The sequence below is a fragment of the Vigna unguiculata genome, chromosome 2 (assembly GCF_004118075.2).
Source record: "Vigna unguiculata cultivar IT97K-499-35 chromosome 2, ASM411807v1, whole genome shotgun sequence".
Classification (NCBI taxonomy): domain Eukaryota; kingdom Viridiplantae; phylum Streptophyta; class Magnoliopsida; order Fabales; family Fabaceae; genus Vigna; species Vigna unguiculata.
In genome coordinates this window covers 19,087,779-19,221,893 of record NC_040280.1, presented here as the reverse complement: position 1 = coordinate 19,221,893, position 134,115 = coordinate 19,087,779, and the positions used below count along the sequence as shown (strand labels likewise).

General features: G+C 30.4%; 6 protein-coding genes and 4 non-coding genes across 16 annotated transcripts; 7 read left to right on the top strand and 3 right to left on the bottom strand.

The window, feature by feature from the left end:
* Window positions 1-16,401: 16,401 nt before the first annotated feature.
* LOC114173343 (UDP-glucose 6-dehydrogenase 4) lies at window positions 16,402-19,122 on the bottom strand. The gene is made up of 2 exons (XM_028057663.1): window positions 18,873-19,122; window positions 16,402-18,143 (listed from the first exon to the last, which is right to left on the bottom strand). Exon 2 carries the CDS (start codon window positions 18,120-18,122, stop codon window positions 16,680-16,682), a length of 1,443 nt encoding a protein of 480 aa, XP_027913464.1. The 5' UTR covers window positions 18,123-18,143; window positions 18,873-19,122; the 3' UTR covers window positions 16,402-16,679.
* A 26,286-nt stretch (window positions 19,123-45,408) lies between these two features.
* On the bottom strand, window positions 45,409-62,833 carry LOC114174240 (beta-glucosidase 40). Its single transcript, XM_028059038.1, has 13 exons — window positions 62,692-62,833; window positions 61,827-61,893; window positions 61,540-61,598; window positions 55,346-55,421; window positions 54,997-55,068; window positions 54,470-54,557; window positions 54,119-54,374; window positions 53,797-53,912; window positions 52,554-52,762; window positions 52,403-52,434; window positions 47,771-47,873; window positions 45,711-45,819; window positions 45,409-45,612 (listed from the first exon to the last, which is right to left on the bottom strand). Exons 1-13 carry the CDS (start codon window positions 62,830-62,832, stop codon window positions 45,432-45,434), a joined length of 1,509 nt encoding a protein of 502 aa, XP_027914839.1. The 5' UTR covers window position 62,833; the 3' UTR covers window positions 45,409-45,431.
* A 6,994-nt stretch (window positions 62,834-69,827) lies between these two features.
* LOC114169716 (COBW domain-containing protein 1) lies at window positions 69,828-73,674 on the top strand. The gene is made up of 9 exons (XM_028054985.1): window positions 69,828-70,090; window positions 70,275-70,492; window positions 70,937-71,051; window positions 71,330-71,419; window positions 71,715-71,885; window positions 71,977-72,096; window positions 72,661-72,771; window positions 73,276-73,357; window positions 73,460-73,674. Exons 1-9 carry the CDS (start codon window positions 69,962-69,964, stop codon window positions 73,516-73,518), a joined length of 1,095 nt encoding a protein of 364 aa, XP_027910786.1. The 5' UTR covers window positions 69,828-69,961; the 3' UTR covers window positions 73,519-73,674.
* An 11,715-nt stretch (window positions 73,675-85,389) lies between these two features.
* LOC114173376 (probable methyltransferase PMT4) lies at window positions 85,390-89,799 on the top strand. Of its 7 annotated transcripts, none has more exons than XM_028057725.1 (11): window positions 85,390-85,610; window positions 85,781-85,919; window positions 86,175-86,577; window positions 86,757-86,880; window positions 87,054-87,294; window positions 87,417-87,642; window positions 87,793-87,953; window positions 88,040-88,343; window positions 88,562-88,694; window positions 88,844-89,047; window positions 89,360-89,799. In XM_028057725.1, the coding sequence occupies exons 3-10, from the start codon at window positions 86,567-86,569 to the stop codon at window positions 88,991-88,993; spliced, it is 1,350 nt and encodes a 449-aa protein (XP_027913526.1). In that variant the 5' UTR covers window positions 85,390-85,610; window positions 85,781-85,919; window positions 86,175-86,566; the 3' UTR covers window positions 88,994-89,047; window positions 89,360-89,799. The 7 variants fall into 7 exon arrangements, with proteins under 7 accessions (XP_027913526.1, XP_027913522.1, XP_027913524.1 ...); XM_028057724.1 differs by having other exon boundaries at window positions 85,403-85,610; window positions 85,723-85,919; XM_028057726.1 differs by having other exon boundaries at window positions 85,403-85,683.
* Window positions 89,800-90,617: 818 nt separating this feature from the next.
* On the bottom strand, window positions 90,618-92,332 carry LOC114172992 (putative pentatricopeptide repeat-containing protein At1g26500). The gene has a single exon (XM_028057173.1). The coding sequence runs from the start codon at window positions 92,183-92,185 to the stop codon at window positions 90,659-90,661; it is 1,527 nt and encodes a 508-aa protein (XP_027912974.1). The 5' UTR covers window positions 92,186-92,332; the 3' UTR covers window positions 90,618-90,658.
* Window positions 92,333-96,496: 4,164 nt separating this feature from the next.
* Window positions 96,497-99,964, top strand: LOC114170379 (14-3-3-like protein GF14 iota). The gene is made up of 7 exons (XM_028055860.1): window positions 96,497-96,700; window positions 97,733-98,039; window positions 98,412-98,499; window positions 98,609-98,718; window positions 98,808-98,956; window positions 99,339-99,385; window positions 99,678-99,964. Exons 1-7 carry the CDS (start codon window positions 96,628-96,630, stop codon window positions 99,681-99,683), a joined length of 780 nt encoding a protein of 259 aa, XP_027911661.1. The 5' UTR covers window positions 96,497-96,627; the 3' UTR covers window positions 99,684-99,964.
* Window positions 99,965-112,447: 12,483 nt separating this feature from the next.
* On the top strand, window positions 112,448-112,564 carry LOC114174760. The gene has a single exon (XR_003602723.1). It is a non-coding gene; the product is annotated as a U5 spliceosomal RNA (small nuclear RNA).
* Window positions 112,565-119,575: 7,011 nt separating this feature from the next.
* Window positions 119,576-119,692, top strand: LOC114174754. Its single transcript, XR_003602717.1, has one exon. It is a non-coding gene; the product is annotated as a U5 spliceosomal RNA (small nuclear RNA).
* Window positions 119,693-121,646: 1,954 nt separating this feature from the next.
* Window positions 121,647-121,763, top strand: LOC114174758. The gene has a single exon (XR_003602721.1). It is a non-coding gene; the product is annotated as a U5 spliceosomal RNA (small nuclear RNA).
* A 2,383-nt stretch (window positions 121,764-124,146) lies between these two features.
* LOC114174759 lies at window positions 124,147-124,263 on the top strand. Its single transcript, XR_003602722.1, has one exon. It is a non-coding gene; the product is annotated as a U5 spliceosomal RNA (small nuclear RNA).
* Window positions 124,264-134,115: the final 9,852 nt, after the last annotated feature.

Genomic DNA, 134,115 nt, shown 5'->3' with positions numbered 1-134,115 from the left:
ATAAAAGAATATTGTATTTTAAGTTATATTCAAAGGCTACAAAATAAATAAATAAATAAATTTTTCTTATTTCTTCAAAACCACCATATCTTATACTTTAATTTTTTAATATCTTTCAATGTTTATTCTAGAGTTTTTTAATAATCATTTTCCTTTATTTCTTTTTGCAATCACAAGTTAGGAAATACTTAAGAATATATCTAACTCAATCAAATAAATCTTTAATTAGGGTCAATTCTCTATTCATTTTGGTTTTCATGTTTCTTTTCCTCCTCTTGTCTCCGTACATGCCACGTGTATCATTAGATGATAAAAGTTTTGGTAATGTGTTTATTTGTTGATTTTGCCTTTTTAGAGTATCTCTCGGCATTTTCACCTCATTCTAATTTTCAAGATAAATGGAAAAACAACATGAATGGGAAACTAGCATTGAAAATATTAGATTATGGCACTAGAAACAAAATTAGTAGAAACGTTAAGTGCAAATTTAATTTAAATATTAGAATTTATTATTGAAGATTCATTACTTAAAACTATCATATTACATGAGTTTTTTCTTGTAAATTTGTTAAAAAAATTTGTGAGAAAAGATTTTTTCTACTATTTTTTCTAAAAATCTTAATTGACAGGTAATTCCTGCATGAGTAATTATTCCCTACAAAATTATAAAATTCATAAGATTTACCTGCAACATTTGTTGTGAAAAGTGTTTTATACAAATTATTTTGCAAAAAAATTGACAGCAATTTCCAAGAAATTTCTTTTTATAACAAAATTTATAAATATTTCCTTAAAAAAAATTAAAACAAAATTGGTAGAAAATATGAGTTTTTCTAATACTAATTGTTTATATCAGATTTTTGAATTATTATGAATGACTGAACTGTTTTGAATTGGAAATGTGTACTAGTAAATTTACATATATGTTAATGTTAGTATGATAGGTTTAAATTTGTTAGTGTAAACACATTAATTATTGAACGTAAATTAAAACAAGATTAGTTGCATCGTTTGTACATGCATCATGCTTAACATATATATGTTATGATGTTACATTTTTCTATTAGGAACAAGCCACTCGATATCTCTATGAAATGCCTCTTAAAAAGGCAAATCACGAATGAAAATATTGGCTATCGAATATTGGAGTTTAAAGTCTCTAAAATCTCCACATTAAAAGATACACTTTACAGAATGAACATAGAAAAGCTAATAGTCTATTAGAATGCTACCTACTCTCTCATATAGTTGTGAAGTAATATACAATAAAAGAGGAAAGAAAGTGAATTGTCCAAGATTGATGAGCAACATGGTCTATCATATAAACAAAAAACAACAATATAAATGTTTGTCTTGAAAATACTTTTGTTATATTAGTGTACATATAGAAAGAAAGAAAACAAGGTTGTTGTTCATAAGGATTATCTAAAACACTATAATCTAAGATATATATATATATAAAGATAATAAAACATAAAATTAAATATAATAAAGAATAAAAATATTTATTAAGATATTTTTTTTTACTTTTTTCCCATTATCTTTTTTGAGTTTTTTAGAAATTGTATTCATTTTTCACTCTCACATATTTTCTTTTTGTTTATGAAGAAAAAAAAGAAAGATACATACAAACTCATTATTTTTGTTTTCGTTTTTCATCAGTTCTTTTACATTCTTGAAGAAAAAAGTAACTCTCTTGTCACACTTGATACTAAAATATTTGCTGAACTTTTGGTCACCAATGGAAGCCTTAACTCACACCAAATGGTTGTCGTTATTAAGAGGGAGCTTCGTTCAAGGTAGAAAGTGAAGAGAAATGAGTGTTATAGTTTTGTTTCAAACATATTTACATCTCACCTATAATCGTTAGATGTAAAAAAGGGTTTTTATTTTTATGATTGGCGCTTATAGCTCAGACATAAACATTAACCCTTTAATCACAAAAATACCACCTCTCATTTTTTATATTTATTTCCCACACATGCCAAACCTAAATTTAGTGATGTGGTAAGCTCTTTTTGTGTTAGGAACTGATGAATCAGGTCCAAGCCCATTTCAAGGTCCAAGCCCAAGTCCAAACCGAAGCCCATTAAAAGGCCCAACTATTATAAATATGATGAAAAGGATACAAAAGGGCCTAGACCAACAACAATCCAATAAGCTTCATGGACTTCACATGCTATTCTCTTGGGCAAAAGAGGACATAAAGATATTATAGTCTTCAATTAAAACAGAAGCATAGTTTGTTAATTGAGTCAAATGTTAGGCTTTGCTTTCCAAATAAATAGCCAAAGTACGTTATTTCTGGCTTCTAAATTGGGCCTATCCAAGCCCAATTTGCAAGTCTAGCTGAGAGCTACAATGAGTGCACATTTCTCACATTTTGCACATGGTGGAAAAGCATGGAAAGCATGACTAGCCACATGTCATTCGATCCATAACTCAGGAATCTAGATGCATGCACTTTGCCTAGCTCATGCATTTCCATTCCATTCTAACGTGCATATGCATTACATTTAAGGAGGTTCTTTCCACTATAAATGGGAGATTCCTAGCCTTGTATATGGTTACTCTTTGAATGAATAGGTGAATACCAATTGTTAAGAAAACTCCAATCATTTACCTTAAGTGAAGAGTCACGGCTAGGCTAGAATTCTATCTAGTTTTCTCTAGCCACCTTCCTCTAGGATAGTTTTTTATTCCTAGACTTCTACTTTTCACCAACCACTCTATTGCCGCAAGAGCCTTCAAGCGTATATCCATTCCACTCTGTTGCAGTCTTATGAAGCTTCTCCCTCCTCTCCATGTCCAACGAGTTTCATCAGGGACACTCGATTATTTTATTAATAAAAGTCATATTATAAATGGATGTTTCTATTAACCGAGTTTCATTTTATCAAAATCATCATCTCTATAAAAATTGATTGTGACTTAGTATGAAACCGTGGATTGAATTTTATTTGGGTTAATTGAATTAGATGTATGATATGAATTAATATATTGAGAATGTGAATTTAATTGATGAATTGGGGGAGAATGTTGTTGTATGAAATCTGTGAATTTAAGATGATTTTGTTTTAAGAATTGGTAACTTAGGTTTGGCTATTGATTAGACACTTAATTGATTAAATTTTGGCTTATTGAGCTCAGATAAAGTTAAATTGTAATCTTATAAGCTCTATTTTATAGTGAATAACTCAAGAATAGTTAAATTAATCAACTAAAAGTCATAGAGAAATCTCAAACTTCTGGTGCGGCGTTGGGCGCCCATGTAGTATTGTTAGGCACCACTCATACAATGGCCACTGATTTTTCTTATGTTGGGCGATACTTTAGTACCATTCATTGACTTATTGGTGTTGGGCACCACCAAGCACAACTCTTGGGTGAAAATCTTAGGAGTTTAGAGGTACTCGCGCTAGGCACCAAATGTGGGCATTAGATGCCATCCTATTTTGGTTCCTGGACTGTCTCAAAAATATGTCAATCTAGACATATCATTCTTCACTTTAACCGTTGGGATTTTTTATTAGAGATCTATAGTTAGAGTAATATGTTTTGTCATTTTGATGTATTTAATAAAAATATTGTATTTGAATGTTATGCTAAGGCAATAGAAAGTAAATAATGAATTATTAGCATGTAATTTGAAATAAGTAATAGGTGATTTGTGTTATGATATAAGTTTGGATTTAGGTAAGATACATATGCATGACATGGTGTAACACCCTAGTTGGATATTACTAGATAAAGAAAATATCATATACTTTCCTTGGAATTAAAATAATATATAAAGTTCCCAAGCGTGGGAAAATTTAAAACTTAGATCAATAAAGTCCAAATACACTTAATCCTCCTTATTAAAAATCCATACTAAAGAAAAAAAACATCATAAAACATATTAAAAAATGTTTAGAATTAAAACATAAAGTAATCTTCCATGGTCTACCCCACTCCGTCTCTAGGCATCAACGTACTCACCTGGATTCACATTAGCTCATGTGTGATAAGTCACACGATCATCGCCAAACACAAATAGAAAAGGTGAGCTGAGAAAGAAAAAATAACACAATAGTTAAATAATAAGAATTAATCCCTCATCCAATCTAACTTAACCAATTTTAGTTCAATCGACTCCTTTATATCGTTCCACTCCCAATCTCATAACATATATCAGAAATATCCATTCATAACCTTGGTCTTTAGGGATTATCATGTTTCCACGAACCTATTCACTCGTGGTCCGACTCTATGGACCTCCCCACCCGTAGTCCAACTCTACGAACCTGCTCGCTCATAGTCCAACATACGTGAACACTTGCTATGAACCTCCCCGCTCATAGTAGCCTTAAGTGTGAGCATGGAACAAACAAACCTCTCCGTTCGTATCTCCACACAAGAGTACAATTGATATGGACCTCCCCACCCGTATCAATCACGCATTTCCAATCTCCATTATGAACCATCCTGCTCGTAACTAATCCAGCATATCCTTGACCAAACCATCAAGCTCATTCATGCAAATCCATTTGCAACAGACCTCTGCCCCTACACTACCGTCTGGCGCTGGCTAAGCGCCGCTAGGTGAAAACGTGCTCCAGACGGCCTGACAGTAATCCCCTTCCGCCAGGCGCCACACACCAAGTGACTCCACTTGTTTGTGGCTCATCGCTTGGCGAAACATCTTTGCCACCAAGCGCCAGACCAGTAAATCATATTTCTACTAGTTTAGGCACATCAACACATTTTCTAGCACATTGAAGCATTGCAATCATCCAACCAGAGTACCAATTTCACATGATTATAGTTCTCATGTCACAGAATTCATCATACCAGTTTACTAAGTACAAATCAAACATAAACACTCAAGCATTCCATCTTGAAAGTAATGCATCACTTAAGGTAACTAAAAATATTCATCAAATGAGTGAATCTTTATACCATTAGTCCAGGCTACCTGACATTACACAAAATCCACAATACTATGATACCCTTTTCATTTTACTGCATCAAATACAAAATTTAGGAATTATCAAGCCAAATTATAACTAATCCCTCCATGAGTGATCTTAATGTTTATTTGACATTAACAAGAAATCATGCATGTATTTGAAATACTCCAAATAACGATCTCTAAAATTTCCAAATCATGCAATTGATTTAGTGTGTGAACAGAACCTATCTTAACTCATTTTTCTTCCTATATCTTAATCACTTCAAGTTTCATATGACTCCCTAATTATAACTCATGCCTCAACACATCTAATTGAATATCTTTACATCATACAATCACACCCATTTCATACCAAAATCCATCCCCAATAATCACAATCTTATTTTTCCACTAAGCACGCCAAAATAGATGCTGGCTATAACACCCCAATTTTTGGATGCTATGTTGAGTATTATTCACAAAGACTTATTTTCCTATAGTTCTTCTATATATAAGTGTTGTGGTTATGTTACCCTTATTTGTTTGTGTGTTTGTTGTGTGTGCGATGATCGTATAACGTGTGTGTTATATGGGAGCATATGATATTGTAGATGATTCTAACATGGAATAGATCGACAAGAGAAAGGGGTGAAATCGAGATTTATGTTCATTTTTATTAAGTTGTTAAATTACGCATTAAATACGATGTAATTTATTTTCAATGTCGTTGTTATTTAAAAATTTTAGATAATTAATGTTTGAACTATGTTTTTAATAGATTAAATTATAATTTTTTTTCTTAAGTTCATTTTATCGATAATCATTCCACTAAAAATGCTCATTTTATAACTTTCCGTGATATAAAAAAATCATGATGTTACATTTGATATCAAAGCAAATGTTTTCAAAAGATTTTGGGCCTTGGGAAATGAGTTTGTCGTGTTTCGATTGCGAAACTTTGTGTGTTGTGTTTGAATACTAATGCTTGTGGTACGTAGTTATGAATGCTAATGCTTGAGAGGGGCTTGAGGCATGAGCTGATCAGGTTCCTCGTACCTTTGAGGATTCGAGAATTCCCTGTCTTGGTGGAACGAGCAAAGACAATGGAACAACTAGAGGTGAACCTAAGTCAGGTTAGGAGGACACCTCATAATAGCAGTAATAACAGCGAGAAATGACATAAGAAACCCTACACTAGACCTCAATGTGATGGAAATGGGACAATGAAGTGTTTCGAATGCGGAAGAGACCATTTTCGACGAAATTGTCTGAAACATTCGATAGCGAAGCCGGATGAGAGGAAGTGTTACATTTGTCACAAGTTGGGTCATTACGCAAACTCTTGTCCTGAGAAGGGGAAGTTTGAAGTGCCACGACAACTACAAAAGACACCCAGAGATAAGCCAAAGGCAGTAGGAAGGGTGTTTACGATGTTAGGAGCAGAAGCGGTACATCCACCTAGTAAGTGAGGTATCAGTTCCGATGTTGGTATGAGGCATGCTAGGGGGAATTGTTATGTTTGGGTAATGATATGGTGATGAAGAATGTTATGGTTGCTTGTGTATTTGATGTAAAGTAAAAATTCTCTCATATCTGTAAAGTTAGGTTGTACTTTTACTCAGAAGACTTTGGAGAGTTGAGTAAAAGGGGTTGCACTTTTACCCATAGGACTTTGATGAGTTGGGTAAAAGGGGCTTTTGTTCTACCGTAAGACTTTTTTCTAAACTTAGTAACAGTTCTTTTGTCGGGTTTTGTTGAGCAGATAAGGATTGTTGCTTGTGAGTCTTAGGAAAAGCAACATTGTTACTGGGTTTTGGTGAACAGGTAAGGGTTGTGCTCTTGTTGGGCTTTGTTGAGTAAACAAGTATTGTTGCTTGTGAATCTTAGGAAAAGCAATGCTCTTACTAAGTTTTGGTGAACATGTAAGGGTTGTGCTCTTGCTGGGTTTTGGTGAACATGCAAGGGTTGTTGCTTGTGGATCTTAGGGAAAGCAACGCTCTTACCGGGTTTTGTTGAGTAGACAAGGGTTGTTGCTTGTGAGTCTTAGGGGAAGCAACACTCTTACCGGGTTTCGATGAATAGGTAAGGATTGTGCTCTTGTCGGATTTTGGTAAGCAGGCAAAGGTTCCAACTTGTGAGTCTTAGAGAAAGCAGCGCTCTTACTAGGTAAGGGTTGTGCTCTTATCGGGTTTTGGTGAGCAGGTAAGGGTTGTGCTCTTATCGGGTTTTGTTGAGCATGCAATGATTGTTGCTTGTCAGTCTTAGGGGAAGCAACGCTCTTATCGGGTTTTGGTGAACAAGTAAGGGTTGTGGTCTTGTCGGATTTTAGTGAGCAGGCAAGGGTTGTTGCTTGTTCTCTTCATGAGGCGTTGGTGCACAAGGGAGAATTTCTTTCCATAAGGCGTTGGTGTGCAAGAAAGGAAACTAGTTGGTTATGAGAGAATGGTATAGTATGTGATGAGATAGTCTTATCGACATCGATTTCCAAGTAAATCCAATTTTCGAGGACGAAAATTTTATAAGTTGGGGAGAATGTAAGACTCGAGGAATTTAAATAATTAAATAAATAATTATTTAATAAATGCGGGTAGTGGGAACCTTTATAACATTTAATGTTGGGAATTATGATGTGGAATAGTATTAGCTCAAATGGTTGAGAGTACTTGATTATGTTGAGAGGACTTGGGTTTTAGTCTAAAGTATGCCAATTATTTGTTAATTTAATTATGTTATTGTTTTTCGTGTATGCTTGAGACTAGAGTAGTAATATAAAATCACAGATAAGTAGAAATTACCAAGAAACATGAATTAGTTTAATGGTTGTGCATGTATTTGGTAATTGGGAGGTTGTGGGTTCAAACCTTAGCTAAAGTAAAATCATATCATTTATTTATGCCTCGGGAGTGAATTTAGGAGATGAAGAGCAGGAGATAGGTTCCACGAATCTGGACACATTAATTAAGCTTTAAGGACCCAATTAAATGGAAAAATTAATTTAATTAATTTTTTTATAGCTGAAAAGTGAGGAAAATTCACTTAATTTTCGTGTGGCTACCAACCAAGGAAGTTTAGGATCCCAAAAGTTGAGTTGGGAGAGTGTTAGAGGGCTGGGAGAAGGTCTCAAGGTTGGAGGTTCAAAGGTAGGACGAATTGGGAGCAAAGACAAATGCTAAGGGAAATCATTGTAGCAAAAATTTCAGGTAGGGGAAGCTGATTTTGTTTTCTATTGGTTGTAGCTTGACTTTGATTTCTGCTAGTGTTTTATGCTTACCATAGATGACTGAATGCCATAGATGTTGGTCTTTTATTTTTATGGTTATGGTGCAGTGAGAGTATTCTAGAGGGTGCAAAGATAGGTTATATGGTTTTCTCTTACTTTTTGTTTGTCGCGTGAAGTAACCTAGTTGGTTCTCTTTTACTTATCTCCTTTTTTGTATGTGGAGTCACCAATGCTTTGTTTTCCTTATTTACATTTGGTGCAGTGCCGATTTCTTTTATTTAATGGTTAGATAATCATGGGTCGCATTGTAATTCTTTTTCTCTTGTTCCTTTAGTTCATATCACGTATAGCTTAATTGGTGGTTTTCTTTAGAAACCCATCTATTATACATAGAAGTAGCTTTCCTGACAACTTTTGTTTGATGTGATCATTATGCATGGGCCACAAGCTAATCTAATTTTCTTTAAGCTTTGGTGTGCAGACCCGTACGGTTTCCTTAGTATCTCTCTTCATGTTATATTTTGGTGCAACATGTTTCTTTTTGGTTTTCCTTTACTTCCATTGTAACCATGCATTAGGACTTTTGGGGTTGAAAGAAAGGACATAAAACCATAGAATCTTATTGTGGGGCCGGGCTAGAAATTCCTTTCAAATTTCATGTTGCATATAATTCACGATTATTCATTTTTTAGGCATAATTATTACTCTTTCCTTTTGTGATTGGATATTGGTATGGTTTAAATAATGGACATATAGTTAACGTGATTTTTAGGTGAGATTGGGCACATGTGCTTTTATTTTTCTTTAACCACGTAAATGTATGTAGACTTTAAATTGAATAATGATGCAGTTTTGTATTTTATTTTTGTATGAAATTCTATATGTTGTTTTGGTGCTTGGGAGGGCATATGAATGTAGGACGCATGATTGATTGAATGTTCGAAGAATTGCATGATTGAATCACGTATTTGGATGTTTGGGACGTGTGGAGTAGGCATCTCTTTAGGAAAAACGTTGTTTTTTGGATTTTTCCTATCGCTAGGCGCTAGATCGCTGCTGGTCTTGTTTTGCTGGGCGCAAGATCAAGTCGCTAGGCTACTACGATTTTTCTAGTCTGCGCAGTTTTCGTAAAATTGCATTTCCTAATTCGTTAACCATTCGATTTAGCTGAATTTTGGACAGAGGGTTCATAATATGCTGCTCTATAGTTTGGATAGATGGTTCATAACATGTTGCTCTATAATTTGAACTGTGTGATCTTAGTTTGGATGTCTGTAGCTGGAGATATATAATACGCATGATTGCTGGTTTGGAAGTCTTTAAAGTGCATATGATCAAGTAGTGATGATAAATTGTGGGCTTGGCATAATGCATTTGGAATGAAAAGAATGTTGCAGAAACTTTTTTAGAGTTAAATTCAATGTGGCATTATTAATTGATAAAATAAAATGTTAAGAGATTATTGTGAAACCTCAAGTGATGGTGTAATGAATTCATGATGTTTGTGATTGTGTTAGACTATGATCCAATCATGTGATTATGACTAGATAAGCATATTAGATATTATGGATTGTATGTTGAGTGCTTGGGGTTCTTTGGAACTTGCTCCAAAGTTTCAAAAAACCAGTAGTAGTGACACTACTTTTGTGGCGCCTAGCGGCATGGGGTGTGCCGCCAGGCGATAAGGGAAAACAAGAGAAGCCTACAATGCATGATGCATGCGGAAAGGGTGATCCCGCCAGACGAAAAAGATTTGACAGAGGTTCTGGAAAGTGCATGGTGCCTGGCGGCGTGAGGTCTCCACCAAGCGGTCTAGAACCAGTTTTCGCCTAGCAACGCGAGGGATGCGTCAGGCAGTTTTGGGTGTAGAGTTAGACTACGATGAGGATTCTACACGACTTTGGATGGGGGTCTTGAGGCGATGCTTTGTTGGGGGCCCAATTACGAGTGTAGCTTGTATTAGGATAACACGTGGCCACTCGAGGTTGTAACCTGGTGGTTTTAGAGGTCTAGTGGAGTGTGCGAGATCATGGCTCGTACGGACAGGTTCTGAAAGATTGCCCTCCTCGGTGTTATCCAACGAGTTTGGTAGTCTTGGACAAATACAGACTGTGGTTCGTATTGTGGAACTCCACTTGGTGTTGCGGATTGTGGCCGCAACAAGTTTATTCCCATGTGTGGACTATAGGTGGTGGCCTGTAGTCGAAGGGGCAAGTAGACACTCGTGGCAGCAAAGATCGATCAATGTACTCATCAAAGGGTGTGGAATCAAGAGGCATCCAGAGGAAGATGCAAGTATGTGGGTCTGGGATTGGAGAGTATCAAAAGTGTTAGAGGTTTTAATTGTTATTATAATGTACCTTGTGATGTATATTTTATTTTGAGCTCACTCTTTCTGTGTGTGTTTGGCGATGATCATGTAACTCGTTACATGGGAGCAGATGTTGATGCAGGTGGGCATGTGGATACTTAGAGTCGAAGTGGGGCCAACATGGGAATTTTTTTACATGGGATTATTGTCATGGATTATTTTTGTAATTGGCTACTATGAATAGTTTATATTTGTAAGCGTTGAACGCCTTTATGGATTTTTTTAACTTTTGGTGCGTATAAACTAAAGTTTTAATTTTCCCGCGGTAAGGGAAGTTACTTCAATAATAAATGCAGTTTACTAATATTTTTGGTTATTTTAATTTTAAATAAGTAATTTTTGGCTAGGACGTTACAGACATCCTGTACTGGGCAACCTACCAAAAGTTGTAAATCATCGAAAAATCCTTGCACTTCGCCTTCAAAACCTCTAACAATTAAGCCGAATACGAAGTCATCCTAGCCAAACTCTCGCTAGCACGAGAAGTCAGAGTACGCGTACTAACATGCAAAACTGATTCTAAGTTGACGGTGGACCATCTCAACGACGAATTTCAGATTAAGGACGCGACACTCCTTCAATACTACCACCTAGTCCGCAATATCATGAAGTCTGGCTTCGATGAGGTAAAATTACAACACATACCTAGAGGAGATAATACGCGAACGAACGCCCTATCCAAGCTAGCAAGCACAAAGCATAAAGAAATATACAAGTCCCTACTACAGTAGACACTAGCGGCACCCTCAACAACAAACACATGTTTAAACCTAGAAAGAACCAACAACTGGCCCAACGCAACCTTCAACTTGGCTCGATCTAGCTCAACCCTTGACACAATCCAGCCTGGTTTGACCTTTGACCTAGGTCGGGTCGGCTTGACTTTTTAAACTTGTAGACTATTTTTTATCCTAACCAATTCTATACATTGGGGGAATTTCAATTTCCTTCCTTTTTTTTAGTAAATTTCAAATTATACTATTTTAGTTATTTGAAATACTTTCTTAAAATTTTTCAATTTCAATTTTCTTCTAATTTTCTCATCAAACATATCATTTTTCTTAAAAGAATTTTAAATTGGATAATGATATTTTAACTCACTTTTTTTGACCCACTTTAAACTTACCACTTCAATCACCCTTGGATCATCACATCACACCACTACAAAAAGAAATAGATAAATGAAGAATGATTGAAATAGTAGGTTAAAAATAAGTCAAAAAAGTGAATCAAAATATCATTATCCTTCCAGATTCTCCAAACACATTATTTAATGTCTTGGCAATGTTACTCAATTAATAGGTATTTTAATACAAATGCTCGTTACACCCTCACTTTATGAGTTAGTTACGTGCCATTATTGCCACTTTCAACTTTATTGATTTGAGTAGATGATATTTTTTTTTTTCCAAACTAAATCATGTTACCGTTCTAATTCATTTTTTTTTTTTTTTGAGAAAAACTAAATTCTAATCGTGCTTTTTCTAACTATGTAAGTGTTTTACTAGTGCAATCCTATTTTTTGGAGGAATGAGTACTCAGCCATTTTTTTTAGTTTTATAAATTTGTATATTTATTTATAATAAATTATTTTATTAACAATTTATAATTTTTTATAAACTCATATGAATATAAATTTAAAAATATATTTAATTTAATATGTATAAATTTATAATTAATTTAAAAATATATTTAATTTAATATGTATATTTATTTATAATAAATTACTTTATTAAAAATTTATAATATTTTATAAACTCAGATGAATATAAATTTAAAAAATATATTTAATTTAATATGTATAAATTAATCGATGATAAAAAATTTGAAGATTGTTATAGTAAATAAGATAGTTTACATATATTGTAATTATGATAATAGAAAAATAATTATAATTGAATATAGTAATTATGATTTTTTTTTAATTTTGATAAATGTAAATTTATTTGGTTAAAATAATTTAAGTAATATTTTTTTAATAAGTTAGAAAAATAAAATAAAATAATAATAATATAATTATAGGTGGAAATATTTAAAAACAGATTTAATATAAAATTGAAAATTAGTGACATTAACCTAAAACATTTAGGTTTATTTATAAAAAAATATTTAAAGAAAATATTAAAAAAGTATAGAATATTTTTTAAAAAAGCTTTATTTAGAAAAAAATATATAAATCTAAAATATAGAAAAATATAAAATTTCTTAATAGACTTTTATAAAAAATTTAAAAGTACAAAAAGTATGAAATTCAAAAGTTCATATTTAAATTTAAATTTAAATTAGATAATTATTTGTTGAAGTTATTAGTTATTCAAATTAAAGTTAACAGTTACAAAATACAAATTACTTAGTAATAAAATTTATGGTTTTGAGAAAAGTAATTAGTAATAGATGTCTAGGGAGTTGATTTGAATTGAAGTATACAAATGTATATTTATATAGTTAACATTTTATTTTATTTTTCTAATTTATTACACACGAAAAATTATTATATAAATTATTTTAACCATAATTACATACATTTATCAAAATTAGTTTTACAAAAAAAAAACCATAATTACGATATTTCTTACGATAAGTTTTCCATTATCATAACTATAATATATTTAAATTATTTTATTTATTATAATGACTCTTTAAATTTTTTAGTTGCAATTAACTTATAAATATTAAATTTAATATATTCTTAAATTTATATTCACATGATTTTGTTAAAACTTATTAATTTTTTATAAAGTAATTTATTATAAATAATTATATAAATCTAGAAAACTAGAAAAAAATGTTGCTAAGGATTCGTTCTTCAAAAAAAAAATAATTTAATCTTTCACCCAAAAGGAATTATACTTGAACAGTAAATGGATTTAGTTTGAGAAAAAAGATAATGATAGTCTAATCAAGTAAAAAAATTTAAAAGTGGTCCATAACGGTACAAAAATTCGCCAACAACCATATTCTCTTAAGTCTATATAAGGAACTCAAATATGAAAGTATGACACACTCAATCATCTATCATACTTTTACTTATATCCTAAACAAATTCTACACTCTTACTCACCTAAGCATCGAAGAATATTTTACAGGTTGATCTTTCCATGTTGAGACCAACTTACCTAAGAAAGACGTTTAGGATTTTGCCACATGTCTCATCAAATCCAAGATCCGAACTCAAATCCAAGATTGTTGTCCTCACTTGTCCATCCCTACTACCAACCCAATACTTTTTAAAAAAACACACGAAATGGAACTGAACTCTATAAGCACCATCCAAAACCAAATCAACAACTGCTCGACCAGAATGAGCAACTCAAAAGATAACATCAAACAGACTTGATGAACATACGGAATAGTGAAAAACGCTATTGAGGACCCAAACTGAGAGTTTAACTAAACAGTTGAAGCATCAACACTTCCAATATCTTTTCTCTCTAATTCTATTAAACAATTTAACGAGTTAAGAAATTATTAACTACAAGTCAATCCTAATTAATCAAAATGTGTTTTAAAGTTAGTTCCATTTTATTCTAAAATCTCTCTATCTTGTCTTCATCAATCTTTTCCAAATTTGTAAAGTTTCACATGATCAATCAATCAACTAAAAAAAAATTAATATCTTAACTAGTTCAACTCCAAATGGGTGTTTTTTTATAAATTAGGTGATAGTTTCTCAGGTTCTTTTAGCCATTGCAACCACCAAAAATTGGTATATAAACCAACTGGATGTTGACAATGCATGTTACATAGGAACCTTGATGAAGAAGTGTACATGAACCCACCGCCAAGACTTCAAATTCCCAAACCAAGTCAAGTATACAGGCTAACCAAATCTCGCTATGGCCTAAAACAAACTAGTCGTCAATGCTTTGCTAAACTATCCTTTTTCCTTGCTTCTAATCCAAATTTGATCACTCTTTATTTACTAAAGAGAGCTTAAATACTTTCACAGTTCTCCTTATCTATGTGGATGATGTGATTTTGGCAGGAAATTCCATGACTGAAATTGACAAGATAAAGACTTCCTTACACAAAGCCTTCAGAATTAAAGATTTAGGACCCTTAAAATACTTCCTGGGTTTTGAAGTGGCTAGATCTAGCAAGGGAATTCATTTGTGTCAACGAAAATATGCTCTAAATATTCTATATGAAACAGGGATGCTAGACTACAAACCTAGTCAGACTCCTCTCATGAACAACACTAAATCCTCTTTGATAAAGTTAAGCCTGTCAAAAATCCTTATTCCTATAGACACCTAATAGGAAAGTTGTTATATCTAACTAACTCCAGACCGACATTAGTTATTTTGTACACTTGCTAAGCCAGTTTGTTAGCCACTACCACCTACGAGCTTCAATGGCTTAGTTACCTCCTCCACAATTTGCATGTTCAAACCACAGACCAAGCTATCCTTTACTGTGATAGTCAATCTACCAAACAGATCGCTCACAATCCTACCTTCCACGAGTGTACCAAAAACATCGATCTGGACTGCCATGTTGTCTGAGAGAAACTTCAAAGCAAGCTCTTCCATTTGTTGTTGATTTGTTCCTCCGAGCAACCTGTTGATATCTTCATGAAAGGTCTCCATCGCACATCCTTTAAAACCATTCTTCCCATGCTCAGTCTGATGAATATACATCATCTGGTTTGAGGGGAGGATGTTGAAACACTACTATTTAGGGTTTTTGTTGTTAGGGTTAGTGTTTCAGTTGTTAAAGTTGTTTTCCCTTTTCCCCCTTTCTATTATGGGATAAATTTAAGATAGAACCCCTGGTGTTTTGTGTAAGTAGAAAAAGTAGAAAAACATAGAGAGAAATAACAAGAGACACTTTTACCGTTTTATGCTTTTTTTTTTCTTCCTTCCTTCTCTTCATATTTCTTCTTTGTCCATGCTTTCCTTTTGATATGTAGCACTAGGTTTTTAGATCTGCATATAGAGAGGACTTTTTACGTTTGTGTGGTTAGTGATGATGTCAGGGCTGCAATAGTGTTACTTCTCCTATAAGACTATAGTGCTATATTGATGTAGTTTTGTAATCATAACATCACAAGTTTATATAGACAATTAATCTGAAAATTTTGATAATTTTTTCATATATAATACTCTCTATTGCCTATAATCATTCTCAAGAATTTGTGAAACAAACCTATTTCCACTAAATATTCTCTCAATCACGTTTTTCCCTTCACCTCTTTCTAAATAAGCATCTAACACTTTCCAAAAGAGTAGTAAATGCAAATAAAGGCTTAAACAGAAATAGGCCTAAGTGAAAGGAAAATCAGGATAAAAAAAATCAAATTTTCAAATTTAAATTATCGAAAAATAAAAGGAAACACATTTAAATTTGTATTCCTAACAATTGTGTTTTTTCACAATCAAATAAAAAATTCATTTTCCTCTGCATTTGCTTAGACCAAAACAAAAAGAATGTCAAATATTTTAAGAGTCAAAGGACTATGCAAATAACGATGGCATTGTCTAGAAGAAAGAAAACGACAAAATATATTTGTAGGTACTATGCTGTGTAATAAAAAAATTAAAAGTATCAGAAGATTTTCTATATCAAAGTTGATGGATGTGAAAAAAGAGGGTGCAGTACATTAAAAATCACAACATTCCTCAAACATCACGAGAAAAATTTATGAAGCCCTCAAGCAACACGTGGTCTATTAATAATTAATAAATAATTTAGCTTTTCATACTTTATAGTACTTTATGCAGATTTCCCTGTCTGTGGCTGCCCACAACAAAAGCCAGAACTAGACAAGGTTTCTCATTTCTTAATCATTTGCAGAGTCATTTTTTATTCTCAATCAAGCCCTGTAATGTTAGCAGAGTAAGAAGGTGATTCCTCTTAAATAAAGAGGAGAAATCATGAAACCAATGGTATCCGTTGTATAAAAAATCCTCAGTACTTGTTTATTACAATAAACCAGGTCAACAAATAAGGATTTTTAGCGAGCTAAAGACATGATACTGAAGCAATTAAGCTCTCTAACTTGAGTAAAACCTGATCAAATAAAAGTAACATGAAAGAAAAACAGTAACAGAAATCTAAACTATATGATTTGCATGATGATAGCATATCAGTAAGATGAGGCAAAGACCAACACATTCATCCCAAAAAGGGAACTTCAAACTAAACTTTTTCCTTTAAGCCACTGCAGGCATGTCCTTGAGCCATGAATCTAGGGGTTTGCCAATGGAGTAAACAATGAAGCCAATTTCCCTGAGCTTGTTGACATCCACAACATTTCGGCCATCAAAAACGAAAGCAGGCTTCTGCATGCAGTCAAAAACCTTTTTGTAATCAAGGTTCTTGAACTCATCCCACTCGGTCAAGATGCAGATACCATGTGCATCCTTGATTGCCTCATAGGCATCCCAAACCACAGATACTTGCTTGTTGGAAGTGGGGCTAAGAGGTTGAAGATGAGCAGGGTGATCCCAATCAAACTTTTTCATGGCCAAATCCCTCGTGATTTGGTCCTCAGAAACCTGAGGATCATATATGCTCAATTTGGCTTTGTCTCCCAATAGGCCCTTGCACACATCAATGGCAGGTGTCTCCCTAGTGTCACCAGTGTCCTTCTTGAAAGCAAAACCCAGAACAGCAATTTTCTTCCCTGAAACTGTGTTGAACATAGAAGACACCACACGGTTCACAAACCGGGTTTTCTGGTAGTCATTCACCTTAATCACCTGTTTCCAGTAGTTAGCCACCTCTGGGAGGCCATTGCACTCACAGATATACACCAAGTTCAATATGTCCTTCTGAAAACATGATCCACCAAACCCAACACTGGCATTCAGGAACTTTGGTCCAATTCTTGAGTCTGTGCCAATTGAGTGAGACACCTGTGAGACATCAGCACCAGTTGCCTCACAAAGTGCTGACATGGCATTCACTGAGGAGATCCTCTGGGCCAGAAAAGCATTGGCTGCAAGCTTTGAGAGTTCAGCAGACCACAAATTGGTGCAAAGGATTCTATCCACAGGAACCCAGTGTGCATATACATCTCTCAGAGCATGAATAGCTTTTTGACCTTCTGGGGTTTCCCTACCTCCAATGAGGACTCTATCTGGCTTAAACAAGTCTGCTATTGCTGTACCCTCAGCAAGAAACTCAGGATTTGACAGAATTGTGAAATTGATTCCTTTCCTGTTGTGAGTCAGAATCCTCTCAATTGCCTCAGCCGTTTTCACAGGCACAGTTGATTTTTCGACCACAATCTTGTCTGTTTTCGAAACATCAGCAATCATCCTAGCAGCACTCTCCCAATATGTCAGATCAGCTGCCTTGCCAGCTCCAAGCCCCTGAGTTTTCGTCGGCGTGTTCACCGAAACAAAGACAATGTTAGCCTCAGCAACATGCTTCTCCACATCAGTGCTGAAGAAGAGGTTCTTCCCCCTGCACTTCTTCACCACATCATCAAGCCCAGGCTCGTATATGGGAAGATGATCGCTGTTCCACGCATTGATTCGTGGAGCGGCGATATCCACCACCACCACCTCAATCTCAGGACACTTCAGGGCAATCACAGCCATGGTTGGCCCACCAACATAACCAGCTCCGATGCAGCAAATTTTCACCATTTCTTATTCGTATCTACCACCCTGCTTCACAAAAACACCCAATGCTCCACACTCAAAATAACGCACAAACAATGCAAATTCCAAACTCAATCCCAAAATGTTCGTTCATCACAACACAACTCAACAAGATAAAAAATCAAACACATCAAGACCCAAAGCCGCGTATAATTGAAAAGACCATACGACAAAAACCCGCCCAACAACAGCATTTCCAAGAGAATGCTACGCAATCACGAAAATTACCACAGGAAGAACAAGATCCACAATTCCCAAGCAAAGCAGACACACAAACACAAACAGATCCAGAGACAGAAACAACATTAGATACAAAAACGCAAAGTGTTAAACACAAATAATCGAAACGCTCAGCTGATAAACACATGCACACACTAAAACATCACAAGAATATACTAAGCAAGAAACCAATGCGTAATCCGAATCCCCACATGATAAAAATTCAGCCACCAGATCTACCTACGCAATTCACACGGAACCAGCCAAACCGACAGATCCAGTGATCACCCAACCCACCCACAATTAAAAATCAAACAACCCCGCATAAAAGAAAAGGTGGCATTTGAGAGAAAAACAATAACACCCAGAAGTCGAAATCGAAAGACGGCAAGAAAACACAAACTGGGTTGGTGGAAAAAAAAAAGTCAGTTGCAGGCAAGACAAAGAAAATAATCAAAGGGAGTAACAATGGAAGAAAGAAAAAGGTGTGCTTGTGAAGAGATGGGTGGAATTTACCTTGAATGAAGAATGAAAGAGAGATCTAAAGAGAAAGAAAGAAAGAAGAATTAAGAGAAGAAGGAGGGAATGAAAGGAATGAAGAGGTGTGAGAACTTATATAGAGAAAAGAAAGAGAGAGAGAGAGAGAGAGAGAGAGAGAGAGAGAGAGAGAAAATGGCAGTGAAAGATCAAGATCTAACTCCGTCCCGTTCCGTAGACCATAGTTTTTCCGTGACAAAAGCGTTACACCGCCACTACCATTGTGCCTCACACGTTTTCGCTTTTCACTCCTTTTCTGCGTCTTCTCTTCTTACCCGCTAATTATTTCATTTTCCTAATTAATTAATATTAATTAATACTCTCTCTCCGCAAATTCTTCCTTAACTTTTATCCAATTCACTTTAGTTAATGGGATATTCTCTACTGTTACTACTATCTAACCAACTCTTCACTCTTCCTTTCTTCGTACACACAAATGCTACTTTTTCACAAATATAAAATTCATGTTCATGAAATCTATGTAACAGATTTCGTTAATCTAGATATTAAATTATTTTCAAATATTTTATTGCAATTACGCATATATTTTTATTTTTAAAAATTTACAAAAAATATAGAATTTTTTTCCAACTTAAAACACGTACTGTTTTTTGTAAGTTTGTAAGAACTTAATAAATATTATAAAAAAATAGAGAAGATATCAGACATATAATAAAGTTGATTGCGTTTAAACTGTCATGTGTTCAAGGACTTCTAATTACGTTTAGTTATTAAGTTTTATGCAAGGAACAATATCAATTGGAGTTTGAAAAAAAAAGTCAATTACAAATTTGACTCCCTACTTTTGAATAAGAAAAAAAATTAGAAACTGCTTGCTACACAATTTGCGTTTCTCCTATTTCTTTTTTTTTTTTTACAGTTTTTATTTCAATTACGATTAATTAGTCAAATTAACTTTATCTTTATTCCATTTAAATTTTACATGATGTAAAAACCGTCTTTCTTTCTTAACTAGGTTGACTTGTAAGATTATTGTATTGTTTAACTAATCCTAAATTTTGGCGTAGCGATATGAATAGATATAACGTGCTTTAATTTAAACAAACGTTTCCATAACTTTCTCAAGTTAATGATTTTATCTCTTTAATACAATTTATTTATAGATAATGGTTAAAATATCTGTTAATCTCTTTACTAATTATTTTTATTTATAATCTGAGTAGATTTACTACCAATGTGTAAGAGTAAATTTATTTAAGAAATTATGACTTCTAGATATGAGTTACCAGAAACCGGAAAGAGTGAAGTTAGTGATATATAAAATAAAAATTTAAATTTGTTTAAATTTTAGTGTTTTCAAAATAAATAATTAAAAAATAATTTATTTATGTAGATTAGATTTACTTCTTAAAAGAAGCAGAAAAATGTTTATTTTTAAATTGAACAAAGTAAACAAACACGTAAAAAAACATAAATGTACGTATTTTATTAAGAAAATATTTGTTTAGAAAATATGTACAGGCAAACTCATTCCAATATATATATTATTTATAAATTAAAATAATTAAAAATACTTTAATAAAAAAATTAATGAAAAGAACAATTAAAAAACATATTTTTATCATGAAATGTCTCATTAAAAAACGGAAGAAATATAACATAAAAAAAAAACTTTTTCAAATTGTGGCAACATAAAATGTTGCAATATTATGCATGAACACTTTACTCATCTCACATGCACCATATGTTATACAATCAAATTCTTCATGTTTATTTGCCACAATACTTAATTTCACATCACATGTTTGATGGCAATTTTTATGGTTTATATTAAACATGAATCTAACCCCTTTCTTAACCTTCAAGATTGATCTTAAATCTAAGAAAAAAAAAGTAAATATTTTCATCAATATAAAATTAGTATTCAAAACCCAATATCTCGCTTTTTTATTTTTTTTTTATTTGTTTCCTTTTCGGAAACTGTTAGGAAGCTTTGAATTTCAGAAAAGTTGTATATCACATGGACAGAGAAATTGAGTACCTTGGAAGATAGTTCAAAGCAACAAAAATGGCAGATGCAAAGCAAGCAATCGTTCTTAGGTTAAATTAAATATCACATGAGAGTCAACTAAAAAAATTCTATGTTGTTAGTTATTAATTATAAGTATGGTTGGATGAGTTTCTATATAAAATATGATGTTCTATTTATAAGTATATATGATGTAAAATAGTATTAAATTTTATGTTCTTTATGTAAGATAAAAATGTAATAATTGTAGTTGTAGTACTGTAAGGTTAATATAACTTATAAGGGGGGAAAAAGTTCGGGGGTAGAGAAATTTTGTTTTATTTTCTTTTATTTTTCTATACACTTCAAAAGGAATTTTCTTTTATTTTTCTATACAAATAATTTTTTAGTTAGGAAAAAAAATGTAGTATGCAACAGAAATAAAAGCTTCCTAAAAGACAAAAATAAAACTTTGTTTCAGTTTCAGTTTCAGTTTTAAAATTACATTAAATCATTATAAAGTTACATTTATAACAAGTTTAAACGACTACTACTTAATTAATATCTCAAAGTTTATTATGTACAAATTAATAAAAGTTAAACATATATAAACTAATATCTTTTTCAAGTGAATCAGACTAGAACTCAACTTTTTCTGTCAAGTGATAGGCAACACCCAAGAATATTATATCTTCGAGACAAGACATTGTCTCAAAAATACTCTCCAACTCTTATAAAGAGAAGCAAATCAAATTGATCTTAAGTCGGCTTCCTTTATAAAATGGACTTATTTATAACTTTATCTTTTTATTATTAAAATATTATAATATTATCTCTTTAAAAATCAACACTACTTTTATAAAATTTGTTAGGTTCTCATCGTTTAAGTGATTTCCTCGCACTGCACGTTTCGTTAGAATATATATATATATATATATATATATATATATATATATATATATATATATATATATATATATATATATATATATATATATATATATATATGTCAAAAAATTAATCCACGAGTATTCGCGAATAAAATCCGCAATGAGTAAGAAATGGATATTATAAATGGATACCCGCAGGTAACGGGTATGGATAAAATCTGCAATGAGTAAAAAATGAATATTGTAAATGGATACCCGCGAGTAATGGGTACGGATATTTTTAATACCTGCATGTTAACGGGATAGGTATGGGTATCATAATATTCGTACTCGTGGATACCCGTACATGTTATACTTTAATTTAAATTAAAAAAAATAAAAAAACATGATTAAAATATTAACATATTGATTTTGAATGAGTTATTTTTTATCAATTAGTTTTAAAAAAAAAATATTTCTTTGTAAACTGTCATTCAACACTATATAAATGGGTTATTTGGATTCGATTTAAAATTTATGAATGTTATGTATTGTATTTTATTTGAATTTACGATTAAAATATGTTGTTAAATTTTTATTTTTATTTTTTTGTAATACTTGTAGGTACTCGTGGATATTAAAAAAAATATGTGGGTACCCACATAACGGATACCCGACAAATATAGATATGGGTACGGAGAGATATTTATCCAGCGGGTACACGGGGGAATTACTACCCGTACCCTATCCACCCCGTAAGAAATCATGATAACATGAAATATGAGGTTGTGTTATGAATTAATAGATTGTCCATTGATTTATTATAGTTACATTGATTGACTTGCTATAATTTGTCTTATAATTAATTACTCTTTATTAGACACATATAAATTGGTCGATCTCTATTATCTCTCATGTTTTCCTCTTTTTAATTTGTAGTAGTGAGAGTGTTCTCTATAACGAGAGTGCTCATATCTCAATTGAGACTCTTCCTAAATACTAAATACTTTCTTTATTTACAAGTTTATCTTTTAATCTTATTTTTGTGATAAGAATTGTTTTATCAATTTTTATCTTTGTATTATTATTATTATTATTATTATTATTATTATGATTATTATTATTATTATAATTATTATTTATATTTTATTGTTTTTTCTAACATTCAATATTGTAATAGAAGTTTTAATTTAAAGTAAGGTAAATTTTCTATGGTATTTTTACTATATTAATTTAAATTATGCATGTCTAATGTTGGTACTATGTATGGGTATAAAAATCAGATTTTCTTTTGTATTATAGAATGTATATACGCAATGAATGTACGATGATCATTTATTATTATATAAATCTTATATGGTAATTATTATAAAAGTGTGAAAGGAGATATTTAAATATCAAGATTATACATTATACATATATTACAAATGGATATATTTTAAGTTAATGATATATTAAAATATACATATTATGTGTAAGAATGTAAATTAGGAGTTTTAATATGAATATATGATTTTGATTTTGTTATACTATTAACATATAAAGGTTCAAAGATTTCTAGATATGATGGTTAATACTTAGTTTTATTTTATATGACTTGCGAAGTTGATTAATTTTGAACAGTACCAACAACGAATTGAGGTTATTAAGTCCATTAAAATTTAATTATATGTATGATTATTTGGTATGCAGTAGTGTTATATAGAGTAACATATATATTGTGTTTTGTTGATAGTACAACAACTCATACAATTCTCAAGGGTAATATTTCTTTTTTGTTTGGTTATGCGAAAAGTCAATATTAGCATTATTTCTTCTACTACAATTGAAGGCTCCAGAAGAGCTACTATATTTCTACCAAAAATTCTAATAGAAACTTATTAATTTCCAAAGGTATTCGTTTAAATGGATATCATATTGAGATAAACAATGTGTATTGGAGAAATTATCAACCTTATTTTAAGGCTTTTACTACACATATATTAATACAATTAAAATGCATGTCATTGTAAACTAGAATTTTACGAATCAAAATGAAATCTATGTTTGGCATGATCAGTTGGACGGTTTGTACTACACATATATTAATATAATTGAAATTCATGTCATGGTAAACCGGAAGTTTACAAATCACAATGAATTCCTTGTTTGGCGTGATTAGTTAGGTCATCCTATATCTATTATAGTGCAAAAAATAGTTGAAAAATTCATGTGGACACCCACTTAAGAGTCAAAAACTTTTTTAGTCCAACGATTTCTCATATACTACATGTTCACAAAGGAATTTTGATAATAAGACAATCATAGGAAAAATTAGAAATCAGACAATATCATTTTTAGAATAAATACAAGGTGATATTTATGGTCCAATACACCCATCATGTGGATCATTTAGATTTTTCATGATTTTAATTGGTGCATCAACTAGATGATCACTTATTTGTTTATTATCAACTCGTAGTCAGACGTTTGTAAAGTTATTAACACAATTAATCAAGTTAAGAGCTTAATACCCAAATTATCCGATTAAGAAAAGTCATCTTGATAATACTGGTGAATTTACATCTCATACTTTTCATGAGCATTGTATGTTAATTGGAATTGAATTTGAACATCCAGTAGCACATGTTCATACTAAAAAAGAACTTGTAGAATCATTAATAAAACGTCTAAAACTGGTTGTAAGACCATTACTTATGAGAGCTAATCTTTCAATGGCTACTCTGGGATATGCAATTTTGCATGCTACATTATTGATTTGCATCTAGCCAGTAAGTTATCACAAATATTTTATTATGCAATTGATTTTTTTTTCAGTAGCCTAATATTTCTCATTTAAGAATTTTTTTAATGTGTTATATATGTTCTAATTTCCCTACCAAAAGGACTGTGATGGGTCCTCAAAGACGATTGATAATATACGTTAGATATGATTCTCCATCAATAATAAAATATCTTAAACCATCAACAAGAGATGTATTTACAATTTAATTTGCCAACTACCATTTTGATGTATAAGTGTTTTCCAACATTAGAGGGAGAAAGAAAACTATTAGAAAATGATATCGGTTGGAATGAATTATAAATATCTCGTCTCGATCCTCGTACAAAAGAATGTAAACTATAAGTTCAAAGGACACTTCATTTACAAAATTAGTCAATAAATTACCAAATGTTTTTACTATCACAAAAAGGGTAACTAAACCATATTTATCAACTATTAATGCTCTAAATAAAATTGATATTAATTCATAACACGCTCGAAGAGTGGTTGGCTTATTGGTTCCAAAGACACACTTGAAGCGTGGTAGGTCTATTGGTTCCAAAGATAATAAAACCCTCGAATGAGAAAAAAGAAGCTAGAAGGCAAGAAGACTTAATGGAAAAGTTGGAAATTCCAAAAGATTTATTTGACATAATTAATTATTGGGTTCTAGAAGAACCTTGAGTACCTGAAATTGTTGAAAACTCAATAAATTATGTCATGAATAAGATAATGTGGAACCAAAATGAATTCAATATTGACGAGACTTTTGTATATAATATAATGATGAATGTTATGAGTGACAACACGAATCAATAACCAATGACCATTGAAGATTGGCGACAAAGAAATGATTGGCCAAAATGGAACAATACAATAGAAGCATAACTAGATATAAGGCGTGGTTAGTTTCTTAAGGTTTTTCAGAAAAACCTGGTATTGATTTTTGAAGAGACATATTCCCTAGTATTGCATGCATCAACATTTCGATATTTAATTAGCTTAGTTGCACAAAAAGGTCTGCATATAGATATAATGAATGTTGTTACAATCTATTTATATAGTTCTCTTTAAAGTGATATTTATATGAAACTCTTTAAAGGATTTAATTTGCCCAACAATGCAAATTCTAAAGAGAATTCTTCAATAAAATTGAACAATTCCCTTTATGTATTAAAGCAATTACGACGTATGTGGTATAATTGTCTTATTGAGTACTTGTTATAATAAGGGTATAAAAATGATCCTATTTGTCCTTCTATTTATATGAAAAGATCACAAAATGAATTTGCCTTAATTGTTGTTTATATAGATGACATAAACATTGTTGGAACTCTTAATGACCTCACAAAGTCAAAGGCAACTATTGCTTAAAGAAAGAATTTGAGATGAAGGCTTTTGGAAGGACAAAGTGTTGTTTGGGATTACAAATTATGTATTTAAATAAAGGTGTTTTTTTTTACATCAAGAAACTTATATAACGAAGGTACTTAAAAGGTTCTCTATGGACAAGTCACATCTATTATGCACTCCAATGGTTGTATGGTCGTTTTAGACCTCAAGAAAATGATGAAGAACTTCTTGGTCCAAAAGTTTCATATCTTAGTGTTATAAGAGTACTAATGTATCTTACTAATTATACTCGACTTCATATGGCATTTTTTTTGTAAATTTAAGCAAGACATAGTTCTTCACCTGCAAGAAGACATTGTACCAGAGTAAAACATATACTTTGTTATCTTAAGTGTACTATAAATATGAGTTTATTTTATCCAAATGATTTAAAATCATATCTAATTGGTTATGGAGGTGTGTGTCATTTATCATATCCTCACAGTGGTTGATCTCAAACATGATATTTATTCACATGTGGTTGCACAATGATTTCATGGCGGTCCGTGAAACAAACCATAACAACATCCTCAAATTATGTTGAATTTTTAACATTACAAGAGGTAAGTCGTGAATGTGTTAGGTTAAGGTTTATAATTCAATATGTGTGAAAAATTTGTGATCTATCCTCGAGAAAAATGGAATGAACAATATATGAAGACAATAGTGCATTGTTCAATTGAGAGAGTGATATAGAGATCTAAAAGATTCATTCATAAGAAAATCTGGCAGATCCATTTACAAAGTCTTTGCCAAGGAGAAATTTTGAGTAATCGGTTCACAAGATTGGACTATGTCATCTTAATGATATAAGTTTAAATGAGGACGAAAAATAGAATATGTGATGAACAATATTGTATTAAAGAATAAATAATGTTGTACTCTTTTTCCTTAACTAGGATTTTATCCAAAAGGATTTTTCCTAGTAAGGTTTTAACGAATCACATTTTTCAATGAATGGACATCCAAGAAGGAGTGTCATGAATTAATGGTTATCCATTGTTTTGTTACAATTACTCATATGATTGATTGATGTGCTACAATTATCCGTGTAATTGATTTATATCCTTTCTAGGTTACATTTTCTATCTATAAATAAGACTTTTCTTATTAGTAATAAGACATACAAAAATTAGTCTTTATTATCTCTTATGATTTTTTCTTTCTCTTTCTTCTTCTCTCTATTATCAACTTTATTTTATAATAGATTGACTTTTATCGATGTTTTTCTCTATATATTTATAGTCTCAAATAGAGAAAGTTTGTCTGAAGTGTAATCCTTTGTATGAATCCACTAGTAGTCTCAAATATTCAAACATAAGTAAATCGGGCTTAGAAAGTTAAAAAAAAAAAGGCCGAGAAAGTTATAGAAAAAGATAATATATTGATGATGATTTTTATAAATGAAACTCGATTAATATTAAATCTATTTATAGATAAACATTTTATGAATAAAATAATCGAGTGTCATCATTAAAATCACTACTATTCTTAAACTATTTTCTAAATCAAAATATATATATATATATGAATAAAAATAGATATATAAAATATAATGTGAGAATATGAGATCTCATTTATTCAAAATAAGAAACATCTCAATTAATTAATAGTTATAACCTCTTGGAAAGTTGTCGATACACTTTTATAACTACTGCAGTAGTTGGACGCGAATCAAAGAAAATGAATAAATAGAGTTTGCATTTTTACTTTTGATTTGATACAGTAATAAAGGAGAGATAATGGGTTTTATAAAACTATTCATTATTAAAATTGAATCAATTGAAAAATTGGGATTAAAAAAATAATAATTGGGCATATTTTATTTTGAAGTAAAGATTCTCTGAATAGTCTCTTGAATCGCCTTTTCTTGTTTTATACTCTTTCTTACTCATAACCAAAAGCCTTTATTAGGTCATTATTTTGGTTTAGAAACGTAGAAAATCATATAGCATAAAGTATATTAATTATATATAATACATCTTATTGTTACACACCTTACAGAAGACACTTTAGTGCAAGGTCTCATGTTCCAACTAAAAGGTATTAAAAAATACTATTAAGGTGGGTAACATTTAGCAATGATAGTTACTTGACAATATGATTCATACTTAGGAATAATTTATTGAAAGATGAAATTTCTTATAGAATGAGTTGTTTGTTGGGTAGGAGCTTAATAAGAACTTTACATTTATAAAAATCACTTTAAATCAATAAAAAAACAATATAATATATTAACGATTTATTATTAGATTAACTCTTTTGGTAACTTTATGGGAGCGTATAGTAAAAGTATGAGACATATATAGCTCTATATTAACTTTACCATGTAAATTATATATATATATATATATATATATATATATATATATATATATATATATATATATATGGAAAGTAAGTTTAAGTCTTTAGATTTACACAAAGTTTAAACAGGTAATATGATTTAAACATATGATTTATATATTTTATATACATAAAACTCCAAATTCAACGTATTTTGTGAAAATTAGTTAGTTAATTTGAGTTAATCAATGAAATAAGTTAATTGATTTTTTTATATATATTGATTGTCTAATGAATGAAGGGGCGTGAGTTTTCTTGTTATAAAACTTATCATGGTATCAAGAGCCTAGAAAAATCCTTGGGAGAATTAATTTTGTTTTCAGCATAATGACGACAACTTCTTGATATTTTGAATGTTCCCAAAATGAAGAATCGTCTTCATGGTGAGAATGACACTCCTTTGATTATTGACACGAGAGTCTCACAACATGTATATGAAATTTATTTTGTATGATAAATGTGAAAATATTACAAACATACTAGTAGGATTGCCAAATGGGATAGATGCCACAACTACAAAGGAGGGTGACGTGATTTTGAATGGTGGTTTGCATCTTGATAAGGTTCTTTTTGTGCCTCAATTAACTTTCAACTTAATACATGTATCACAATCAATTGATGTCTCCAATTGTATCATTCATTTTATTCATGAATTGTATGTAATATAGGATCGGAATATGAAGACATTGATTGGAGAAGGTGAACAGACTAATGAAATTTCTTTTTTTCTAGGGTATTTCGAAGTTGCATGCAATAAGATTTGACAAGGATTTGTCAATTGATCTATGGAATAAACGTTTGGGTCACCTATTAGACAAGGAGTTAACATTCATTTCCCATGTGAGTCAATTTAGTATAAGCAATAATAGTAGAATCTATGATGTTTGTCCTCGTACTAATCAACAAAGGAATAATTTTTCATTATGTGAACATATTGCATGTAGTTTGTTTGAATTAGTTAATTTGATTTTTAGGGACCTTATGCACTCATTCTTCTTGTGGGTTGCGATATTACTTAAAATTGTTGATGATTATTTACTCATAGTTTGGGTTTATTGGTGAAGTTATGTATGTGTTTATGAACATTGTTACCCTTGTTGAAAGACAATATAATACAAGAATAAAGAAAGTATGAAGTGACAAAGACACTGAGTTTAACTGGTTGCATGAATTTTCTTTAAACAATTGGATTGTGTTTAAGAAATCTTATGTCGGTACTCCTCAACAAAATAGAATAGTGGAAATAAAACATCAACATGTTATCAATGTGACATGTGCTCTCAAATTCTAGGGTCATTTAGCAATGCAATTTTGAGGTGAGTGAGTCAACAACGTGTTATTTAATTAATTACATACTGTCTAATGTGCTTAATTATTTAACACCTTATGAAAAAATTATTTGGTAGAACACCTGATTTTGACAACATGAAATTTTTTTTGTTGCTTATGTTATGCGTATCAAGAACATTATGATGGGGAAAATTTTGTAAGTAGAAGTTGAATGTTTATATTTGTGGAGTATCCTTATGGAAAAAAGGGATGGAAATTGTAAGATTTGGAATCTCACGAATATTATCTCTCTAAAGATGTCAAATTTTGTGAACATGAATTCCCTTTTGTTGGGTCACAAGACAACACTCTTTATACTCCTCAAATTAATTATGATTTTGAGTACACTACAAATGATATTGCACAGGAGAATTATGATTCAACGAGGGATATATCTATGGCTTTGCAAGGAGAAGAGTAACCTCAACTTCAAAGGAGGTTTTGTGGAAACTATTATGAAGCTAATTTGGCAGTTGATGAGAGAGTAAGTACGAGTGGTGTGGATGGTCAGGTATTGTCTCTACATGGAGTTGATGAGACTAATGATGTTATGGTGGACCAAGAAGAAAATATGGAGACAAAAATGGGAAGGGGGATGAGAAAAAAAACTCCATCAACAATGTATAAGAATTTTTGTCACTCATGTCATTAGAAAAGTAAAGTCCTCGGAAAGTTCATATGCTCAACAACATTCCTCATATACTCCTTATCCTATTACTTGCTTTTGCAAATAGTGAATGATTTTTTGCTAGACATCAAAATTTTTGTTGCAATTGTGATAACAAGGAAAGAACATAAGAGTTTTAACGAAACCGTAAGGGATTTTGGTTGGCGTGCTACAATGGTTGACGGGATACAAGCCTTAGAAGAGAATGAGACATAGGCTTTGTATAAACCACTGCCTCAAAAGAAAAAAGTAAATGGGTGTACAAAATAAAATATTACTCAAATGGGAGTAAGTCATTGTACAACTTGAAACAAACTTCTCGTTGTTGGTTTGCTAAGTTGACTATTGCCTTGAAGTTTTATGGCTTTATCCAATCTTGTTTAGATTACTCATTATTTACATTACATAAGGGATACGTACATATATATATGTGTTAGGCTACGTTGATTACTTTATTATTGTAGGCATCAATATTTTAGCCATGATAATTTTTAAAGCTTACTTAGGTTCTTGCTTTCAAATGAAGGACTTTGGAGTCTTAAAATATTTTCTAGGGTTGGAGGTAACCCATAATCCCAAGGAAATTTATCATTGCCAGTGAAAATATGCATTGGAAATTATTGAAGACATGTGTTTATTAGGTGCCCAACCTATGGATTTTCAAATGGAACAACACCATAATCTATCAAAGGTTGATTGGGTAACTAATATATTTGTCCGTGACTATACATGATCTTGCGTATTCTGTAAACATTTTTTCTCGGTTTATGCAAAAATCTCGTAAAGATCATTGGGATGAAACCTTTAGGATTATCAAATATTTGAAGAAACATATAGGGCAAGGCTTCATCTCCTTATTAGTTGCATTCACCACTGGCCTAGCAATGCTGTTGAAACTTAGCGTCCTCATGAATGTGGAATAATCCCCTGAGGTACGTTGTCTTGGAATTTCTTACTCAACCATATCTACCGTTTTTTTTCTTTTTCTTGATATGGTGAATTAATGCTAGAGCTTTCTAAAACGGTTGTTGCTTTTTATGCTTCCCTAAGAAGTCTCATTTGTTTACTATTGTTCTTTGGAGTTGTTCGTTAAATTTCAAGATCATAATATAATTGATCAGTTGGAATCGTACCTCTCATGCAAATAAGAAAACACTAGAAAGGACGAGTTAAATACTTTATTTTTTAATTATAAATAAATATTAACTAAACACAAATAATAAAAAAATAATATAAACAAAATATAAACTATGTAAACCTGAATTGTCACATAAAACACAATTTACTAAATCAACACTGGTCCCAACAACACCGCTAAAAACTTGTTACAAAATTGGCAAGTTACCAAATTGTACAAGTAATAAAGTGGACAAGTTCATATATCAATTTCCAATAGATTTGCGTTGTTAATAAAAAATATGTTTATTCAGTGATTAAGGCTAAACAAACTTTGAAGTAATGAAAAGGTATTAATTACTAAATAATTGTAAAATTGTATAAAGCAATTAAATTTATTTAATGAAATATATGGTAAAGACTTCATCGAGGTTGGGTTTTATGATTCAATTAAATGCAAAAGGCCAAACAATATACTTCTATTCCTACCCTAACGTTCACACCATATGTAACAAGTTCTAATGTCTTAGTGACAAGTCTAAACTTTAATAATAAAAACTACAATGTCTTAGCAATTTTTATTATAAGTTTGCATTAAGAAAAAAATTATGATGTTATGAAAGACCAATTGTTTCACATTTATGTCCAGCACGTGAGATCTATTAGTTGTTCTATCCTAATCAAGTTTTCCAAACTATTTTTCAATTGGTAGGTACTACCAAATATGTAAACAATAAGTCTCTAGTTAAGAACAAGAATAGAACACAAGAGTGATGTAAAAGAAATATATTGAATAGTAGAAATCACAATGACTGGAGATACACTACGTCCAACCACAATGAATAAGGGGGTTAGTTACTCCAATACATTCTAAACTCTAGAAAAGAATAAAAATGAATGCCTCTAGCCTCTAGAATGAACCTTTGCCATATCTCTCTTAGAGTTAGTTTCCTATGCCCTAAGGGTGTGTCTTTAGAACTTTGTCAAACCTCCTATTTATAGGATATGGGCGAGTTTGCTTGAACTGGACTAGGCCTTAAATTTGTACTTGATTTTCGTAATTAAAGTAACCAAATCTATTGACAACTGATTTTGTTGAGATATTCTTCAATCTTCAATTATTTTCATTTATTTGATTTTTATAATTGAAGTAACTCATATGTTGATAAATAATTTTGTTGAGATATTCTTCAATCTTAATTGATTGCTACTTATTTGCACAATATTTTCACAAATAAGAACCAAATATTTCTATTTCCAAATTTATTAAATAAAAACCTTAATTATCTAAAAAGTAATAATAATACCAATAAAAGATAAAAATAAACAAAATAAAAACAATGATAATGACAATTACCAATTATCAATTTGATTGTGACTATACATGATCTTGCTTATTTTGTAAACATTTTATCTTAGTTTGTGTAGAAACCTCATAAAGAGAATTAGAATGTTGCCTTAAGGGTTATCAGATATTTGAAGAAACATTTAGGGTAAGGTATTCTACTACAATTTGATAGTAAACTGGAACTACAGGGATGGTGTTATTTAAATTGGGTAGGTTGTCCACTTACAAGACGTTCTTTGACTAGCTGGATGATGCTTCTTGGCTTTTTTTTTCTAGAATCCTGGAAAACTAAGAAACAATCAACAATCTTTCGCTCTCTATTGTAGAGGTTGAATATCTCTCAGTAACGATGACTACAAATGAGTTAAAATGGCTCAAACAATTACTTATTGATTTGGGGTTTACTTATTCTAAAGGGATCCAATTGTATTATGATAGTGAATCAACATTACATATATCTCAAAATTTAGTTTTTTCTGAAAAAACAAAACATATTGAAGTTGATTGTCATTTTGTTCATAATAAAGTAATAACTGACATTATTTGTCCCTCGCATGTTCCCACCAAGGTATAACTAGTAGACACTTTTACAAATTCCTTGGAAAAAACACAATTTGAGTCTTTTTATCACAAGTTATACATTTAAGATCTTCATGCTCTAACTTAAGGGGATATTGAGATATTATCATTATGACTACATATTTTATTTTATAATTGATTAGGAGGTATATTCTTAACCTATTTATGGGCATAATTATGGTCATATTTATGAACATTATTTGATGGATATTTTTAGTGGTTGTAGTTTTGCCTTATTTTTGGGTAGCAAAGTCTTGTAATATGTATTTATATTGATGGCCTAATGAATAAAGGGACATGAGTTTTCTTGTTGTACAACTTATCAATGATTGAATTTCATTGATTTGGATATTAAGTTTTGAATGGTTATTTTGGATTGAAATGTTTGGAACATGAAATTTGTGCAATGATTGTCTTTATGTACTTATTAGTAAGGGGAATTAGTTTAGCTTCAAAAAAAATTTGTAGTTTTTATTGATATGCCAATTGATTAGAGCGCCTTAGGCCCGGGAGCTCTATCGAATTTAAATTCCAGAATGCCATCCAACAGTACTTGAGTGACGCCCAACTAATTGCCTAGGAGGCCCTATTAAGTGAGCACTCAATGACCTAAGTGTGGCGCCTAACGCTTTGGGCCATTGGAACTCACTATGAAGTGAGCGCTTGATGGGTCTAGAGTGGTGCCCAGCACTATGACGGGTTCAACCCGAGTGGGCCGAGTTCATGTTTGGCCTGTATTGAAATTTGCAAAAAAAATTTAGTCAAACCGGCTCGAACTCGTGGTGGGGGTCGAGTTGGCTCATGGGTTTTAACCCATTTTGATAACTATACGTCCTTATGAACCAATTGCTCCACCCAAATGCCCAATTCTCAACTTCACAATTTTAATCAATCAATTAGTTACATAAGGAAATTAAATCACACTTTCACAGATTTCAAACCAACCATCAATTTAAATCAATTCTTCAAAAAATTCATACCAATATAGTCCTAAATTCTATCAAGTACATACAACAATTAACATTAACTTTCCTTACATTGGTTAAACAACTTTTTCTCGCATTGTTACTCCTTAGACCTCTATCTAACATAGGATGACCTAACTAAACAATAAATACTCCAATTATAAATCTAAACATGCCACCATTATTTCATATCAACATAGATTCACTTAGACCACCATTAAATCACATGCATAACCATATAGACCACATGTAATCCAAGGAACAAACAACCTAAAAAGGAGTAAAAAGTAAACTTACTTTGTTCTTCCTTTAATTCGGGTAGTTACGTAGAGTTCTTTACTAGAAACACTTTTATGATCTTTGATTTTCAAAAAGATAAATATTGGAGTTAGAAATTTAGAAAGATGGTAAATAGAAAATTATAAAAAAATTATGACTTTTACAAAATGAACTTCAGTTAATTGAAAATCTATTTATAATTTAAAGCTTTTATTATTAAAATATTATAATGTTATGGTTTAAAAATCACCAAAACTTTTATATCATTTTCTAAGATCTTATTAGTAACCGTCTCGACTCTAACTCAAAATTATAAATCAAATAAATAAAAAATGAGTGGTCTAACAAAAATAATCTAAAATTATAAATGAAAAGCAACTCCTAGTAAAATAATCCTAACATTATAAATAAATAAAAAATAACTCTTATTAATATCAGTTAAAAATAACTTATTGATATCACAGATAATTAGTCGAATGTCAACGAAGAAAATCCTAAATAATATTAATGGATAAATAACCTCACATACATTATTAACAACAAAAGTTAATTGATATTGGTTGAAAATGTTTAATTTATATAAATCGAAATAGTCCCACTTAACATAAATTGAAAATAAATGTATTTAATATTAATTCGCGAGAAGAAAAAAATATAAATTTAAAAATAAGAAAGAATGAAATACTTACTATTTGAATGAAATTAAGATCTTAAAATTATTTAATATATTCTTAAAATTTTATAATTTAAACTTTTTCAAATTTATTAAATAATATATTTTACCATAAATCATTCCACACTCTCTTTTTCTTTTAAAATTATCCTTATTCCAAACATGTAAACCATGTCCATCTCATTTAGGAAGTACAGTCTGAAGGACACATTGATCACAAGCAAGTTTTTTACTTTCCACTCTAATTAATTCCCCCCAACTTTGTGTTGTTTTTGAAACATGGTTTTGGAATAGTCAAAAACACACCTAAATGTTTTATTGCAGAACTGCCTAATGACTGCTTTATATTATTGAACATTGGCATGGGTTGCCTGAGTAGGGATCACACCACTAAACCTAAAGTCAAGTTGCAACATATAAAGTAAATTAGGGTTAAAAATGTTTTTCTTCTTCCAACTCTACAATATTGTATTTAGTTTTAAATTAAATTATAAAATATTTAATTTCTGCAAATTTTTAATATTTTATTGGATTTTTCTTCTAAATTTGTTATAAAATTTTATAATAAAATATTTTTTTAACTATTTTTCCTACTGATAGTTAAATTTTTGTGAGTAATTATTTTTTTAAATTATAAAATTCGTAAATATTTTTTATAAAATTTTCTGTAAAAATTATTTTTTTAAAATATTTTATAAAAATATTGATAATAAATTCTTACAAATCATTATTTATAATAAAATTGGCAAGTGTTTCTTAAAAAAAATTAAAAAAAATGATAAAAGATATATGTTCTTTTAATAATGTATAGTTTATAAAAAAATATAAAATATTTTACCTATAGAGTATGTTTTACGTGACAAACAAAACTTCACGTAATATATATATATATATATATATATATATATATATATATATATATAATTTGTTAAAAATAATATTTTACATTAACTTTCGTAAAATATACTAACTAAATATTTTATAATTTACTTTAAAAAACGTAATTTTTTGTAATAATTTAGAAACGAAAAATATATTTAACTTAAATAATTATAATTAATATGTTACAAATTTCATATGAATCATAGATAATATCGACACAAGTTAATATAAATGTTAACGAGTTTAGTTGATAAAACAGATAAAAGTAGAATTGCTTAAAAATTCAAACACTTAGGTGAAAAAGGAGAAATTTGAGACTTTGAGTTCCGAAACTATTGGCTAGATTAACGTAATGGTAACAAGTGATGTGAGGTTGGTGACGTATCACTTGAGAAGTGCAAATAAATAATAGCTCTTTTCGTGAAGATAATAATGGTGATGCCACTGAATATGAACTTCACCATTTTCTGAATCAACCCTTTTGCTTTTTCTACTCAAAGTCACCATTTTGTGACATTTGGGAAAGTTTTTGATTTTCAAACTTTTTAGTTAAACCAATTAATTTGGTTTAAATATTGAGGTTTATGTTTAAAGTAATTCAAGTAGACCCAACTCGTTGACCTTATTATTTTTTTTTTCCACTGTTCATGCTTATGTGTATACCTTTAGGGCTGCCAACCCCATGTACCAAACTTTTTATAAATGATATTATTACAATTTTAATAAAGATTTCTGAACTAAGTTTCTTAAATAGATTATTTTTTAAAAACATATATTAAATTTTATTTTAATAGCAAACATTTTGTAAAGATATTTTAAGAAGCTCGTATTTTTATATTGTTGACTTCTATTTATTTAGAATTTGTTTAGTTTCATTTGTTTTTACTTTAAAAGAACTTTTTGTTTAGTTTCATTTGGAATTTGTGTTTTTACTTTAAAAGAACTTTTCTCAGTACTAGGGTAAGATTAGGACAGGTAGGGTACGGATAGTAACTCCCATGTATCTTACTTACTGGATAAATATCCGTTCTATACTTGTATTCATATTCGTCGGGTATCTGTTATGCAAATACTCACATATTTTTTTCATATCCACGGGTACATGCGGATATTTACAAGATTATTTAAAAAATAAATATTTAATCATAAATTCAAATAAAATAAAATAAAATACATCATTGTCATAAATTTTAGATAAAGTTCATACAAGTCCAAATAATTATAAAAATAAATATAAAACGACATTCAACACAATGAAAATTCTTTAATTAGTGATTTGATCAACAAACTCACTTTCTCTTATTGATTCCTGACAAGTAATCAAATAATAAACTTCAACTGCCATGTGCCAAATATTTTTATTTTGATTCCATCATTTGATAACAAGTATACCATAAACGTCATTGTCTATATAGGGTTTGATGTGTAGCGCTTAATGTATACAAGATGTGCAGCTATACAAGATTTTTGTCTTTTATATTAAAAATAAATAAATGAGTGCACCATATGTAAGTTTCTAACAATCGTATATTAATTACTCAGATTTTTTTTATCAATATATTATATTTCATGTAATAAGGTATTATATTTATAATAAAATTATACTTTTCACATTTATAACATACGAAATAAACTTTTTAATTTTAAGTTTTATATTTTAATTTTATTAATTCGATACACAATTTTACATTATTTTAAAACATTACGGTTGACATGATTTCTGTGTCATCAATCAAATTTTAAAATATCAAAACATGAAGAAACAAATTCATTGAGTATGACACATGTTCTTGGTTTAGCAAAAACCTTGAAAATAGTAAATTAGATGAAACCAAATGTTTTTCTTTTTACTTTGAAGTTCTTTTTTCCTTTTTAAAATTTGACCTAAACCACGCTTTTTCCAAATGAACTTTCACATGGACATTAATTTTAGTTAAATGAAGGTACAACATGGAACCAAATGGTTGGTGTGCCATTTTACGTTACATGATTTAAAGGAAGAAACGTAGACAAGATAAAGAGATTTGCTGTGTTTGAGGAACATAATAACATGTTTTTATCTTAGGGGAAGGGTAGTTTGTTTTATTCTCAATATAGAAGCTGTAATTGAGTGCAAAAGCGCGTTAGAAGGGCTAATTTATCACGTCAGTGCACAGCTAAAAGGAAAATATTTTTTTCCATAATAGGTTAAATATTTTTCATTACCAACCCATGAGGTATTGAAATTTAGTTTCTCCTTTAATCTTTTAGTCATGATTTTGGTTTTATTTTCTTTAATTGTGATTCAATATGAATTTTTGTGTACATTATTTTTTTTAATTTATTAAGTAAATTTTAAGTGTCACTTTAAATAAATGTTTGGTAAGATTCCCTATATGTTAGATGTTAGTAAGAAAATTGTTGTAAAATGCAAGTAGAATTTAAATATGATAAAAGAAATATATGAGTGCTACAAATATTACCATTGTTATATTGTTATAAAAAAAATACATATATAAAATTTAGGACAATAAAAATATCAACTTAACTCTTTTCTTATTATATGTAACATTATTTGTTTTGGTTCTCATACTATGTAGATCATAACACTTCACACAAACTTACATGAGGTTGAGCTATCAAACAACATGATATACATATAAATTAACACATATACGTATAAATCACATCATATTGTAAACATAGAGTGAACATATAGTATAAATACAACAAATTAGAGATCAATCCCTTTTTACCCATAAAACATTAACTCTCATCTACTTCTCAATGCAATAGTTTTATTTGTCATATTTAATGCTTTTTAAAGACTCATATTAAGCATATACTTCATTAGAGATTAATATTTTACCTGGAAATTCATTCTAAACTATTATGAGAGTAGTTCATGCACTTATTTTGTAAGTTCAATACACAAACTTCCTTCACCACTTGAAGTCTTAATCTATATGATCAAATCATTAGTGAAAAATAAAATATTTTCTTTCATTAATAAGTTTCGCACTTAATATTATGACCCTAAAAGCCACAATATAATCTCAAGTATCTCACTGTATATACCCATAAAAGGGTAATTATTAAGTGTCTAGTTTACTTATAATTACACATCGTTTATACACTTATCTTGCATGAATTAGATGTAAATCTTAGTAAAACGATCCATTTTGCCTTTAATTACATAATGACGAGTAGATAAGTTATAAAAAGTGAAAATTGATATGTTTACGCTATTTTTGCAAGTAAAATGAAGGAAATTGAGAAGTTGGTGTTGAGCCCCAAAGTTGACACCGAGTCCCGTAAGGCAGTTTATGAAGATTCAAATACAAATCATGCGGTAGAACAGCAAAATTGTCACTCAGTCACACATGAAGAAACCTTCACCGCAAGAAAGCCTCAAGCTCTAGAATGGTAGTTGAGCCTCACAAGAAAACCCACCTAGGGAGGAAACCTCATGGTTGACCAACATCACGGAAGCTCAAGCAGCACACAACTTTTCTATAAAAATAGAACATGCTTTTGTTATTCGTATGTTAAATTTGTATGCTGGTTTGGAGAACTTATTTAGTAATTCAGTTCTAGGTTCTTAGGCACTAATTTAATATCCTTAGAGAGAACCATGAAGAAGAAAGGCAACTTATTGCGCTTATCATTATGAGAAACTAACTTCTTCCTAGTTAAGATTGGATATAACTTCTCTAAACTCTTCATACTGCAATTGATTCAATATATATTACGTTCTTGCTTTATGTGTTGCTTATTTAATTTGCTTTTATTGACTTAGTGTGACTTGATCAATCATCATACTTCACCAGCCTAAATGGAGTGGGAACTAGATATGGCAAATAAACCCACTCTCGTGGGTATTTCCCGAACATGTCCCCGTTTTGACGAGAAATCCCCACATTGACTAGGTATGGATATGGGTATGGGGAATCCCCGACTTTTTCAATTGGGTATGGGGATGTACATATTCCCGCAATACTACCCATCACCGCCATTTTTATGTCTCATATTTGAATATTTCTATTATTTTTTAATATTTTTATTTATTGTATATTTTCCTTTCACATGAGGATGTTTAATACTCTCAATTTAAGTGTTTAATAGCATAAACTTTTCATTTACTAGGTAATATAAAAAAATATTCTTTATTTATTATTATTCATTTTTGTTTCACTTGAAGAACTCTTTTGTTTTGCTAAAACAATTTTCGTTATTTCTCAACCATTGAGTATATATGTTGATATTTGAAAATTTTCTTAGATCTGTAAGGTATTTTTCATCTTATCATACCCTTAATTATACATTTATTTTTATTTGTAAAATTTCTTTCAATAGTCTCTCAAATTGTTTTTCAGACACACATTTGTTAATTTTTTAATATTTTTACTTTTTGTTTATTTTCATCATATAGAATATAATTTTGATATATTTTATCTAATTATTTTTTATTTTCTAACTCATTATCAATCATACTGTAATCTTTTTCACTATCATTGTATAAATAACTTTTATTTACTACAATATAAAAATTTAATGTAATTGTCATGAACATTTTTTATCACTATCCAACATATATTGGAGTTCAAAAGATACAAGATTTATGTCAAAATTTTATTATTATGTTTATTATTTTTTTCTTTGCGTATTTTGATCAAGTGATGTATTAGAATTTTTATTAGTGTATAAAAAAAAGATTCACTAGAATTTAAAAAATTGAAGTAAACAAACATTTAAAATATATTTTAATTTGAATATTTGTTTTCCTTTCATATTTTTTTAAAAAATAGTTTTAAATTTTATCAATTAGGTTTCATTAATGTTTGCAAATTTAATAAATGTTTTGGTTCTCATGAAATTTTATTTGGTATTCTAATCTAAAATGTAAACAATTATAATTTATTTCAAAGTATTTGATATTGAAGAAACAATCATCCTCCTAACATTGAACATTTGATAATATTATGTTTCGTTTACCGTAATTTTTTATTATTTTATAAAAATTAATTAAAATTAATATTGAAGTAGTAAAATAACGGGTACGGGTATGGGTACGAGATTATACTCGTTACCCAGTGGGGATGGGGATGGGACAAAAGTTTGAAACCCGTTGGATTTAGGTATGGGAATGAGGATGAATTTTTTGTAGGGGATGGGTATGGGATAGTGAAACTCATCCCCACCCCACCCCGATGCCATCCCTAGTGGGAACTACTTTAGAGCTTAGATTCAATTAAATTTCCTAATGCTTGGTCGATACCTTGAATGAATCTATGACTTTAGTTGGTTTAAAGAGTCTTGTTCATTAATGCAATGAGTCATTCAACCAAGGGTGAGGGATCACATTGGGTCTGATAACCTTAGGTTCTAATACTACAAGAATGAGGTTAGAATTACATTAAAGAGTACTTCTAAGAACACTAAAGTAAAGAACATAACTTATAGAGGATCAAGAGTAGTGCAGTTGAGTGAAAGAAGCAAACTTCAATCCCAACATCTTAATTAGCTTCATTTATCTTTGTGATTTATCAAAATTATTATCAAAACTATCAAATCTTTATCATTGTTCTATTACAAACTTGAATAGATTGTAGATTAGTGTGTTATCAAACCAAATCCCTGTGAATATAATTGTGTTGTGGTACACTCAAACCAATGCACTTGCTGAATAATTTACACCCAAAGTGTGAGGTCAACAAGTTTTTGGTGTCGTTGTGGGGGATTTGCGCTATGATAAATCAAATCACTTATAATCAGTTTAAGTTTGATGTATATTTGTGTAAATTTGCGCAGTTTTTAGTCTAGTTTATTTCTGTTTTCAAGTTTATTTTACTTAGCTCACTTGGTCTTGGGTTGATCTTGTATGCCAAGAAAAAGACAGGAAACAACTTTGTTTTTTGTCCCTGAGATTGAGAATACTACAATGAGGAATAACAAGAAAAAACATAAAGAAAAAGTACCAAGGAAACCTCGAGCAACATTAGGTTGGAGAAAAATCACTTTCTCCAAATCCAATTCAACAGCATCAAGAAGAACAGATTGCAGAACGTACTAAACAGAGAAGATTGTTGAGAGATTATATGCAACAGTATGGGCCAATGTAGTTTCCAATCATAGTCAGACATACCAAAGGTGTGGAGATGAAACATGCCTTACTATCACTGATTACTTCAAATCAGTTTGCAGGAATGGACAATGAAGATCCTTACAATCACCTAACCACATTCTAGGAATTGTAGTACTCCATGGGAATATCTATAAAGGATGAAGAGGCAACTTACCTCAGATTTTTTTTCCTTTTTCCTTAATAGTAAAGGCAAAAATATAGTTGTCATCTCAGCTTAATCAAACTCTGGTGAATTGGGAAGATGTGGAAAAAAAGTTTTTCACTAGATTCTTCCCACCATCAAGAATTGTTGGTCCCAAATCAATAATTGCAACTTTCTCACAAGGAATAGATGAATCTCTACGTTAAGCATGAAAAAGATACAAATTTCTTCTAAGAAAGTGTCCAAATCATAGATTTGGTGAAGCAGATGAGCTCAATATTTCCATAGTAGGCTGAAACCACAAACCAAAATGCTTTTGGATGCTTTTGCAAGTGGAACTATGATTAGAAAAGACGTAGTAGAAGCAACTTAAATCATAGAATCCTTAGCAGCAAGTGATCATCAAGTGCAGCATAATAAGAGCCAACCATAAGGAGAGAATTATGGAATTAGACACATAAAGCGCCATCTTAGAACAAAATAATTTCGTAGTAAATGGAGGACATTAAAAAGAAAATGTTTAAAATGTAGGTTGGAGCAAAAATAGCTAGCACACCTCAACAAATTATGAGGTGTGATTTTTGCACTGGTGATCATTCAAATGCCAAATGTTCAACAACAAAATTCATTCAACATGAGTAGGCCAATTTTATTAGTGGCTCAAGAAAACTAACGAATTTTAACTTCCGCCAGAACTCACATTGAAGGAATAATCAACACCAAAATTTTGGTTTGAGGCAAGAGGCTGGAAATTCACAAAGACAAAGCCAACAAGCACTTTACCAAGGCTAGTAGCCCTTCCAGCAAGACAAATTAACTAAAATAGAGGATGCTCTAGCTCAATTTATTCAAGTTTCAACAACAACTTAGAGGAACACATAGGACTTTGTCAAAAATTTAGAAGTGCAGGTTGGACAAATGTGTATACAATTGGTTGATCAACAAGAAAATCAATTTTCACTCAACACTCAAGTAAATGCCAAAGAAATATGAAAATCTATCACAACATGACAAGGTATTGTGATAAACAAAGGGATTGGAGGCAATCTAGATAAAGAAAATGGGAAAAATAGTGCGGAAGGAATAAATCAGAATGAAAAAAAGGAGGAGACAGTGTTGAGTGATAGAATTGCGCTAGGTGGTGAATGTGAGAAAAATAATATACATAGAAAAGAAGTTGATGTAGAGGGAGTAGTAGATGTAAATACAGAAAAAGAAAAATAAAAAAATAGAAGAAAGAGAGTGAAAGATGGAGGAGAGAAAAAAGAGAGATGTTGAGATGAGAAGTCATGTTGTAACAAATTTGCATTATCTTTATGCACCATCTAAGAAGGACAAAGAAAGGCAATTCACTAGATTCCTAGACATGATAAAGAGATTGCATATCAATATACCTTTCACAGAGGCAATTGAGTATATGCCTACCTATGCCAAGTTAATGAAAGATCTGCTCACAAAGAAAAGGAGAATACAAGAGGAGGATGTTGTGAAACTTGAGGATGGCTGCAATGCCGTCATTCAGAAGTCTTTGCCTAAAAAATGCAGGGATCCAAGTAGTTTTACACTGCCTGTGGCTTTTTAGTACCTTGATTGTGGGCAAGGCATTGCCTGATTTTGGAGCTAGTATCAACTTAAGGCCTTTGTCCATGTTAAGAAGAATATAAGATGTTGTAATTCAGCCAACTATAATCACACTCCAATTGGCTTATAGATATATCAAATATCCATATGGAATTGTAGAGGACTTGTTGGTGAAGGTGGACAAGTTCTACATCCCAATAGACCTTGTAATTGTGGATATGGAGGAAGATTTATAAGTACCTCTCATCTAGGGAGACCTTTCATGAAAACAACCAAAATCATCAATGTTGTTGAAAATCGCAAATTAAAAATACAAATGTAGGAGGATAAGGTCAATTTCAATGTGTTTGAAGCCATGAAGCATCCTAATTTGCTTCAGGATAGATATACTAGATGAGGTATGCTGGGAGATTAAAGAGAAGGTTGCACCAACAAACCCCCTAGGAGATTAAACGGTAACTACAAAATGAATCTAGACTATTAACAATACTTTATTATATTTACTACTTTTAAGATTAACCAAGTCAACATAATAATCAAAAGAATCAACAAATTCAATGATAGAGGAAAGTCAAGGATTATATACTCCTGATTTGGAAAACCTAATTATAACCTTAAGATGAATAATCAATTATAAATAAGATTCTTTGTAACCAAGAAAGGACAAATCAAATGTTGAATACTATAACTTTAGTAATCTCCTAATCTCTTTATAAGTCTAATTAATAAAAATTTTCATCATATGCGGAAAAAAATAATAAAGCATTCGAGTAAAAAACATTTCTACTTTCACAAAACATATCAAGTCAAGATTCACTAGCTCATGTCATAGGAAGTCAAGAATATTATGGGTGTACCTAAAGGATGGTAGTAGAACTTTGCCCTTCTCGTGTGTTAGGATATAGAATAAATTCTCATAATGAGATTTCTTTATCTTCTCATTTTTATATAGAATTTCAATAATAGGTTATTGAACATACATTTTCATATATAATGATTTAGTATTATTTAGTATTATTTACCTTGGGTTTGAAATTGTCATGTGAATTTTATCCTCAAATTAGGTTATTAGTTTGCGGTTATTTATTAGTTCCTTTATGTCTTGCATGTAAGTCTTGTCATCATATTTAAATCTAATTTTGTTACCATTTACGTATCATTGTGTGTGTGTTTGTGTGTTTGTGTCTATGTTTGTGTGTCTGTGTGTCTATGTCTTTGGGGTGTGTGTGTGTGGATTACTTAGCAAATTAGTCTTCTGATCTAAAGATTAGACAACTTGAAAGCTTATTGATACAATCTTAATAGTGATTAAATTTTCTAATGCTTGAAATTTCCATTTAAAGCGTAATGGCCAAATTAAAGTCACTTTCAAATAATATGTTACCCAATTGAAAGACTTTTCTATCAACCTTCCTAGACCTAGTTACATATGATTATTGGTATTACAAATAAGTTATGCAAGTTTTAAAAGTCAAATATCATGTCTCATTTCCAATTTCTCACTAAATTTAAATCATGTATTTTTCGATTTCAAGAAGTTCTTGAACCATTCAACAGATTGTTTTGGGTATCTCTTCAAATTGTCTTTGTAATCAATGAAATATAGACCAAATCTAGAAGTGAATCCAGATTGCCACTCCCAATTATCCAGTAGTGACCATGCAAAGTAGCCTTTTACATTGCATCCATCTTCTCTGTAAACAATAACATGAAAGTTTTATTAGCTTAATAACTATATGTAGGAACCAAATCATATAAAAACACTTACATAATCATAAAATTAATTACATACTCAATTGAAGCTAATAGGTTAACTAAATAGTCATTGTGGTATTTAATCCTTTTCTCGTCCTTCAAAGCATCTTTGATGGAGATAAATGGGTTATTTGGATCATCCATCCCTATGACAAGTGAAAGCATGTGAATTAGCTCTATAATAAAAGTGATTAATAAATTAGAAAGATATGACAAACAATGGTTTTTTTTTTCTAAACTATGGAAGATGAACACTATATAAAACTTGTATTACCATATACGTTCAATCTTATAAAAAAAATAAAAACTAATTGTATAACATGTCTAGTGTTGTCATTATGTCATGTAGTACCCTAGGAGGAGACAAAAAAAAAACAATTACCTTTGATGTTATCTTTGAGGCCCAATCTCATGTTTATCTAATACAAGAATTGGTTAAGGTTTCACATGACTCGTTTCAAACATCTTACGATATACCTTGAGATGCAACAATCTTTGACATCGACAATGGAAATGTACCATTGAATATAAACATGCAAGATGTTTATGAAATCATTTACCGATCTTGAACATTGCAATTCTACAACTATGGATGATGTACATAAACTATAACTATATATCATTTATTGAACTTATGTTTGATAAAAGGATTCATTGTGATTGATATTTATGTCAATAATGTTGGTATGTAAATTAAGTAATTCTAAACACAGGGAGCATTAATTTGTATTATTTATTTGAGCCTTAAATAATACAAAAGTATGGGCATACAAAGATGCAATGTTAAACTTACATTTGGTGTAGATTCAACAATTTGAAAATAAGATTTATGTCGCCCATTTTATGAATGTGTCAGTACAACTCACTCATTATAAATGTTACATAATTAATACGATAATATCATTGATCAACATCTTTAATTTACATATCATTGGCAACTGATGATTATTTGTTCAACAAACAATATTCCTTTGTTGTTTTGTTCATTAGATAAAAAAGTCAAATGTAAACATAAAATTTATAGTAACATGTGTATGTTTTAACTACAAAATAATGTATTTTTAGTTCTTCTATTGTGTTTGAAATTAATAATGAATCTCTTTTTAGTGTTATTATGGTATACAATGTCTTAGCTGGCAAATTTGTTTCATATAATCTACATTAGATTTATCCTATGAAACTATAATCATGCTTGTTAATCTGTAGTAGAATTAAGGATAATTTATTATTTTAAATTAGTATTATAATTTAAACTAATTTGGTACGAGAACCTTTCTATATCATTAATAACTTTAATTGATATAGTATGGGAATCATTTTACATCAATATAATAATCGATATATAAAGATCTTGCAAATACAAAATTGTGTAACTATAATCTTAAATGGAGACATATTACATCGATTATAACTTTAATTGATCTTATATGTTTCACTTTCTATGTCAGATAATATTTAATTTATAAATTTTTTGGCAACTTGTAAATTTGAGTTTTTAAGAAATTTTTTAACAAACATAGTTAAAAATAACCTATGTAAAAAAAAGGCAAAATAATGAAGTGATAGATGGCATGTAATAAAACCAATATACTAAAACACAAATGTAAATACAAACACATTATGTGTAAAAAGTACAATAAAATCTTTCATTAACAATTAATTTTGGGACTAATAATTTTTAATGACCATTTAGATATCAATTTAAAAATTAAAAAATTATTCGTTACTAAAATAGTTATTGTTATGAATAAAAAATTATAATTAATTTCTAAATTAATTTCTAAACTTTACCTATCAAAGAAAATAGTTTATAAATGGATCACTAAACATTAGTTACTAAAGTTTTAGTTATCAAAAGAATTAGTTTTTAAATTAGTCTTTAATTAATTAATGACTAATTTAGTGATAATTATAATTTTTTTATTCATATCAATAATTAAAAAAATTTAGTAACTAAAATTAATTATTATTTAATAGATATTTTTATAGTGGCGAGGCCTAAATGAAAATTTCAAATTTATATTATCATTAAGAAATCGCATTTATGTTTGATGTAATTCATTCTACTTCAAAATTTGCTTCTTCTTTTAAGATTACCGTTTTCTGTGATAATGATGAGAGGATTTCTGTATTTTTGCTTGATGTAATTCACTGTACTCCTCATCCCGTGTGGGACTATATACAACCACAAAGAATTTGCCTGCAAGTAATAATTTGAATATCATTATCATTATTCATAAATATTAAAATAATTTATTTAGATGAATTCAAACGAAAGCTTAAGAAGCTTAATTGAATATACACAAAATATAAGATAATAAAGATATAAATTGCATAAATAAAAACTGTGTACAAGCTTCTATTACCATTTTTAATGGAAGTTTTTATGCAAGTTTCTTACCCTTAAAAATAATATTTTATTGTGAGTACTGTAAATATAGATTCCATAAAATTGAATAGAGTTTCTTCTATAAACTATTCTATTTAAAACTATTTCATTGTAGTATTTATATTAAAATATATTTTTTATTTATAACAAAAATCACATTAGATATGTTCTAATATAGTTGTATATCTTGTAGGCTTGACCTTCATCTTTTTAAGATAATGTATAAGTTATTAACATCAAAGTTTAAAAGGCTAAATGTAGGGTATTTTGTTTTAGGCAATAATTGCAAGTGGGTGTAATTAATTTTAGAAGTGCCACACAAAGTAAATTTAAATCTTTCGAACTTAATTAAATTTATAGTTTAAATATGCATATGAGATGTGAGTATGTTTGTTCCAAGGTAGGGGGAACATAGTATATGAGTGGTGTCAATAGTAGGAATAGTTGTGCTTAATCTAGTAGTAGCTTTGTGAGCTTGGCCAAAAAGGGGGTGTGAATATCAATAGAGAAGTCTTCTTCATTTAAACTCAAATAACAGAATCCATTACTAAACTATAAACCACATCCTATTAGTGGAGAAGAGAAATACAGTGGTTAAAGCTTAATTGTATAATGGGTATGCTTTATCCTTTTCTTTACTTTATCTTTATCTAAATACAGAGGCAATTTCTATTTGGGGTTTTCTTCCTACACCTCCAATATTTCTTCTACACCTCCAAAGTTTTGTGCTATTTCATTTATGCCCTTCAAAAATTAAATGAAAATTAAAAAGTGAATCAAGTAAAAGTAATAATTAAGTAATTATGAAGTTACGCACAAGTGATGGTATTTGTTATATATTGACGCAAAACTGGAAGTCAAATTCCAGTATTTAATTTTTTCGGAAGTCATATTAATCATATCCACACTCTTTTGGAATTGTAATAGTTTTGAGACTTTTGATTAAGTAAGACTTATAGAATTTTTATTTTATTTTTATTTTGATTAAATTGATATTTTTCTAAGGTTTACTGTGTATTTGTGCTTTATTATATTTTTACTTTTTTATGCTTTATTTTATTTTTATTTACTTATACTTTATTTTATTTTTATTTATTTATGATTTTTTTTACCTATTTATGCTTTATTTTATTTATTTATTTATGCTTAATTTTTCTTTTATTTATTTATACTTTATTTTATTTTTATTTATTTATGTTTTATTTTATTTTTATTCATTAATTCTTTATTTTATTTTTATTTATTTATGCTTTATTTTAATTTAATTTATTTATGCTTTATTTTGTTTTTGTTTACTTACGCTTTATTTTATTTTAATTTACTTATATTTTATATTTAATTTATTGTTGCGTGAATATTATTATTTTTTTATATTTTTTATTGTTTTATTATTTTTATACTTTATAATAAAGAAATTCAAAAACATATTAAAATTAATATTATTTACAATTTTAAATTACAACATAAAAATAACATAAAAACTAAAATAGAAAATATAAATTAAAAATTTAAGAAATATTAAAAATAATAAAATTTCAAATAATGAATACAAAATTTAAACTAAAAGAATCGGAAGTCGACTTTCGGAAACACACTTAACCGGACGTCGACTTCCGGAAGTAACATTCCTAATTTTTCATTTCTAGAAACAATGATAAGCTTATGGAAGTCAATTTTTGGAAATTCACTTAACAAATTTCAAATTTCATCCACTTTCGAAAATCTCTTCACATTCGGACCCATGATAAAGTTACGAAAGTCGACTTTCGGTGATATTTTTCAAAACCATTTTTAACTTACGGAAGTCGACTTCCGATGATGGGTTTTCAACACCATTTTTCATTTACGGTAGTCGACTTCCGGTATGTGTTTCTATCTTACAGAAGTTGACTTCAGGTGGTCATTTTCAATTTTAACCATTTTTCACTTACGAAAGTCAACTTCCAGTACGTGTTTCTATCCTACGGAAGTGGACTTCCGGTGATCATTTTCAATTTTGTTTTCCTTCACTGAAAGTCGTGTTCCTTGACCAAAAGTCGATTGCTTCACCGGAAGTCGACTTCTGATTGTCATAATCGAGTTCACGTTTCAGATCCGTGGCTTTCACTTTTGGTTAATGGTTTCACAATATCAAAGCATAAAAAAAAACACTTCTACTCTACCCTATTTGTAAATCATTAAAAATAATTTACATCAACAATACAGAGAGGATTTTACCTATGTAAATGTCTATGAAGTGAACGGGAAAGAAGAGACAAAGCAACACAAGGACCACAATGGAAGAGAATGTGAAAAAAAGAGAAAGAGAGAATGTGAAGAAAAGAGAAAGAGAAAATGTAAGTTTCGTGAGGGGTGGCAGGAGAGTTCTGGCGCTGTGCTTTTAGGGTTAGGGTGAGATGTGAGTGAGTGAGTTAGTTTTCGTTAAATAAGAGAGAGAATGTGAGTTTAATTTTATTTTTTTAAATTTATTGGTCGTCAAATGGTCGAGGGATACTTTTGGAAATGAAAAATTATTTGGGGTGTAGAAGAAATATTGGCGGTGTAGAAAGAAACCCCCTTTCTATTTTTATTTTTATTGTCTTTTTTTTTTTAATTTTATCCTTCAAGTTAATATTTTTAGATATGACCTTTTTTTAAATTTAACTATTTTTGTAAATTAAATGAACAAAAATAATTTAGAAGTGAATAAAACTATTCAAAAAGTGAATAATAATATTAATAATAATAATTATTATTATTATTATTTCATTATTTTTTATAACAAAAAGTGAACACAAACATGGTGTAGGATATGTGTTTTCACTCATATATGTATAAAGGAAACTTCTCTTTTCGATGTCTATATTTATTTTTCAATTTTACTTTTTTATATGATTTTTTTTATATTAAAATAATTATTTTATCAATTTTACTTTTTAAGTGATCGTTTCTTGAAATTTAATCATTTTTTATATAACTATTTTTTTAAGTTTAATATTTTTTATAATAATAAAACCACTTACAAAATAAATAAAAATTATTTATAATAAAATTACAAAAATTATTTTAATTTTATAATTATAATTATAACAATAATAAAAAATATTAACCGGCTTGCATATAATGCATGTATTTTCATTGGTTAAAGTATAAAAGAAAATGATGTGATATTTTTAAAATTATGAATGTAAGTCACATTTTTGGAAGTTAAGTCTATCAATTTCTTCTTCATTTTCTTAAATGTTTTTATGCCAAAATTTATTCTCTTAGCAATTGGGATTGAATTGTGATATTTATTATAAATGTTTTTTTTCTGGGAAATAAAAAATTGTTTAAAAAGAATTTGTCTCACAACTTTATCCATGACTTCTAACAAATAATCATTCAACGAATTTCATTTGTTAGTATCTTGAAACAAATATGATTAAAGAATAATAATTTCTAGGTTTAATTAGTCGGATAATACCTACTTTCGTTTAAATATGTTAGTTTGATATTCATTTTTAAAAGTGTGTCAATCGAGTCTCAACTTCTGAAAATGTATCTCAATTAGATCCCTTTTAGAACAAAATTATTAATGTCGTTAACTTTATTCATAATTTTTACCACTAAATTTTAATATAAATATCAATACTTAATTTTGTTGTAAGTCATTTTAAATATCAGTACTGTTAACGACATTAATAATTTTTTCTTAAAAAAGACTTAATTGAGACATATTTCCAAAAGTTTGGACTCAATTGACATATTTTTAAAAACAGATACTAGACTAACATATCCAAACAAAAGTGAGTATCATCCGACTGATTAAACCTAATTTCTACTTAATATTTTTTCTCATATTTTTTTTTTGCTACTTTTAATACAAAAAGTTACATCAACAACTAAAAGGAAATATAACATCTGTGTTCATTCACGTGAAATCATAAAATAAACTACAAAAAAAATTAAATAATAATTAAATTTAATAATAAAAATAATATGCATATAATAATTAATTTAAATGCTAATTTATGAATTAAAAATTATTGTAACTAAAATAGTTTTTATTATGAATAAAAAATTTATAATTGACTTATAAATTAATAATTAAAATAATTTTTATTGTAAATTAATCTCTAAATCAATCATTAATATTAATTTTGATTATTAAAAAGTTAATTTATAAATTGGTCTTTAACTAAAGAATTGATTTTTAAACATATTTTGTTACTAAAATTAATTATTATCTATAATTTTTTTGGTAAAAATAAATAATGATCTAAGCACAACATGGATCTTTGTCATAATAATATTATATTATGATTCAAATGCATTCATTAAGTTAAACAGAAAAATATATTCCAAATTATGAAACTCACCCTTTCTCCAATGACATTGGTACCATTAAATGCTGAAATGAATGAGAAAACAGCATAAGAAAAGTGAATTAGGTCTACATTAATGAAATGCATCCAAATAATAAGTCATGGAATAATAGAAGAAAAAGAAGAGAATTTAGTTTGAACTTACGAAGAGTAAGGACACCAGAATCTTCAATGTAATCATGAAGCGAAACGGCGACGTTGTAGACATAAAGTGTGGTGTAATGATTAATGCCAACAAAATCTAATGAAGCTTTAAGAAGAGTTGCTTGAGATTTAGAAAATGTTGGTAACCTATTACCTACTCTACTTCTCATTATGCTTGGATAATCTCCAAAAACTAATGGCTCTAGAAACCTGTCAACAAATTCAACAACTATACTTCTTCAATTCAAAAATTATTTTTTACACTCAAACCACCACTTTAAAAATTATTTTCAAAGATAATGTGATAGTTGAAAGAATAATTTTTGTAATTATATAAATAATAAAAAAAGCAAATTAGCGGACGTTAAATAATACTGTAAATTTTTTAAATCCATATTGTTTGATAGTTTTTTAAAATTATGTATTTTTAACATATATTGATTTTAATATATTAAAAGATTAATATATTTTAAAATATTAAAATCAGTTTATTTTTGGAAAGGTTTAATAGAGAATCAACATTCCAAAAAACTATTAAATTCGTAAATTTGTTAGATGTCATTTTTAAATTTTGTGCAAGCTTTTCCATTTATATTTATATAAAAGAAAAATAATCTAATTAAATATATTTTTAATCTTCAAATTTAAATACAAAATTAAAATTCATTAATATTATATATATTTTAGTTAAAGAATATAATTTTTTTAACTCAACGACACTAACATTTTTGTGTATTTAGATTGGCACTTGAGTTGAAATACAATAATTTGTATAAACAATTTAATTGTCAATTTAAAATATCATTCAACACATAAAAAAAAAAGAGTTGAGTTAATGTCGTTAAGTTAAAAAAATTTATATTTATTTACTTTTTAATGATTGAAGATTAAAATATCAAAGTTTTGTGATATGAGACAAATTTCAATTTCACAATTTTATGTAAGTATAAAGATTAAATACATATTTAATTTTTTTCATAAATTAAAATTAATTTATGAATAAAAGAATTTTAAAAACTCTTCTATATAACTTCTTCAAATTCTTACTTTTAACATGTATGCCTCGAAATACTTATGAAGAATATTTCCCCAGCAAATTCAAAATCAGGATACGAATTCAACAAATTCAACAAAGTTGCTTTGAAAATTTCTTTGTCGTGAAGATATTTAATTAGGTGGTCTTTGTCCTTCTTCACAACATGAAACTTTTGATGTGAAAGATTGCACATAATAATAATTATTACCAGCCAAGTTGAAAATCTAAGGCTCGTTGTGCTGCTTCAATATCTTCTTTTGAGTTTGTTGCTGCCTCAACCCAAATCACATCCAGAGATATCCCAATAGATCCACCTTGTATTTTCTACATAACAATCCATTATTGTATACATAAATCATTCATCTTTTAAAAATATTCATGACAAATATAACAATAATAAGATATTTGTTAATAAATTTATGAATATGATGTTCAACTTTAATATTTGTATTTAATGTGTGATTTAAACTCATATTTATATTAAAATAAGTGTTTAATATTATTTTATTTTTTTAGATTTTTTACTTTACCTTGTACTTTTTCCTATAAATGTCTACTACTATTGCATGAGAATTAAGCACATTATGAGCCACGATATAAGGTTCAGTAGAAGAGTTTCCATGTCTGCATAGTTGATGAAGAAGAATGGAACATCTTCCAGGAGCTTCAAGTCCAAGATCATATCCCATCATTGCAAATGTATGAGGCTCATTGAAAGTGATCCAATGTTTCACTCTATCCCCAAATTTTTCAAAGCATAATTCACCATATCTTGCAAAGTCTTTTCTGTTCAATAAATCCAAAAACATTCATATAAATTACTTCTATTATCACCATAATATAATATTTCCAAGTTATAATGTGAATTAAATTTCATATACATGATGAAAGGGCTAAGCCATCCCTTATACTTGTCCTCCAAGGCTTGGGGTAGGTCCCAATGGTAAAGGGTCACATAGGGTTCAATTCCTACAAATATATATTAGGGTTCATATTGATTAGACTCTTATAAAAGGTATTTACATGTGCAATAATGTAAGAATAAATGAAAAATTAATGTTTTTACAACAAAAGAAATTTTTTTATGTAAAATAAAAAATAAAAAAAAAACAAAAGTTGGATAGTGTTGGAAGTACCACATCGACTAGAGATAAGACTAATTCACAATATATAAGTGGGTACAATCCTCACCTTATAAGTTGGTTTTGTGAGATTGAGTTAGGCTTAAAACCCACTTGTATTAAATAGTGTTGTAAATCAAAAAAATTTCAAGAGATGTGAGTTTAATTTTTATTTTTATTTTTTTATAAATGGACATACCTAGATGAAGGATGTATAAATGTGTAGGTATAAATTTGAATAATTTTTTAAAACATGATTTATGATGATAATAATAAATTTTTTTTACCTTGGGCTAGTAAGGCATCGATGAGTTTGTTGTAGTGATCTATTCCTGCTTGGTTAATTTCTCCAGATCCATCTGTCACATTAAGTTTTACATTTACACACTTAGGTTAAAATTCAAATTCTAGAATAGTCCTTAATTTTCAAGGTTAATACTAAATATTCAAGCAACTTAGCAAATAATTGCGTATAATAATTCATTTAAAGATTTGAGAAAGGATAAGGAATTAAAAGTAAGAATGAAAAATTGTTTTCATGTTATATATTCCCCTCTTTTTGTTTTTTTTATGTAAATAATAATTTTTTTATTTCAACTAAAAAATATCGAAATATTTGAATAGAAGAATGCTTACATGGGAAAATTCGAGACCAAGAAATTGAAAACCTGTAAGCATCCATTCCCATGTCTTTCATAAGTTGCACATCTTCCTATACTTGCAAAAACAATTCAAGATATACTTGTGAAAATCAAATAAATGGCTAAAAAATATTAATTAGTGAGCATTACATAATAATATATTTGTAAATAAGATTGTTACATAATAAAATTGGTGTAGAAAAGTTTATATAATATGCTCAACAAACTGATACCCTAATGAAGTATATTATTATTCATGTGTTAACTTTTTGAATGAGAGACAACTATGATTTGAGTTTATAGAAAGGAAAAAAATGTTCTTTGTGATGATTTTTTAAGAGATACAAAATGGACTTGATATAATGAATTGTTAAACATTTCAAGTGTGTTTCAATCTCAACGTTATTATGTATGGATTATTGATGGGAGGATTTTAATAGAAGAATTCATGGACATTTTAAAGGTATACGAGATAGAACTTCAAGAAGATAAATTTCTCCAAAAAAAAGATAAATTCATTGCACTTAAATAAAAGAGAAAGAAGAACATTCTCACAAAAAGCTATGAAGGCTAAAGAATCATCGATCCCGCCTTAAAAGACAATAAATTTGAAGAAGAAGATGAAATATCTTTTACTTCCAAAAATATTCATCAAAAATGGACGAAGAAAGAAAGCTTATAAGAGGAAGAAAATCCCAATCTTGACAAGTAATGGATTCAAAATATTAGAATATTTGGGTTGTCTACTATAAATGCAAGAAACATGTTCACTTCAAATTTAAGTGCCTTGAGAAGATATAAAGTCAAGAGAAGAATATATATATATATATATATATATATATATATATATATATATATATATATATATATATATATATATATATATATATATATATATATATATGTTGGATCAAATCTCTAAAACTTATAATTGATAATGGCGTAGTCCAAACATTGTGATTTTATTTTATCATCTAAATAAGATCCACACAATATCTACATTATTGATATATAATTTACCTTATTTTTGTATAATTTAGAAAAGAATTAGGTATAATCTCCTGTAAACACATAAATTATAAAAAAGATCTCATTAAATTACTTTAAAATATTAAAATTTTAAAATTAAAACATCAACCATTTCTTGTCAACCTCATATAAATATTTTTATAACAAAAATCTTTTTACTCAAACAATTATCTATCCTTGAATTTTTCATTGTTAATCTATGTACATATAAGCAATGTCAATTCTTATCACGACCAAATAAATAACTTCATACATATTTTGTTGGTTCTAAAAAAATAATTAACTTAAAATAGTTTTTTTTGCATATATTTTTGTTTTGATTTTCATTTAAATAGTTCTTTTAAATATTTTTTCATTTTTTTTATAATAAACTATAGTGACAACACTTTACATAAATTGAAGAAGATAAGTGAACAATGCTTCACATCTAAACTTGGAGTGTTAAATGAGACGAGCTTTAATAAGAGCTTTAATAAGAAACAAAAGAAATTATAACTAATGTAGAGTAGAGTCAGTTTGATACTTACAACACCAGACGCTCTTGAGCTTTTAAAGAGTCTACTTCATTAAACACTCTTAAACCTTTAACCAAAATTATTTTAAACTAATCTTCTCACTCTTATTGAAAAGTATTCTAAAATATTCAAAAATGAATATTCAATTCTCTTCTAAAACTAACATGTACTTGTTGAGTTATTAATCCCTTTCAAAAAAGATAATTAACTTTCAACTTGAAAATGTTCCTTAATACTTATGTGATATACTCGCTTTTAAGGTTTTGGGTGAAATATTTACTCCTTTAATGATCTCAGCATATGAAAAACTATAATCACTTGCAATGATTAAAAATTGATTCTAAACATATAAAACGTTTTTAACACTATATTTTTGTCTTTATGTTTGCACCAATATTTATTTATCCACCAACACATCATAAAGAATAAAGTTTACCATCTATAACGTTTCCATTAATTTAATTTAAGGAAATGGACTACTTAAATTTATTTCAAAATAAGTGATACTAAATTAGTAAATTTAAAAATAAAAATAAAATTAAAAAGCTTAAAGTAATAGTGGGATAAAATGTTACATTTACATTATATGAAATCGGGTTTCACCATTTATACTTGAAAAATCAACTCAACGCATAAAGAAAGAGTTTATTTGCGCGGTACAACTTATTACATTCTTTTAGTTACATTTAAAATATATGCACGGGAATTTATATCAATGGGTTTAAATAAAAAGAATTATTAAAATCTCATATTTTATGCTTGAGTATTGAAATATGGAAGTAAGAGTTTGAAATTAAATAAATATGAGTGAGATAAACAGTATATGAAAAAAAAAATCAACAAACTTTATTATTGTAAGATTATAATTTAAAGGTGACATAATTGCTTATGACTCATGGGTCAGTCCTCATCTACACTTTGTAAAACCCTCTTATTTCAGCCCTAATCTTTATGGTGCCCTAAGGTCTAATGGGCCTAAGGGTTGGTCCATAGGGAGCTAAATGACCCAAGACTGTGAAGTATCATTTCAGAAAAATAGTTTTCCCTTACTTCTTCTTTGAGCAACTGTGAAGTTCTGCTAGGGTTTAGCCACTGTTTCTCATAAAGTGAACTCAGACCAGTTCTCTACTCTTCGTAAGTCAGCTTCCAACTCATGCTCTTGCTCCATTCTGTTCATTTTTCGTAGTTCCAACTAGGGTTGTCTTAATGAACTCGTTTTAAGCTTATTCCACTGTTTTCAAGCCCTAGAAGTTATTGCTTGAGCTACTGTTCGTCACGGTTTGGGTGTCGAAGTCCTCTGCTAACCCCTTTCCAGATAAGGGAAGCTAGGGTTTCACGTTATTTCTATTTTATGCGATAAATGTTTTGTGAAATATGAGAAAAGTTTGGGAAAAACGTTAGTTTTTGGTATATTTCTGAGTTAGGGTTCAAATATTCATGAAAATGTGATATTTGACGTTATTTCTCGTATTCTGATGCGTCGCGCAGTCGCTGGGCGAGTTGACTTGGTCGCTGGGCGACTGTGTATTTTTCTAATATACGCAGTTTTAGTAAAATTGACTTTCCCGACTCATTAACCGTTGGATGGAGTTCAAATTTTGACATTTGGTTCATAACATGCTATTTTATGGTTTGACCGGTTGGATCGTCGATTAGATGTCTATAGCTTGAGAAATGTATCACGCATTACTGCATTGATTTTTTGTTTTGTGATAATAAATTTTCTTAGGAATTTTGGTGTAAGAATTATGGTTGTGGGTTGTGCTTGATTGTATGGAATTGCAGGTACTAAAATGTTGGCACTCATTTATTTGGGATGAATACTATTTTATGATATATGTATGTCTTGGTATGCATTTATAAAGTATGAGATGAATGAATTTGCATGAGTGATATGATTCATGGATTGCGAATGATGAACTTGGATAAATCTTGGCATACGATTTCAATGAAATGGTTGGTATCAAAATGGCATGGTATTGGTATGAAGTACAATTCTATATTCATGGATCGGGAAGGATGAGTTGGAATGGATTCAACATGGAATATGAATGTAGATTTGGTTATAAAGGTTAGCATGAGAGTTATGTGCATGATAAATAATACTTGATTGATTGAGTATGATTGGTCTGTGTCAGTGCGTAATTCCATGAGCCTCTAGGTGAGACCTCATGGTGGTGCTTCAATGGTCGGGACATAATTCCATGACCCCTATTAGTGGGAGTTCATGGTGGTGCCCCATCTATATAATTTGGTAAGGATTCAAGGTAATGTTGCATCTTGACACTCTAAGGAGTAAGTTAGTCTCACTTAGAGCATATTGACTCTTGTGGTGACAGTAGCAGGAGGCCTGAAACTCATTAAGGGATACCTTGTGTGTGGGAGATTTGTACCACTTGTAACACTTAGCTCGGGGGTTAGCAGCTCGGGGGTGAGCAGAGATATCCACCACAAGTGCAAGCATCCGCTGAATCCAACTAGATTATATGTAATCCGGATGAGTCGAGTCTGAGTCTAGTGTATTGTTTGAGAAGTCATAACATGGTTGATTGATAAATATTGTTTGGATTGTGTGATAACATGTGACTGCATGATAAACTGTTTCTACTCTAGCTTACCTTGTTGCTTGTTTGGTTGTCTTGTATGTGGTTCTTCTCCTTCTCCTTTTGCGATGATCATCAATTTATTGATGTGAGCAGATGCGAGAGGCACTCGAGGTCAACAGGGAAGGGATGATTCCGCTGCGTAGTCCGCCTGGACTAGATTATACTACTTTAGGCTTCGTTATAGGGCTATGGCCCATGTATTTGCTTGGCCTTTAATTTTAAATTGGAGTATTGTTGAACCTTGTATCTTATTTGGCTTTTGCCATCGTGGTGTGCCTTGAGTATTGTAAGGAGTTATACTTATGTTCCAAGACCGCGCGACTATGTTATCCTGTGTGACGTTTCCTTTAATTAGGGTTATCGATTAAATGGGACGTTACACACTTTATTAAACTCCCTTTTAGGGGACGTCCAAATGAAAGAGCCAAAAAAGAGTTTCAGTCCCCAAAGACCTCTATCAAGTGGCTTTGGGTCAAGGTTTGACCCACTGAAAACAACACTTTGAATCTTTTCAGTCTAAATCAAACATCAAGCCCATGTCGACGGTATGGAAGGTTCCGACAGTGTGAACAAGTCGGCCCTACAAACTGGCCTAAGCCAACGATCTGGGCGGGCCAGCCCATGTTGATGAACCATACAGGATAGCCTGTGTTGACGGCCTAGATAGGCTGGCCTGTGTCGATAGTCCAGACGGGTCGATCCATGTCGATTATCTGGACGGGCCGACCCATACTCATAGTTTGGACGAGTCAGTATGTGCCGATGGTCTGAACAGGATGGCTCGTGCCCACGATTCAGACAGTTCTGGCCAGGTTGACGGTTGAGATAGGTCGATCTAGGCCCACAGTCTGAACAGTCACCCCGAACCCACAGTCTGGACAGGCCAGTCCAAGTCGAAGACTGAGACTGGTCGGCCTAAGGGCTAGGGACAACATGGACTAAAGACCGAGACGGGCCGGTCTGGGCTAACGATTGAGATGGACGGCCACGGGCTGACGACCGAAATCGGTTGGCCTGGGTCGACGGTCCGGACATGCCGATGTTCTGGATGGGCCGACGAGCTGATTGTCATAGATTGGCCGACCCAAGTCGACAATAGGAAGTTTAGTAATATATTTTAAAAACTAATATATTTTTCATGTTTAAGAAGAGAGTCCATGGACTAGCCTTGACCCACAAGACTGTTGTGGTGATTTTTGGCCCATGTGGACTTCTCTAATATGTAGTTTTTTGCCCTGGACTAAATTAACAACTCTTACGATTCTTCCTTATGATTACTACAAACTTCAATAAAAAATATTTAAATAATTGCACTAAAAAAGTATTAAATAATAACTAAATTTAATAAAAAATAATTATCTTCGATTAAGTTAGATACATTATATAAATTAAAAACTATTCGTATATAAACTAATATTTATTATTAGTAAAAAAATATAATTAATTTGTGAATTAAAATCTAAATTATTCTCTCTGGTTACCGATCTACTTATTATAATTGATTCAATTATTCTAAATTAGTGTCTATATTTTAAAATTAATGATAATAAATAAATAAACTTTAATAATTAATCAATTTTAAAGTCTAATTCATAAATTAATTATAATTTTTGTTAATAACAAAAACTATTTTAGATACTAATAATTTTTAATTTAAAAAATAGTGTCTAACATAATTAAATATAATGACTAATTTTTCTATTTCTAAACTTTATTGTTATTTAATAAACTTTTTAGTGTTGATTGAGATAACCATTTATTTGAAAAAAAAAATAATTTCTTTTGGTATAAAATAAAAAAAAAAGTAGAAAGAAAAAAGTACTGATAATTTTTTTCAGTAAATAAAATATCAATTTGCTAGACACTTAAATCAAAGATGATAAAATTTTATGTTTGGTTGAATTGAGTTTGGTATATATAAGTAAAATTAATTTTGGTTCAGTTTGTTAAGTGGAGCAGGTTCTTAAACTTCAGTATGATTATGATGAAACTAAAATTGTCATAAAATTGTATGGTGCCACCAACTAAACTCATCTTACTTCATAACGATGGTATTCATCCACTGCAACATCAGCATTAGTATTATCCACTATTTTTCCTGTTACAAATGCAACACAAATTGCAGTAACAACATAATCACATATTGTGTTTCCTTTCAAAATCTTTTCAAACTAGTTGAATTTACAATGTTCTTATATTCTTCAAATAAAATATAAAAAATTACTTTAATTCTTGACAAATTTGTATTCAAATGATTAATCTAAGCACACATAAGAAAATTTTTCCATTTCTTTTTTATTATTCAGAGTCATTTTTAATAACTTACCAGGTGAATGAGAAAAAGTATCCCACACAGATGGCCCCCTTCCATCTTCTTTTACTGCTCCTTCGTACTATAAAAATATCAACAATATTATTAATTCAACAGATATGTAAATATGTAAAAATAAAAACTATATTATAGTAATTATAGAATTTTACTTTTTTTATTAATTCACAATGATAAGTGTTTTACCTGATATATTTTAATGTTTTGAAATTAGGTATATTTGCTAATTTTTTTTCTTAATATTACTTTGCATATTATGTTAAATCTTAGGAATCAAGTGCTTCGATGGTGGATCTACAAGAAATAACTCAGTTCATTCCAATTGTTTTTTAAATTAAAATTATAAATTGACATAATAGTGTGGCTCTGTGGAAAGATGGGTATTGATTCACTAATTTTATATTTTCGGCCCATTTGGTTCCCTCTTTTTTCAGGTGAAATAAGGCTCTGCTATTTACACTCACACTTTTTATAAACTTACACCTTTTGTCTCTCTTATTTAAAATGACATGTTTATCTTCATTTTTCTCTCTTCCTTATTCAAAATGGTAATATTCCACTCACACAGAATCTTATGAATTACAATTATTTTGAAAATCCTTTTTTGATTTTCATGTTTTAAAAAATATTTTCCAAATTGTTAAAAAAAAGAAAATAAAAAGTGTTTTAAAAAGATATTCAAGAATGTGAAAAAACAAAAAGAGTGTTCAAAAAGTTATTCCCCCAAATTCTAAAAAAAAAAAACTTTATTGAACAGTAACTATATTGTACTGCACAAATAAAAGTGATTATTTGTTTAAAAATATTGATGAATGGGGTGATCCAAATAGAAAATGTGAGTGTTGAAGAGTGGAAAGAAAACCTGAAAAGCTGAAGCAGCAGTGCCAAAAACAAAACCTTCTGGAAAGCTTTGCCTATTGATCTCTGAGATGCATTTCTCAATCTGAAAAATTACACTCACAATCACTGCCATTGCAAAAACATTGCTTCTTCTCAACGCCATGGATTTTGCTCAATGGAACAATTAACAAACAAAAACTAGGGCTAAATAATTTCTTCTCCTTCTTCTTCATACAATAAATTACATTATCAAGTTCTGTGATTTTACTTGGCCGTCCTACATATTCTAGGGCATAACGTAAAGATCTTTATCTTATATATATTCTAATTTATTTTTCAGTTGATGATTCAAATTCTTGCAAACTTCAAATTTGGTGTGCAAGCTTCCACTGATATAAGAACAAAAGTAACACAATTTAATAAGCTGTAGCAAGACATTTTTCACACATAAACCTACCCATCGATCGGTGGTTTCTACGAAGGTTTGTGCTTTCGAGGCCCCTCTTGTTGGCGGAGATGAATATGATTTACCTTAGGATATCAAACACTATAATAAATATATTATCTTGCTTGAAGAATAAATGAACACATCTTATTACTAAATTTAACACTAGTCAATTAAAAAGTATAGAATTTTATTAGTTTATAACTACAATGAGTGTGGATGGATATGGCTTAATCACAATGTATATTTCTTCTTGGCAATTATCTATGCAATGTATTTGCTCTAAGATGCTTTACACATAGAGAGCATAGTTTCTTTAGAATAGAAGGGAGTATGATACTTTACACATAGAGAGCATAGTTTCTTTAGAATAGAAGGGAGTATGATACCAGGCTTTACAATATACTAAATAAATCTCTCTATACATATTAATAGGTTTTAATTTTATATTATGAAAATTGATTTTAGGCCTAACTCAATTTTATAAAATTGATATTTGAGGTAAAGTTTGTATTCGATTATTCATTATAATTGGTTATATGTATTCACAACCACTATCTACTCTAATTTATTTTTCTTTTAACACTTGTATGTAAGTGTTTTAATACATCAATTGTTTGGTCTTTGAATTTCAAAATAAAAGTCCAAACCCTTTTAGAATGATTATCAATAAAAGTAATAAAATAAAAGTAATCACTAATTGATTTAGTTTCATAGTGCAAACATCACTCTAAACTAAATTCAAGACATGTAGTTTTCTATGCGGAGGATAAGAGAAAACAAATTTTATGTTTCTTACCAAAGATACAATTCGAACATGTTTTAAGAAATGTATATCTTAACAAAAAGTAACCATTGTCTTGCAAGAGTAGCGAGGCCTTCTCACTCTAGTGATTAAGTTGTTTATGTCATACTTTTGTAGAACAATTCTCAATTGCATTCATTTGAGGTGTAAACAATTTTTTTTATATCCAACAAAGAGTATTTTACTACTCTTCTTTTGCTACCACCATAGTAAAAGAATTATGATAATCATATTTGTCAAGTACCTATATAGAGATAAGCCTTGGACATATATAAAGAATGTCTCTAACTTCTTCAAACATAACTTGTATCGGGTATTAGTCTCTAAACATGTTTCTCCAATGACAATAACCTTGCTATTGTTAAATAATTTCTCATATTTACATGTCTAAAATCTCTAGTAGTATAAGATGTTAAATAATCACAATGTGGTGTAGCATGAATGAGGCAACAAAGTCAATAATCCATTCATACTTCTGGCACATAACAAAGTCATCTTCATAAATAATATAAACTTCATTATTAAATACAATTGCAATAATAAATCTATCTTTATCATCTCTTCTATTGTTTTTTCTCTCACCTTGATATTTTCCGCTTGAAGATCATGGACTCTTCGTCACATGTCTTGATTTATTACAATGAAAACATGTGATGTCTTTCCTTATCCCTAACTTCCTTCCTGGCTTGCTACGATAATAAATCCTTTTTTAGAATTTTTGTATGAATTTCTTCCCCTTAACTCCATACCTAAAACTTTATTTTGAGTAAAGGTAACCCTAATATTACTCTTCTTCCTAGTTGTGTCATTTAAAAAATTAGCATCGACCATGTCAAAAGTTAATTTCGCATTATAAGAAAAGTTGTTCAAAGATACCACTAAAATGTCCTAGTTGTCTAGTGATGAGCTAGAAAACAAAAGTGCATGTAATTCATCATCTAACACAATCTTCACAATGATAAACTAATTCACCATATTAAAATTAGGTTTAATTATGTCCTTGGTCCCATTTTTGTTCCAAAATCTCAATTTGGTCCCTCTTTTTTGAGAAGTCTCAATTAGGTCCCCAATTTTATTAAAAGGTATCAAAGATGCCCTTTCTGTTAAGTTGTGGTAAACATCGTTTGTGGTTGCTGAGGTGGATTTGTGTTATGGATACATGTCAGTTATATTGGAATGCAGTGTAAAAAAATTTAATTTTTGGCAGAAATGCGTGTCATATGTTATGAATCCCTAAATTGTTCAATAAGCATTCATCTTCTTCTCCTTCATTGAGTCACGAATATGGGTAATTCTTCTTCATCTTCCACTTCGAATGTTTGGGGAAAGCAGAACCCTAGTATGTCTTGTTGTGGTGGAGGTGGGTGTAGAAGCATAACTGGAACACCCACTTGCTATTGTGGTGAAAAGTATGTGTTGAGAACCGTGAAAACAACACAAAGGGAAAAGATTTCAAAGGTGCCCAACTTCAAGGTAATGTTGTTTTGTAATTTTTGTATGGTTTTTCTGTTTTGTGTTAATGATGTCAATGGTGTATTTGGAACAAAGTGGAAGTGAACACTGTGGTAGGTTTAATTGCTTCAGTTGGTTTACTGAGGTTAGGATTGAAGAAAGGGGTTCTACAAGCACTGTTGTGATTGAAGATAAGGGTTGTGGCGACGTCAAGAATGAAGAAAAGGTTGGTGGCACTGTGAAGATTGAAGAAAGGGTTGTTTGCATTGTCACGAATGAAGCAAGGGCTGGTGGCACTATCGATTCCCAACAAATGGGACAACTTGCGGCATGGCAGAAGAAGTGGTTGCTCATATGAAAAAAGATTATGACTTGGAAACATGTATTAAGTCTTTTGAAAATAGGATTAAGGTGTTGATTGGAGTGGTTTATGTTGGTTGTGTACTAAACATGGTTATTGTGTTTATGTTGTTGATGAAAAATTAGAATATGACCTTAGAGAGGTGTTCTTGTAGTTGGCAGGGGTGGGTTGTGTTCTTTATGTAATATTTGGAAAATCAATGTTAATGTTGTAGTCTTTATCAATTTTTTTTTTTAAAGTTGCATAAAAAACTTTTGGCGCTGGTTCTGAAACATACATACCGATAACTATAAGTTAAAGTGGTCCACCACTTCAAAATTGCACATCAAAATTGAACACCTACTTCATATTCATATTTCCAAAATAAATTGGTCCACTAGTTAAATGTTTAACATCCCTAAAGAAAGTGGTCCACCACTTATGAATTTAACATCTAAAAAAATTGGTCCACCAGTACCCAATTACATATAAGAACAAAATATATTGGTAGATTAAAAGGTTGTGATGGTTGATTAAAAGGTTGTGATGGTTGTGAATGTTGTTGGGATGTTGCATCAGAAGGTTGTGAAGGTTGCTGGAATGACTGAGCAAAAGCCTGTGGTGCTTGGGTTGGTTGTTGTGATTGTGCCTGATATGCTTGGGGGCAATTGCTTTTGTTATGCCCAACTTGCCTACATATACGACATCTTTTGCGTAATCCCGCTTTGCTCATTTGTGTATCATCCTTTCTTTGCTCCCATTCTTGTAATCTTTTTTTTTTTGTATACCTGGCAATGTTGTTTTTGGAGGAGGCAAGACATCAGGATAGGGTGTAATGTCCCACACCTTCTGGACATTGATGGGGAATATGATGGATGAGTAGGTCTCTTCATACGTGGACTTCTTATACCAATTGGATATAAATTCTTCTCCATTTATGTTTAAAAACTTCATTGTAGCCAAGGAATGACAACATGGAATCCTAGTGATGCTCCACTTCATGGAGGTGCATGATACTTGATCAATGTTCACCACAAACTTGTTCCCAATGTGTGAGGCATGTCTAACTTCAAATATCTTATCCACTAACCAAATGCAAGGTTTTTAAAGAATTTCATTTAATTAGAAATATACAAGTTATTACGATAATAAAAAGGCAATTGTAATTACCTAAGTAATATTATTTTAATACGTGTATATATACATATAAATTTATATGTAAGAAATCAAATTTATTATCATAAATAAATAATATATATTGATTTATCATTTTACCTATTTTATTTCAATTAAAGTATATGACTTTTTACATCAATTTAATCGGGTTATTTACATATGTTATATTCTCTAAAGTTTAAATTAATTTTTAATTGAAGGTTATGCCTTGGAGACTTAAATGATTAATTTTTTTATTTAGGAGAAGATGATTTGAATTATTGTTATTGGCCATGTAAAGCTCATTTATCTGGACTAGTCACTTAAAAAATAATTTATAATTGCTCTATAAAAAAAAGTCTATGTATATTTATATAAATGTTGGGCTTTATTTCGTTTTATCTTTATGGTATTTGTCTCACTTTCTTATTTTATGATTGTGTATGAAAAACAAAATTTTATAATCTCATCATAGATGATTGCTCCTAATATGCTTGATCCCTTCCTTGTCGATATTGTAACCGCCTTTCCAAGAAATGCATGACAAACAAATGCAGTAAATAACTTAGTAATCGCACCAAATGCACTTGTTATCATCGAATGACAAATTGAAGACACTTTTTACCTACTCCAATAATTCAAGTGAATCCTATACATAATTTTCCTCCTCCATAATTCAAGAGGGAGGAAATATAACTAAATATAATATGAACTAAATGATGTAAAATATAAGATGCATACTTATTGTAAAATAAGTTAATTATAAGTTGTATGGTGTGATGCTGAAGAAATATGTCTAATTGCTTATACATCAACATTTGTTTTTTTCCCTTAAATAAAAGAAAATAAATAAATTAAAAAAAATATTTAACTATAATACAATAAAAATGAGTAAAATAGTTTAGTTTTAAGAAAGTCATAAGGCGCACAATGGCGAGACTTGGGTGCCCTTCCTAGAGCTTTGCGTGATGAAGAGGATGGAGAAACACTTGAGATTTTTGTGATTTAAAGAATAAACAAGGAATGGGTGTAATGAAGATTTTTAAGATTTTCATTAAAAAGGTTTAATTTTTATTCAAAAAAAGATTCAATAGAAGTAGACACATGTCACTATAAGCAATGTAACCAATGTAGATGTTTTGTGAAATATCATTTGTCATGTGAGACAAAATTTAATGTCATTAGAAAATTTGGACTAAATCCATTACTTTAGAAAGGAACGAAACCAAACAAAATTATAGTTTCGAAGAAGAATGCAATTTTTTGTTACAATTGACGGATAAAAAGTATATTTAACCCATAATTTAAAAAATAAAAATATATTTAACTTAAAAAGGTATTATTAATATTTTAAAATATAAGAATTTTTTTATTTGTTAAAAATTTATTAATTACATAAAATATATACTATTATACATCCAAAAATATAATATGTTGGACAACCAAAAGTATAGAATATTGCGAAGATTAAAATAGAAAGAAATTTTAAGATAAATTTAAAAGGTATAATACATTACCAAGACTAAATTAGAAGAATAATTTGAGATAAAATTAAATATGAAAAAGGTTGTATTGGGAATGCCTGTACTACCACTTTTTAACACAAATAAAAAATTGAATATGAATAATTGTTTTATAAGAGATTAGCTGAAGAAATGTTTCATAAACTTTTAATGTGATTTTTTTATGTACGATCTACATAACGTATGAGTTAATTTACTATTTCTAATTCAATCTGAAGTTCAACCTTTCACTTTTTTGTTGTTATTAAAATACATGTGAAAAAATTTAATATATTTTTCTAAGTATGAACTAACCTGTTTTATCCACAGATTCTAATTATAAATACAATTTATAAAAGTTAAAAACAGATTAAAATACAAATTATATGGACATTTACAATGCAAATTAATGGACTTGCCACCTTAAATAGACATTACCCAACTCTGTGATATTTCATATAATATCACATATTCCCATTTCATTTTCTTAAGCCAATTTGATAATTCCACGTGTTGTAATCTTAGTTGGAATTGACTAAAAAATTACAACAGATTATATTATTTCTTTTAATTTCATTAACACAATTTAATTTTTAAGTAAACATAAATACCCCTAAAATGATTAACTTATTTCCTTAAAAATATCAAATAATAATATTGCAATTGTCTGAGACTATGATGCATAGATATGATACGTGACACGTATCTGATACGTCGATATATTTATTTATCAAAATAATAGTATACGATACGTATCGGATACCATATGTATAGGATAGGATACGTGATATATGAATTGAAAGTGTACAATAATTCTTACAAACATAGTAAATATATGATTGTTAGTATGTGAATCCAAATTTTCAAATTAGAGACCAATTATTTTGGTAGCCAAAACTTGGTAGTTAATGTTAGTGACCAATTTTAAAACTAATTCATAATTGAAACTATTTTAATTATCAATTTAGAGACTAAATATAATTTTTTGAAACTATTTTAGTTGTCAATTTGGTCATTATTTAGTGACTAATTATTTTTTGTCACTAAAATTTGTCACTATTCAAAGAGTTTATTGTAGCATACTACGATTTTATAAATTAGATATTTATCAAGTAGATACTTCATTGATAGGTATCGCTAAAATATCATAAAGTATCAGACACATGTCAAACACATATACGTAATCCAAATTAAAGTATCGGTGTATCATAAGTATGAGATATAAATATAAATTCACCAAATATATATATATATTCACCTAAATGATTAATTTATTTATTTATTAGTCTCAATAGTGTACATGTTGTGAGTTCTTAATGAATACTTAAAATTACTTCAGTTTTAATAAATGTAAAATTAAAATTAACAAAGAAACTATTACTTTTGAGGATAAAAAACATATTAAACAATTTCAATTAGTTGTTTTTTTATTTGATTTCAATTAATTGTTTTCAAATATATGATTGTTGAAGAGGAAATAAATTCGGAATTTCGTTCCTAAACGCTATCTGTGTATACACGAAAAATTAGAACATAGCGAAAAGAGAAGAAAAGCCATTAACGACGCAACACAGAATAAACCAGTTGAAGAAGATGGAGCACGAGGAAGACGAAGAGCCACCTCTTGCTGTTCAGATTCAAGGAAATGATGAATTCGTTTCTCAGAAATCTTCTGTTGGGGTCACTCTCATCACTGGATATCTTGGTGCGGGCAAGTCCACTGTAAGTTTTTAAACCCTTTTGATTTTTTCTATCATCATTCCAAACACCCCCATCATTTCCCATGCTCATGATTCACTCTAAACCCTTTTTGGCATTAGTTCTTTTGGAATGGTGACGATATTTTTTTTTTTTGTGTTTTTGTGGTGTGGAATTGTTATGTTGTGACTGCATCATTGGGTTTCAGCTAGTGAATCATATTTTGAATTCGCAACATGGGAAGAGGATTGCTGTCATTTTGAATGAGTTCGGTGAGGAAATTGGCGTGGAAAGAGCCATGATCAATGAAGGGGATAAGGGTGCACTTGTTGAAGAATGGGTTGAGCTTGCCAATGGGTGTATATGTTGCACAGTCAAGCATAGTTTGGTTCAAGCACTTGAGCAGCTTGTTCAGAGAAAGGAAAGGTAAAGCAAGCAAATACTTCTATATTTGTGGTGAAATTGGGGCATGGAAAGTTGAAGCAGGGGTTAAATCAGTTAGGGTCTGTTTTGGAGAAACTTTTCCTTGAACACTTTTAAAAGAGAAAAGGAAGAGAGCAAAATGAAATCACCTCCTCCATAAGTTAAAATTGGTTTATGTTTGAATTAATTTGTTGAAGATATTTCCTATTAGCTTCTCCAAATCTGTTTTTTAACTCTTGCATAAGTTAATTTTCGCTTAAAAATAACCTAATTTCATTTTCTTGCTTATTTTTCTCTTCTAGAAGCGCTTCAAACAAGTCCCTAACGTTGCCATTCACTTTACCTTATTTTCATTTTATCATGATTTGATATGGTGTTCGGTAAAGTGGGCCAACTCTGCTGCATATTTTGGCTCGATTAAGTAGTTTTCTTATTTTGTGTCTTTAGGCTTGACCATATATTGCTGGAAACCACTGGATTGGCAAATCCAGCACCTTTGGCATCTGTTCTATGGTTGGATGAACAGTTGGAATCAGAAGTGAAGCTTGACTCTATAGTCACCGTAAGTTTCTTTTTTGATGTATTTTATAATAATTTGTCTCCCTTCTTTGGCATGAATATGCTCTAATTTCCTCTATAATAAGACATGCTTATAATTGTTTCATTCCATGTCAAATGAACTAAAGTTCTTTTAATTATTGTCGCCTCCGGCAAAATTGTCATTCTCTTGTGTTTGTGGCTCTTCCACTTATATAATGATAGATTTTATTCTTTCCTTGGTATATAAAATCATGGCTTGTGAATCATGGCCTCTTTTTGATGGAGTTTCTTCTCAACTAGGTGGTGGATGCTATAAATTTGCGCTTCCAGCTTGATGAGCACCGTGACTCATCTTCATTTCCTGAAGCATATTTTCAGATTGCATTTGCGGTAATTGTTAATTATATTGACTGGATATTGGATTATTAGTGCTTATTGATTACATATTTTTCATTTTCCCATAGTACCTTCCAGAATTTCGAAGACTGATGAAGGAGAAAAATATAGAGGAAACACTAAAAGATATATTTCATTTGAGATTCTGAAGTAGTTGTTTTGTATAATACTGATCTCGTACCCCTATTTATATTAATGATTTAGGTCTGGTATTGGTGTAGTATATCTAGCTCAAGTATTTAGTGAAATCGGGTATTGAAGAGCTAATCATTTTTGCTACTTGTTTCAGGACATTATAATTCTTAACAAGGTTGATTTGGTATCTGCAGAGAGCTCTGGAGCTCTGAAGAAACTTGAGGAGGAAATACATAACATTAACTCCCTTGCAGAGATAATACATTCGGTTCGGTGTCAAGTTGATTTGTCTAGGATATTGAACCGCCAAGCTTACGATACTGCAGTTAATATAATACATTTTGTTTTGCTCTTCATGCTTAGTTTTTCTTCCCACTCCATGTGACTACACTTACTTTTGCTTTTTTTCTTTTTAGCGTGCCACACATTTAGAGACTTTGTTAGAAGAAAGTCGTTCTTTGTCTACCAAAAAGCTCCATGATAGTGGCGTGAGAACCTTATGTATTTCTGGGACACAGATGATTGATCTTGATAAGGTATATATCCAATAAGACCCATCAAATGAGAAAGTTGTTTCTGTAAGAGGCACAAATATTGACCATGAGATCTCATCATGAATGATTAAATTTAAAATATAAAGATGATTTAGGATGCTCATGTGATTTAGCTATTAATCTCAGTCATTCATGTATAGTTTGTGTGACAGATTTGCTCCTCCTTTGTAAAAATAGTTTTTTTGTTTTCATTAAATGTAGCCACAGGCACATGTATATAGTTTTCCCTTTTTCCACAGTTTATAGTCGATTACCATTGTAGTTTATTCAAGAATTAGTGGTTGCTCTATGCATGTTTGTGATAAGCTTGAATTTAGGAAATAGTCACTTATTTTTAGAAGTTCTCTCAAAAAGATAGGAAAGTTGTGCATTTATTTGTTCAAAATATGTTGATTATGTTTCCACAGGTTCCACAGAAGCAAAATCATTTATTTCTTCAGGGCACAAAATCATTTTGTCTTGAACTCACTGTTTTTCAAGTTAGTGTTTTGTATAAACCCCTATCTGTCCTGTCTTCTATTTATAAATTGTTTACAACCATGATAGACTCGAATATGGCTTGAGGAGATTCTCTGGGAGAAGAAATATGATATGGATGTATACCGTTGCAAGGGAGTGTTAAGTGTTCAAAATTCTGATCAACTGCATACTTTGCAGGTAAGTTACACTTAACATGATTTAGATTTTCCACAATGTGTAAGACTTTGGTGGCTTCATTCATGTTGTTTTGTATGGTTGGATATTTAAAATTTTATTTATATGCTAACATTAAGTGTACCATTTCATTCACTAACACTGTTTGATAATAGTATTTAGTGTATAAAACATCATCACCTCCATGTGTTCAACTGACAAGTACATTTTATTTGAAATTATCAGACCTTGACAGATTCATAATGCTGATTGATTTTAGTTCCTTATTATTTATTGTCTATTTTACCTCTTGCAAGCATGAGGGTTTGAAACACCAGATTCTAACCTGATTAAAGGTTTTATATCATTTATAAATGCTTCTGAAGATTTGATTAGTTAATCTATTTAATATCCTATATGCTATTTGATTGAGATGAATGCAAAGAAGTTACATTGTCTGATTGATAGGTTCTTATATTTATTTAGTCTGTATTATTTTAAAACCATATGTTCATGAAAATGTTGCAGGCAGTGAGGGAACTATACGAGATTGTTCCATCTCGCAAGTGGGAAAAGGAAGAGAAACGCATAAATAAGATAGTCTTTATAGGTAACTTGATGAACTTTTCTTGTTTTAGCACAAATTTGGGGTGTGAATAAGACCCTCTTCACCTTGTTAACATACTCATTTTTTCTTCTTTCTGAATGACAGGCCATAATCTGAAAGAAGATATTCTTATTAACTCTTTTAGAGATTGTGCAACCGTGTAAAGCTATGTTCAATAATCAATGAATTGGTGAATGAATTTGAGTTTCAACCAAATCACAATGTGTTTGAAATCATAGGTCAAATTCTGAATTACCACTTTGCTCTATTAATAGATTTGACAAATAGATGATGAGTAGTACTCCTTCTCTCCTTGATTATAAGATATTGTTTTGTGATGTTTTTTATTTATTTTTTAATAAAACTCTCTTTTAATTGGATTGCTGTAAGCTCCACCGTAAAGTGAAAGAACGGATAGATCCAAAAGATAATCTGTACTTGTATTATGGTGATGGGTTTCTTACAATGTATAGGAAGAAAAGCTATAGCTTCATCAGCTATTAGCTAGTACAGATTTAGAAACATAAGACTGAGAAAATGAAATGAGAGGAAAATTCTATCAGTCCCCCCTTTCCTTATTCTGATGCCCTATTTCTATCATGGTACCACATTCCTTCCACTCTTACGCACTCCCACATGTCTTGGATCTTGTGCTAGCTGTTTATTCTTTTGTGATCATCATTTTTACTACTTTGCCCTATCTCTAAATTATCCAGCTCACGTTCTTTGTTGGCATTACTCATTACTGGATCTGTTACATTGCCCCATTCTTTTCGAAGAACCTTGTCCTTAAGGTTAAGATTTGGATAATTCTACTCCATCACTGCCAGATTCTCCCAAGTGGCCTCGTAGTCTTTTAGATCCTCCCATTTGACGAATACTTGGGAATATGCTCCCTACCTCTCAAAATCACTCTAGAATGTAGGATTGCAATCGGTTGCAGCATTGGGTCGTCTTCACTTGTTAACAATGATAAGGGAACATACGGATTGGAGTGGTCCCCTTTAAAAGGTTTCAACAAAGATATGTGAAAAATTGGATGGATTTTAGCTGACTCGGGTAATTGCAGTTTGTAGGCCACAAATCCCACCTTTTGTAACACCTTGAAAGGGCCAAAATAATGCATGCCTAACTTATTTTTTTTTAGAGATTGACAATTGCATGTATGGCTGAAGTTTCACTAAGACTATATCTCCAATGTTGAATTCAAGGTGGGTGCGCTTTTTATCCGCTTGGAATTTTATATATGCTTGGGCCTACATTAAGTTTAGTTTTAGCTGTGCCATAATTGCATCCCTCTGATGCAACAATTCTTGCAAAGCGGGTGGATCCAGAGCATCCCGATTATACTTAGTTAACGTCGGGGCATCTCTGCCATAGACTGCTTTAAACGGGGTCATTCCCAAACTTCCATGATAAGTTGTATTGTACCAATACTCCGTCCAGGCTAATACCTTGAACCAACTCTTGGGATTTTGAAAGGTGAAACAACGAATGTACATTTCCAAACATTTATTCAATACCTCTGATTGACCATCGGATTGTGGATGATATGTTGATGACATGGCTAGTGTAGTTCCCTGGGCTGTGAACAAATGTTACCAAAATTGACTCATAAATACTTCATCTCGATCTGAAACTATGGATTTGAGCATACCATATAGTTTCACAATATTTAACATAAACACAACCGCCAACTTCTTGCTATTATAATTCGTTGTCAACACCGAAAAATGTGCATATTTTGATAGTCGAACTACCACCATTATAACCGAGTATCCAAACAAAGTTGGTATTCCAGTGATAAAGTCCATCGTCACGTCTTCCCATATAGATTTGGGATGGGCAAGGGTTTGAAGCAACCCTGGAGGGGACGTGTTCAAGGATTTTGCCTGCTGACAGATAACACAATGTTGAACAAAATGCCGAATATCCTTTTGCATTCTTGGCCAATAGAATTCTCTTTTAATTCTAGTCGTGGTTCGAACAATCCCTGCATGTCCCCCAATTGGTGAACTGTGAAACTCTTTCAATATATCCTTAATTAAGGATGTGTTAGTGGGAATAACTAATCATTTCTTCCAATACAACATTTCATCTTTAACGGAAAAGTGAAGGTCAGTTTGTTGATTAGCCAAGCATAGTTGCAATTGTTTACTAACTTCACCATCGTTTAACACAACTGCCTTGACTTTGTCGAGAAATTCAGATTTGGTTTCTAACCATGCCAATAAAAAAGAATGAGATAGAGAATCCGCAGCCACATTCTCCTTTCCCGGTTTGTACTCAATTTTAAAATCAAAGCCCAGAAACTTATACAACAATTTTTGTTGTTTCGGGGTTTGGAGGGAGTGATTGGTCAAATTTTGGAGGCTTTGTTGATCTGTTTGATAATGAATTGATGACCTAAAAAATAATGGCGGAACTTGGCTAATGCTTTAGTGATGGCATACATCTCCCCTGCATATGCTGAATAATTCTGCATCCGAGAAGACAACTTTTTGGAGAAATAAGCAATAGGGTGCTATTGTTGACTCAAAATGGCTACAATTCCTATACACGAGGCATTCGTTTCAAGTATAAATGGCCGAGCAAAATTTGGGAGAGCCAGCACCGAGGCATGAGTAATAACAAACTTTAATTTAGCAAAGGCATCTTGAGCTAATGCAGTCCAACAAAACCCGTCCTTCTTTAACAAATGTGTCAAAGGTGAAGCAATAGTAGCATAACCTCATATAAAATTTTTGTAGTACCTCGTGAGGCCTAAAAATCCCTTCAATTGCTTAACATTACAAGGTGTTGGCCAGTGTAATATTGCTTCCACCTTGGTTTTGTCAATACCAACACATGTTACAGTGATATTGTGCCCCAAATAATCTACTTCGGTCAACCCAAACGAACATTTAGACAGTCGAGCAAATAATTGATGCAACTGGAGTACTTGTAAAACATATTCGTGGTGTTGTAAGTGCGAAGCCCAACAAGGGCTAGAGACCAAAATATCATAAAAAAAAAACAAAACTAATTTTCTAAGATGCTGCTGAAAAATCTGATTCTTGAGGCTTTGAAATGTAGCTGGGGCATTGGTTAGTCCAAATGGCATTACTAACCATTCATAGTGGCCATGATGAGTTCGGAAAGCCATTTTGATCTTATCCTCAACTTGCATCAAAATTTGGTGATAGCTGGACCACAAATCCAGTTTAGAGAAATAATGAGCGCCATACAATTCATCCAACAATTCATCGACTATGGGCATGGGAAAGTTGTCTTTAACTGTGATTGCATTTAAAGCTCGGTAATCGATACAAAATCTCCAAGTCCCATCCTTTTTTTCACCAAAATAATTGGAGAAGAGAAAGGGCTTGTACTAGGCTGGATGAGGCTTTCCTACAACATATCTTGTACCATTTTCTCAATTTGTGTCTTTTGGCTATCGGGATACCGATAAGGTTTAACCTTGATTGGTGCTGAGCCTGGAATCAAAGGAATGGCATGGTTCTGCCCCCTATTAGGGGGAAGGCCTATTGGTTTAGTAAACATGGTACTATATGAGCATAATAATAAGGCTAAGTCGGTTGGAATATCTGTGAGGAGTTGTTGGAATTCATCATCAATGGAATTCGACATTTGCCAATGCATCATGAAAACTTCTGCAATGGAATGAGTGTGGACCAGCCTCTTAAACTGATGGAATTCTACTTGCTGGGCTTCCATATGTTGCTCTCCTTGTAAGGTCATAAATTTCCCCTGCATCATGAATTTAAGGGTCAAAGAACTATAATCAGCTACATGAGGCCCAAATGTTGCTAACCAAGAAGCTCCTAAAACTAAGTCGACACCCGCAGTCGGTAATAATACAACAGATAATTCCAACAATTAGTAATAACATTGCTAAAAACCAGCTGTCATCCTTGAGGGCATCAACCACTGACTTTGGTTCAAATTGAGACACAAAAGCCATGTTCAAGCAGAAATGGCTGAGCTGACTTCGATTGGATGCACCTTTGGAGATATCTCCTATAATATTGTCAAGAGACATGTTTTTAGGAACAATCCAATCTGTGGGTTGCAGGGGATGAGATTTCAGTAGCACTAGGTGAGTCTCCTACTGCTGTTTTAGAGTCATCTTGTGTCAAATATGCACCTGTTGCAATTAATTCTGCTCTATTTCATGGGCCAGAGGAATTAGTTTGATGTTCAATAAACTCATCAAATGCAACATGAATGGATTCATCTATGGTTAATGTGTGTTTATTATAGACTCAATAAACTTTACTAGTCAAGGAGTAACCTAGGAAGATGTCTTCATCAGTTTTAGAATCAAACTTGTCAAGATTGGATTTACCATTATTTAGTATAAAACACTTACAACCAAAGGCCTTGAAATATGACACATTTGGTTTTCTACCCTTGAAGATTTCATATGGTGTGAGTTTCAAAACAGGTCTGATTAGGACCCTATTCAGCACATAGCAGGTTGTGCTTACAACATCTGCCCAAAAATATTTTGGCAAAGAGTTTAGCATTGTTCTTGCCAACTCTTGTAAAGAACAATTTTTCCTTTCTATAACACCATTTTGTTGTGGTGTTCTAGGGGCTGAGAAATTATGAGAGATGCCATGATGTTCACAAAACTTTTCAAAAGAATCATTTTGAAACTCACCCCTTGATCACTTCTAATAGACGATTTTCAAATCTTTTTCATTTTGAACAATTTTGGCAAATTTTCTAAAGACTTGGAAGGTGTCACTTTTAGATGAGATAAAGAAGGTCCAGGTAAATCGAGAGTAGTCATCAACAAGTACAAGTGCATTGTAATTTTCACCTAAACTTTTGGTCCTAAATGGCCCAAACAGATCTATATGTATCAATTCTAATGGATTAGAAGTGAAAATATGCTGCTTTGACTTGAAAGATGTATTTACTTTACTTGTTTACCTTTTTGGCATGCATCACACAGTTTGTTTTGTTGAAATTTTATGTCAGGCAAACCAGTAACTAAATGCTTTGACACAAGCTTATTTAGGTGTCCCATGTGTATGTGTGCAAGTCTTTTGTGCCAAATCCAAGGTTCATCATTTTTAGCAAATAGACAAGCAATAAAATCAAATGAGGTTTTTTCAAAATCTACCATGTATATGTTCTGAATGCTTTTTCCAACAAAAACCAGTTCATTTGTAGATGCATGGCAAATCAAACAGTGTTTAACTTCAAAAGTTACTTTTAGGTTCTTATCACACAATTGACTAATACTAAGAAGGTTGTGCTTGAGTCCATCAACTAGCAACACATCTTCAATTTCAACAATAGATGAGGACCTTACTTTACTTGTACCCAGAATTTTACCTCTGTTATTATCACCATATGTGACATGTCCACTCACCTTGTGAGAGATTTTGCTGAATTTTTTGATATCACCTATCATGTGTCTAGAACAACCGATGTCCAGGTACCATGTTGACTGCTTAGTTCCAACATTTACCTGCAAATCAGATTGTTTGGATGAAGCAGGTACCCATGTAAACTTGGGTCCTTTCATGTTAGACAGTTTTGTAGTGCCTTTGGGTACCCATTTAAATTCCCCTTTAGGAACCCCGCTGTTTTTAAAGTAGCAGGAATTTGAGGAATGGCCAGGTTCATAACAATAGGTGCAGGTGATAGAGGATGGTTTACTGATATTAAGGAAGTTTCTGGGACCTAATCGGCTAGATTTGTCATTGTAATCTATTCCCTCTTTCTTAAGCACACTCCTTTGAGATCCTAACACAATATCTAGGTTTGATCTTCCCATAGAGAATTTTGAGAGAGTTTTCATTAAATACTTTATCTTTTCTAGCTGTTCTAGGCATTGTTTACATTTGGACCAAGAGTACTTTTCAGATTTTTCTAGTTTCTCCAAACTAGTTATCAGATTTTCATTTTCCTCTTCTAACTGTTTTACTCTACCTTCAAGCCATTTAATTTCTCCTCTACGTTTACTATTTGACTTTTGCAATTTCGTGGCTTCCTTATGCAATTCATTAAAAGCATCAAGCAGTTCATGGTAATAATTTTCCTCAAGTTCAGATTTGAAACTACTCACTGCTTTTAGATGATCTTGTTTCAGCCTTTAGACACAAATTGTTTTCTTCCTCAGTGCTCTCATCAGATTCACTGGATGTGCTGGAATCATTTTCTTCCCAAGCAATGTAAGCTTTCTTTTTCTTCATGTGCTTTTCTGCCTCATTCTTCTCTTCCAGTTTCTATTTCATCTTCAGTACAGGGCGATCTGGTTTGATGTGTTCTGTTTTGCCATACTCATAACAGGTTGGAGTGCCAGAACGTTCCTGTTTTCTAGACTGTTTCTTATTTCGTGCATAGCTATTGCTAGTCTTATTTTTAAACTTCAAAAATTTAGAGAACCTTTTCACTATTAAACTCAAGGCTTCACTGTCAGAATTTTTATTATTTGAGTCATCTACAGATTCTGCTTTCTTCAGTTTTACTGCAGATTTTACAACACTCTTCAAGGCTATTATGTGCCTCTTTTCTCCATCCTCTTCTTCCTTCAGTATTCCAAGCTCTAATTCATGTTCCCTCAGTTTCCCAAAGAGAGTGGCTATGTTCATGCTAGTGAGATCTCTGGATTCAGATATTGCAGTGACTTTAGGCTGCCATGTCTTATTTAAACTCTTCAAGATTTTGATATTTAGTTCCTCTTTGTCAAAGGTCTTGCTAAGGGCTAGGAGGTGATTTACTATATGTGTAAACCTCTTCTCTACATCACATATGCTTTCTCCAGCTTTCATCCTAAACATTTCATACTCCTAAATGAGAGTGTTCTTCCTTGCCCTTTTTACTTCATTTGTGCCCTCATGGGTCACCTCCAAGACATCCCACATTTATTTGGCTAATTCACACACAGATACCCTACAAAATTCATCCAAAGTTAGTGTAGAAGATATAATATGTTTGGCTCTAACATCATAGTGTGCCCTCTTATTCTCATCAAGAGTTCACTGTGAGAAGTCTTTGGGAACAGTTTCACCTTCCACAATTTTAATTGGTTTAAAAGGTCCATTTACCACAGCATCTCATACACCTTTGTCCACTAATTCAAGAAAAAATTTCATTCTAATCTTCCAAAAATGGTAGTTTTCACCAGCAAACAGAGGTGGCCTGTTGATGGATGCCCCTTCAGCAAAGGTTTGAGATGTATTAGACATATTAGGATCTTTCTAATCGATTATCGTGCGATTAACCTGCTCTGGTGCCAATTATTAAAAACATATCTATCTAATATAACCTAACCAAGAAAGGGGGATGAACTAGGTATTGAATCTTTAACTGATTTTAAACGGATCTTGAAGGTTTCTTTAAGCTTTATACCTCAATTAACCAGTTTTACAGTTCTGTGTTAATGGACTGTGTAAAGCAATTGATAAAGGCATGAAAGAAGGGAGAAACAAAGAACACAACAATTTATACTGGTTCAATTCAAGATGAATCTACGTCCAGTCTTCTCCTAAGTAACTCACTTAGGAGGGAATCAAATAGAGATACAAGAATTACAAGAGCATTTATATAATTCAAGATCCTAAAGACTAAGGAGCTTGATCTACAAATCAAGAACTCCCCCTAGATGCAATGCAATTGCACCTAGACCTTCACCTCACACAGTGAATTAATCTGTAATCAGAAATACAACAAGAAAAGAAACAAGGAACGAATACACCTAGTAGTTGTGTAGATTTGTCACTTGATTCCTAGATCCAAGCTTGACCCATCAAGATTGAATCCACCATCAAATTTCTTGAAGGTTCACTTGAATGATCTCTCAAGAACGCACAAGAACTCTATAAATCTCAAAAAAGCAGTCTTGAAAGATGAATTCTCAGTTTTTCAGTTAGTTTTCTCTCTCTCTCTCAAAACTGATTTCAAAAACTATTTTTATACAAGAGTTCTGCTGCAGTGACTAATAGATTAGGCATTTACCTAATAGATTATCGTAAGTGTATTTTCACTGCATCAATGTAGTGCCCTCATCTAATCTATTAGTTAAGTAGCTAATATATTTACGAGTTCACATTCAAGAGTTTGATGGTTAATACATTCAATGTAAGCTTGTTTTACATGTAATTTTTTATCTACAACATCTAATGCACAAGCTAGGAAAACAGGACTAATCATAATTTAGTAATGCACATGATGTGTAGCCTTGGACATCATCAAAACCATTTTCACTTGAGTTGAAACAACTCCCCTTTCAACATTCATATATAAAATAACAATGCAACGATAATATTCAAAAATCAAATACAATTAGAATTGTTTAAACATGCAACATCTAACAATAAATATAAATTTTTCCAAATTTTGCAAATATTATTATAAAATTTCAAATAAAAAAAAATAGGCCATGAAAACTAACTAAAAAAATAGTCTAAGATTAAAACTATAATAGGAAAGAAAAAATATAAGCAATTACAAACATACAATGAACAAGAGACAAAGTACAAAAGGAAGAAAATGTGTGAAACTAACCTCTTGTAGCAAAGCCAAAGACGAAATATGAGAGGGTGGCCTTAGGGTCTCCACGCATTGTCGGTCAAATGGGGATGAAGAACAATATCAAATGGGGACATACCAAAGAAACACTACAAATGAGGACGAAAATGAAAAGTATTCGGTGCAAAACGCATAAAATCAATTCACAATAAAATTCTAACAAGTTCAATGGTGGAAAACGAAGCCAACATTATGTGCTTAATTGAAGTCGGGGGCTATTGATTTAACGTTAAGTAATGTCTGGACGGGGTTGGATCGACGTCAAAACTGTCCTATTATTTACAAAAATATCACCGATATTTTTAATGTTAGTGTATGGTTAGTGTATGGTTGGAAGCATCAAGATCTTCAAATTTGCAATTATCAAACTTTTAAACTTTAAATTTATATATCAATATTCTATTTACAAAGCATCACCATGAGCCCGTGCTTTTGTTTGTTCTTTGTATCCTATTTTTTTCAAAATGTGCTTGACTTTATGCTATCAACTTTCACCTACCTCTTTTTGTTTAATGAGGAATAACATTTAATATCTTACGTTTAGTGCATCTTAAGATTTGTCTAGTCTTGATAGCTTGCATATCTAACATGTCTCGAGACTCATATTGAGCCTTCATATGATACCTTTGTCTAACAATATTATCTCATAAATATTAATCATTTGTTCCACATTAATAAAATTATAACTTAATAATTAAATAAAATAATCTATAATAATAAGAATAATTTTTTATTTTATAAATATTTAATTTCATAATTTCTTTTAAAATTATTATATCTATCAAATCTTAAACTTCTACTCTTATTTTATTTATTTTTTTCAATTTTTCTACCTCTCGGATCTAATCCTCAAAATATATTTATAAAAAATTAGCATCATTTAATATATGACTCATTTTTTAGTAGATGAAAAAGAAAGAGATGAAAAGTAGTGTGATTGGGTGGCATAAAAGAGTGAATTGTCCCCAAATAGGGCAACAGGAACACGTAGTCACTCATTTATTAGCCGTCCGTTTCGCTGACAATAAGATCACGACGTGCACGCAGATCAACAACGCAAACTGCCAACCTCCTTTCTCTATAATACCCCTAATTAGTCGTTCTATTTTAATTCTCCATTTTTTTAATAATTTTTTATATTCTAAAATAACTTATTTTTATATTATATCCTTAATTAAGAGAAAAAATTATTTATAATAGGAAAGAAAGCGTAATGATGTATAAATGTACATTGAAATAATAAAATGGAAAATAGAAAAATAAAATTAGTTTATTAGTTTAGATGACAAATCTTAAATAATTATTTTAGTTAATGATAAAAGTATCGGGATTAACATTTTATTTTAAAAATAATTGTAAACTTAAACTATTTAAACATTGATTAGAGTAAGTTCACGAAATGGATGAATGATATGTATTTACACTTGCTGACTGCTACGACTAATGAAAGCATTACTAATAAATAAGTTCTTAAAGTCCTTTTAGAAAGACTTTTGAAAATGTTGAAATTCAATTGAAAGGAAATTTATGAGTATGATGCATGGTATAATACAACCTATCTATATGTAAGAAGAATGATGCTTAAGCGATAAAATCTCCCTCAAATAATATTTTATTTATTTTAAATACATTCTTTGAAATAAAATGTTTTGTGTGATTTTTTCATCTAAATTACATATTAGTTATGTGTTGTATACTTTAGTCAATTGATAGTTATATGGAATGATAAATAGTTACATGGAATGATAATCTAACCTAGTAGCAGATCAATTATCGAAAGAAAATATATATATAAGTTTCATAATAGTGTAATAAATTATGTAAAGTGATACATGGTAAAAAGGTAGAGGTTATTGCATAAGACTTTGTAAACTGTGTTAAAAACAACCTTGATTGTATATAAGAATTTCAATAGACTTTTAATATGAATAAATATTACTTAGATAGATTTCTTATTCTTTTTAGATGGTATTAAGTTGTATAGAAATTTAGTAATCTCGGATAAGATTAGGAATAAAAAATGACGTAATTTACTTCCGAATAACTTTTTTTAAACAAAATGTTGTATATTATAATTATTTTATTTTAAATCTAATATTGTAGGACCAAAATGTATTTGGGTCTCTCACATGTCTACTTGTATCATTCTTTTTCTTAATCATTATGTCTTGAGTAACTTAACTTTTGTCTATGTGTCTTCTTTTGATCTAGTAGTAGGAGTAATAAATGATGTAATAAATGAAATCTATTAGCATACTTTGTGAATATTGGTTATGTATAGTACTTGTATGGGCCCTAACCTTCATGAGTATAGAGTTTGTAGGTTAGTCCTATTTTAGGGTTTTTGTACATGATTAATTATCCTAATTTTTCATTACCTGAGGTAATTTTGACAACATGGACGTTCTTCATCATGTAATCTGGTATATATATGTTGGTTGAGGTGTCTCCCTCCTTGACAACCCCCCCCCCCCCCCCTCCTTTCCTTAAAAGGATTCAGTTTTGGATATGAAGGGGGTGATTTCTGTGAGGTTGTGCTACGAGAGAAGAAGAGGTTAGAGAGGGTGTAGAGGATTTAGACTCACCTCCTAACTATGTTTTAGGAAAGGACCACAACGTCTCTATTTAAATAATATAGAAACTCAATTAAGTCCAAAAAAGAGTATAGGAATCAAATTAATAATTAAACATTTTATTAGACTAACACATTAAATGTATTTAACATATAATGAGAGGTGATTGAACTAAAAACAAATATTAGAATCAAAATTGGTTTTGGATATGAAAGAGGCAATCTCGGTGGCGTTGTGATCTCAGGAAAGAAGAGGTTAGAGAAGGAGTAAAGGATTTAAACTCACCTTCTAACTATGTTAACTTGGTTGATTTTATGAAAGGTGTTACAACGTCTCTATTTAAACAATACAGAAATTTAATTAAGCAAAAAAAAAACAATATAGGGATCAAATTAATAATTAATCATTTTATTAGACTTAACACATGAATCTAACAAATAATGGAACCTGATTGGACTAAAAACAAAGATTAAAATTTGAAATTCAAAATATAAAATTAAAATAGAAATTAAACTTTGTATATATATATATATAATTTTTTTTGTGCATGCAGAGGTATATGCTTACATATTTGGTTATATTTTATAATAGATACATGATATTATACTTGTGTGTGAAATTAAAGTAAAAGTTATAGATATTTTATCAAAGACACTAAAATATGTTTTATTTCGTAAGTTTCGAAAAACATTAAACAATACGGAAGTAAACTTTTGATTAAAGAAATATAACTTTTTTAATAAAAATATATGAGACGATGCATATAGATATAGATTACTTTTTGTGTAGAAATCTTAAATCACATATAGATATTAGGAAGGAGCTACTAATACTTTTGGATGGTTATCAAATTATATACGTCAGGTTTACATAATATATATATTCCCTGAAGTTAAAGGTGCGTAGTGGGAAGAAACAATGATTAAAGTGCAATTATTCCTTATTCTCTTTCGTTTTCCCAAAACATTTATGAATGCTTATTTTATATTTTAATGTGATGATCTGTTTTATGAATGATTGTTGCCATTTATATAAATGCTAAAACGACCACATGACATCACAACAAAGTTCAACTTAATTCCCTCGAATTGCTTTATGAATCTCACTCTCTTCTTAACTAACTCAATTCTTTGGTACCAACCAAACCCTAAATGTCCATTTCCTTTGTTATATGCCACTTAATTTATCAGCTTTGATCTAATCGGTGTTAGTTCTCATTTTTTTTTTTTTATGAATTGTTATCAGAGTGGTTGCTGGGGCGCATTGATTGATGGAGTGAATCTCGTTTGAATTTGTGTTGCAGGTGATGTGATTGGTTAAGTATTGGGTTTGATTCAGAATTGGGAATTTGGATTGAGAAATTTGAGCACCTCCTTTTGCACCATAATTGGGGTTTTGATGAATCCATTGGCATTCCTGCGTTATTGGGGAAGGAGTGTGAGGTATTGTTTCAATGCTTTAAGGGATGGTGAGGGTTTCATAGAATCCTGTGTTATGTTATGATAGGTTGTGGTTTTTCTCTTTGCTTGCTGCTCTTGGAATTCTGGGTTTTGAATCTGTTTGTCAAAGGAAGCTAAAGGATTTGGACATGAGAAGCTCGTGGTTCAATAAGTTATCCATCATTATTGGCCATAGATCCCCGGTGAACTGGTTATTCTTGTGCCTAATCAGCCTGCTTCTGCTGATTTTTGTTCTAGGTTCATCTTCTTCTAATATTGTTGATCTGGCACCTCATATTCCGGTGTCTCTCATATACACAAACTATAGGAGGGTTAAGGAGCAAGCGGCGGTTGATTATTTAGAGTTAAGGTCTGTGGCAAGGGGTGTCTCTAGACAAAGAGAATTTGACCTCTGTGGCAAGGAAAGAGAGAATTTTGTGCCTTGTTACAATGTTTCATCCAACTTGGTAGCAGGGTTTAAAGAAGGAGAAGAGTTTGATAGGCATTGTGAACTGTTAGTTGAAGCAGAAAGGTGTTTGGTTCGTCCTCCTACGGAATATAAAATTCCCTTCCAATGGCCAACTAGCAGGGATGTTATATGGAGTGGAAATGTGAAGATAACCAGAAACCAATTTCTTTCATCTGGAAGTATGACCAAAAGGTACTTCTTTCTCTTTGCCAATTACTATACTGAAATGGAACCTCTTTGGGCTAAAATACTGTTTAGGCTATAACAATGGACTGCTTTAAAGAAAACCACTGCAACTTTTGCAAGTAGTTTGTTAATATTATTACTATTAAGGTTTTTCTATTTCTTCAATTTTGCAATTTATTATGTAGGTTAATGCTTCTAGAAGAGAACCAAATTGCTTTCCGCTCGGAGGATGACGGTGTGAAAGACTACTCTCGCCAAATTGCAGAGATGATTGGCTTGGGAAGTGATAACGAGTTTCCTCAAGCTGGTGTAAGTCTTCCATTTATCATCACTCACAACACGAGCTCTTCTCCTCTGGGGATCACTGGTTGTGGGGGAAAATGGTTTAGTGTGTAGTAAAGTCTATTTGATTCCCATTACGAACTTTGATGTTTTTGTTGCATAATAAATATAGCTGCTCCATATTGATCACTTTATCGCAGGTTCGCACTATACTAGACATTAATTGTGGATTTGGTAGCTTTGCAGCTCATTTGGCATCACTGAATATAATGACAGTTTGCGTTGCTGCATATGAGGCAACAGGTAGCCAGGTTCAGTTGGCTCTTGAGAGGGGCCTTCCTGCTGTGATTGGCAACTTCGTTGCAAGAGAACTTCCGTTTCCTTCATTATCATATGGCATAGTTCACTGTGCTCAATGTGGCATCATTTGGGATGAAAAAGGTAACTCCATTATGTTTATGAATTAGGGAGTTGTCTTTACTTCCTGAGTACTAGCTAATAACATTTAGCTTCTTTATGAATTTGTATCTTTATTTTTTCTCTAACATTGACATGTTCAACAGATGGAATTTTCCTCGTAGAAGTTGACCGTGTTCTTAAACCTGGAGGATACTTTGTGTTAACCTCGACCCCTAGCAGGTCACAGGAAAGTTCATCAAAAATGAAGAGGAGGAATATGTTGAAGCCAGTGGAAGAACTGGCTCAGCAACTCTGTTGGACGCTTCTAGCTCAGCAAGATGAGCTGTTAATCTGGCAGAAAACTGCTGACGTTAATTGCTATGCATCTAGGTAAAGATAGTTGATAATATTGTCTACAGAATGTTTATTTAAGATTACTTATATCAACTACCATTATCTCTGCTAAAGGCTTGCTCCATGGGTCTCTTGAAGTAGTCTGCTACCATAATTCTTTTAGTGACATGTTCCCTTACACTGTAGAAAGAAGCATGATATACCATTATGCAAAGAGTTTGATGATGTTCAGTCATATTATCGGCCTCTTGAACCATGTATACGTGGGACCTCTAGCAAGCGCTGGATTGCAATACAGAACAGATCCTCTGGATCTGATTTGAGTTCAGAGGAGCTTAAAATTAATGGAAAGTATTTTACTTTCAGATGATTTGCTTGCAACCCTTCTGTACTACTGCTTTGTCTTTTCACTGACATCTCTCTACTGTAGCAGGAGTTCAGTCTGAAGATTATTTTGAAGACTTAGAATTCTGGAGATCAACTCTCAAGAACTATTGGTCTTTGCTTACACCACTAATTTTCTCTGATCATCCAAAGAGACCGGGAGATGAAGATCCATTACCTCCATTTAACATGATTCGTAATGTAATGGACATGAATACCAAATATGGGGGGTTGAACTCTGCCCTTCTGGAAGAGAAAAAATCAGTTTGGGTCATGAATGTTGTTCCTGCTACAGTTTCTAATTCACTTCCTCTTATACTGGATAAAGGTTTTGTTGGTGTTGTGCATGACTGGTAAGTTGCTTTTTGTTCTTGGTCTAGGCAAGTTGTGAAGAGGATAAAAAAGTTAATTTCTTCAGATCATCTGAGTCCTAGTAAAACATTGTTACTGGTGGGGGGATAAGAATTGTTCTTGATTCCGGTACTTAACTTTCTTGTTAACTTGAGTTTGACAATAAGTGCTCTTATGAAATAAGTGGTTTCGTATATGTGATCTGGTGATTGATCTTTAGGTGTGAACCTTTCCCTACGTACCCCCGGACGTATGATATGCTTCACGCAAGTGGACTTCTTTCTCATCTCACTTCAGAGAGATGCAGCATGGTGAACCTATTCTTGGAGATGGACAGAATACTGCGTCCAGAGGTATCATTGTGTGTTTTTTGTCATAACTATTTTGTACCAGAAAATGTGGTAACTTGATTTACATAGGACCCCATCCCATATGCACAATGTGTTACTACGAACACGATCTTGAACTCTTTATTGACATGACATATTACATGGCTTGGTAGGGATGGGTTATTCTTTCTGATAACATGCAAATTATAGAGATGGCTCGCACACTCGCTGCACAAGTACGTTGGGAAGCAAGGATAATCAACCTTCAGAATGGAAGTGACCAGCTGCTTCTTGTTTGCCAGAAACCATTTCTGAAAAAATGATTGGATTTGCCAAATTTTGTCTCACCCTGCGGATGAACTTGATATTTTCCTCTGGTAATTCTTCTTAACTTCTATTGCACTTAGTGATCATTTAATTCTACATAAAATTGAAAATCATTGGATGCTGTAAAACTCTAGTGTTGGTCATGTAGGACATGGAATCTACATTGGTCTTAATATGGATTTGTTTTTTATACTAGTACTAGGTGGAATGTATCTGTCAAACTTCATTTTGTTGCTTCATTAATTGTGTGGAGAGTTGGAATCTAAACATCCATGATAACTTGTACTCTGCAAGAAGCACTGGTACTTTTGGAACTGCCACTTGTCTGCACACTAAAATACAAATTTTGTTTGCTATTTCAGTTTCAGGGAGTGAATTGTTCTGTAGTGCATGTTGTATATACTGCTTGGAGCCCTGACGTTTTTCTATATTTTTGTGCAATTGGATCGGGGAATTGTGGAAGCACTAGATTGTCAAGGTTCACATTGAAGTTAGCTCTCCAATTCATTGTTTTTGTCAAATGTGTTTGCATTAATTCATTCATTTATATCTTGTTAGCAATTTTTTTTATCATTGGACGTGAATGCCTTCTTGTTAAACAATCGCAATGATTTTTGTAAGAATAAGAATGGCCACGAAGTTTAAAAATGAATTTGAGGTTGTAGCATATGCAGAGTATTTTTTTTCTTCTGTTGTCGGGATATACAGAGCAATTCTTAAGTATTTATCGTAAAGTACATAACTTATTAGAGTTGTGTTATACATGTAATACAACAACTCCATGCACCAGTTTGTATAAACATATTTTTGCTTGTTTCTGTCCATTACATTACATCTCATATTCTCTCTCTGTTAATTCTTCAATCATTATTTGACACTTGTGGAAACTATATTAATGCAAAATAAACTCCCCTTAACTTCTCTGAATGCGTTCTCAGTTTCTACCTCTACAGAAATCATTTACTTTCCTATTTAGTAACAAATGGGCTAAGAAAATTTTAAATAAAGAACTTTTTTCACGTAAATTAAGATTAACAGAAAATTGAGAAAATTAACTATTAAAATTGACCAATTTTAGAGACTAATTTAGATGTTTATTGTAGTAATTTGCTTATCAGCAAAAACACTTTTGCACATTAAATGATAGTGAGTGCTTATGAAAAGATTTTACTTGTCAGTAAAAGGTTTCGATGAATTGTGTCTATAGAACTTGATACAAATCCAAATTTGACCAATTAAACCGACTTTTATTATCTCATATAAAAAAATCACCTTTTCTTTTATCAGTAAAAAGTTTCAGTCAATTGAATCATGATAGCCCAGCAAAATTAACACATACCTCTAAGACTTAAAAAACAGATACCAAAGATATTTGTAGATTGTTACCCATAAAACCTATACGAGAGTGAACTAAATCAATTTTGTGCCTTTAAAAAATTACCTGCTACTTTATATGTTAAGAATATAAGTATAAGTTTAAATTTTACATTAAATAAATATATGAAAGTTAAATAACATATAAAAAGGAAGATTAAAAAATTTCTTATTTTAAAATTTTGATGTCAATCTCTTTTATAGTTTAATTCAAGTTTCATTGTTGTTGAATCAGTGAAGCATGACTGACATAATCATAATCCAATAGATTTACATAGTCTATAGATTTACACAGCCTGATTATCAGTATCTGATATCACTACTTCAGTATCTGCAGCAATTGAACTTGTGTTTCTTCTCCTGTCTCTGGTTGCCATCTTCTGTCCATAACTCTCAAGTATGTCTGCCAAATCAAACAGCCCCACCTCTCTCAGCTTCTTCCCCACATCCTCAAACATACACACACCTTCCTCATTTGAAAAGTAGTACAAAAACTTGTTATAATCAAACCTTGGCACCTCCATTCCTCTGTTAATCACCCTCTCCACATACTTAGTAGCTTCCTTCGACTTCCCTGCCTTCACCATACCCCCAACAAAAATAGTGTCAAAATTAACAAGCGGATCAGGCCCCTTCCTCCCCCTCCTCCCCAAATGCCCTTGCAGCAGCATTATGTATGTGTGCATATTCGGCTCACAACCTCTTCTCACCATTTCCCTGAACACCTGCGTCGCCTCACTCGCCCTTCTCAGCCTCAAAAGCCCCTTTATCAACCCATGATACACGCTCAAATCAGGAACTTCAATCCCCTCAACAACTTCATAAGCCTCTCTAACCCTACGCCTAGTCATAAGTCCATACACAACATGCCCCAGAGTCGTGTTATCAACTCGAACACCCCTCTCGCGCATTTCCTCAAACACCTCATGCGCCTGTTCCATCATCCCCTTCTTACACAACCACTTAATCACAAGCCCATAAGTTGAAGCCCCAAGTTCATCCATCCTCTTGAACCTCATTGTATCAAAGAGCCTCAAAGCCTCACCATACTGATTCACCTTAAAAAAGGTCTCCATCATTTTCTCAACAGCATCCACATCAGGCTCAAACCCCTCTTCCTCCATCAAGTTCCAAACTTTGGAAGCCTCAACCAAATCACCCTTATCGCAGTACCCTCCAACCAACCACTTGTAAGTCACCCCATCAGGCCTAACCAATTCCTTCAACTTGAAAACAACAAACTTTGCCTCCTCAACAAGCTTGCACTTGCACATTGCCTCAACCACCTTGTTCAAACTCCCCAAGTTGTACTCACACCCATTGGAGTTCATCAAGTGGAAAAACTCCACACACTTCTTCAGCTCCCTTGCACCACCCAGAGTCCTCAACGCGATCACGAAGGTCTTGTCGTTAACGAAACGGCGATGTGCCATGTCGTTCAGGAGTTCCCAGAAAAGGTCGATGTTGCGAGATTTGCCTACTACGTCCAGCATCTTGTTGAAGGAGACGGTGGTGTGCTTGAAGGAAGGCTGTGACTCTGTGTAGAGGAAGAATCTGTAAACGGGACGCCATGAATACGGGAATTTGTTGCATACTTGAAGGAAGAACTCGTGGGTGAGTTGGAACTCGCACGATGTGAGTTTGGAGGTGAGTCGTGACTCGGGCGAGTTCTGCTGCTGGTAAAGGACGGTGCAGACTCGGAGTAGGTGGTCCGGGTTCACCGGAGAAATCGGGTGGTGGTGATGGCAGCGGAGGGGTTGGAGGGAACGGAGGCTTGAGAATGTTAGCGTGGCGGTTCGCCGGAGAAGAAGCATTTGATTTGTGCAATGTGTGTGAGGTTTAAGCAAATGTTGAGGTTAACGTTAGAAATAAGAATTCCATAATATGTAAATACTAGTTTTCAATTATAATTAATATATAAAATTCTTGTATGTCTAAATAAATGTGTTTAAGCTTTAAGTGATACAATAAGGAAGTCATTACAGTTTTTTTTTAAGAGAATTTATAAATCTATTTCCTATTTTACCACCTTCTTCTTGTTTACAGTTTTATTTATGACTTACATAAAACATGTACATAGTATATAAAAATAATTGAAAATTAATTTTTCTTCTAGTTTAGCCTCATATTAAATGGCTTTGGTTTCTCTTCTTGTTAGGTTATATGAGAGAGGGAAATAAATTGATGTTATTTACATTTTGTGTGAGTCCAAATTTTGAAAACTATTTTTATTATTCAAATTGTCAAAGTAATAAAATTATAAACAAATAAGAAAAGAATAAATATCTCATAAAATTGAGGAAAATACCTTTGCTTATCGACGTGATCATTTCACAGAAGAAATGAAAATGGTGATCATCTAATACAAGAATAAGCAAATAATTACATAAAAAAAAAAGTAAGAAAAGTGAAAATTTACCTTTGCATAAGTCAGTAACAAATATAAATAAAGAAAATAAAAAAATCTTTATCCTCAATATTTAAGACAAATATAAATTATTTAAAATAATATTTTGAAGACTAATTTATAAAATCTCACCTTTCAAGAGTAAATTCAAGAATGAATAGAAGAAACTATTGAGGATGAAGAGCCATCAAATTCAAGAACTAATATTAAAAAAAGTTAAAATATTGTGTTGGTTTTTGTCTTTAGAGTTTATTTATTTTGATTATTCTTCTTTACGTCTTTAATTTGCTTTTTATTTTGTTAAATTATGTTCCATTCAGTTTGTTTTATTTAGTTTCATACTTCACTTAAATACTCTTAACCTCCACTTTATCATGTCCTTATCCTCTATTTCATGACTCTTCATCGTTGTCATCACCACTACCATTATCGTTGTCACCACTATCATCATTGTTATCGTCTTCACCATCACCACCTTGTTAAAACAACAATCACCATACAGCCACCACCCTTATCACTTCTACCACTACATTAAAATCACATTCATCACTACCACAATAAATTTATTTTTTTAATTGAACTTTTGCTCTTTAATATTTTTGTTAACCGAGTAATATTGGTGTTAAGTAATTGATATGATCGTTATCTTACTTTTCCACCTTATTAAATTTCCCTCATGTTAAAAAGGTTATTTCATTACAATTTTTGTCACTTACAAAGTCTTAATTCCCACCATTTGCATGAAGGCGTGGTTTTTTAACTCAAAAATGCTAATTTATTTTTTTTCTTAAATATTATTGCATAAAATAAAGGTATGCAAAATAAATAAATAAAAACTTAGTGACGTTTTAAGTTCTTTATAAGTTTGGGTATTTTAAAGTAAATTTTTATTACATTTTTTTCTACTTTATTAAGTATTATAAATTTGTATTTTTTTAAATTGAGTTTATATCGTTTTTGTTTTTTTAATGGAATGATATTAAGAAATGTGAGGTTTTGTAGTTAATATAAAAGAATATTGAAGTTATTATAAAGTAAAAAAAATGATATTTATTATTCTCATTATGTTGGATAGAAGGAAATCGTTAACGTCACCTATATTAATAGTGATGATGATAGTCTCTAAATCACTAAAAATGATAACATAGGCATTATCGATAAGCATTATAATCTCATTGTCTAATATGTTTCTAATTAAACTAATAAAAGTCACTTGTCATCATTTTATATTAACTACAATATTATTTTATATTAACTACATAATTTCATATTTCTTAACCCTGAAAATAGTAAGCAAAGTAACAAGGCAATATAAAAATCACGCAAGTCCCTTAACAAAGAAATTTACAATGAAAGACTCATTTGAATTTTTATTTTTAAATGTTTAGTACTTAATAAAACAATTTTTTTGATAAGAACTTAATTAAAAATATCAAAATTTATGATATATTTAAAACTTAACTAAGATAAAAATATATTAATTCTTTCGAAGTGGATCAAACCATTTGTCAACCTGCATTCCATAACAAAATTAAGTTAATTTAATTATATTAATATATATATAATTTAATTTAAATTTTGTATATATGTAGAAGAGCTTATGAAAAAAGAGAAGAGGATCAAACTTGTCGAGAATGATCTTAATATATAGCATGTCTACGAATGACTTTATAGTAGGTGATTCTTCAAGGTTGCTAAAAAGTTTTAAAAAAATATTAATCATTTGAATGTTGTAAAAAAAAAAACACAATAGGGGGGTTGATATGTATGTTTAACAAATTTTCAAAAAGCAACAACAATGAGTATTAAAGCCAGGTCTTCACAAACCAAAAAAAAAACATAATTTAAGATTAGCTTAGTGAAATAAAAATTGATAAAAAAAAATTTATAAGTAGTTTATAGAGTTTTTTTTTTACTATCTTTTCATTGGTAAAACACCCATTTTAGTGCACTTTGATTTTTGTGAGTTTTAAATTTTAAAGTATGTACGAGATGAAAATTGTTGTGGATATGATAGTGTTGATAATTGACATTTTCTCCAGCGAAAATAAACTTATGTTAGGTATTGATTATGTATTTAATTTAAATGTGTGTGGTGAACTTACTTAGTTTAAAGAATAGATGATTATTCTAATAAGTTAGAATACATACAAAATGCAACATTTTGTTAAGTAGGCATATGCAAACAAAAAGGAGAATATGAAGAAAAAATATATAAACTTAAGATACTACATTTTGTTAAGTAGGTGTATACAAACAAAGAAGAGGATATAAAGAAAAAAAACAAATAAATTTGAGATAGTATAAAGAATTTCATATTCTTATATTACTTTAGTAAATTTGAAATTTTATAGTATTAGGTCAAAAAAATTATTTCTACCAATTCTTAAAATTTAAGTTAATTCTAAAAAATTATACAATTAGAAGATATTTAAAAAAAATATGAAATAAATACTATGCATTCATCTATCACCATTCAATACAAAATCAATTAACAAATATTACATAATAAAAAAATTAATTTAAAAAGATTAAAAAGTATAAAAGAAAAAAAAAACTCATTTCAAAATAATAAAAATATTTTAACTTTAGAAATAATGCTAATTTTAACATACAAAAGTAGAAAAAAAGTGTGTTAATATTTAAGTAGCAATCTACAATTAATTATTATGATCTACCACGCATGCATAAAAAGAATGTCCCACATTTACATGTAAAAGAAATGAAAGCATCTTCCTCTTTTTTCTTAATTTTATGTATACTAACTCTAAAATAATTTAATTTATAAGTTAAAGCCGTGTAGTTTTTAATTAATTAACATTGTAAAAATATAATATCAATGTTTTCCTTTTTTTTATGTATTTAATTTTTCTTATTAAAACAACTTCTTAAAAATATAACTTAAACAAAACGAGGAAGCCCATGTTAAAGTCGCTTAAAATCATGATCCTGTTGCAATGGGAAAAAAAAATTAGACAACGTAATCATATCATTTTATATTAATAAAACCTTGAGACATATATTAATTTAATAGGGCAAAAATGAAATGAAAAATGAAATGAAATGAAATGAAAAATAATTTAATAGTTATATATTATATATAAATATAATAACTTTGACACTATCAATAAATCATAAAATAATAGGCTTTTAAGAAATTATTAGAGTAATAATTAAGCAACAAAAATATTAACAACACTCTCATAAGATTTATATTTAAGATCATTAGTTTTGATGATCTCACTGTTTCATTTAATGATTTTTTTTTCTGATTTAGAAGTGCAATTCATACTAAAAGAAGACTGTTAGAAAAAAAGAGTGTAAGAGAGAGAAAAAAACTACAATAACATTTGTGAATTAAACAAATTTATCACATGATTAATTATATGCATGTGGCATTATCAAAATTTAGTAATTTAATTAATTTGCATGAATAAGAAATGGAAAAAATAAAAATTGTGAGTCTATTTTATTACAACAAAGAAATTTATTACATTTATATTAAATCGATCCAAAGAAAATGAAAAATTAGAAGTGAAAAGTGAAAGTGCATGGAAGTGGTAGATGAAAATAATAAGCAAAAATCACATAAGCATTCTCTCTGAGTCGATCACGATTTGCGCGCTTCCTCTTTCAAACAAGGAGATCCAACGGTTGAGATTTCGGTCTCCCTTTGACCCCCACAACATGCTCCATTCAAAACCACTATATAATCACTCCATCTTCTTTTTTCTTCTTCCTTGCATTACCCCACATTTCCCTCTTATTCTTCTCCTTATTCTTCATCATCTTCTACGCCCATTTTCTGTGTTTGTCCTTCTCCTAGCTTTCTCATCTCTCTCTCCCACCATGGCTGCCGAGAAAGAGAGAGACACACAGGTTTACTTGGCCAAACTTGCCGAGCAGGCCGAGAGATACGAAGGTCTTCGCACCCTTTTCTTTTAATCTCACTTTTTGTTTTTCTTTATTATTTTGATTTTCATTTGGATTCGCTGTTTGCTTTTGTGGTTTCTTAATGGGGCTTGTGATTTCATGCTGGCATTGATGTGGATCTATTTTTTTGGAGCGGTTTCGTGGTTCTGTTGGGTGAGTAATGTGGATGGAGAGTCGAAAGATTTGATTTTGAGATGTGGGTTTTCGGTTATTTTATGGAGCAGTTTTTGGGTTAGATCTTTTTCCCTGTGTGAAACCCCACCTTCTTTTTGTGGATTTGATGCTGGGATTGGTTCTTCTTTTTTTTTTTTTCAGAAATTGTTTTTGGTTTTCAACATGCATCTGAATAAGGTTACTCAGATAGTTGGTGGAGGGTGGTCTAAGGAATACAAAAGAGTGTAGAATTGAAGGAGAGGTTGAATTAGATGAATGCATAAGAAAAACTAGAGCTAACTTCTCCCAAATATGTTTTTTGTTTCTCAAAACACTTATTTTGAAAATAATTTGCATAAAGTAATAAAATTTTGGATGAATCATTGATTGGTGTGTGAAATTATTTTGGAAAATTGGATTTTAAAATCAAAAGGTGGGAAGGGAATCAAATGGGCCCTAATTTTCAAAACTGTAATGTGTTACCAAAGTGTTTGTGATGGGGCCAATGAGGGAAGACCTTTCAACTCAGAATAGGATACTGTCCCTTTCTATTTGTACTTGAACTCTACTTGATAAACTCTATTTTCATGGCTACCCTTTTGGTGAAAAGAGGCAAATGCGGATCAGTTTGTTTCTTTTACCTTTGGAGTGTCATCTTCTTGCCTGATTAGCTGAAAATTAATCCGTTTCCAATTTTATTTAATTAATTGTCTTATTTTGGGCCCGGATAGACAAAGTCTGATGTTGCATAGGGCATAGTGCATGCCAGTGACCTGTACTTTGAATTTTCTAAATACATATAGATTATATTTTGATCACTGTTCTAGTTTCTGTAATAAACTTCTGAAACTTAATACTTATTATGCAGAAATGGTTGAGTGTATGAAGAAAGTAGCAAAACTTGATCTTGATCTAACTGTGGAAGAAAGGAACCTCCTCTCAGTGGGATACAAAAATGTCATTGGTGCACGGAGGGCCTCCTGGCGCATCATGTCCTCAATTGAGCAGAAGGAAGAGGCTAAGGGTAATGAACACAATGTCAAACTGATCAAGGGCTACCGCCAAAAAGTTGAGGATGAACTCTCCAAAATTTGTGGTGACATTCTGACTATTATAGACAAGCACCTGATTCCTTCTTCTGGATCAGCAGAAGCTAGTGTTTTCTACTATAAGATGTGAGTTATGCTGCTACACTACCTTTGTTATGCACTCGATTAATTCAATTCCTTTCCTGGTTCGAGTCATTATCTTTATCTCCATACTCTTTTTGAGTATTTTCTTCCCCTGAGTAGTTATAATTGTCTTTTCTGATTAAAGTCTAAAATAAAGATACCAGCCAGGTTTACTCTGGGAAGTGTAGAATCTGTATGAATATGATAATTTGATGACCTATTTTTTGTTCCTGATGTAATGTTTGTCCACACAATTGGTAGAGTCACTATTGGATATGTAGGGAATCTAATGCTATGAATGAGTCATTGGATTTATTTGTTTACCTCATAATTTTCTTTGATATTCCTGATTTCCTTGTTCTTTTTTTGGTCCAGGAAAGGTGATTATTTCCGGTACCTTGCTGAGTTCAAGACTGACCAAGAAAGAAAAGAGGCAGCTGAGCAGTCACTGAAAGGATATGAGGTCATTTTTTATGTCCTGTATTTCAGCACTGAACTACTTCATAAATTATTTATTATTTATATTATACATTATACTTTCATTTGATTTTCACAAATATTTTAATTATTAGGCTGCTTCAGCCACTGCAAACACAGATCTTCCATCAACACATCCAATTCGTCTTGGACTTGCCCTCAATTTCTCTGTCTTTTACTATGAGATAATGAACTCTCCTGAAAGGTAAGTTATTGGTTCTCTTATTCTGTATGGATCCGTTGAATTGCATTTGTTGCTAGCTCTTGTCTGAATGTCATTACTGCAACTTACAGGGCCTGCCATTTGGCTAAACAAGCTTTTGATGAGGCAATTGCGGAATTGGACACCCTGAGTGAAGAGTCATACAAGGACAGCACCTTGATCATGCAGCTGTTGAGAGACAACCTCACACTCTGGACCTCTGATTTGCCAGAGGATGGAGGTATGGAAATGATTAAAACTTAATATAAGATGCATTTGACTTTTTCCTAGGGAAAGCAAAAAATGTTGTACCATATGTTGCTCAATAATGATGTCTTAGAGACAAAAGTGGTTGATGTACACTTGTACAATATCATTGCAACAGTATCTTCCACTCACTCTGTCCCTCTCTCAAACTTTGTGAAAAAAATAAATAATCAAATTAGGATGAACAGAGAAAAACAAAACTGCATGCTCTTGGACAGATCATCATGAAGGTGTCATTGTTTCAAGAGTGGTGTCTTCAGCTGAGTCACTCCTAGTTAACAGCATGATCATGTTTCCTTTTATTTGGTTTATACTAACATACTTGGAACTACTAAAAAGCTAATGCTATTATGCAGGTGAGGACAACATAAAAGCTGAAGAAGCCAAACCTACCGAGCCTGAGGTGTGTGCATAATAAGTTGTCTACTTTACATGATTTGCTTGTTGAATGCGTGAAAAGCCATCATATTATAGTAGTTAATTCTTGACAATTCATAATGTAGAAAACAAGCAATTTCTTGTATATGAGAGCAACTTAGGGTCTGTTTAGTTTGAGACATTTTTCTCGGGTTTTTTCAAAGAATTACTGTTCAAAGATTTGTGCTAGAATCATTTTTTCTGAAATCAAACATGTCTGTATTTACTTTAGTCACTGTTTAAGGTTCCTTACTTTTAACATTCTTCTACTTCTGCAGCATTGACCATGATTCGATAGTCAGATGTCTAAGGTGTCAACAAGGGCATTTTTCAGGTTTTCTTGCAATGGATTTGGACCAGACAACAGGGCCATTTTCTCCATTACCAAAGCCAGAAGATCTGTGCCTTTCATTTATTTACTTCAAACCTTTTGTTTTTGTTGTCTTATCTGTTTTAAGTGATCAGTTGAAGCAAATGAACAATTTACATTTACCCTTATAAGCATCTCAATCCTTCCTTCATTTTGTTTCCACTTACTTTGCTTAAGATGATTATGTTTCCTATATGCTCCTAGAGAGTAATCATCTATAAAAAAAAACGTAACGGTTTAGAATGAGTAGTCTGTCAAAAAACTAATTTTGGATTAAAAAGGCAATCTATTACTAACATTAATATAAAAAAATGCTAGAAACTTGTCTTGGAATATTTTCTTTTTTATTGGTTGTGAAAAAAATGATAGAAAACAGTTCATTTTCAGTTCAATAATTTTCTTTCTTGATCTTACTGGGTTCAGTAAATTTAAAACAAGAGTTTTGAAAGTGATAATCATTCATGGTTGGTTTTGTGCCAAATTTGAAGAAAAGGTTTATGTAATATGCTTTTATAAACTCAGATTATATCATAATACACCATGTATAATAATCAATAATAGATTTTCTTTATTTATTGGTTTGATAAAATTAATGGAATTGTTTGTTAAGAGACCAATTGTTGGTTTGATTTGTATTACAAGACATTCTATTTGACGAACTAAAATGATAATATTTAGATACTTTGATAAAATGATGATTAAATATGTTTTAGTCCTTAAATTTTGTGTTAAATTGTAATTTGTTTTTCTTTCATATTTTGATATATTTTAGTCTTAAAATTTTAAAAATAATAAATATAGTCTTTTAACTTAATGATGTTAATATTATTGTATTTGATAAAGGGTGTTTCAAAGTTAACATTTGAACCAGAACGTATTAAATAAGTACAAACAATTCATATGTCATCTTAACACTTAAATTAGATTTATTTAAGTTGTTTGCAACCTTTTAACACATTTTAATTTATATGTAAATTAAAATACCGTTTAACAAGCATAAAAAGATTTAATATTTTTAAGTTAAACATACTTATAAGTTTAGAATGAAAAACATACTCGACCTTTTTATGATATACTTAATTATTTTATATATGAAAATATATTATATTTAAAGACAAAAGGAGCCATATACTATAGTTTTTCCTTCGCTGGACTAGAAATGGCAAATAAACTCGTTCCCGTGGATATTGTTCAAATCCGTCCCTGTTTTGACGGGGAATCCCCGCATTGACTGGGTATGGGTATGGGGAATTCCTGACTTTTTCAATTGGGTACGAGTAGAGATGGCAAATAAACCCGTCCCCGTGGATATTGCCCGAACCTGTCCCCGTTTTGACGGGGAATCCCCGCATTGACTGGGTATGGGTATGGGTATGGGTATGAGAAATCCCCAGTTTTTTCAATTGGGTATGGAGATGTGGATGAATATATCCCCACCATAATACCCGTCCCCGCTATATTTCCATCCTCGTTTAAATTATTAAAATATTCACAATTAATTAAGTAACCCTATATATTCTTTTTATTTTTATTTCTTCTAAATATTTGGTTTGTCATGAAACTCATTCGCATCTCCAATATATTTTTTATCTTATCATAATCTTTATGTAATTATGTTAAAATGATGTATGTCAATTAAAAAAAAAATTATGTCTAACATTTGAATATTTCTATTATTTTTTAATATTTTTATTTATTGTATATTTTCCTTTCACATGAGAATGTTTAATACTCTTAATTTAAGTGTTTAATAGCATAAACATTTCATTTACTTGGTAATATAAAAAAAATCTTTACTTATTATTATTATTATTTTTTTTCATTTCAAGAACTCTTTTATTTAGCTAAAACAATTTTTGTTATTTCTCAATCATTGAGTATATATGTTGATATTTGAAAAGTTTTCTTAGATCTGTAAGATATTTTTCGTCTTATCATACCCTTAATTATACATTTGTTTTTCTTTGTGCAATTCTTTCCAATAGTCTCCAAATTGTTTATAAGACACACATTTGTTAATTTTTTAATATTTTTATTTTTGTTTATTTTCATCATGTAGAATACTATTTCGATAATTTTTATCTAATTATTTTTTATTTTCTAACTCATTACAATCATACTTTAATTTTTTCACTATAATTGTATAAATAATTTTTATTTACTACAATATAAAAATTTAATGTAATTGTCATGAATATTTTTTTATCACCATCCAACATATATTGGAGTTTAAAAGATACAATATCTATGATAAAATTTTATTATGTTTATTATTTGTTCTTAGCGTCATTTTTTTATCAACCATTGAGTATATATGTTGATATTTGAAAAGTTTTCTTAGATCTTTAAGATATTTTTCATCTTATCATACCCTTAATTATATATTTGTTTTCTTTTGTGTGATTCCTTTCAATAGTCTCCAAATTGTTTATAAGACACACATTTGTTAATTTTTTAATATTTTTTTTTATTTCATCATGTAGAATACTATTTCGATAAATTTTATCTAATTATTTTTTATTTTCTAACTCATTACAATCATACTTTAAGTTTTCACTATAATTGTATAAATAATTTTTATTTACTACAATATAAAAATTTAATGTAATTGTCATGAATATTTTTTATCACCATCCAACATATATTGGAGTTTAAAAGATATAAGATCTATGATAAAATTTTATTATGTTTATTATTTATTCTTTGCGTCATTTTTTTATCAACCATTGATTATATATGTTGATATTTGAAAAGTTTTCTTAGATCTCTAAGATATTTTTCATCTTATCATACCCTTAATTATATATTTGTTTCTTTTTGTGTGATTCCTTCCAATAGTCTCCAAATTGTTTATAAGACACACATGTGATAATTTCTTAATATTTTTATTTTTTGTTTATTTTCATAATGTAGAATACTATTTTGATAACTTTTATCTAATTATTTTTTATTTTTTAACTCATTACAATCATACTTTAATTTTTTCAATATAATTGTATAAATAATTTTTATTTACTATAATATAAAAATTTAATGTAATTGCCATGAATATTTTTTTACCACCATCCAACATATATTGTGGTTCAAAAGATACAAGATCTATGTTAAAATTTTATTATTATGTTTATTATTTGTTCTTTGCGTCATTTTGATCAAGTGATGTATTATAACTTTTATTAGTGTATAAAATATAAATTCATTATAATTTAAAAAATTGAAGTAAACAAACATTTAAAATATATTTTAATTTAAATATTTTTTTCCTTTTATATTTTTTTAAAATATTTTTTCCTTTTATAATTTTTAAAAAAATATTTTTAAAGTTTATCAACTAGGTTTCATTAATGTTTGCAAATTTAATAAATGTTTTGGTTCTCATTAAATTTTATTTGGTATTCTAATCTAAAATGTAAACAATTATAATTTATTTCAAAGTATTTGATATCAAAGAAACAATCATACTCCTAATATTGAATATTTGATAATATTATGTTTTCTTTCCGTAATTTTTATTATTTTATAAAAATTAGTTAAAATTAATATTAAAGTAGTAAGTAAACGGGTACGGGTATGGGTACGAGATTATACCCGTTACCCGGTGGGGATGGGGATGAGACAAAAGTTTGATATCCGTTGGGTTTGGGTATGGGGATGTGGATGAATTTTTTTTACGGGGATGGGTATGGGATAGTGAAACTCGTCCCCGCCCCGCCCCGTTGCCATCCCTAGGTACGAGGATGGGTATGGGGATGAACATATATCCGCCATAATAACCGTCCCCATTTAAATTATTAAAATATTCACAATTAATTAACTAACCATATATATATATTAATTTTTATTTTTTCTAATTATTTGGTTTGTCATGAAACTCATTTGCATCTCAATTATATTTTTCATCTCATCATAACATTTATGTAATTATGTTAAAAAGATGTATGTCAATTAAAAAGTTTTTATGTCTCACATTTAAATATTTCTATTATTTTTAAATATTTTTATTTATTGTATATTTTATTTTCACATGAGAATGTTTAATACTCTTAATTTAAGTATTTAATAGCACAAACCTTTTGTTTGCTAGGTAATATAAAAAAAAATCATTTACTTATTATTATTAGTTTTTGTTTCATTTGAAGAACTCTTTTCTTTCGCTAAAACAATTTTTGTTATTTTTCAACCACCACTGAGTATATATGTTAATATTTGAAAAGTTTTTTTTAGATCTCTATGATATTTTTCAATTTATCATACCCATAATTATACATTTATTTTCCTTTGTGCGATTTCTTTTAATAGTCTCTAAAATTGTTTGTAAACATTTGTTAATTTGTTAATTTTTAATATTTTTATTTGTTGTTTATTTTCATTATGTAGAATACTATTTCAATATATTTATCTAATTATTTTTTATTTTCTAACTCATTATCAATCATACTGTAATTTTTTCACTATAATTGTATAAATAACTTTTATTTACTACAATAGAAAAATTTAATGTAATTGTCATGAATATTTTTTTATCACCATCCAACATAATTGAAGTTCAAAAGATACAAGATCTACCAACCAATCAGAAAGTTCCGATAATACTAATATCATGTATAACAACCAATCATACAACTCATGCTTTCCAATTCATACACAATGAAGCAACATATCATTTACATCTTAACCTCATATATTAATCAAGGCATCATCCCTCAAACTTTTCCAGTCAAGCTTTCAAGTTAGGCAAACAATCAACCACAACATTGGCCATTTGCGTTATAGCACAAAACATGTCCCAGCCTCGCTCAGGCTAGAAGACCTCGCTCAGGCGAGACATCCTCTCGCTCAGGCGAGTCCCTTCTCGCCTAGGCGAGAGCGTGAGCAGTGAAACAGTGGCTCCTGCGGATTCTCGCTCAAGTGAGTCCCCTCTCGCCTAAGCGAGATTACGCTTCGCTTAAAAATGTAGACGAGTCGCCTGAGCGACTGTTCGCGTAGAAAGTTTGGGCGAGCCTCTGCTAGTCTCGCTTAGGCGAGGCATGCTCGCTTGGGCGAGAAAACTAGTGTCTGCCACTATTTCTTCATACAATAGTTACACATACACCAAACCCAAAAGCCAAACGACATTCTTATCACATCATAGTAGCATATAATCCACAGAATCATACAATAGCAGTAGAACAAGCAGAAAAACGATCTAGACAAATGGACCCTAGCTTCCCTTACCTGGAAGGGTTTAGCAAAAAGCTCCTAGACCAAACTTGATTAGCACAACAACTTCGATGCTAGCTCAGGGATGACTTAACAAACTGGAAAAAGAATGGCAGTAGAGGCATGCGCTACTCAGAGTAACAGTAGCAGGAGTTTCAAGCACGGTGGAGGAAATACTTACGTGAGGAGGGAAACATTGGTTCAAACTCGCTTGACCATAGTAACACCAAATCCTAACGGAGTGGGAGACGACTGTGACTCTAAGGTTTTTCTGAGAATGAGCAAGCAAAGTGAGTTAGGACAGACTTGGGGTTCGATTATATCACTTGGGCCAACTCTAGGCCCAATTTCAAGGGGCAGCCCTTTACTTTAGGGCAGAAAAAGAAAACAAAAATTAATGGGCCTTGCAAAAAACAGTACAAATATATAATAACTATAATGTTTTAATTATTTTTTATTTTTGTATTTCAAATAACAACTTGAAAATTTCTTCTAATCTATGACAATTATTAATTTCCTATCATAAAGGAAACAAAGGTACTTGTCATAATGATCGCAATTAAGTTGTAAAAAAATTGAAATCTAAAATAAAAGCTAATCAAACCAATTATAAAGAATTAAACGTATGTTCTCAAAATGAAAGTTGATAAATTGTTTTGTAATTCAAATCCTTTGAAGATATACATGATCAAGATTGATTTCATTTGTAATAAGTAAACAATCACATTAATCTTTATGGTCATTGACATAAAGATGATATTTTCTGATACATATATACCAACAATACAAATTCAAGTTTATGATATTAGTATTAATATCAATTATGAATACGATACAAATACATCACTTTTGAAATTTTAATACATCATAAAATAAGAATCTAGGAATATAGAATATAATCTGATTTCACAACTGCATATTATTGAAATAACAGTTTCAATCAACTTCTATTTGATTCATTTGCATGTTGTAATTACAATTCTCATTTCCAAGAGAGGATAAAACTGTAGTAAGTTTGTTTTACTTATAAATTTTTGTTAGTACCTGATAAGCATCATGAATAAACATGCAATACTATATTTCAATAAAAAAAATCATTCAATCATCATTGATGTGAATTGAAGTACATCTCAAGTATGTTTTATTACCTCAAAAGTTTATATTGATATAAGACGTCTTTTATTCATAATAACGAGGGCTTTTATTGACATCTTCCATCTGCAATTAAGCACTAAAGAACTTAGAATGTAAGTTTGAATCTTCCATCAATTTTGATATGTTGACACACCCCTTTAGTGCATGGGAAACGATAACATTTTCCTTCTTCAGTTGAAGAGCACTACCAAACATCTTTCACCCAGATGCAATTTTAGTGGACCTCCTTGGGAAATCTTGGTAAGTATCTTGCACTTAACTTTCTTTTGGCTTTCCTTGAGTACGACATATTTAAACCTCCACTTTTGCACATAGTCGACAAAGTCAGCTGGTAGATCTTGACAAATTTCACAAAAATAAAACATTCTTTCTATTTTTCTTACATTCCAAGGAATTTATTAAAATGATAAAGACCACCCACAATGCAAAATAACAAAAGACATACTAAAAAATATTAAAAAGCAGTACTCAAACATATTACAATTATTTATCATTCATAAAAACATCAATTTCGACATGTCGACACACCCCTTCAATCCATGAAAAACGGTAACATTTCCCTTCTGCAGTTGATGAGCACTACAAAACATCTTCCACCCAACTCTAATCTCAGTGGACCTCCTTCGGGAATTTTGGTAAGTATTTTGTACTTAACCTCCTTTTGGCTTCCTTTAAGTACGACATATGTATACCTCCACTTTCGCACATAGTCGACAAAGTCAGTTGGTAAATACTGACAAATTTCATAAACATAGATAATGAACAAAAGAAAATGAAATAAAAATTTCTTGATATTAAGCAAGATTCAAACTCATAAAACTTCATTTAAAGCAACGTTACCAAATGACTTCCTCTATATTGTGCTTCGCTAAGTGTAATCCAAAATACATAAAGTATTGTTTGCCTTGCTTCTTCAAGGTAAAACCTCTCCATATGTGAGTCCTTGCATTGGCCTAGAAGAACTATTATTTGGAAAAAATTGTTGCCCACGTACCTAAAGAAAAAAAAATGACAAATAGTCAAATGTAAAAGAAGTGAAAATGAATATAAAATGTTTCGAAAAAAATGAAATAGGAAAAGAAACCTGAAGATGACATGTTGACCTCCTAAGATGTTAAATCTTTTCAATCTTTTGTGTGAGTCCTTGCATTGGCCTAGAAGAACTATTATTTGGAAAAAATAGTTGCCTACGTACCTAAAGAAAAAAAGTGACAAATAGTCAAATGTAAAAGAACTAAAAATGAATATAAAATGTTTTGAAAAAAAAAATAGAAAAGTAAACCTGAAGATGACATGTTGATCTCCTGAGATTTTTTAAAAATTTCTCTAAGGTCCCACCAACCTTCCATAAGTCTAGGACGATGCACATCTCTGTTGTACATAACCATAACTTTGTTACTTGAATTATCTACTAGAAACCATTCTTCTGAGAGTTCTTTGACAAAAAGTGAAGAAAAAACCATGTCACAACACCTTCATTATCCATCTTTCAAAAATAGTTCAACAAATATTTGGTCAAACAAAGGAAAGGGAAAGAAGAAATATTGAAAACAAAGAAGAAATCACAACTCTAAAAAAATAAATAACAAAGGAAAGGGAAAGAACATGAAACATTACCTCATTTACAAAATGAATGATACAAAATTTCCCTCTAGTATGCCTAGCACATATTGCTCCAGAAAATTCCATTGAAGGATGACAAAGAAGAGCACACAAAAGTTGGATGAGGGATGTAGAAATGAAAAAATTGAATAAAATAGCCAAAAACAAGGTATTTAAAAGAATTTTTGGACTGTTTGCATTAAAACTTACTATTCCCCAAATTACTTTGAATTCAATTAATCAATAAAAAAAGTCAACACCTCACTTTCTAATGCAAAATAATAATAACGTAGAATAATAACAATAACTTTTCCAATGTATAATAATAATTATGACGTAGAATAATAAAAATTGAAAATCATGTAATCCAAAAACACTAAACATGAGAGATATCGATTAAAAAAAAGAACAAAAACAGATAAATAAAAGAACAGAGAGAAAAAAGGGCAAAAACAATAAATACAAACAAAGAGAGATAGCAAAAAAGAAAATAAAAGGACATATCGAGAAAAACAAACTTCAAAATCATGAAATCTGAAAACACTAAGGATAAAAAAAACGAAGAAATGATGTCAGGTGAAAAAAATGTACAAAAATAAATAAAAAATTAACAATGAAACATGAGAGATGGATTGTAAGGAGATAACAAAAATTCATATGTGTACAAAAATAAGAAAAATAAACAATGAAACATGAGAGATGAATTGTAAAAAAAAAACAATAAAACAAATAACAAAGATTGCAAAATAAGCAACTGATAGATTAAACAATGTAAAAAGTTTAAAAATCTGAATCATGAAACATGAGAGATATTGATTGAAAAAACAAAACCATAAAAAAAAGCAAATGGTGAAAATAACCAGTTACCAATAGAGATGGCAAATAAACCCGTCTCCGTGGGTATTGTCCGAACCCGTCCCCGTTTTGACGGGAAATTTCCGCATTGACTCGGTATGAGTATGGGTATGGGGAATCCCGACTTTTTCAATTGGGTACGGGGATGGGTATGTAGATAAACATATACCTGCCATAATATCCGTCCCCGTTTAAATTATTAAAATATTCACAATTAATTAAGTAACCATATATATATATATATATTATTTTTTATTTCTTATAATTATTTGGTTTATCATGAAACTCATTCGCATCTCAATTATATTTTTCATCTTATCATAACCTTTATGTAATTATGTTAAAAAGATGTATGTCAATTAAAAAGTTTTTATGTCTCGCATTTAAATATCTCTATTATTTTTTAATATTTTTATTTATTGTATATTTTCTTTTCGCATGAGAATGTTTAATACTCTTAATTTAAGTATTTAATAGCACAAACCTTTTGTTTACTAGGTAATATAAAAAAAATATCATTTACTTATTATTATTAGTTTTTGTTTCATTTGAAGAACTTTTTTTTTCGCTAAAACAATTTTTGTTATTTCTCAACCATTGAGTATATATGTTAATATTTGAAAAGTTTTTTTAGATCTCTAAGATATTTTTTAACTTATCATACCCTTAATTATACATTTGTTTTCTTTTGTGCGATTTCTTTCAATAGTCTCTCAAATTGTTTGTAAACATTTGTTAATTTGTTAATTTTTTAATATTTTTATTTGTTGTTTATTTTCATTATGTAGAATACTATTTCGATATATTTATCTTTTATTTACTACAATATAAAAATTTAATATAATTGTCATGAATATTTTTTTATCACCATCCAACATAATTGAAGTTCAAAAGATACAAGATCTATGTTAAAATTTTATTATTATGATTATTATTTGTTCTTGGGATCATTTTGATCAAGTAATGTATTATAACTTTTATTAGTGTATAAAAAAGAGATTCACTAAAATTTAAAAGATTGAAGTAAACAAACATTTAAAATATATTTTAATTTGAATATTAGTTTTCCTTTTATATTTTTAAAAAATATTTTTAAATTTTATCAACTAGGTTTCATTAATGTTTACAAATTTAATAAATGTGTTGGTTCTCATGAAATTTTATTTGGTATTATAATCTAAAATGTAAACAATTATAATTTATTTCAAACTTTTATTATGATTATTGTTTGTTCTTTGTATCATTTTGATCAAATGATGTATTATAACTTTTATTAGTGTATAAAAAAAGATTCATTAGAATTTAAAAGATTGAAGTAAACAAACATTTAAAATATATTTTAATTTGAATATTTGTTTTCCTTTTATATTTTTTAAAAAATATTTTTAAATTTTATCAACTAGGTTTCATTAATGTTTGTAAATTTGTAAATTTAGTAAATGTGTTGGTTCTCATTAAATTTTATTTAGTATTATAATCTAAAATGTAAACAAGTATAATTTATTTTAAACTTTTACTATGATTATTATTTGTTCTTTGTATCATTTTGATCAATGATGTATTATAACTTTTATTAGTGCATAAAAAAAAGATTCATTAGAATTTAAAAGATTGAAGCAAACAAACATTTAAAATATATTTTAATTTGAATATTTATTTTTCTTTTATATTTTTAAAAAAAATATTTTTTAATTTTATCAACTATGTTTCATTAATATTTGCAAATTTAATAATTATTTTGGTTCTCATGAAATTTTATTTGGTATTATAATCTAAAATATAAACAATTATAATTTATTTTAAAGTATTTGATATCGAAGAAACAATCATCCTTCTAATATTGAATATTTGATAATATTATGTTTCCTTTACCATAATTTTTTATTATTTTATAAAAATTAATTAAAATTAATATTGAAGTAATAAGAAAATGGGTATGGGTATGAGTACGATATTATACCCGTTACCCGGTAGGGATGAGAATGAAACAAAAGTTTTATACCCGTTGAGTTTGAATATGGGGATGGAGATACATTTGTTTTATAGGAATGCATATGGGATAGCGAAACTCGTGCACGCCTCGTTGCCATCCCTAGTTACCAACGATAGGGTGAGATCGATAAAAAAGAGACGGTAACAACAAGTATTATGTTGAGGAAAATTATATTCTTGATTTAGGTTTGAATTTGTATGTGTGGGGTAAAATAAAGAGGGAATGATCTATGACATGGTGCGTATGTGTGTGTGTGACGGAGGGTAGAGTGAGATGAGGAGAGTAAAGAAATGTAAAAATGTAGAAAACAGAGAAAGGGTAGGTCAGACTCAGAAGATGAGACGGCCAAAGAAAATGAAACGACGACATTGGGTATTAAAGTGAGTAAGATGATTTTTCGAATTTAGGCTTAGGGTTTATGTATGATTAGGGGAAATAAGAGTGAATTTCAGATGTGGGAGATGTGTCATTATAGTAATAAATAATTGAAATTTGATATTTTAATTGATTTTGAGATGAGTTGTTCTCCAATGTATAATAATAATGTTGACGTAGACTAATAATAATCAACACTTGGCTAAAACTTACCACTAAAACTTACCATGAGAGTGAGCATGTCAAGAGAATAAAACATGAAAACCATATAATCTAAAAACCCTAAACATGAGAGATATCGATTGAAAAAAATGAACAAAAATAGAGAGATAGCAAACAAAGAGAAAAAAAACAATGAACGGAAATAGAGAGACAACAAACAAAGAGAAAAAAAAAAGGCAAAAACAAGAAACAGAGAAATAACAAACAAAGAAAAAAAAAACAGATAGATCGAGAAAAAACAAACTTCACAATCATGTAATCTGAAAACACTAAGCATAAGAAAGAAGAAGAAATGATGTCAGATGAAAATAATGTACAAAAATAACAAAAAAAATCAACAATGAAACATGAGAGATGGATTGTAAGAAAAATAAAAGAAATAAAGAGATAGCAAACCATCATGGAAACATCGAGAGAGCATGTTGAGACACTAAAACTTGAAAATCATGTAATTCGAAAACCCTAAAATGAATATATGAAGTCATGTGTACAAAAAAAATTAACAATGAAACATGAGAGAAGGATTGTAAAAAAAAAACAAAATAGATAACAAAGATAGTAAAATAAGCGACAAATAGATTAAACAACGTAAAAAATTAACAAAAATCCTGAATCATGAAACATGAGAGATATCGATTGACAAAAAAAAAACATAAACAAAAGCAAATGGTGAAAATGACCAATGACCAAGGATATGGTGAGGTCGATAAAAAAGGAGATGGCAACAACAACTATTATGTGATGTTCTTGATTTAGGTTTGGATTTCTATGTGTGGGCTAAAATAAAGAGGGAATGAACTGTGACATGATATGTGTGAGGGAGGATAGAGTGAGACGACGAGAGTGAAGAAATGTGAAAATGTAGAAAATAGAGAGAGGGTAGAGGGTAGGTCAGGTTCAGAAGATGAGAAGACAAAAGATGAAACGACCAGAGAAAATGAAACAACAACGATTAACAATTGGTATTAAAGTGAGAGAGATGATTTTGAAATTCAGGCTTAGGATTTCTATGTGATGAGAAAATGAGAGTGAATTTCAAATGTCATGTGTCATTACAATAATAAATATACTTAAATTAATAATTGAAAAATTTATCTTTTAATTGATTTTGAGATGAAGTGTTCTCTTTGTAATACTGGCCGAATTTTTTCTATTTGTATTTCGTATTTTGTATTTTTTATAAATGTATCTTATTAAGCCCACATCGAGGAGTCTTTTGAGTGGAAATGAACAACTATGCTATAAAAGATGTGAGTTTAATGCCTTAAAAGTTATGGAGCTGTGTGATGAGCACAAAGCGAATTATTCTTTCGCCCTTTACTAAAGAATACCGTGGGCTCGTTACCACAAGCGGCATACGCCACTTTTTGAAAGGGTTTGCTTTTGGCAACCTTAATTCAGTTTCAAATATTTTTGTGGTTCGGTAATTGTTGTCCAATGCCCCGATTTTAGCTTTCAATAGAACTCAAGCCAGCACAAGTGAAGTTTGCTTTGCGTGCATGCCCAAAGTGTAGTATTTATTATGTAGTTTAGTAATGTAATATTGTTCAAGGAGTCCTTAATATCATTATGTTTTATTTATACTTGTTTTAACATGAATAAGGTATTTTTAGTCTGTGTCTAATGTGAAATTGATTTAAAAAATGTACGTCTATTTTAAAAATTTAATAAGTAATATTTAAATAAGACGAAATAGTTTTGTGTATATATGTCGACAAAGTTGATTTATTTTGATTTGAGACTACAAAAATAATTTAAATTTTTAACACAAGAATTAAGGATGTAATATTAATTGTGTCACGAAAATTATTTATATGATATTTCTTTTTTACTTTCTTTCACATTTTTTTTTCTTTTTATCTTAATAAAAAATGACAGGAACCTATACATGACTTTCCTGTTACTATGTCAAATAAAAGAGAATTGTTGTTGGAATCATTCATTAGGTATTTTCGATGGTGACCAGGTGTTAAGGTGCTAAAAGAGATGTGTATTTTAGATAGATGAGTACTAGTCTTAGTGTGTCTTGACATGCTTGTAAAGTTAAGAAAAACTCTTAAACCAGTTTAATTAAATAATAATTTATTAAGTATAAGTTTAGGAACACACTTGATCAAATTCAAAGACTAACTGTAAAAATTGACTGTTTTGATTGATTAAAGAAAAATATTAATCGATTAACTTAAGGAAACTCGAACAACATTCACTTCGACATTAATCAATTAAATTTTGTCATTATCGATTAATCCAGCAACAAATAAAAGAATGAGTTACGCATTTAATCGATTAAATAATTAATATAATTGATTAATACAATTTTCTTTTAGTTTTTGGGTTGAACAATGAACATTTTAATTGATTAATTCTTTAATATAATGGATTAATCTTGAGAGTTACATTGATTTTATTTAAATCTTACGTCTTTTCTTATTTTAAAACAAGACTTTGATATTCTGAAATCGATAAAACAAGAGAGTGAGAGTTTTGAGTGTCCTAAAATTGCATAAAACAATTTTGGTGCAAGAAGATTAAAAGATTGAGGGACTTTCTCTTTGGGTATAGGTTTTTTATCCTAAAAACTTAATCTAGGTGATTTCCTTCTTGATTATTTGTTCTGTAATTTAATTACATGTACTGTAATTCACTCTTTGTGGTGATTGTTCGATGCATAACCTGTTCCTTTAATTTCTTAAAGGATTTCTTCAATTGTTTGGTTGAGTCTTGAGTCTAGGTTATATGAGATCTTGGAATCTAACTCTATTAATCTTTAGTAAAATTTCTAGTTCAGGCAGCTGGAAAAATTAGAAATAGATTCGTTATTAATCGGCTTGTGACGCATGAAGTCCTCCATGGTCACTGGTCTAACAGGTGGGATCATAGCCCTCGGTGGTGCTGTCACAGGCTGCATAGCATCCACCATCCTGTGGATTGCGTTAGCAATCTCGTCAGCGCCAACGGTGTTTCTACGGCTTCTGTTTGCCATTGCATGTGCACGCCACATATTCAGCTGTTAAAATCAAACAGCTAAGGATTAAATTATACTCTATCAAATTTAACAACCAACACACATCAATCAATTTCACACAACAAACGTCAGCTCACTCCCCAGTTTTCCCAAAAGCATCAAAATGTTTGCTCTGATACCAAATGTAACATCCCTAGGGAATATTACTTGAAAATAAATAATAAAAGAAACAATTATATTAATAGTCATCTTTATAAAAATCCCAACGCGGGAAAATTTCAATTCATTAAAATAGCGCGCCAAAACTCATAACTAAATCCATAACATGTTACAAGTTCCCAAAGTTTGTATTTAAAACATAAAATACACAGGAGCAAAACCCTAGCTCTAATCCCACTGCTAGCCCTCACTCTGCCGTCTGGTCATCCTCAGCATCACCTGTACCAACATCTGCTCTCGTGTAACGAATCACACGATCATCGCCATACACAATCACACAAACAAGAAAGGGTGAGCTGTGAAAATAGGATAACAAATATATAAAATACAAGATAACATCATATACCCATCTTAGCACTTCTACTTATATCTTGGCCAAGACCTTAACCCCAAGGCTTTATAGCCTTCAAACACACAATTGGTTAGCCTTGGACTCGGGAACATGATGCTCACACGAACCTGCTCGCTCGTGGTCCTGCCTCTACGAACCTCCCCGCTCGTAGTCCTGCTCTACGGACCTACCCGCCCGTAGTCCAACACATGTGATCCACCAGTCCCGTACCTCCCCGCACGTAGCATCTCTCACGTGAGCACGGAACATACGAACCTACCTCGCTCGTATCCCCACGTGAGAGTAACTGGATATGAACCTCCTCGCTCATACCATCACATGTTAACCACCATCCATGAACCTACCCGCTCATGGAACAGCATCCCCCGATCCAAGTATCACATTAAAACTTAAACTCAAAACACACAAGTCATACTCTGTTGGATTTTCGCCCGGCGCTACACCACGTACCGCCAGGCTAAACCGACCCAGACCGCCTGGCGGTCCCTCCCCACCGCTAGGCGCCAACGCTGCCACAGACCCACTGTTTCCCGGTCACCGCCTGGCGAGTTCTACCCTTGCCGCCAGGCGCCTCTCAGTGCAGGGTTCACTCACGCTGCGTCTATCGCCTGACGGTGATCAGCAAGCCGCCAGGCGCCATATCATAGGCATTCTGCAACTGATTTTCTTTGGCACTCAATTCTAGTTGGTTCAACAGTCCAAATTACTCTACGACCCACTCACCTTTTGGTCTCAGTACTAAATTCTGACTTTTTGCCAATTCTCAATCTATTTTAATTTCGCTATAGCCCAACCTTATCATTCACACCTTTCCACTAGAGATTTATTTATCCTTAAGTCATGCCATCATGTCTTAATTCACAAATAACAGATCCCATTCCCATATCTCCCTTTTACACAATTATGCTCATCCATACACCCCATATACTCAATCAACAGTTCATGTATCCTTTCATCCTTCACTCCATCTTCCCTCTCCTCTTGCCCATCTCACACAATTTCCTAGTTCAAACTTTTCTACCATTCTTCTCAACTAACTCCTCTGCACTATCATTGACCCACAACATCCACTAACAATTTAGCGACATGTTCAGATTCTATTAAACATCAAATCATTCCAAATGTGTTTCCTCTCACTCATTACACTACTTATAAGCCTAATCCACTTCCTATCCCTTTACCCTGCCTCCTTTCAAGCTACTTCTCCTTTCCACTTCTTGCTCATAATTTTCTCATTTCCACTACACCAACCTTTTCAATCCCCAAGGCTTCCTCCCTCTCTCTCGCGGAAATCTCCAGTACCACACCCAATTAGGGCTGCCACACATCATCGCCTGGCGGACAGCACAGCCCTGCCAGGCGGCACACCAGTATCAGACCACCTACATGCGTTTCTGCACTCTCCACAAACCTATCTCACCTTTCTCCTTCCCCGATAACCATCACACATACATTTACATCCTTTTCAACACCTAATCTCAGTAATATTATAATTATCACACTCCTCAATTCCCGTCACTTCCTAATCAACCCTACAATCCCATATACAAAATCCCAATATGATCATACACATTCCAACAAGAAGTCTATAACAATAATCCATCATACAATTTTATACAATCATTTGAGACTCAGCAGTTCATTATATTCACCCAATTTAGCATCAAAACCATCAAACAGAACACAGCTAAGGTCACGTCGCCGGGCAGGAACTCATCGCCGCCAGGTGACTCAAACCAAAACAAGAACATATGCTCACCTCTGATGAGCCGCCTGGCGGTAGGGATCAAACTGCCAGGCGATTTTTGGGAAAACCTAGAAACCCAATCGAACAGTGCAGAAAACAGGTAGAAGCATGCAATTTCAATCAGTTATGACACAGTACGACGTACATGTATTAAAATATCAACAAAACAACTCCCCTTACCTGGATTCCTTGCCAAATTCGAATCTGTATGTCTATGCCCTCACAAAACCTTCTTAACCTTTGTTTCCAGTCCAATCCTTAGTGATTTCAGCCCTACCACTTCTCTCAATCAGCCCCAAAACTCTGAAAAACCCTTGCTTATGGTGAGTACGAATTTACAGTGCACTCTTTCTCTTCTTATGACCTTCTCTCTCACAATCACTCTCACTTATTACCTTTTTAGTACCTTACACGAATTTTTAATTAAGAATTACACCAATGCTAGTCCAATGTTTAATTACCCCTTTGTTTTCCAGCCCTTAGGTTACCTCTCTATTGGCTGCTAGATTTCTAACCCTTTCACATTCATGCCCAAAGGAAAAATTGGCAAAAAGAAATTATTTAGTTCTCAACAAGGTTTTGAACCCACACTCATGCACATACCCAACCAAGGCCAAACCATTCAACCAATCCATATTTCATGATAACTCCTAAATTCTAAGAATCTATCATCACACCACGCATTCAATATATAATTACACAAAAACGCATAATTTAAATAACATCCAAGTGACACACATAAGACTCGAACCCAAGTCCTCACACACAATAAAGTACTCTCAACCACTTGAGCTAGTACTTTTCCACGTCATAGTCCCTCACATTTATTGCTTTAAATGTTCTTGCTACCCGTCCTAATTAAATAATTAATTAAATAACTATTTAATTTTCCCGGATCTTACAAGGGTTGTTAGGCCCGTTTGTGTCTTCGAGCACACCTGACAAGTCTGTGTCGATGGCTCGGCCCAGGAGGTGTGCATTGTCGGGCTTGACCGACCAGTTTGAGTTGTCAAGCTCGCCCGACCCATATGTGTCATCAAGTCACCCCGGTCCGTCTGGGTCGTCGGGCCCGCTCGACCCATCTAGGTCGTTGGGCCTGCTCGACTTGTTTGTGTCATCAGGTTGGTCTGATCCGTTTGGATCGTCTGTCCATCCCAGCCTGTCATGGTTGTGGGGTTTCTCGGGTCCGTTTGAGGTTGAGTGAGAAGAATTTCAAATTCCACCTGTTTTGAGGGTATTTGAATTTCTTCTAATTTAGCTAATTGAAATACTTCAAAAAAAATGCATGCATTTTAAATGCTTTTTAATTTCTCTATCCAAACAGATCATTTCATTACAAAGAATTTCAAATTCTTCAAATAAACGAATCACCCTCTTGAATTGTCTCATCCAAACATACCATTAAGATCCTATAAAAATGACTGATATCTCTCAAACCCCGGCTGAAGGGGCTTCTATAAACAAACCTCCTTATCATTTTTAAAAAAGTAGAATAAAGATTTTTTTGAATCAATTAAGAAAGGTGTATGTATGGGATATTGTTGTTAATGGACCTACCTTATCAACCCACTAAGGTTCTAGATGGTAAAACTATGTCGAAAGAGTTTTCTCTATGAACTCCAAATGAAAATAAGAGAGCACATTATGATGTTAGAGCCAAATATAAAATTTACTAACACTTGATGAATTTTGTGGGACTTCTATATGTACCTATACAAAAGAAATATGAGATGTCTTGGAGGAAACACCACATGAAGGTACTGCGGAAGTAAAGAGAATAAGAAAGAACACGCTCATCCAAAAATATGAGATGTTCATAATAAAGACTAATAAAAGTATACATGATGTCCAGAAGAGATTTATTCACATTGTGAATCATTTGATGACTCTTGAAAAAACCTTTGACAAAGTGGAGCCCAACATAAAAATTTATATAATTATAAATTTTTATAACTTAAAAAATTAAGTTATTTATATAATTTAAATAATAGATAATTAATTTTTATAAGAAAAAACAATTTATTTTATTATTATTATTCATAATAAAAAGAAAGTGAAAAATACTTAAAATTTTAAAAGAAAAGTAAACTAAGTATAAATGATCACCTAACATATTATTTTATCTCAATTTTATTATATATAATATACATATCGATATCATATAATGATTGAATTAGTTATTTTAGCCTGCAACTTAACTTTGATATATATAATCAAGGTTTAATTATTTGGGTGGTATCCACTTTCGTTCGGGTGGTATCCACTTTTGTTCAGATGTGTCAATACTCATCTCGTTATTTAAAATATGTCAATTGAGTCCTAACTTTTGAAAAATTGTCTCAATTAAGTCCCTTTCAGACAAAAATTATTAACACCGTTAACGACATTGATATTTAAAATGACTTACAAAATAAAATATTTATATTTATATTAAAATTTAGTCTGTTAATAATTTTTTTTTCTTCAAAAGACCTAATTGATACATCTTTTCAAAAGTTGAAACTCAATTGACATCTTTTTAAAAGGATATCGATCTGACGCACATTCAAAGAGTAATATCCGACTAATTAATTAAACCTATAATAATCAATTGTTAAATTAAAAATATTACGTGCTTAGAAGTCCCATATTATATGCCAAATTGTTTCCCAAAGCAGCAAATCGTTAAACAATAGATGTCTACCTTGAGAACATTTTTGGGAGTCTGGGTTTGAACCTGCACGAAAATTAACAGCAAAACGAAACTTACTTTTGTACGCTCTTGAATGTCACTGCTAAGGCTATAACACTGCAAAAGTATTTTAGGTCATTGCATGAAATGTTACCAGCACTGCAGTTTTTTAACATAATAATAATTAGGACTTCCTCCATCCGACAAAGTTTTTGTGAATTCGTAAACTAACAACCTAATTGGAACCAGATTTAGTGCAACTGCTGAAGCAGTATGAGTGAGATCGAGTGCCTAGGCTTCTCTACGATAACACCACCCAATACAACACACAAGTGGACAGAGTAAGTAATGTGATTTTATCTTTCTCACTAAGCCCACATCGAGCAGTTTTTTAGTGGAAATGAACAACTATACTATAAAACATGTAAGTTCTTTGCTTGTTAAATCACGGAGCCGTGTGATGAGCACAAAGCGAATTATTCTTTCGCCTTTTACTAAAGAATACCGTGGGCTCGTCTCTACAAGCGGCATACGCCACTTTTTGGAAGGGTGCTCTAATTGGTACCCTGTAACTGAGTGTTAAAATTTTAGTACTTTTTGTAATTTATGCCAGAAGTATATTATTCTAATAAAATTAATAATAATTTGTTATTATATATGTATTATAAAATTAATAATAGTTTGTTATTGTATATGTTATTATAGTAGTAAATGCCATGTTTGTTAATAAGGCTTAAATATATTTTTGTTCTCTTATATTGTAAAACTGCTGATTGATAATGTAACTTAAGATGATCTATCGTTACCTTTATTTACATCTCATCATATAAATTAAATGTTTTGTTTATGTTTTTTTTCACTAGAATATGATTATATTTGTATTACATTATACCATGCACACTTATAAAAAATACCTATAATTTAATCGATTAAATTATTTAAAATGTACTATTCATTAAATTGATTAGAAAATTATATATACATATATGAGATATTAAATTTCAATTATTTTTATAACTTAAACAATAAAATTATTTAAAATATATTATTTACTAAATTGATTATAAGTATTTATATAATATATATATATATATATATATATATATATTATAAAATTATATATGATTTAAATTTTCTATAATTTAAATGATTAATAATTTATTTATTTTTATTAAAAAGAATTATTTATTTTGTTATGAGTCATAATAAAAAGAAATAGAAAAATCCTTAAAGATTTGAAAGAAAATGATCACCTAACATATTCTTCTATCTCAAAAAGTCTTTTTTTTTTAAATATATATAATATTTCGATTGATATCATATAATGATTGAATATGAATAATTTCAGAATGTAGCTATAGTGGTTGGACAAGGACACCTCAACCAATACTTGTTGAAGATCTAGGAGGACACCTCAGCCAAAATATACTGAAGGCCTAGGGATGACTACACTCTACCCATGTAATGGTTGGACGAGGACACCTTGACCAATGCCTGTTGAAGACCCAAGGACGAGGGCACTCGACAAAGCATAATGCAGGTTCAAGGATGAGTATACCATGCTACTGTAGTGGTTGGGCGAGGATACCTTAACCAATATTTATTGAAGACTCAGGGATGAGGACACCTCAACCAAAGCATACTGAGGGTCCAGGGATGAGCACACCTTGCTAGTATTGGTTGGATAAGGACACCTCAACCAATACACAGTAGAGACTCAAGGGTAACTATATCTCACCTAACACGCCATAGTAAAGATATTTCTCAATAAGAATCCACATAAGCAACATCAACTTAAAGTATAAGCCATCTTTAAATTAGAGTGAGTTAGGGATAATCATACTTAGAAAACCTAAAAGGAGTAAACCTACGAATCTTAAGTCAAAGAAGGATAAGGCCCATATAGATACTATAAATAGTCATTGTTCACGAGATATGTTAATGATATCATTATTGCATCATTCTCTCTGCAACATTTTTCTAACTTTAGTCAGAGTATCTTTGCAAACACACCTGTTGGGACATCTCGACCATATCGAGAAATGATACCCAACGTAACAGCGTGAAAGGTTCTTGTGCAAGAAGAAAGACAAACACATGTGACTATTGTGACATCTCAGTCTAATAAGAAGATTTGTGTACTTTTAAGTATATCTCGGCCAAACAATAACTTTGATATATATATATATATATATATATATATATATATATATATATAATCAATATAATTCTTATCATCAATTGTTAAATTTAAACTATTGTCTGCTTAGAAGTCCAATATTATATGGTAATTTATTGCAACTGCACTAGTGTGAGTGAGATTGGGTGTCCAGGGTTCTACAAAAGGGAGGACTTTGAGCCTCTCACAATAAAACCGCCCAATATAACACAGAAAGTAGACAGAAGGAGTTATGAGATTATTTTGTATCTATATTTTTGAGTAATCCCACATCAAGGAGATTGTTGAGTGCAAACGAGAAACTGTGATATAAAACACGAGTTTTATTTATGAAAGTCCATGCAGCCGTGTGACGAGCACAGAGCGAATTATTCTTTCGCCTTTTACTAAAGAATACCGTGGGCTCATCACAGCAAGCGGCATACGCTAATTTTTGTGAAGGGTTGCCTTATGGTGACCCTGTAATTGACTCTCAAATTCTTGAAACAATTGTGTCAACTATATATTGATATTTTGTGTACACTTTGTTCATGAAGCACATTTCACTGTTGATGTGATGAGTGTCAATTAAAGGATGGATTAACTTAGTTGAAAGCAAAGAATGATTTGTTTGATTTGAGAGAAAGTAGATGACAGAAGCATTTTATCATAATCCATAATATTACATTAACCTTTTGGAAAAAAATTAATTCACTGTTACATTACAGTCCATACCATTTTAGTTCATTTTGATTCGATGGAGAGTTTAGGTATATATAGGTGTTTGGATTTAATGAAAGAGGTAACATTACAACTCAACACAAACAAAATCTAACTCATAGTTTAAGCCATTATACATGAGTTTCTTAATGTTGGGATGTGCAGATTGTATCTTTAAGGTTAAGCATCAGAATATTATTAGGCTAAATATCTATAATCTTAGCATGCAAATCAAGTAGTGTTACTCTCGTATACAAAAGCAGCAAGAGATACTATTTTCTATTTCGACACCCATTGGTAAAACATCCTTTTCATTGAGTTACTAAATGATGTGGTAAGAAAATTCTTTTTCATGAACCCATTGGACGAAACAACGACAGATAAATTATGAGATGACCAACTTTTTTTTGACTTTTAAATTTGTTTCCTCTTCGTAACCTATCCCTAATTTTATCATGAGATTTTCTTGAATTTCTTATAACAAAATTCAAAGATTTCTCACTTATATTTGATTGGGATAGAAGCTTCCTAATTGCAGATTTTTATAAACAAGATAATTTTCTATATATGTAGTTTTTGTACTTTTTTTTGCCTTTGAGACTTTCTTTTGTAAAGAGCAAAAATCTCTTTTTAAGTCTTTATATTTCCATCTTCTGAGTGTCAATACTCTGTTTCAAATTGTTGTTCTCATTACGTTTGGTTTTCAGACTTAAGACTCGCACACACACATAACATTTCTTTAAAGGTTTAAATAAATCATTAATTTTAATTTTCGTAAATTTTGTTCATTTTTGTCCTATTTTTTTAAATATTTAATAAGGTTCTACCTTTTTTTAAATTGGGATCAATTTTGTCTTTTTTTTAGATGTCGTTTAAATTGTTAATAGAAGGTGAACAATAACTACCACATGTCACTTTGTGAGTTACTTTTATTTTATTTTATTAATTTTAAAAAAATTGTCCACGTGTCAAGTTATCATTGTGACAGTGTCACGTGTCAGTGTCATTATCATGTGTCAAGTTAGTATCATTGTCATGTGTCAAGTTAGTATCATTGTCATATGTTAGTGTCTTGTGACTTATATTTAATTTAGTCACAATTTTCGTTAATTTTGTTCAATTTAGTCTTAATTTTCGTTATTTTTGTTCAATTCAGTCCTAATTTTGTCTCTCTCCAAATTGACCAAATTTAATTTTTATATACTGATTTGGAGGTTATTTTGGAGTGATTAGGAAGTGAAGTTTATGAAAGTTTGTGACTGAATTAACTAGTGTAACATATTAAAAATAAGTTTTAATAGGTAAAAAGTTAGATTACCAAATTGTCCTTGATGTTAAAAGTAATATAAAATGATATATAAATTTTTAAAATTTTTTAAAATTTTATGGAATGAATGAAATTATAAAAAAGGGAGTTGGAATCGTTCCAAGCATAATGACAATCATTCCATAGTTGGTGGTACAACATATAAGCGTGAGTGTAAGTCCCACATTGATCAGAAATGAGAAAGTAGGACACTATATAAGAATGAAGACCCGGTTGAAAGTGGTGTCAATATCTTATGTGGTTGGACTCAGATCTCATTGGTGTTTGTTCTCCCCAATGATACCCTCTTTATAAGAATGTGACGAGGATCATTTAGATAATAAATTTGTTACTGCTAAAAACAAATTTTATATTTTTGGAGTATGGATTTGAACCTGCACGAAAATTAGCAGCAAATAGTTCATGGCTCTCGAATGCCACTGCTAAAACTATAAAATACTGCAAAAGTATTTAGCTCATTGCATGAAATGCTACAAAATATAGAACTTCCTCTATCTGCCAAAATGATATGACCAAAATCTTCTGTAAATTGGTAAACTAACAACCATTGAACTAAGAGACTTAAAATTGAAACATATTTACTGCAACTAACTGCTGAAGCAGTGTTAGTGAGATTGGGTCCCCAGGGTTCTACAAAGGTAGGACTTTGAGTTTCTCACAATAAAATCACTCAATATAATACACAAGTTTGGACGGAAGGAGTTCAGTGGTTTTGTATCTATGTTTCTTTCTTATTAAGCCCACATCGAGGGATCTGTTGAGTGGAAATAAGCAATTGTGATATAAATCATGTGAGTTCTAAGACTGTTGAATCACGGAGTCGTGTGATGAGCACAAAGCGAATTATTCTTTCGCCTTTTACTAAAGAATACCGTGGGCTTGTCACAATAAGCTGGCATATGCCACTTTTTGAAAGGGTTCTCTTTGGAGTACCCTGCAATGATGAAATTTACAAAATTTTGTAAATAATAGATTTTTAGAAAGTTGTTCTAATTATTTCTAGATATGTTTTGGATTTGATGATAAGACTATTTTCATTTGTTTTGACACTTTCGCTAATAGATGGATATTATTTAGTTTATGCAATCCTCTTACAATTTTTTAGGGATGCAATACTTCTAGAACTTTTTGTGTGATGAGTATTTTAAAGTATTTTTTTGAACATTGTAAGAGAAAGAAAACAGAGAGAGATAGAAACACAGAGGCAAAATATGTATTATTATCTCATTATATAATATAATACGAAGAGCAAAAATATATAGAGGCAGACAAAAACTGAACCCAGTTATTTTGTTATGTTATCAAACATCACACAGTTTTTTATGAATGAATTTATTGTTCATGATTCTCCTTCTCATGCAGTTGAAGTAAAATGCTTTATATGCATTGAGACTAATTTTATTCTAAATTATGACAAGTGTCAATTCATGGTAGACCATTGTATAGTCTTAAGTTTCATTCTTGTTGGATTGGTCCTTATTTTATTTAGGGTTAAATATGTTTTTCGTCCCTCAAGTTTTAGTGAATTTTGGAATTAGTCCCTCATCAAAACTTTATACCAATTTAGTCCTTCATCTTTCAAAATGAGTGAATTTAGTCCTTTTAACCAAATTTTGTTAAGTTTATCTGACGTTTTAAGCACATTTCATGATAGTATTTAAGTTAACATTGAAGCAAAAATGGGTCAAACAGTGTAAATAATTTAAATACTATCATGAAATGCGCTTGAAACGTCAGATAAACTTAACAAAATTTGGTTAAAAAGACTAGATTCATGCATTTCGAAAGATGAAGGACTAAATTGGTCAAAAGTTTTGATGAGGGACTAATTCCAAATTTCGCTGAAACTTGAGGGACCAAAAACATATTTAACCCTTTTATTTATCTTTAAGTTGTTATATAATTTTTTTTAAGTGAAGCCACCAATAAGACCTTTAAAGTAGTCTCAAGTTGTTTCATGAGTCTTGCATTATTAGAGGAGACGATGGAGATTAGTTATTGAGCTTAGTGTATTTTCTTGTGATGAAATTTATCCACCTTTAAGAGAGTGCTTATTTTTTCATTTTACTATATTTTATTAATCTATAAGTTGTTTATTTTTATTTAAATAGGGACATGAGAAGTACAGTTTTAGGATTTTAAAGATTATTTAAAGTTTTAGGATGTGTATAAGTGGTTAGCATTTTCATAATTCTTTGGTTTCATGACTTATGTTGATGGTATTCATTACATTTTAATGAATAAGTTGGTTCTGAGAATTATTTTGTTGAATCTTATGCAATATAATTGTCTTTGGTGAGATTTAAGCTTTATTGTTGAATGAATCATTTTATGTCAATCAACTTTATTTTGGTGTGATTTCAATGATGTTACTTATTTGTGTGTTTTGAGTGAATATACACAAGCTTAAACATTTGGAGATTATATCATATTTAATTCATGTCTTAACAAACTCTCTTGTTTGCTAAATTGTGGAGAATATTATTAACCTTTTTTATTCTTTAATTCCTTGAATTTTGTATTTTGTTTAAAAACAAAATAGGCTAAAATTAAAGTATGGGTGAGTTGGTTTTACTAAAAAAATGATTTTTCAAAATTTCAAGAATTCACCGCAAAGATTTTTATGAATCTAATTGACAAATTTAGAATGAGGTGTACTGTTAATAACTAAATCAAACATAAAAATAAAAGCAAGAAAACACAAAAGACATAAGATTTTTATACCGATTCGATTGAACAAGAATTTACATTCAATTATTCAACAACTTGAACTAGAATTCCAGTAAGATTATCAAGATTCAGATTACAAGTTCACCTTAATAAACTATTCTCTATACACACACAAAATTAATGAAATACCCTTCAAGAATTAAACAAAATATGGTGATGTCATACACAATCACCTTAACATTCACCACAAAGGTGAAATATATGAAAATCACTACAAGTACAAGAAAAAGAAAAAGAACCTATTGCATGATCATCTCATTCGTGAACCTTGAACAATCTTTCTTTCAAAACAAATGAAAAATGTAAAAGCATTTTCAAAAAGACTTTTAAATCATAAAAGAGCTTTCTGATTTGAAAGATATTTTAATTTAGGGAGAGTAGAACTTTCCTTTTACATAATTTTTTTAGATAATTGCTTGATATAATTGGTTATTTATAAGTATCCAATACTATATATAATTGGGAACTAACAAAAGGCAAGATTTTCAATTGAATAATATATCTGACCTACTTCTCAATTCAAATTTTTATCTATAAAAGGTAAAAACGCTGATGTGTCAATCTCTCAGCATTTTGAAGTCTGAAAAAAAAATGGAAAAGAAATTGAAAACCGAAAGTTTTAATTAAAACTTCTTTCTCTCTCTTCCTCAGTCTTCTCACCTTCCTCCTCCTCAATTCTTTCTCTCTCTTTCTCATTCTCTATGCGACCGCTTTCTTTCTTCTTTCTCTCTCTTTCTCATTCTCTCTGGCACCGCCTTCTCACTTCTTTCTCTCTGGCACCGCCTTCTCACTTCTTTCTCTCTCTTTCTCTGTCTCTGTTTCTCCGCGTTCATCGCATTCATCATGGTTTCTCTGCCTTTCTTAGCTTCTTCTCTAACATCTTCTTCTGTTCATCTTCTTTTTTTCATCGAGTTGTTTTTAAATCGCAAAAAAACAACTATGGAGATGGTTTATATTTTTTTCTGAGATTTGTTCTGTTCATCTTCTTCTGTTCATCATTTATTTTTTCTTTACAGGCTTCAACTGACGCTTACAAAGACATGCATCTGAGATTTGCCGTTCATCTGTCCATTTTTTTTGTGGATATCTATTTTTCTTCTTATATTTGTCAGATCTAACTTTTTCATGCGTTTTTTTACAGGTTTAAACCCAGAAGTCGTATTTATTTTGATTTTTCTCAAGCAAGCATCTCATTTTCTTCTTATATTTTGTCAGATCTAACTTTTTCATGCGTTTTTTTTACAGGTAAGAACCCAGAAGTCGATTTTATTTTGAGTTTCTCAAGCGAACAACTAATTTTCTTCTTATATTTTGTCAGATCTAACTTTTTTCATGCGCTTTTTTATAGATAAGAACACAAAAGTCGATTTTATTTTGAGTTTTCTAAAGCGAACAACTCATTTTCTTCTTATTTTTTGTCAGATCTATCTTTTTCATGCGTTTTTTTACAGGTTTAAACCCAAAAGTCGTTTTTATTTTGAGTTTTCTCAAGCGAACATCTATTTTTCTTCTTATATTTTGTCAGATCTAACTTTTTTATGCGTTTTTTTACAGGTTTAAACCCAGAAGTCGATTTTATTTTGAGTTTTCTCAACCAAACAACTCATTTTATTCTTATATTTTGTCAGATCTAACTATTTGTTTCGTTTTTGTACAGAACTAATATGGTTCACTGCAACATATGGTTTTATTACGCAGATTTCGTTTTCATTTTGACCTTTCTGAAGCGAACAACTCATATTCTTCTTTTATTTTCTCAGATCTAACTATTTTTTTTCGATGATGGTATTTTCTAGGATTGCTACATGTCTAATATGGTTCACTGCGACAGATTTAACATCAGGTTTATAAAAAAAATTTATCTAACTATTTTTGGCGTTTATGTACTTTGATCTAACTGTTTCTTATATTTTTCTTCTGTTTACATGCTTCAAATCAAGATTTCAAACTAATTCAAGAGTCTTTTTCGCTGTACAACTTAACTGGTAAGTAATTTGTATCAAAATCTACCTTTTTATTTACCAATTTATCTGTATTTTTCCACCTTTTACAAGCAACCCGTTCATCTTCTTCATTTTTCTACCTTCAACTCTCTTGGTGTCATTTTTTTTTTCGTTCATGGTATTTTTTTAATAATGCATTCTATCAGCAGATCTCTTTATTGTTACCCGATTTACGTTTTTATTTGGACATTTTTCAAAGAGTTCATCATACACTATATTTTTTCAAAGTTCTACACCAAAAAGAGTTAATCTAACTATTTTTTCCGTTTATCTACCTTTATCTAACTGTTTTTCTTCTGGATACAGGCTTCAAATCAAGATTTCAAAGTCATGCACGAGTCTTTTTCGCTGTACAACTTAACTGGTAAGTAATTTGTATTAAAATACCTTTTTCTTTACCAATTTATCTGTATTTTTCCACCTTTTATAAGCAAACCCTTCATCTTCTTCATTTTTCCACCTTAAACTCTATTTGTGTCATTTTTTTTCGTTAATGGTATTTTTTAATAATGCACTGTATCACCAAATCTCTTTATTTTTACCCAATTTTTGTTTTTATTCGGACATTTTTCAAAGAGTTCTTCACTGCTTTCCAATCACCGTTTACTCCATCAAAACCATTTCGTTTACAAAACGTTTTGTATTCCAACCCCTTCAAATATTGCTTCGAATTTTTTCCAAATCAACCTGTCAATCAGTATTCAAACGCATTAAATTTCACACTGCTCGAGATAATGATGAATAAACTGCTCCATCATCTTCCATTGCTCCATCATCTACCACACGTTATAATTATTAAACTTTACTCTATTCCAATATTAAATACCCCTTCCTGAAAAAAATCAACATTAGTAAATTACATTAAATAATTCTTCTTATACTTTTACGACGCTTCATAATTCTTTTTTTTAACATATTATTTTTTAATTCGTATTTATTAACCTGTACTTTTACCAGTTCAGACTGTCCAGTATGTACGGATACTTCCAACAGCTATGATTTCTCCTATTCTTTTTATATATATATATATATTCCCTATGTTTACCAATTCAAAGTCAGACATCTGATTTTTCTACTGTTACCCATTTTCTTCTCTTACAATTTTACTTCATCACCAACCTATTTTCCTGCAATGGAATCCATGCCCACACCACAATCCATACTTTTTTCAGAAATGGTTGGCAGATTCATTTCTATGTTTTTGAAAGACCAGGTATATTTTTTGATTCAAACTCATTTATTTTTGTTATTTATATTTATTTATTTCTTTATTCTTAACTTGCTAATCTTTTAAGGACTTTGGACACGTCGACCGAGTGTTCATAATACGTTATTGGAAGGACCTTGCTACTAAATGGACTGTTGTTGATTACCAAAGTAATGTTCACCATGTTACTTACAACATGGATATTCACACTCCAATGATTACCCAAGGCTGGAACCAACTAAGATCTTTCTATGGAGATCATCAACTCTCTGCAGAGGATCACCCTGAATTGTTTTTTGAAGTTGAAAGTGAAAGAATAAGCAGAGATATCAAAGTTCTTTATCCATTTTTTTGGTATTAAAGTTGAAAATTTTGTATGTAATTTTGTTTGAACTTCTTATATATATCAATATATAAGAAGATTTCAATTGGACTCTTATTTTGTATGCAGTTATTATATATCTCAATATAAAAGTTATATTTTATTTTCTTTTATTATATGTATTTTCCTTTTTTTATTAGATTTTGTTCGACTTCATTTTAGTCAATATAAATTATTTTTAATTAGAAATTGAATTAATTAACATTAATTACCATTCCATATAAATTGGAAATTTAAAAGTCAGTGAAATACAATAACTATTACTTATTAATTATTATTATTATTAAAATAATATAAGTTATAAAATAATTAAAATATTTTTCACCATTTTCATACTCAGAAGAATTTAAGATCAATTTTTATGGAAAAATAAATTTAAAATGACCGTTTAAAAAAAGTTGTTCGAATTATCTCCAAATCAACGTGTCAATCAGTATTCAAATGCATTAAATTTTGCACTGCTCAAGATAATGATGACAACGTGTCAATCAGTATTCAAATGCATTAAATTTTGCACTGCTCGAGATAATGATGATTAAACTGCTATATCATCTGCTACACGTTTTAATTATTAAATGTTTTCATATTCCAATATTAAATACTAAATCGTCAACCAAGGACCGTTTCATTTTTTTAAATTTCTCTTCATTATGGTTTTCACTTCTCAAGATAAAATTAATTGCATTGTCCAGAGTTATCAACACTTCTCAAGACGATAATCATGATTGCTCTACGTAATATTATTATCACTAACACGCTTTGATTACCGATACCTCTCTTCACACTCAAAGAACGCTGCTACGTCTACAATTTACAACTTATCTTCTTTCAAGGATACTCATATGGGTTCATATGTGTAGATCAGGTTTCAGACATGTATTGGAATATACAACATTCATTTATTATAGTAAGAGAGTGTCATGTCCCAAAAAAATATAATTGGTGGTCTTCATAATTAATGTTTTGGAGCAGTAAGTATCATAAGATGACATTTTAGGAACCTTTACAAAGTTTTTTAGAGAAAGTAACTATTGTTTTTAAAATAAATTAAACTAAAAATGGTAATACAATAAATTAATTAGGATTTGGTGTGGAATTTACAAAATATTACACGATATTTACTAAAATGTTTCGTAGTTTTGAGAGTGAATACTTTCAAATATAAATTTCATGTTATTTGATACAATAATATTTATTGTTTAAGAATTATAATAGTGAAGTAAATGGAAATCATAAGTTACAATTTATTTTTAAAATAAATGCAAATCGAGGTAAAATCTAAATTTTCTAAATTTTTCAACAAACAAAATTGAAATAAAGCTCATGCTTCAATAAATATTTATTAAAGTTTAATAAGTTAAATCCATGAATGAAATATATTTGTTTGCTTCCTCATTCCAGTCCCACGTCTTAAAAATTTCAGAGTACAAAAAATATTTATAATTTAAAATTAAAAGAATACATAATGATAACTATCAAATATTTTTATATAAATATTAATAGTTTCTCCTTTTTTATAGACAAAATTAGTTATTTTTTTAATTTTTGTTTTAAAAATAATATTACATATTACACTTTTTTGAATCTGATTAATTAATAATTTCTTATTAATAAAAAATGCAAACAAAATTATTTACTTTAAATACATTTATTTACCAAATTAAAAATTAAAACTTTTTTTTACTTGGCTTGCTAGATATGCTTTTAATACTTTTCAAAAAATACTTTTCATCTTCCAGAAATTAAAAGATGTTTAGGAGAATAAAAACAACTCTTCAGTTTGTCTCTTCCAACACATTTTTATAATCAATTTAAATTAGCATTAATTATGAAGAAACCAACAACTTTTTTAGTGTCTCAATACAATGTTATATTTGAATTTATTGTATTACAATTTTAAATGGAAAATATTTTAAAAAATCTACATACCTTATTGAAAAACTTTTATACGGGGTCCAAAAATCTTCTCACATTCCCATAGAGTAAAAGTCATTTTGAATAACCAAAATCTCTAATAGTATATAATCTAATATATAATTATATACAATTGCAAAGCTAACAATACTGTTTTGAGTTCTAATGGCATTGTCCCAAAATATACATATTGGTGGTCTTCATAATTAATATTTTGAAGTAAATATGATAAAATAACAACCAAAGTTTCTTGGAGATGGTAGCTAATTTTTATAAAATAAATCTAATTAAAGAACGTAATATAATAAATTAATTAGGATTGTGTGTGAAATTAACGAATATTACATGACTGAAATGTTTTGTAGAATCGAGAGTGAATACTTTAAAATATAATATTAAATCTTATTTGATAAAATAATATTTACTATTTCAGAATTTTTATAGTGAAGTAAATGCAAATCATAAACTACATTTTATTTTTATAATAAATACAAATTATAAAGGCATAATCCAAGTTTTTAAATTTTTGAACAAACAAAATTAAAATAAAGTTCTGACTCCATGAATTTGTCTCATTAATGATAACATAGACTTTTAAAAAGTTCAAAGTAGAAGAAAGATTTATAACTAACAAATATTTTTTATATAAGTATTAATATTTTCTCCTCTTCTACAGAAAAATTATGTATTTTATTAATTTATTTTAAAAATAGTCATTACATATTACACTTTTCTTAAAATCTGATCAGTTAATAGTTTCTTTAAATTAGTTACCTTAAATATATTTAATTACCAAATTAAAAATTAAAACTTTGTTTTTTTTACCTAGCTTACTGAAAGATATATTTATATTTTTCAAAATCTACTTTTCATCTTCCAAAAATATAAAGATGTTAAGAATTAAAACAATTTTTCAGTTTTTTCCAACACTACTTCCAAGATATATTTTTTCAACCTCTTAAAGAACTTTTCAGTTTCTTCCAACCTACTTCCAAGATATATTTTTAGGGCTTCTCAAAGATGAATGTCTTTGTCATTAAATAACATTAAATATTAGAAACCAACAACTTTTTGTGTTTCTCATTGCAATGTTATATATGAATTTATTGTATTAAAATTTTAAATGGAAAATATTTTAAAAATCCACCTACCTTTTTAAGAGAGCTTTATACAGTTTTCAAAAATCTTCTTAAATTTTAACGTAGCTTATTGAATAAACTTTATAAATCAACACTTACGTCTTTCAATATAAATGTCAAAAATATACAGAATAAATGGAAAACTTTTCATCTTCCAAGAATTTTTCATTTTGAATTATGACTATTTATTATGAACAACAACAATCATGATTTGTGGTACTCAATGAATCATGAAGTATCAATCAAACATATAATTAGAGTTTAAGACATTCACGAAAAATATTATTTATCAATTTTAAGTATATAAAAAATATAAAAATTTTATATCATCATGTTGTTTTTTGAGATGTTATATGCTTCTTTATTTATCGCTAATGATTAATACAAAATGCAAAGTCTTCTTCTATTAATGTGCTTGAAAACCGATTGATCTAATATTACTTATTATGGTTGTATTCTTAACTTTATATCAATTATGGTTTTAAAATATTGCATTGGAAACCAAAATCTTCTTCTATTAAGTGTTTGAAAATTGATTGATCTAATAATACTGATTATGGTTGTATTCTTAACTTTATATCAATTTATGATTAAATTTAAATATTAATTTAAGAAAAAATTTATATTTATGTAGGATTAATGTAATATTATCATTTTATATTTTTATATAATATTACATTATATTGAATTTACATTGGAAACTTTTTTTTTCATTTAATGTCCTTCGAAACTGAACTTTTCTTATAGTTGATTTTTGTAACATCAAGCAGTAAATAATATTAGGTAATATATTCCTTCCGTGTGTTTTTAGAATAAATTTCAAAATTAATTCATTGAAAATAATATCGTTTTTAAGTTGTGAAAAATTAATCATAATACATATAATAATATTAATAAATTTTGGATTCAAATTTGAAATCGTAACGGACAGTAAAAGAAATAGAATGTGATAAAAAAAATTAAATTTAACATTTAAAATGAAAAATATATACAAAAATTTAATTTTTGTAATAAATACTTGAATATTTCTGATAAAAATATATAAATTCAAATATTCAAAAAATTTGATGACCCATAATGATATAATAATATATTATAAAATATAATAATATGTAACAATGTAAATATAAAATATAATAATATTAATATAATTAAAATATAAGGTAAAAATTATAAATTATAAATTTTTTAAACTTTTAAAGATATGGAAATAATTAACTATTTCAATTTCAATATTATTGCAAGATTAAAATTCATATATTGTGAAAATTGGAATTCGAAGTATATACAGTAACATTTTCTCTAAAAGCAATTACCAAACTGAAACTTTAGAATGAAAGTGGTACTATTTGACTAATTAAACAAAAAATATACCAATAAAATTTAAATTTTAACATTAAAAAAAATTGTA

Bases quoted from the DNA above. Each gene is read 5' to 3' on its own strand.
- LOC114173343 (XM_028057663.1), bottom strand. From the start codon at position 18,122: ATGGTGAAAATTTGCTGCATCGGAGCTGGTTATGTTGGTGGGCCAACC.
- LOC114174240 (XM_028059038.1), bottom strand. From the start codon at position 62,832: ATGGCGTTGAGAAGAAGCAATGTTTTTGCAATGGCAGTGATTGTGAGT. The intron at 61,599-61,826 runs GTAAGTTATTAA...CATTTGTAACAG, and splicing joins TACTTTTTCTCATTCACCTG to GAAAAATAGTGGATAATACT. The intron at 54,375-54,469 runs GTATATGAAATT...TTTATTGAACAG, and splicing joins TGGCTTAGCCCTTTCATCAT to AAAAGACTTTGCAAGATATG.
- LOC114169716 (XM_028054985.1), top strand. From the start codon at position 69,962: ATGGAGCACGAGGAAGACGAAGAGCCACCTCTTGCTGTTCAGATTCAA. The intron at 71,420-71,714 runs GTAATTGTTAAT...TACTTGTTTCAG, and splicing joins ATTTTCAGATTGCATTTGCG to GACATTATAATTCTTAACAA. The intron at 73,358-73,459 runs GTAACTTGATGA...TCTGAATGACAG, and splicing joins AAATAAGATAGTCTTTATAG to GCCATAATCTGAAAGAAGAT.
- LOC114173376 (XM_028057721.1), top strand. From the start codon at position 86,066: ATGAGAAGCTCGTGGTTCAATAAGTTATCCATCATTATTGGCCATAGA. The intron at 87,295-87,416 runs GTAACTCCATTA...CATGTTCAACAG, and splicing joins CATCATTTGGGATGAAAAAG to ATGGAATTTTCCTCGTAGAA. The intron at 88,695-88,843 runs GTATCATTGTGT...ATGGCTTGGTAG, and splicing joins ACAGAATACTGCGTCCAGAG to GGATGGGTTATTCTTTCTGA.
- LOC114172992 (XM_028057173.1), bottom strand. From the start codon at position 92,185: ATGCTTCTTCTCCGGCGAACCGCCACGCTAACATTCTCAAGCCTCCGT.
- LOC114170379 (XM_028055860.1), top strand. From the start codon at position 96,628: ATGGCTGCCGAGAAAGAGAGAGACACACAGGTTTACTTGGCCAAACTT. The intron at 96,701-97,732 runs GTCTTCGCACCC...CTTATTATGCAG, and splicing joins GCAGGCCGAGAGATACGAAG to AAATGGTTGAGTGTATGAAG. The intron at 98,040-98,411 runs GTGAGTTATGCT...TTTTTGGTCCAG, and splicing joins AGTGTTTTCTACTATAAGAT to GAAAGGTGATTATTTCCGGT.